Source organism: Enoplosus armatus, chromosome 2, assembly GCF_043641665.1.
Source record: "Enoplosus armatus isolate fEnoArm2 chromosome 2, fEnoArm2.hap1, whole genome shotgun sequence".
NCBI lineage: Eukaryota > Metazoa > Chordata > Actinopteri > Centrarchiformes > Enoplosidae > Enoplosus > Enoplosus armatus.
The window spans coordinates 5,558,330-5,667,703 of NC_092181.1; the positions used below are offsets into that span (position 1 = coordinate 5,558,330).

A 109,374-nucleotide genomic window follows, 5' to 3' on the forward strand; every position below is an offset into this window, starting at 1 on the left:
TTTGACTCATTAACATTTGCTATTTGGTTGATGTACTTGTATGACTTATTGTGGAGGGGGGGGGGGGGTAGTAAAAAAGGCATTCCCAATGCCCTTTGTTTTTCCCTTTGTCACATGGGATTCATTATAGAAATTAAAGGAATCCTGTGAACATGCACACCCTCACTGTGTACTTCAAAACAGTCTATTGGAAAATGTGTGTTCATTGATAATTGATGGGATTAAAAGTCTTGGCTTTGGCCTCAATTGTTTCATTTATAGAAAACATTCACAGACATAATCTTTTGTTTTATTTTGAATCTGTACTGTAATCACAAGGATACAGCTACTCAGCCTTTTTTCAATTTTACTTAAAGTGAGTATTTATTTCAGTAACAAAATATGCAGTAATAAATGGTTACAAATAAGATGTATTTTATCAAACACGAGAAATGTGTATCTTTGTCATATTTCATACCAACAAAACATTTTTCAATAAAAAAAACAAAGGACTTGGAATTTAAGAAAAGAAAAAAAAATACTTTGGGTTGTTGTGATCTTGATGAAAAGCATCCATGGTTCATAAATAAAAGCATTCCTTTTTAAATCACCTTGTACAACAAACAATCTGAAATTCTCCAATACTCTCTCCCCACACTTCTCTAGTTTTATAGATCTGTCATGTGTTTTCGCTGATGTGACTTCAGATGATCCAGCCGTTTGAAGCTCAGGCCACAGACGGTGCAGCAGTACGGTCGTTCCCCCGTGTGGGTGCGCTGGTGAACCTTCAATATGTCCGCCCGCGTGAAGCTCTTATCACACATGGTGCACCGATGCGGTTTTTCCTGTGTGTGAATTCTCCGGTGCAACTTCAGGTTCCAGAGGCGGCTGAACTTGTTCCCGCATACAGTGCAGCAGTAAGGTTTGTCACCTGTTTGGCCACACTTGTGTGTCTTTAGGTCAGAGAAAGAAGGGAAACCTTTACCACAATGGCTGCAGAGGTGGAGCCCCTGCCCTGAGTGAATCCTCTGGTGGACTTTGAGGTTACAGGCTTGAGTGAATGTCTTTCCACACTGGGTGCAGGAGTATGGTGGCGCTTGTCCGGTGCCTTTGTGTGCCTGCTTGTGGGCCTTTAGTGAAGCCGAATCAGAGAAGGACATGGAGCATTGGTTACAGGTGTGTCTCCTCCCTCCTCTTCCTCCTGCCTGATGCTGCAACCTCTCTCCCAGGTTTAGGGTATCACTGTATACATCTGAGGGTCCATACGTATCCTTTGTGCCATCTAAAGATGGGTCAGCACGATTGCCCTGGCCCCGGATGCTCAACCTGCCGCCTGAATCTCCAGACACATGTTCAGGGTACAGGATACTCTGGTCCTGTAGATACCCTTCTTCGTTGATCAATAAACAGCTGAACTCTCCACTTACATCAATATTAGTCCTTGAGGGTGAGTTTGCAGATGAACCGACCGTGCCGCTTCTATTCCGTGTGGCGCCTGCTTGGTAAGCTTGATGCTCGGCTCCTGCTGGTGCTTCCACATCCCCCTCATAGTGCCCCATGTAACTCAGATCCTCGCCCAGGTGGGATGGTGATCCTTGTAACCCATCCAAATTACCCATGTCTATCATATTGCCGTCTCCATAGCCAGTCTTGTCAAAGCCTCCCAAGTCTTCCATCCCATACCTGCTCTGGAAAAGTGGTTCAGATGGGTCACCTGAGTGACCATCATGGCCTGATTCTGGCCTCTGGTCAAAGCCAGCATTCCAGTTCACATGACACTTTGGGATCTTCTGGTCACTGTAACATTTACTGGGTCCGGGCAGACCTGACGCCTCTGTTTCTGACCAATGAGAGGAGGAAAAGATTTTCAAACAGTTATGGAAATATGGTTACAGGGACAACAATGACACCTTTACCATATGAACACTGAGAATAATTATTCTGAAGCCAGTAAAATAATTTTCCAACAAACCCGTACAGTAGAAATAACTATACACTTACATGTGAAAATGTACAAGATATAAATATGCTTAAAGTGCCCCTCAAAAAATAGTTGTTCTGAATCTGCATAAATGAAGAGACTGACCCTCCAAATGGACTCCCCATCTCTCTTGAGACTCATTAGTTTCTGGCGTGATCCGAAGGGCTTCCTCCTTGAGGAGTCTATCCAGCTTTTCACCCTGTCCACCTGTGGACTGGCAGACAGGCAGAAAGACATCATTAATAGAGTACGTTTAACTCTACTCATATCAAGAGAAACCATAAGCTTGGCCTTAGATCAACAGGCAAAAATCAAAAAAGGTCAAATCAAAATGCCTTTGACTGTGCTTGCAAACACATTTTAAACATTTAACTAGTGTAATAAACTGTCATCTACCTGTGGCACCTTCATGGCACTGTGGGTCTCTTCCGCTTCATGACTAGGTGTCTCTCCATCAGTGCCCTGGGAGCTATTTATCTCTTCTTGTAGCACACTCTCTTGTTTAAGACTTTTCTCTGTAGTAGAAGATATAGATATAGGGAAAAAATATTCAGTTTTCCTTTTTTTATAGAGCGAGGACATTCCCATTTGCATTTGAAGGATTTTGGAAAGCGCAGATGGGTCATACTATCACTTTAAGGTACTTAAAACAGCTTCAGTCAATATGTTGATAATACCTATGGATCAAATGACTAAGTGTTTTGTGAAAGGGGTCGCTCCTCGTGATGAACCCAACAGAGAATGATCTACAGCTCCTCCTTACTCTATTAACCTTTATACTGACTTTCAGCTCACTGTTTTGGTTCGCTCTCACCACTCTGAGTGTAATTTGTGGCCTCAACAGGCAGCTGCCATCACGTAAAGCTCTAAAAACCCACTGTACGCTACCTGCTCAGCACCAAACAGTAGACTAAGTTAGTGACTAGCTGGTGAACACAGTGGAGCATTTAACAGCAAAAGAGACCTAGGTTTCCCTCAGACGTTGGTAGAGACCAAACACAGAGCTAAAAAGAGAGTAAATGTTGAACTTTTTGGCTCTTTAGGTGTTAACTGCTCCCATATGTGCTCCAGCTCGTTGCTGGCTTTGTTTGTCTGCTGTTTGGTGCTGGGCAGGTAGTGTACAGTTGGTTTATCAGAGTTGGTTTATTTTTAAACAGCTGCCTGGTGCTGCTGCAAGCCAAAATAATGAGAAACAGTGCCACTGAAAGACATGAAGACTGTGTAGAGCTGAGGAGACTGAAGAGTTGGGTGGGTTTGTCAGTAAGAGCAGCCCCTTGACATTGAGCTTAAGGGAGTTGCAGAGCACCTTTGTTGAGTTAATGTATGATTAGAGATGATTAGAGATGATTCTCACATATGATTTCCTACTTTTAGTTGTTAGGTAATCAAGAGATTTTGGACATGTAATGCATTAAAAAAGCAGGTGTGCATATAGTAAACCACATGACAAAATGAATGGTGGCTAAATATAAATGTGTTAACACCAGACGGACTCACCTGTCCTGGGTTCTTCTTCACCGGACCCCCCGACTCTTCCGCAGTCAATACATCTGCCCCTCCTGTCACCCTCTCTTTCTTTCCGTCGACCCTCCGACCACTTCAGCCGCCTCTTCAGGGATTCGACCTGGTCCCTGCACCGTGTCACCTCCTCCAAAAAACTGTCCTCCACCAGCCGGGTGATCTCATACATGGCAGCTTTGAAGACCGTTTCCATGACACCAGAAAGTTGGGACTGAAACGTAACTATAGCCTCCGCCATTATACCAACAGTGTGTGATAACTTCGGACAGTCTTTTATTTTCAGTAAACTCAAGAGAAAGCAACGTTCGACTGGCACTTCAAGGACTGTAGCAGTGAGGCATCTGTCGGGCACAGCTAACGTCGGTCTCTTTAAACTGGATGTGCCAGTCTCTTAAACTCGGTTTTCAGTGGAAGTAACGTTAAACAGGTTGTAGACGTATATTAGTTGATCCACATTTACTGTTTAGTTACTTCCATCACACCAAACCTAATGTTAAACAAACCGTAGAGTTGCCTTTAACGTCAACGTTAGCTAGCTAGCTTGCTGCGCTAGTTTTGATTCAGTTAACATTACAGATTCTGACCACTATAACATAAGCAATTATCGGAAACAGAAAATTACCATATTTAACAGACATATAGTTTATATTTAGTGCACGATTGATTTGGTAGCAAAAGTAATTCAATTGCTTAGCCGTAATATAAGGTTACAAATTGTTTTCCGTTTAGCTATCGCATTTCCTCTCGATTCCGTAAACAACCGCACTTCCGAGATTTAAAGTACAGGTAGTGAGTTGGGACAATCTTAATCGTTCAGCTGTATGGACGTCTGTTAAAGAATGACGCTTCTCAGTCAAGAATGGTACATAGAGCATTGACGGTTGTTAATTACCCACTCAAGTACCTATTTATTGTTTCCTTACTAAGTGAATATCTACTAAAGACAGGATTTTTGGATTTAAGTCGATCACCGGAAATTTTGCTCAACTCCCTCCTTCAGTCGAGTCGATGTGCGTCACAAAGCAGAGACCGCGTCTGTCCATGGGAAGGAGCCATGTTTAGCCCGCTCCTAATACCATGTTTTTAATGAACTTACAACAAATGCACTGTCAAAAGTGTATTCAGATCGAAACTCGGACGAACGGTAACCCATAACGTTACCAAAATGTCAGCGGACGATTTCCAGACCAAGTACGCCTCTGTCATGGAGAGCATGCTCAAGAGTGCTGTCGCAGAGACCACGAAACTTTTCGAAACTATGGTCGACGAGCTGAAGGCAGAGATATCCAAAATTAAGAAGGAGAACGAGGACCTCAAATCGAGATGCAGCCAATTTGAGAATGCGAGAAGCCAACCAACCCTGTACACCAGAGAAAGTGAGCCTCCTCCAGGACGAAGCGACGGGAAACGTGACACAGCTGTTCAGTGTGGTGAGTTGAGATGCCTCTTACCCACCGTAAGCTTAGTAATCTCAACCAATAGTGTTGTTTGATAATGCTATGTGATGTTTTAGTCATATTATGAATGTAGTCGTGTTATATGGGATTCCTATAGTCGCTCCTGTCTATTGATGTGTCAGTAGCTTAGCCTAGCTTAGTCTTGTCCAAAGCGTGGGATCCCAAATAGGAGGGAAACCATACTATGCTATCTCGGCTAACGGTGAGGTTAGAAACAGTGTGTTCCAGCAACAATTTCGAAATGTGACATTGTGGTTATATACAGTACTAAATCGTTGACAAATAGTATTCATAAACAAGATTACTTTACATCGTACACTTTTTTTTTTTTTACCATTTTGACTCCTTGTTTTAATTGTATGCCTTCAATGCAATACTGTAATTTCAGATCTGTTTCGTGTTTGTGAAGTCACACAGTGTAGAAGTTGAATGAAATAGGTGACAATGATTATATGTTAAAAAAAAAAAAGTATATATTTTAAAGAAAGAAGCAAGAAATCAGAAATTGTGATGTGTGATGGTGGGGCTGGATCAAACAGTGTAGCTGTTTGTGTTACAAATTGTTTCATCTCAGTCTTCCTCAATGTTCCACAGGGAATGAGGTATGCTGTTTTCAGCTGTACAGATTTTTGGCATATATATGTGTGTGTGAATGTATGTGTTTATATTATATAAAATATTCCCCATATGTTGAAGGGTACATTACTTGCCTGCATGGCCCGAAATTAGCACCAGCCACCAGCCAAATGCTGGTAAAATACGTAAGTGACTGGTAGATTTGCTTCACTCGCCAAGCATAAAGCCGTAAAAAACTTGCACATTCACTAGCCATCTGGCCGTTGGACAAAAAATTGTTAATTTTGCCTGTAATGTGTTAGTTGTTGCTCACCACAATTATTAAGATGAGTGCTAATGCCAATGTGTTGACTTGGGCTGAATGACATGGACAAAATATCTAGTTGCAAGTTTTCTGATCATATTGTCACTGCCATTTGAATCGTGATTATTTTCAATAACTTACAGTCCAGGCCTGCATTTGTGTTTTTGACCGACCGGGTCTGTATTGATGCAAAAGCTGCAGCCACCTTAAGTTGCAATAGTCCTGTTAACTGCAGCTATATATTGAAAGGGTTATGCTTGGAAAAAAAATGGCTTGTACAATGTGTTGTCCGACCACGTCAAAATCAAAAGTGTTTATAGCTGTTCTGAACGGCCACACTCGAGAGTGGGACAAAAACACTGCAAAGTGATTTATAATACCCTGAGACTTTTTACAACTCTGTAAAGTTATCACAGTGGCAATTATTGAATCTTTCATTGAAATGATTGCTAGGTAAACAATAGAAATACAGTGCAGGGTCGTGTCATGTTGCAGTTTGCCAGACCACCTTGCATTTTTTTTGCCAAAGCCCTCTATGTTGGCACACTAGCTGCGCTGTTAGACTGGCCTCATTCAAAAGAATAAGGGGGCTTTTGGGTCTGAACACAGCCTAATGGTGCACGTTTCAGACAGTCTCTCCTAGAAGGCTTTCATAGTGTTTCACTCTTTTTAAACACAAGTTACAGAAATGGTTGTGGAAACAATGAAAAAAGAGATCTTGAGAGAGTGTCGTTACTGTATCACCTCCTCACGCATACGACAAGCACTTCTGTTAAAGCATATTGGCAGCCTAACTGTTCACATCACAGTTTACAGGACAGCTCAATTTTCATGATGTACATGAAAACTTTAAACATTGTGCAAAAACAAATTTTAAATTGAATCACATTCATTTGATTTATTGCTCAACCCTAGCCAGGTCGTATTTGCCAGCCTGATCAAAATCACAAGGACTGCTGGTTGCCTATTGACAAGTCTTAAAATGTCAATTATCAAAATAGTTTCAGATTAAATTTCTGTTGATTGACTTATCGATTCATTGTTTCAGCTCTATACTCGAGCATAAGAGGACATGCCTGACACACAACAATCAAGTGCCAGCCAGGTCCATAGGCAAGCCACAGTTGTGTAATTGCATAAGATGTTCGAGCAAGATCTGTGGGACACTGACATTCTCCTCTATTAATTGATAAACATTTGCTGTATATTGAAAGACAATAATATGCAACTATGCATATTGTGCACACTATTTCACTGCAACTTGTTTTTAGAAACAGTTTGTCTGTGGGAAATTGTGTATGCATTTTTTATTGTGCGTGTGCATCCTTTATACGTCTGAGCCCTTCGACTCAGGCAAGCTAGATCTTTGTAGAATAGCTTCTTTTCAATGTATTTACCAGGAGTCAGACCCCAACAGCCTATGTGGATTTGGCAGTTTGAATTATAACCTTTTATAACCCGACGATTAAGGACCTTAGTCTTAAAAATCACCAGTTGTTTTTTGTGTGTTTATGCTTACAGACCTTGTTCCTCTCCGTACGATACTGGTGGAGCAATGTCAACCATTGAGGCAAGCATCATTGCAAAACCAAGAGCAACAATGTGGTTATGAGGAGATGGAGTACACTTTGCAAGAGACACATGGAGAGGGAAATTCTCAAATGGCATTTATACTTGTCAAACAGGAGGTGCGTGTGTATTTTAGCAGCAAACACATTTATTTTCCTATTAGTGTCTTCTCAACTGGAAGTTTTGTCTCCCCTTTGCGTGACTTTTTATGATTCTTCTCTGCAGTCTGTCTTGAAGCAAGAGGAAGTTGATCCCACCGTGGTCTGTGGGCAAGTCTTGAGTGATAAAGCAAGTGAGGAATTAAAACTGACTCTAATTTTCCAACTCAAGTTTGATCATTTGTAAGATGTAATAATTACAAAGTTTGCTGTGGTTTACTTCTCACCATTTTCACCTTTTTATTTCTTCTCATATTCCTCTGTGTTGTGTCTGTCACTGCTGTGCCTAGGTTCACCACAGGTCTCTGCTTGTGGAATTGAAAATGAAGGGCCTTTAATTAACCAGGAATGTTCAACTGGAGAAATACCCTTGCCTCAAAAAGATGAAGAGACTCAAGTGGCACTGGTACTACCCTGTTTGGGAAAAGATAGCGGTTTACAAGGAGCCCAGAACCAATCATCTGAACTCGAGCATTCATTAGTCATCTCACTTGCTGCAATAAAAGATGACATGGAAGAAGAGTCTGACGTCAGTCAGAAGATATCAGAAATTGGGACACAGGGAGAACTTATAGCATCTGAAAAACACACATTAGTGGTTGCTCAGCGTCAATCAGAGGTTGAACCCCTTGAAAAAGAGCAGCCATCAGTGGTCCCCCAACAATGTCAAAGAGAGGGTGAACAAACTGATGTTACTCTGCAACAATATGCAGATATGCAATCTACAGAGGAACAGTTGGCACAACCCACACCACTCAACAAAGGAGAAGAATGTGATGAATTGAAGAATGGCGTGGCAGAAAGTGAGGCTAGTTCCCAGCCTGACTTGTCATTAAGTCGCAGAAAAGGATGTCCACCAAAGACAGTGAGACATCTGCAACAGTCGGTGAAAGAAATACTTCATTCACCATCTTCTGATATTCCAACAGAGCAAGAAGTGAAAAATCCCCCTGCAATAAGAGTGGAAGTGGTTGAGGTCTCTGATGCAATTGGTACAGTGAATATCACTTCATCATCTAAGTCTCCACAATCATCTCCAGTTCAGCCTAAAGAGTCTTCGTCCATTATCACTCCGTCAGTCCAGAAGAGAGCAAACTCTGCTTTAGAAGACGTGGAGAACAGTAAGGTTGGTTCTCTGGCTGTTTCAGTAGTATCTTTTAGTAGAAGATGTTCCTCCGGAAAGGAAAAACCATCTCCACAACTTTCCATGGAAATGGAAGAAAGGGCAATTCGGGCTCCATCAACTGAAGTTTCCTCTGCAGTTGAAATACTAAACATTCAGCCAGCTGAGTCAGTTCAGCCTAGAGAACGGCGCACCTCTGTAACTCTTCAGGATGCAATGCTATTAGTTGAAGCCATGAATCAGTCAACGGTAGAAAATACGTTCTCCTCTCCACAAAGAATGGCAGCACCACCCCGAACCCAGTGTGCTTCTGGTGTGGGTACCCTACAAACTGTGGACGAGGTCCCAGCTGAGCCACAGACACCGCCACTTCCTGTTGAAACTCCTGAAGCTGCAGGCAAGCTACCCGTAGCAGAGCTGTCCACAACAACACAATCGACAAAAGAGACTACAGATGCCACTCAAACCAATGAAGCTCTGGCCCACATTAAAGTTGTCATACCAAAACAACAGCATACGGTCACTCTATCCAATACTACTACATCTCCAATGCCCCCATCAACTGTTGCAACTCAAACAAGAGTGCAGTCACTTCAGCTGCACCCTCCCCATCCTCTGATAACGTCGGCAGCACCCAGTAAACCGGGTACCGCACTGCCTCGTAAAATAATTGTTGTGTCAAGATCAATACCCTCGTTAATGCCTCATAAAATTGCAGCACAGTCCCCAACCCAGCTTTCTACTGTTGTGTCAACAGTTGTTGCTGCACAGAATAATAGTACACTTAAAGGTTCTACAGCTGCAGGGATACCTCTCGGAAAACCTTCCTTTTCCTCTGTTCCTCAGAAAACAATATATGTTACATCCAGGAAATCGCTTCCTGTTGTCACTTCACAGTCGACCGGCACCTCATCAGACCCACCGTCTGGGACTCTACCACACCCAAAAATAACAATTATAATTCCAAGACAGGTGTCGGCTGTGGCGTCAAGGAAACCTCAGACCATTGTTCTGACATCAAAGCAGGAGTCAGCCAAATCATTTGCTCCTGTTGCAGTGTCATCATCACAGTTGATTTCTTCATCACAGGAGTTCAGCGTTTCTGTGGATACACCAACCGCTTTAAATGAAGTGGCCACAATATCGTCTCAAAGGAGAGTTAAAACATCTGACAATTTGGAATCCCTCAAACAAACTGCCTCTGTTTCTGAAACAATTAATGCACCTACAGAAACCTGCTCCAGTTTAAACATGTCAGTTGGGCTAGTGCCAACCTCCATGTCTCCAGTGGTAGAGCCAGCTTTTGAACAATCTGCTGTGGTCAAATTAACCAGGCTCCCATTTCCAATATCAACTGAAGAATCGGTCTTAATCTCAAAACTGCCTTCAAATGGATCTTCTGAAACTCAGTCCATTTTGAAAGAAGGTACCACACATGAGGAGCCGTCATCTGTGGCCATATCAACACAGCCATTAGAGACACTTGTGATATCTACTGACATTTTTCCCAATTTAAAAGAGACTTCTCTTGCTGTGTCTGTAAATACCTCTCATATGTCAGGAGAGCCAAATGATTTTCAAGAGAAGGCATCATTATCCTCTGAAAACTGCACCACTTTGGAAGAGACACACTGCAGCATGTATGTGCAGCCATCTACACCATCCAAGGTATCCGCACCAGTCTTTGAGACGTCAACAATAGCCATCAACATGATTGAGCCTTCAGCTGTATTGGGTACAGCTGGTGAACCTACTTCTAATTCAGGCAAAGAAATAGTCAGCACTGCAGTGCAAGATTGTGCATTACCTATAGAAGAGAAACAATCCGCTTCCCTCATACATCTAACCTCCATCACACCCAAGGACTTATCTGACCCTCATTTACAGATGACTAAAGCCCAGTTCCTGGCACAGTTGGCAGTGTCACCCACTGTGCAAGACCCAAAAAAGGTAATGTAGTAGTAAACACTTGTGATGTTATATAGGTATACTTGTTGTGTTTCTTTTCATATTTTACTGGAATTCTTGCAGTGTTGTGATTGTTCAGCATGAATGATTTGCAACATATTTTTTTTCTTTCCTTTGTGTTATAGGCCTCCTCTAATGACTCTGTAGATGCCAGAGCTTCTTGTACAGAGACCAGCTCCAGTGACAAGAAAAGGTTACAGAAAAAGTCCCTTGTGGCCCTACTCCGCAGTCACCTCAAAACCCACTTGCAAGCTAGAAGAACTGAAACAAATCCAGAACCACACACAGAAACAGAGACTCGCACTGTATGCCCTAAGAAACCTAGATTAGAGAATGACAGTCCAAATGAAAATAAAAACACAACTAGTGAACCTGTCCCTGTTATCCCAAAAAACCCAGGAGCAGTGGAACATGTTACATCTCTACAAAAGACAACTAATGACCCCACTCTCATTGGTCCTAGGAGATCTGGACTATGTAAAGATGGTGTTAGACCCAAGAGGACTGTTAGTGAACCAACTTATGTCAGTTCTAGGAGGTCTAAGGCTAATAGTGAACCCATTCCTATGAGTTCTAGGAGGTCTAGTTCAGGTAGAGATGGTGTTGACTCCAAAAATAAAAAATCCACTTCTGTGAGTGCTAGGAGGTCTAGCTCAATTAAAGAAAGTGCTAGCCCTAAAAAGACCAAAAACACTTCTGTGCATCCTAGGAGGACTAGTTCAACTAGAGATGGTGTTAGCCCTAACAGTACTAAAACCACTTCTGTGAGACCTAAGAGGACTAGTAGGAGTAGAGATGGTGCTAGTCCTAAAAAATCTCAATCTACTTCTGTTAGTCCTAGGACGTCTAGTTTAATTAAAAATGGCACTAGCCCTAAATTGTCTAGAAATGAATCAACTTCTTTCAGCCGTAGGAGATGTACCCTACGTAAAGATGGTTCTAGCACAACACAGATTAAAAGGGAATCCAACACCTTCAGTCCTAGGCGGTGTAACATAACTACAGATGGTGCCAGTACTAAAAACTGTAAGAGTGAAACTAGTTCCCTAAGTGTGAGGTGGCCTAAATTGGCTAAAGATGGTGTTAGTCCTAGAAAGACTGGGGAAACCTCTCCTGCTAAGAAACCCAGATTAATCCAAGATGGTACCGGTCCAAAAAAGAATTTGAGAGTGGTGAATGCTAAGAAGTTAGCTAAAGCAGCAAAAGCCAAAACGATAGCTAAAATAAAAAAATCCAATCAATCGAAATTGCAGAATGGACCTAAAACAAGCCAGTTAGCAGAGAACCATGCTAGCTGTGAGGCTGTGAAAAAATGTACGGCAGTGTGGACTCCTCCTAGAATGACGGCCAGTAAAACACCTCCAGGAGGGAGAAAGAGGTTAACGCTCTTACCCGTAAAGAAAGAGACAAGATCCCGGAATCATACAGTAGTTTACCCGCCCAGTGTTTCTCTCCACCCCATACCTGTCAAAGCTCCACCTATTGTATCACCATTACAGCCTTTATCAGTCATTGGTAGGCGTCTGCTCAAGAACCAGTGCGGGGAGTGCGGTCGTGTACTCAGCAGCAGTGCTGCTCTGGAAAGCCACGTTAGTCTCCACACAGGTCGCCGACCTTTCTCGTGCACGCTTTGCGGGAAGCGCTTCCCAGACTCCAAGGGTCTTAAGCGGCATGGCCGAGTGCACCGCAATGGGAGGATCCATGTCTGTCAACAGTGCGGAAAAGGCTTTGTCTACCGTTTTGGCCTCACCAAGCACCTCCAGATGGTGCATGGCAGGATCAAACCTTTTGTCTGCCAGATCTGTAACAAGGGGTTCTTCACAAAACGAGATGTGGAAGCCCACGTACGGATCCACACTGGAGAGAAACCATTCCATTGCAACCTCTGTGAAAAAAAATTTGCCAGGAGGGTAGAACTAAATGTCCATTTAAGGTGGCATAATGGGGAGAAGAGACACTGGTGCCCATACTGTGGGAAAGGATTTTTAGACTTCAATAACCTGAAAAGGCACAAGTATATCCACACAGGGGAGAAACCACATTCCTGCCCGCACTGCCCCAAGCACTTCACACAGTCAGGCCACCTGAAAAAGCATGTTAAAAATGTACATAAAATCCAATGAGAGGTGGACATCCAAGATGCCACCCTGTTCTACTGAAAATGGTAATGTTTTTTTATGATGAGAGATATAAAGAAGAGATAATGTGTGAAGACTTGGTGGTCTTTATTTTTTCCTTTGATGCAATGTATGTCTAAAGCAAGTGCAAATGAAGAATTGCAGTCTATTTTTATTTTGTGTTCATCAAAGAATGATTTCTTTTCTTTGCATTTTCACGGAGACTTAAAGAAATGGTTTCGGCATTTTAGGAAATACGCTGTTTGCTTTCTTGCTGAAAGTTAGATGAGAAGATCAATATCAATGTCCACGTGTTAAAGAAGGAGCTGGAGCAAGGAGGTGATTATCTTGGCGTAAAGACTGGAAGATGCACCACTAAACATTTGTTTAAATTGTAAAAAATTTTGATTTAAAGTATACAGATTAAACGAATGAGATGCATGCTAATTAAAGAGCTTTAGGGGGGCCGATGGGCGTATTTTTGAGCTTTGGACAGAGCCAGGCCAGCTGTTCCCCCTGGTCCCAGTCTTTGTGCTAAGCTAAACTGATCATCTCAAGCTCCATGTTTAATGGACAGCGTATATCCCAAAATGTCAAACTAATCCTTTAAAACCATTTTATTTTAGGGCACTGTGTGCTCTTCACAGGGTAGAGAAAAGTGGAGAATTTTAAAATATCGTCAGCAGATATGTTGAAATTTCTTGCTGTTGTGATATCACTGGAAAATCTTAAATTATTTTCTGAAAAGCAAACATTTTGACAGCTGTGACTGTGATTTTGAAGCATACAGTAAATGTATGAAAAATTATTGAATTATTTAACTGTAAAAATGTCAATAATTTGTCATTTGTATACTTTATTTGTGTTTCTTTCATTGCATTGCTTTTCACTGCTGTTATCAAACTGGCAATACGGGTTAATTGTAGTGCTTGTGCAATAATTTACCCCCTCAAACAAGGTTTATAAAGGTGCACTTACATTGGACTTGAAGCTTTCAATGTACAAGAATTTGACCTTTGGGATGTTTTTGCAGTCTGTGTTTAACCCCTGAAAAGCCAGTGAATGTAACCTCACAAGCACAAATTTGTCACACCAGACACACCTTGGCTTCAGTTGATGCCGCCTTGAACACATCTGTTCATTCTTTGCATTGCTTTGCAGTGTTGATTAAAGAGCTAAACAGATTAAAGTCTGAGCTAAACATGTCTTATTTTGTCATTGTGTCTTACACTGTGCTGTATTACAAAATACAGTTTACATGTTGTAATTCTAAACCTCATTTAAGAAATTGTGCATATTCTGAATTTACATTGTTTTGATTGCTGTCAAAGCAAGATGTATATTTTCTTGGTCCTGACATTTGAGAAAATAGGTAATACATTTACCTATTCATCAAAAACATTTTCTTCAGTAAGGTAAACCTATAGAATAGTACTTTTTCCACACACAAATACAAGCATTCATGCTAATGCTTGTCAATTTTAATTAAAACTGTGACTAAGACCTTCAGATAATGACAGAGTGTTGTGGGCAAGTCAATTAAAAGTCTTAAGGGGTCGGTTCTCCCAAAGTCACACTAAACACATTGTTTAGATTTCTGCTGACACACTAGTATAATGAAGGTGAAGCATCACATCTATTCCAGCACCTCACATGAGAAGTTGCAGGCATGATATTGTGCACTTCAATGGGTAAAAAAGGTTTGCTGCTGCCACAGACCGGGTACAGGCAACCAAAGACTTCCAAACAACTGAATGGTTTTTTTTATCACAAATATTTAATTTCTGACAACTTAAGTATACAGTCATCATCAATTGCCTAATCAGTGCTCGCATTATATTAAAGCAGGAAACCTGAGCAGGAGATTACCTTCACCAGTGGGGCCTTTCACTCCATAGCTGAGGCACATTATTTTAAATAGTTTTGAGTTAGTGTATCCAATACCTGATGCATGGTAAGACAAGATACTGAGCAACCTAAGCTAAGCACTTAAAAGCGAATGGGTGGCAGATACCAGCAGGTACAACCACAGTGGCAGGGACAGAGTTAAAGCAGGGGGGCCAGCTGAACGTACAATGGAATGATAGCACTTGCCCACATTGCCAACTTTATCTACAGCTACGAACTCAACAATCTGCGAGCAGCAGGAGGCTGTGTAGTTCGCCTCAATGATGGGTGCACTCAGGGAGGTGATTGAGAGGTTTCCATTGCCCTGACGCAGAGAAATGCTCTCTATCCCAGTGCCGTTTCCATCAGTAAGGTTGGCCAAGAGCTCCCACTGGAACGGTCCACACTCAGACACATCTTGAGGGCAATCATCAGCCAGCACGCTTACCACTTCACACAAAGGCTGAACAAAATCTGTAATCTGGTCACAGAACATGGAAAGAAAGGTGGGAAATGTATGCATGAATCATGGCAATCAAGGGTCATTTATATCTGTAGGATACTTGTATTTTTGAAGTGTATATTGTAAAAGCTATTTTTATTTATTTATTTATTTTTGTGTAGTCCAGGATGTGTCTGGTTACCTTGGTAACAACAGAGAATCTCAAAACGACGTAATTGGAGTCGACACCACTGGACGACTTGGCTTCCATAGTCAGAGTGACATCAGTGCCAGATGGTGTGTTGGCAGGTGGCGTAATGGTCAAAGTAGCATTAGCATATTGTCCAGTTATCAAGGTGAGGCTGTAAAGAGAAGAGAGCAAAATACACCTTATAATTGCATGAACTGGATTGAAATATTAGCAGTTCTGTGAAAGTGTAACATGCTGATGCCAATGATGCTGGTGCAGGTATAATGTTCACCATATTTGCTAATAAGCATTCAACACAAAGTACAAGTAAATGGCAATGTCATAGGTTTTGCAGTTATTTAGTCATGAACCAAAGTATTGGATAAATTGAAAAAGGATCATCTAAGTGATTACAATTTATTCTGAGTGGGACAGGAATGTGTGTGCCAAATTTCATGGAAATCCATCAAATAGTGGAGACATTTCGCTTGAAGCAACAAATGTCAGCTTCATGGTGGCACTAGAGGATTCATCATCAGGAATGTCTACCAATCCATCTAGCAGATGTTGAGGTATTTTACTGGATAAGTGAAACCTTTGACCTCTGGTGGCGCAACAGGCAGAGTCAGAGGATCACCAAAGTCATTAGGATTCATCTTCTGGGCACCATGTGTATCTGTACCAAATGTCATAGTGCATATAAATATATACATATACACCTATACACCTAAACCTATACATAGGTTTATAATGTCAGACGGGCAACAAAAATCCCTGAAATTGGGTTTATGACAATTGGGCAGGTTTTAGGCTTTTTGACAGGGCTACTTATTGTTTCGCAATATTGTTTAAATATGTAATGAAATGAATGAAAAAAGAGCTAGAGAGAGACGTTCAAACCCTGCTGGTCAATCACAGTGTGAAGCGTGTGTGAATGTCGGAATGTCGGTTTTGGAAAGTTACAGAAATTGTCGGACACCGATGACGGAAAGGTGTGGAAGGAGGGTAGCTATCTGACCTTCTGACAAGCAGCTCTGACAGAGTATACTGGCGCCTTAAGCCTGACCTTAACCTTTACTCCAACTGGTAGGTGGGGTTATAAATGTTTCTCCACCCAGATGTAACCTTTCCCTAAGCTTCAGGCGGCAGGAGCGGGTACTTTAGATTTAGAGGCATGTCCATATTGATAAGGATATTTAACAAAGGAAATGTTTTGCTGCTTCCCCTCACCTGCTTGGGTAGGACATGGGGAAGTTTCTGTCATTTCTGGCACTCATGGAGTATTGACCACCAGAGCCCTGGGTCATGACACTGAAGGGGAGCTTGAAGGCTTTTCCTGGCTCCACACTGCTGTCTACCACAGCCTAGAGGGAAATGGAAGAGAGGAAAAAGGGAACGAAACAGGTGAAGAAGAGGGATATTGTTCTTATACCCCAAGAAATTTCAAAATCATTCTGCAGAAGTGTTAATATTCTTACTTTCAAGCAAACAAAACCTGCTTAAATGGGTGCACAGGTTGTGAAGAGGAAGTGAAGAGACCGACCTGGATATTCACTTTGGAGACAGACATCTGGGTGGTAGACTGCCTCTGAAAGTCATTGTTTGACACTTTGTCAGTTCCTGTCAGAATGACCACAAACTCCCCCCCAGGGACTTCATCGACAGTCACCAGGATGTCTCCGTTGCCCATGTCAGTTGTTGTGCTATTGCTAACAGTCTCAGGACCAGACACAGTTACCAGGCCAACATCTCCAACAGTAATCGATGACGGACCTTTCCTACCCATTACTGAGAGCATCAGGGTGGCCGGCTGGCCTGGGTTTCCAGAAGAGAGAAACAAAGAAGTAGGATAGGGGGAAGAACAAGAGGAAAATGATTTTTTGTGGCAAAAAGTGATTGAATGATTTAATAGTAATGCTTGGATAGTTTAAGGAATGGGTGGTGGAGGGATGCTTGATTTGCCAAACCTCATCATATGGTGAAGTAGTTGATTAGGCCTTGCCATCAGTTTTAGGAATAGATACTGATTATTTTGGACCCTTGTCTTTAGCCTCATTGATCTAAAGGAATTTGCAGTTTAGCTACAGGAAGTATTGTAGGCCTGAAGAAAGTTATAACGTGATAAGTTTACTGTTATAACAATATACTATTTATCACATTATAACGTGATAACTTATATTGTTAAAACATGAAGGAGGATACATTGAGGAATATGGCTCATTTACATGATTTCATTAAATTCTCTTCCATGCTGAGACATGGCGAGAAGGTGGATATTGTGATAAGGTTGAGGATACTGTGAGGGGCACGGACGTTATACAATAAGTCACCAGGGGTTAAATTGGGATTCATTATGTGGGGGTGTGAAGGGTGAAGCAGGGTGTTGTCCACATATACCCTCACTGGGTCTGTCCGGTACCACAAGCACAAACACACACTCACTTCATGAGGTGGAACAATAAGGGCTACTAGTTGGACCGTTACAGTACATGACCTTCATCTCCTCTTCCTCACAGCAGTAGGCTATATTTTGTTCCCAGCCTTCATCCCCTCTCGGAGAACATCAGGTATTCTACTGTGCGGTGCCACTGGGGCTCATATGGGGTTCTATGCACATGGCATAGTGGCTGAGCATGGAGCCTTTATTACGTTATAACGTAACACTAATTTAGACACCTAGCAGACATTAGCAACATTACCATTATTCTGAGTCGTGTTTCTGGACACCTGGAAAATGTCCAAGTCCAATATCCACTGTTTTTAGCTCTGTTTTGGACTTAATGAGAACTTTCTCTGTCTGCTGTTTGGTGGTGGGTAGGTAGTGTACCATGGGTTTATCAGAGCCTTTTCTCTGAAAACAGCTGTCTGCTGTGCGAGGAAACAAGGCTGATAAGAGTGGTGAGCGTGAACCAAAATAAGAAATTTGCAGACAAAGACGCTAAAAGACGCTAAAACGCTCCATAGAAATGAGGGAGCTGCAGACTCAGGTGACTTAATTATTATTCACCACTAGATGGTGCTGTTGTAGCATAGAGACCCTTGTGGCACCTGCTTCAGACTCAGATAAATACATGTACAGCAATTAATTCCACTGTGAATAATAACTTTTTTTAATGCCTAGCCTTCACATGATAACTCACAGGCAATGATTTGGATTCTTGGAAATATTGTTATAACATTGACACGATTGGAAAAAAATAGATATCATTACATTAGAAAATATCAATCCTACCAACACATTCCAGAGGTCCTATAAAAAGTATTAATTACAAAGATGTAGAAGGACCATCACATTTCTGATTGATGATTATACATAATCACTTTGTGTCTGTATTAATGTACAGTTAGGTGGTGCTACTGTTGTGAAACACTGAAATTACTTAATTGCATGCAGTTTACCTGCTTGTGGACGCCCACTGAGTACGGCATAACCTGGGTGAGGTCCCTTGAAGCTTTCCACAAAGTCATAAATAAAGGTAATAGTACTCTGGCCTGGAAAAACAAGTACAGACTTACAGTAAATACAGATACACACCAAAAGAAGAACTCAGTGAACTTTAATGAGGTCTACCTGCATCTCCTGTTTTAAAAACAGAATTAGGTTTGACCAACATCTGTGTAATAATAAATTATTAGGAAAAGAAAGTTACATGAGAAGGTCAATACCACTCTCATGTGTGTGCGGTAAATATGAAGCTACCACCAGCAAAGGATTAGCTTAGCTTAGCACAAAGACTGGAAAGAGGGGGAAACAGCTAGCCTCTGCTATCTCTATCCAAATGTAATGTGCTTTCCAGCACCTCTATAGCTCACCAATTAACACATCATGTTGTTGGTGTAATCGGTACAAAACAACAATTTATTGTTTTACTGGGGGTTATGTGCTGGAGTATTTCTTGGTTGCAGTAGTAGTAGTAACTTCCTAAAGTCTTCAGTGGTTGACCTCACCTGGCTACCTCACTGTGACTACTGTTGGACAAAGCCGGGCTAGCTGTTTCCCTCTGTTTCCAGTCTTTATGCTAAGCTAGACAAACCAGCTGTTTGATGTAGCCTTATATTTACCAGATGGATATGAGAGTGGTAATGATCTTCTCATCTAACTCTCAGCAAGAAAGCGAATTTGCGTATTTCTGTAAATGTTGAAGTAGTTCTTTCATCTGCCAATTAAGTGTATATGCAAGAAGACACAATTTCAACAGTGTGTTTGTACAGAAAAAGCATGTATCTGACCTGTGATTTTAATCGTGTAAGGTTTGTTGGATTTGATGTTGATCTGCCAGGTTCCTGTCTGCTTGTCAGCATTGAGACGAATTCTCCTCAGGTTGCCCACTGTCTGTATGGTCCCCAGTTTACCGCTGGCCTCATTGTGGCTCTGACTCACGCCTGGAATTTGTTAGCATGCATCGTTAGTCATGAATATGTATCATACTGATATTCTTAGAGCACAGAGAAGAGAAAAATGGACACCATACGAGTCTCAAACATGTACATTGTCTTAAAACAGTGCAAACATTGCATTGGGAATGGTGTGTTACCTGCAGGGTTGGTCAGTGTGAAAGTAATGGATGTTCCTGTGATGTAGATAGTGATATTTTTCAGAGATTCATCCAACATGAAGGGGAAGGTCTCCTGCTTCCCCGGGTTCCTTGCTCGCTGAAGAAGTGTCACCTGATGGAGAGGGGAGAACAAGAGGAGCAAAATGGATGACTCACCTCTCTATTTTTCCAACCACTAGAGGTTCAGCGTTCAAAGTTAATTTATTTATTATCATACAACACAGGGTTGCACAACGAAATGCAAGCCGTAATCGCTTCATGCTACACACTAAATAACAAAAACAAAATAGAAAACGAATATTTATGGTGGAGTGCAGAGGATGAATTGAGGAGTCTCACAGCCTGAGGAAAGAACGATGGTGGTACGACAGCGGATACTTCCTGGTACATGCTTCAGATAGTACAGAATACAGTATTAGAACTGCACAGTCTTACCAGAGCTGAAGTGGAGGTGTCAAGGATAACATCTGTGGCCTCAGGCAACTGACTCTTAGACACCTGAATGGCCTGGCCTCCAGAGGCCAAAGCCAGGTCCTTGTAGTCTTCAAAGGAAGCAGCCCTGAGGGAACGACGGCGCCTCCTACTGGCTCCGGTCATAAAGAATGACACCTGTGGAGTTCATGTAATGTGGAGATTATACCCCCAGCCTTTCAAGTTAAAGTCACTTCAATAAACTGAGTGAACACAGGGCACCATTGGGTGTCAGTCAGTATTTACCGTTGACTTGGAGCTCCTGATGAGAGCAACAATAGTGTCCTTGAGGGCGATGTCTTTGGCTATAGCATCAGTGAAAACGAAAATGTGGGAGGAGGCTGGGGCACCGGTGAGAGCCAACTGGAGAAATATAATAATGAACGTGGTCAGTTCATTCTGAATCACCACGGTCTTTAAGGGATCCATACAAATATCTGGAAAATCTTTCCCCAATCAACAACCATCCCAGTTACAATGTGACAGTAGTACCTGAAGTCCTGACAGGCACATCTCAGGGACATCTCCACCTCCTACCGCTGTGAGCTTAGCGATTTCCCTTTTCATCTTGTCGGGGTCTGTTGTCCTGATCATAGGTCCAAAATCTACATATAAAGCACAGCAAAGAGGCTAAGTGCCAAGACTAACCTGTGGCTCCAAGTATTTTGGGCTAAATGTATCTATTTTTGAATCACTTTTCATCTCACAGAACCACTGTGACTCTATGCAGATTTACAGTGAGCACCACAGTTTGCTTAATCTACTTCATATCCTACACTTAACTATGTGTAACTAGTATTACAACTATACAGCTAAGCATTACATATATAACATTCTATGGCACACCAGGGGTCTAACACCGCTAATGGTTTCCTAAACATGATAGAGTTCATACTGGGGTCATTGAAGGGCACCAGAATGTACTCGGATGGCTCGTCCTGTGTCCCTTTTTTGCTGTCAATGATTTCGTTAACAACCGCCCTGGCTTCATTGATGTCATCTGACATACTGCCAGTGGTGTCAATAACAAAGCACACGACAGATGAGCGGGCAATCCCCATCATTCTGTGAGAAAGAAAGAGAGAGTGAAGAATCAATCGTCCTTCTCAGTCTGGTCAGTGAAATGTTCACTTTCATCAGGAAGTACAACTTTCAAGATCAAATCGAGATTGAGATAGTTTTCATACCTCAGAAAGTCATTGTCCCCGGCAGCTAACCGGATGTCCTGTAGCAGCTGGAGGCTGGCAGCTGTAGCTGCGTTCACAGCAGCGTTGTGGAGGGCCACGTTGTCCGAGCGACGCTCATCTTTGTTGATGCCTCCGCGAGGATCTGCTGTGCTGGTCAGGTCAGCTGCACCTCCATGGCTACATTTGCCTGGCACAGGACAGAAGGACATTTATTATGGACTTGTGCCTGTTAAGTACTCATGTGCTTTTCTGGGTTGACTGAATTACCTGTCAAAATTGAATCAAATTTGTTAGAACAAACATGCTCAAAATAACTGCCTTATGAGATTTAGGTCAGGCCAATCACCGTTTATGTAATATGTGGCGGGTTTTAGCGCCATTGAGGCATTTTCATAAACAACCAAGATGGCTGACGCTGATGTGGAACGCTCTGAATGCATGTCTGAATGAATCTGTGTCAGTATTAAATTAACTTTACAGTAGGTGACGTTACAAATGGTAAGTGTTGGCTTCTAAATCATGTCATTGTGTATTATGTTGAACTAGAAGCCGTATGAATTGGATGTTGGAACTAGCTTCCTAGCCTAGCAGCCTATCTCTACGTCACACATTCCGTTGCTCTGATTGGTTGTAGTGTCCAGAGGCATTTTGGTCTGCGCCTGTTGATAATGGCCCCTGGAAATGGAAAATGAACTGAGAGGTTCCAGAATAATTTGCATTTGCGAATTGGTCTGGCAATGCCAGGCCAGGGCATTAAAGATACATTTTCCTGCTGAGAGTTGGATGAGAAGATTGACACGACTCTCAGATGTCCGTTAAATATGGATATAAAACCAGCAGCCAGGTAGCTTAGCTTAGCATAAAGACTGGAAACAGGGTGAAACAGCTAGCCTGGTGTAAAAAATAATGTTTCATGGGCGGTTATGTGTGGGACTACTTCTTGGCCAGGAGCAGTCACTTCCTGGAGACCCTGCCGGTTGCCTGGCATTGTCATGGTGATGACAAGACTCCAGGAAATGACTGTTGCATACTGAGCTGACAGATGTTAGAGTGGTATTGATCTTCTTCTCAACTAATCTTGGAAAGAAAATAAATGAGAACATCTCCCAAAATGACAAACTGTTCGTTTAAGGTGCTGGGCTGACCCTTTTCTCTTATATTCATCATTCTAAATTAAATATTATTCGTTTTGTATCATGTTAGTGAGTAAGTGAGATATCTTCTTGTTTTGTATCCAAGTAATAATGAAATAAGTTTCATATAAATGTTTACATATACAGAGACTACTGGTCTCTCAGCCAGTCCTGCTCCTTGTGAATGAATATGGCCCTATGTATGAATAGGATTTGGAGATATGTTTGCCACTGATACCTTTGGGCTTGGCAGCAGAGAAGATACCCATGTAGCCTGATGTGAGCTTCTTCTCCTTCAGGATGTTGGGGAGGATGGAATTGGGGCATGTTCCACTGGCACAGTCACTGCAGGTGGCGGTGTCGACATCTACACAAGCAAAAGGGGACATGAGATGCACAATAAGTGATATGTCAGTGCTATGTCAAAGCCATGTGGTTGCCTGAAAATAATGCTCACCCACCAGCCAATCAGATATTGTCTTACTTTATGACATTTTACCCAACCCACAGAAATATGTGCATAGTCCTCCTATGTGTATGATAAGAATCACACACACACACACATACAAACCTGCCAGGTTTTCCAGAGGAAGGTCTGGGCTTATGAGGTTGATGTATGGCTCTGTGTATCCAAGCTCCACCCAGTTACTGTGGCTGTAGAAGTCCTGACACACACACATTAACACTTTTACACATACACACAAGACAGAGTCATAATTTCATAATCAGTATTTATATACATTGTAATGTGAACATTAGAACCCTTCCTCCTTTCAGTCTGACCTCTTGCTCATTCTACCTCCTCTTATTCTTTCATCCTCCTGATCTTGCCCTTTAACCTCTCTACACTTAGCCGTTTCTTTCCACTCGTCACACCTGTAGTGTATGAAGGACTCTGCCCAGTGTTTCCCTGGCTGCCTGGAAGTTCTCCTTGCGAATGTTAGCCTTAACAGCCACCATGCCCTCCGTGATTAGGCTACGTCCCTCCAGAAAGGCCTCTGAGTTGAAGTGGTGTGGAGCACTGAAAGAAATGTTCACAAGTAGTAACTTGGTAAGTGTAAGAGCAAATCATATTCAAAGCTTTGCAACACACAGTCCCATCATTTTCTTGCTTTTCAAAGTAGTTTTGTTTCAATCGTTCACCTACCTGTTGACAAAGTCACGGTCTACCAGTCCGTTCTGGGTGTAGATCTCTTGAAGAGCAGAGTGAAACTTGGCTCCAGACACTTCTCCTGTTGCTGTGGGACCTAGACAGGCCTGGACCAGCTCTTGAGGAGACGAACCCTGCAGTCAGAGGTCAAAGGCTAGAGGTTACAGTTCCAGTAACAGGTAAAAAGAAGGGTGAGAGAGGTAAACAAGTTGTTGCGGTTTGCGGAGCCGTGTCACAAAGGATATGAAATGTTTCTGCATGACTGTGATGACACAAGATCGTGCTGTCTTGCACATTTCGTCTTCCATCTTACCGTGGGTTTGAACTCATGACCAGCCGCCTCAGCCACCGCCCGACATGTCTCCGTCACTTTTTGCAATAGAGCCGTTCCTGTAATGCTGACATGAGTGGACGTCCCGCCGCCGATTGGGACAAAGGCCACGGTGGTCCCTGATAGGGCCAAAGCCAGCAGGACTATGCCCAGCGCTGAAGTCATGATCAATCTACAGGGAGAGAAAAATGATGACTGTTGATTCAACTGATTTTGGATGCTCATGCTGCCAAATATTTCTGAAAGATATGTTGGAAGACACATTAGAATCAGAAAAGTTTGAATAAGAGAATTTCAATCCTATGCGAGCCATCTATGAGAATTTTTATGAGCAAAATCCAAAATGATAACTTCATAAAGGTAAAGGTGAGAGAAAACCAATACCTAACAAACAGCTTGTGCTGATTTTTAGAAGCTTTGTCTGTAGCATTCTCCCGGTGTTTTTTCACAGAAAAGAAGAATTTCTATTGTAAGCCCAATCAAGTTATTCAAGGTACTGAACTGAGCGTGACGTGAGGAGTTTGTTATAGGCAAAAGACTCACATTCAGTACACACTTCAAGACTGTGCTGATGGGCCACTCCCCACAAAACACATCTTTGCACTTTTTGCTTTGCCCTTTATTTGCTATTCACACAAATCTCTCAGTGATTATGAAAACAGTGAAAACTGAAAGCTATCTGGACAATAGGTTCCAACCCGTATAATATAATGTTTGCAACAATGCTGTATTGTTGTATTTTGTCAAATAGAATATGAAAATAATGAAAAAATGATAATATATAAATATTACAAAAGATAAAAAATAACGTATACAAAAAAAGTAAATGTATAAATAGTCGTTTACAACAATGTAAATCACTCATGGGTTCATTTGATTGAAAACAAACTTTAACTGGAAAAATAAGACAAAAAGAAAACTTTTAATTTTGAATTTTGAATATATACACTGATGCCTTTTCCCTACAAAACAAATAAATAATCTGATCAAAGATGATCATTCTAAACTTAGAATTCTCTTGCTGTAATCTTTTCATCATTATGAAAACGTTTTTAAAAATATAACCTTTTCAATTTTACAAGAACTTCAAAATGTCTTAAGCTATGTGGGGAAACTGCTGTCAGCACAGTACCTTGTCAATTAAATGTACAAAAAGGAACTTTGAAATGCAATCATACCTTGATGCTTCTCAGCTCTGATGACACCAGTGACTTAAAGAAGTGTAACGTCCGGCCCCACCACCCCATAGCAGATATATACACTCCATTGTAAAACGGAGGGTGGGGACTTGTGTATGCATGCTATCTGTGTTTAACTGGGAGGGTTTCACAATAAAACATAATGTGTCATGATTCAAGTCACATCTTGAGGAACAGATCCACTTTACTGTTTGAGTGCAATGATGTATGCTGAGATAATTATTTATTAGTTTGTCCCCAGAATGACCACAATGTGAGTAAAATGGTTTTCACTGCTTGCAAAGGTTCAAACAAAGGTGGGGCAAGTTAAGATATAACTTGATTCATTCTTCCCACCTCTCAAGTTAGAGGTGGAGGACTGGAGGATAATGACTTCAACAGCATGATGTACACTTTGAGTACAGTAATACAAGTCACTTGATAAGGGAACTGTTTCCTGGTTTCAGTTTGGTTGATTTGTCTGCATACATACACACATGCAGACTGGATATGAATTAGACTTTCATGTGATTTTCAATGTTTCCCTCTTAGATGTGTTTTCCTGTCAACCTGACCTGGATCCAGGATATAAACGGGATAGATTATAGTCTTAACTAACTAATAACATTTCTTAGATTTCATTTGTTAGGACCTTCACCATGTACTCATCTATCACTTCCTGAAACACATTCCAACTAGCTCAATAACTGATTGGGATCTTAAAAATACACATTTCATACCTTTATTGCGAGGGCACAGTCATCTATGGGTGTCGGTGCAGGGGTTGACTGTTTGTGTAGGAACTATGAGGTGTTAACTCGTCAACTGGTATCTGGATCCTCTCTATATTTATGTTATTGGAAGCATTTAAGTACTCTCAGTTCTCAGCTAAACTCTTGGGAAATGGTGTACTCAGGTCCAGCCAGGTATCTGGACAGGACAGGAAGTGTTTTGCTGCAGCAGCCCAGAAGGTGTAATTCCTTACGACACTCCCTGTGCCCTGCCTTAAAAAACCTTTGATATGTATAGTAACCAGGCAACTGGCTGACCCTTATCCTTTTACCTCCCAGATCTATAGGTCCAAAGAGCACCGAGGAGGGAGAGTGGGCAGTGGCAGAGAAAGCAAGCGTATTGAGGTTGGAGAGGAGCTGAAATTGGGAAAAACACGGGTTGAAAAGCGAGTTAAAGAGAAAGTGAGTTAATTACTAATAACCCATGATATTTCTAATGCTGAGATGAAGAAATTATAAAACTAAATCTAATTAAATCAGTAATTCTCAACATGTGTGTGACTCTTCTGTCAATAATGCGTGTAACACCAGTTATCTGGGTATATGCAGGGCATTATCCTTTTTCCATGCAAATTTCCATGCAAATTAGTTATGGTTCCATGGTAGTGACGGGGGATTTTTATGACTGATTTATAATCTGATCCGACCATAAACTTATCTTTGAACTTGAAAGGACCAGTGTGTAGGATTTAGTGGCATCTAGTGGTGAGGTTGCAGACTGCAGCTGTGTGAGTTCGATTCCAACTGTGGAGGAGAACCTAAGGCCTTCAGGTGCATCCGCGCCTCCAAACTCGAGCTGCCGCAAAAAAATGCAAAAGGCCCTCCCTATGTAGATATGAAGGGCTCATTCTAACAAAAACACAATGATTCTTAGTTTCAGGTGATTTGAAAACATAATTATGAATATTATATTCCATTTCTGCCAATAGATCCCCCTAAATCCTGCACACCGGTCCTTTAATTAGATGCTGTACTTCAGCTACATGTTTTGTTTGCTTTTTTAACAATACAAATATCTTTAGTTTAATACAAAGATATTTGTATCGTTTTTACATTCAAACTGACAGCATGGTTTGTGATCCCTTGACATCTTTCATCTCCTCTGTATAATCGCACAAAACAGGCATTTTGAAAGTGGCGTTTTGAGTCGCGTTCACCACCAGATGGTGACAGAGACGTTTGTAACCACAAAGCAGAACACTTTCTCTCCTCTTCACACTTTGCTCTGATAGATACTGTGAGCTGCCAACAAATATTTAAATGTACTACTGAAAGTAGATTAAGACTGTTGTGTTAACTACACAGAGGATGTCAGTGTGGGAATGTGTCAGTATATAGGCTTTTTTTGTTGATGCAATGTACCATCATGGAAACTACAGCACAGTATGAAGTGTAAGGGGAACTAGTTCACACAAGTCCAGCTTCAGCACCAAGATCAGTCACGTAGGACAGACAATGCCATGTCACAGATATCACGTTTCAGTTTCTGTATGTGTTCTGTTTTTCCTCTCTTTCTCATATGCAGTTTTTCCATGTCTCCCACACACCAGTCTCAATTGCAATTTCAGTCAAATTTGCATCCGCGTCGACACACTCACTCATCAGAAATGTTATTAGCATATACGGCGGAGCAAGGAGAGGTATGTCTGTGTGTGTGTGTGTGTGTGTGCGTATGTGGCAGGGATTCAGTGGGTGTCTCCATAACAGGAGAGCTGTAGAAAGTGACAGAACTGGAGGGATGAGTGTCAGTGACAGTGAGGCAAAGAGGAAGACAGACCAGGAATCTGGAATGAAACGCTGTGACTTTGTCTCTCCTCTGTGAATGTAACCTGACGTCTAGGTGAGTGTCACAGAAACTTCTAAATGAAATCACAGCTCATAGCGCTATGATGATTGTATGTAGCTGTGGTCACATTAGCAAGAAGTCCACAGCTTTTCATGACTCCTGCTGTGATCATCAGTGCATGTTATGATGATACTGACTTTTCATGGTTTTGATCTATTTCCTGCCTCTATCAAGCATTCATTTGTGGATATATTTAATATCAGGAGTTCACAATAGAATCTGCTGTGAGATTTACAGATAGTTTCTTGCCAGGTACACCTGGCTAAAGAGCCCTGTTATAAATCCTACCTTTATGAAGGTTATACTGTTTAGCTTTAGCTTCAAAGCTGTTTTAGAGAGGGGTTGATTTAACTTTATGGTCATTATGGAGGCTGTATTTCATGGTGCTGTTGAACTGCACTGCTTCATACTGAGAGGTGTTTGTGATATTTTGTCCACCTAATTTATATTAGTGAGCGTAGACTAGATATCAGCTAGGTGTTAAAAAATAAAATGCCAACTGATTGCCATTCGGATGCTTTTGACATTTAATATAAACAGAGCAGCTAGGAGCGATTATAAGTAGCGATATGGAACTGCAATTTTAATATCAACTCCTACATGAAAGTGCACAGCTACAAATGTTATACGTCGACAGCTCACCAGGCACCAAAGTCAGCACGCTGACATAACACAAGGAAATGTAATCATAAAAGGAAGTATTAATAAAAAACAAAGAGCTTGTCAATGTGCCAAAGCTTGCAGGCTCAGCAGTAAAGCTGCAAAGGTGCTGAGCGGCTCATTTTGACCTTTATTCCTCTGTACTGTGTGTTCGGCGTTTCCGAGGAGCATCTGCTTCTCACATTTGTGGTTATTCAAGTTCTCAGTTTATCATTCTAAAGGCAGCTGTCTCACCATTCAACATTTTATTCAAGCAGAAACACCCTCTGATTTGTGACCATATATGCAGTTTACACTTGAGGGGGAGACCAGTCTCGTCAGCGTTGTGTCATGGATATATTGGCTCACATGTCTGTATTCATGTGCAGACATGGTGCTGTGTTTACCTCATCTAGGCTGTCAGCATAAGGGGATGTGACTAAGCATATGACCACGGCTTTATGTAGGAACACAATGGAAACACTTGATTTGAACAGTTTTTATTCTAAAATATTTAATGATAATTAGATGTTTCACATGTCAGCTATTTCTCGTACATAACTCCAAGTGTAACCATAACGTAACTGGGCTACTGAGTTTTAATATCTTCTGTAATTGGAGAAATAATTGACAATTTGCAACCAATAAGGACACTGGGATGCCCAACAATGGTTACCTGTGCATTCTGGTGATTTACCAGCTAGCCGGTGCTGCCAGCTCCATGCTGGCCAACAACCAACGGCCTTTAGCATGCAAGCAAGAATATTTGTTCAATGCTTACGTCTTAGTGATTATTTCCTTGATGACAAGCAGACTTTGGTTACATCCCAGACTCCAGGGTTTAGCCCCTATTGGAAAGTGTGAGAATGGCTGCAGTTAGATGACATTGCCATGGAGTTATTCTGGGGTGCTTTGCATGCATTGGGTGACACAGTGTTGATGAGCTTTGAAAAACAGCATCAACGACTACCTTTATTGCTTTCACTTTCAGTTCACTGATTATGTGTCCTGGCAGTTTTCAGGATTAGTACAAAGTGGTTATATCAATGATAAAGAGATTTATTGGCACATAAACAAACACGAATCCTGACAACGGCATGCTCATATCTCTTTTGGTTCTCAAACATTCCTGGGCTGTATTGCTTTACTAAACAGTCTCCCGCGAGCTGGTATGTGGTTCGACCACAAGAGCAGGCTTTGACATGTAGTTCGTATCAAAGAGACACTGTAGAGAAGTGTTTGTTTTGTCTCGTTTGGTTTTCTAGAGAGTGAGGAATGACGGAAAAGTGTTTTTAGTGTATTGTGGGTGTGTTTTAGTGTATTAGGGTGAACTTGTAGCTCAAGGACAGTCATTACATTAGTGTGTCATTATGCAACTTGAAAGGCAGTAGAGCAGGATGTGAATATATGATACATGAAATGCCCTGGAACTACTGTTTGTCTGTCTTGCTCTTATTGTTCATGCTGTATAGTCGAAAATCCAAAAATGTAATCCTACAAGACAGTTACTGCCAAGAATAATACTGTTCAAGAGGATTCATCATCTTTAATCATGTCAGTCATGTTGTTGATTTAATTCTCACCATTATCAGCTTAATTGCATTTGATAAGGTTTTCATTAAATTAAATGAGAACCATAATCGTCTCGCTTGTTAATCTTTATTGATCAATTACAAATCTACTTTGCTGCTGAGGAAAATGTAGTGCTTGTACACGAGGAAAGGGAGTGGTGTTTTATCAGCTGTCTACAGGCAAGGGCAAGTCTACTGGTCATATCATCATCATCGCCATCACCATCATCAGCACCATCACCGTAAAAAAATGTTCTTTTTTCCACTGTCGACAACCATGGACATGCATAAAAAATTGCAGAAGGTAACACGTACAAAACATTTAGCTTTCAAACAAAAACTAGCATGTGCACACCAGCACCTCCTAACCCTAACTCTGATTCTCATCAGTTCTCCATTAGCGTCACTGTCTTTTTTTCTTTCAGAGCACCGATGTCAAACACGACCTTCACCTCAGATGCCTCGGGGGGACAGCTGATCTGTCCCCTGCTACAGGTCATGACGGAGCACAGGCTCAACAACAACACAAAGGCCAATTTGGTGGTGGTTTGCATCCACGGTCTGGTCTCCTGCCTGGGGATTTTGGAGAATGCCCTCATCCTTTGGGTGGTGGGCTTCCGCCTGCGGCGGCGCACCGTGGCCTCTGTCTGGGTGCTCAACCTGGCCATGTCTGACTTCCTGGCAACACTGACGCTGCCCCTCTTCACCTTCTACCTTTACTCCTCACATAGCTGGGAGCTCGGCAGCCATCTTTGCAAAACGCAGGCTTCCATCTTCTTCTTGAACATGTTTGTATCAGCCTTCCTGCTGGCAGCCATTTCACTGGACCGCTGCCTTCTGGTGGCCAAGCCAGTGTGGAGCCAGAATCACCGGTCAGTGGCTGGAGCGTGGAAGGTGTGTGTATTGGGTTGGCTGTGGGCAGCAGTTAATACATTACCTTACTTGCTGTTCCGCTCAGTGACCGAAAAACAGGATGGGCGGAAACTTTGCTATCATAATTTTGCCTTGTATTCATCCTCTCAAGCCACTCTGGAGAGAGATTGTAAAGTGAGGCAGGCAGCAACAGCCATCTCCAAGTTGCTGCTGGCGTTCCTGTTCCCCCTGGTGGTGATTGCAGGGAGCTACATCCAAATTTGTGTAAGCCTGAGGAAGAGGAGGAGGAGGAGGAAGCAGAGTGCCAACAGGCTCACTGATGGACTGATTGTGTCAAACAAAGATGGGACATCAGGAACTACAAATATTCCCACAACCACAAAGAACACCAACATCTTTCTCAAGCCTCTGGCCTCCGGTCCATCTTTATCCTTGACTCCTACTACCTTGTCCCCCGCTACCTCTAATCAGACCAGTCAGAGTCAGCTGTCCCAGAGCTTTACCAAGATGGTGACATTTGTGATTGCAGCATTTGCACTGTGTTGCGCTCCGTATCACATCTTCTGCATAATCGAAGTGACAGCCCAGTACTGGGGCAAAAATCTTGTCCTAGTGGAGGTTGGGCTTCCCCTAGCGACAACCTTTGCATTCTTGAATCCAGTGTTGAACCCTATTCTGTACGCTTTCAGCTGCCCAAACTTCTGCGTGAGAATACGACAGAGTCTGGGGGCAGTGTTTGACGGTCTGGTGGAGGAAGGAGGGGGATTACTGATGGTGCCAGGGAGGAGTTTAAGAGCTCATATTAGACGGAAGAGCAGTCGGGATGTGAGCCTTGCAATGCCAGGGTCACCAAAGGGTTCATGTTCACCCTGTCCATCACCTGGCATCCAACCCCCCTTCCCACCACCGCCTTTGCCCTTCGAAGGCCTCAAAGACAGTCACATGGAGCAGATAAGACAAGAATCAAAAAATGAGGTGGAATATAGCTGAGACTCTGTTGGATTTTTGGCTTTATATGTTTGATTTAGTAGACTGCTTCACACACACTGACAAAATAACGGCAAAACAAGTTACTTCAGTCTCAGCTGTACTTTACATTATACCTGCTAAGCATCCCTGTGTTAGCATTGTCGTTGTGAGCATGATAGCATGCTGATGTCGGCATTTAACTAAATGCATTCCTGTACCTCACTGAGCCGAAAGAATGACTGTAGACTCTTAGTCTTGTTGCTGTGTTACGTATCTGTCTTGCATTTTGTGACAGCATTTAAATGTCAAAAATATTTTGCACAGCATTGACTGGCTTCACTCACCGCCATACATGAAAACTCTTTTGGTTTGTCTGTATCTCTTTGGCATGAAATTGAAAAGCATTTTTGCGGACATAAATTATTGGTCTGGTTTGGTTGGGGTTTTTTTCAGTATAAGGGTTTACCAAACCTTTTACTGAAGTCTTCTAACATGTTGTCATTTGACTAGATTCTTCTGAAATCCCCCAACTTTTCCCTTCTCATAGTAAGCTGTAAATATAAATAGAAAAAATAAGGAAATGCACTCTCAAGGAGGTTGCACTTATCTAGCAACACTGCCAAGGGCTCACACAATAAATGTGAGGGGTCATGAGATGAATAAAGGGATAGAAAAAAACTCAAATACATTTCTGCTGCACCAAATTATTTCTAATTTTATTCAAATGAAAAGTGAGAAAGAACAGCAAAAGCTTTTTAAGGGCTCACAAGACATCCATGTAATGTAGATCTCAGCCACCAGAGAGCAGTATAGCACCAATTACATAAACAGACATGAAACGATAAAGTAGGATTATGCTTTTCAGGTCCTGTAATCCAGGAGCACTTTAAATCTGAACTGCTGAACGTCTGACCACCTTTCTGAGTGATTGGATTTTATCATATCTGATATCCGTTTTGATTGACTGTCTCATCACCGCCGTCGCAAGTGTCTGGTTCCATCACACTCAATCGGACGCACCCACCCACACACAGGCTCAGGTGTAATGTAGGCCACAGCAGTGTGGGATTACCATGGAGGTAGTTGTAATTTGGAGAGAATATTAGAGAGTGAAGATCCAGAATATAAAGACAGAGCAGGATTAAACCTAACGGGTCAGACTGACATACAAAGCTCCACTTTCCTCTTAACCATTCAGTTCCAGCAGATTATCTTTCCGTCACTCTCCCTCCTTTTTGGACTATCTCTCGTTCTCTCCCCCTCTGTGTTCTTCTATTTCTCTCTTTATGTCTTTTTGGCTGTGTAGCAATGCCTTTTCTCCTTGAAGTGAGGGAGCAACCAAAGACACTTACAGTGAACTGAAAGTGGCAAAGAAACAGGAAGGACGTGAATGGAGGAGGAGAAAAAGAATTAGGGAAGGAAATGTGTTTTCAGAGGTGGACATGCATCCTGTGTACATTTCACTGAATTGTTTTACAAGTGGAAAACACTGTGATTATATAATGCTTTGAAGGGATCTTATACAGGTTTCCTTTTTTCCTTATTTCAGTCTTCCCTTGCAAGATTTACGGCAAAAGATTATCAAATAGTTACAAATGATCATCATAATCAATTGGTAGTTCATAGTGCCAATATGTCAGTTTGGAGAAATGGTTTTAAGCACATCATCTGTACCGGCAGTCATCCCCACTTTCACAACAACAGGTCTTAGTTCATGACTACAGCGAGATTTCTGACTTGGTTGGTGGTCTTTAACGTCAGCGACTGAAGCTGAGCACTGACTTTTAATTGTTCCTCTTTGGCTCAGAAAAACTATTATTTCAGTTTTGGGTTAGGGTTAGGGCTTGGGGGCCTCACATGTCTGAAATCCTGAAATCCTCAAAACAATTGTTGAAAAACAGCCTATTTAAAAATGGAAGGTTTGATATGGGCCTATAGTTGTTCATTAGTGAGGTGTCTAGATTGTCCTTTCTTATGAGGTTCACCTTCCTCCCCACCCCAATAATGTTTGTACAGTCCTTAAATGATTGACTGAGGGGATAGAAAACCCAGGGGGCACGGAAAAGGCCAACAAACGTATATGAGTCAACTGAATAGTCTCAGTATTTCTTGGTGTAATTCACAGAATCTCTCTGAAGAGACGCTCGACTACATAAAAGACAGAAACACACGGATCAGGATAAAGATAATGAAACAGCAGGAGAACAGTGAGAACATTGACGACGTAAGATGTGCTCAAACGATAAAGCCAAAGAGATTACATAAAGCGCTGTGAAAAACAGTTGGTGCGGATGAGAGATAAGGAAAGAAAGAGTAGATGGAGGGTGGCAAGTATTGCTTTAAAAGGGTTTAATGCACTGCTACAGTACTTATAGCTGACAGATGCTGACTAGAGAATTAAAGCGCATCGCATGTCAGTGGTTTTCTTTTAAAACACCATGCACTGAGGTATACACCCATATGCATACACACGTACAAAAAAGATATAAAAACTATAAAAAGTTGTACACTGATGTATCATGTCAATGCAAATTCAACCGAATTATTCAAACACAGCAGCATGTGTGCAAAACTGTGTATGTGTATTATAATGTACATTTGTGTTAATAGAAGGAGTCTAATAAAGTTTTATACGCTATGTTTGTTCTTTAGTTTGACTGCAAGTATTACTATGAGTAATACTGCTATATCTGTGAAATAGATCCCAGAATATGAGATATAAGAGATTAATGGAGGAAGTAGTGAACCAGTTCCTGGTCGTAAGTGTTGCTACTATACTTACCCCTGGTCTCCGAGGAAGGACCAGGATTCACTTTGGCTTCAAGTTTGGGAAAGAATTCCAATACAAAGAGTTTCCCTTGCCGTCAGATCATGAAGGTGGTTATAAAGGACACTTCCAGAGGCTGAGCAACACTCCTTTTGTTGTATTTTTCCTTTTTGCATGAAATATTTGTTCGCAGCTGTATGTTTGCCAATGCTGGCAAGAATACTACACTGCTATGTTACACCACATGCAGCAGCGTGTGAATTTGTCTGCTGCTGTGACTTGTTAACATAATTTTAAAGGAAGTGGGAGTGAACTTTCCTGTTCCTGTTAACACTGAACCTCGGCTCAAACTTATAACAAACAGTACTTAGACGTTTCTGAAACTGGTACTTTCCATGCGCGTTTAGCACAACTGGTTCACTGTAACACAAATCGTAACACTATTACTACTATACACACTCGTGACATTGTAAATTGATTAAGGATATTGACAAACCTTGTACAACTTATGGATTTTCATGTATTTACTCATGAGTTTCCTAAGAATAAGCAGACATCATCAACTTTACCTACAGATTATTGGTATGGACATTAACGATTGAAGCTCAACATGTTGACCAGGTCCAGCAGGACGACTCACATCACACCCATCTTTTCTTGTTTACACTGGCTTCCCATCAGGTTCTTGTTTTCAAGATGAAGAGCCCTGCATGGTCAGGCATCAGTGCGGTGCGTTCACTGACATGACAGAACCTGAAAACTAATTACACCTGACTGTGGCAGTGAACTCACAATGCAGCTCTGATCTCACCAGCAGGTAACTTAGGTCTTCTGACCAGGGTTTACTGGTTGTGCCACCAGTATGTGAAAGCCAAGATCTTTAATAACAACCTGTCATTTGAAGAGGAAGAATGTGTTATATTTTCTTTGGGGTTTCGCTTACAGTCAAGGCCTTTGTTCTGGCGCAAACCTCAGGCCAAACTTTTTTTTTTACCTCACTGGTGGTAAGGATCTTGGAGTAACCAGTTTCTGGTGCGTAATGAGCATTTGCAACCTAGCATCTCAAAAGATGTGGGGAATTTGACAAAGACTTAACACATCATTTAACTTGCTCCAAAGTAAATCAACTCTGAACTTCGCCCTTATTGCTCTCAACCTAACCTCTTGTTGCTGTCAGATCTCTGAACCAAAAGATACTGCAATATAAATACATGGGGTGTATTTCCTGCATGTCTCTCTTCCCAATGTTTCCTGATATCTACTGTGAAAAAAAGCCTATTGCTCAAACCAACAGAATGACAATTTGGCAACTTGGCATAATTGTACAAAGCCCACCTTCGATATATTTGTTATTATAAAGCAGCTGCATCCTGATTTATGTATGGTATGGGAACAGAGGTCAACAGTGACAGACTTCAATGTGCAATCTCATGAATTCTGCTCTACTGGGGAGCAGTTTGGTTTTTACTTTTACTTTGGACTACAGACCAAATTATTTCTCTTTATTTTTCATACCTGCCTGTCAGCCCCTCCCTCCTCTCTTTGTCTTCTTTTTGGGTTCTCGTTAGGGGATCTACAGTGGATCATTTCCTGGTGCACATAATCCTATTTATATCAACTTAAGCTCCATTCAGTTACATGTGTGGCCTTCTTGAAACACTGACTGTAACTGTTCCTGCACCACCTATTTTACACACAGTCATGCAATTTTATGTGTGTGTGTGTGTGTGTGTGTGTGTGTGTGTGCTTGTACACGTACAGCACAAGCCCATATGGTGAGTGTAATAAACAACGGGAAGCACTATAAAGTGCAGAGGATTGAGGACAAGCCTACATCAGCATCGGAACAGACGAGATCAGAGAGAGATGGAGATGAAATAAATACGGGATTATTGGAGATGTCACATACATGGACAGAAAAAAGTGTCAGGCTCAAAAGAGACAAGAACTGTAACACTTCTACAAAAAGTTTTTGCGTATATATATTTTTCAATCAATAAACAAAGTTGTTGTTTTTTTCATGAGGGAGGCCGAGAGCAGGGAGATACACATTCATTGACACAGTAATTAACATCAAGGGTTTAAAAAGACAGAAGCTAAACATTTGTCCTTGTGCCTGAATGTGTGTGGCTGAATGGTTTAACATCTGTGTGTGACAGCAGCGCTTACAGGGAGAGACACCAAGAGAAGAGGTGGACAGAGGCCGACAGATGAAGAAGTGAGTGGTGGATGTAGATACAGGAAGGGGGGGGGGGGGGGGATGAGAGAAGGAGGAGCAACAGCAGCAGGAGATGCGCCTCAGATTATCAACCGGTGTCAGACGCTGTAGAGGCAGATAAAGAGGAGGAGTGGACGAGAGCGTGACAGGAGGAGAGGCTGAGAGAAAGAGGACGTCTCCGTGCATGCAAGCCGGGCTGTGAAGATGACCGACGCCAAAAGCGTATCATCCATGGAGGTGCCAGAGGGGAAGTTAATAAAGAAGGTCAGTGGATGTACATGCCGGGGAGTTTGCGGTGTCCTAAATCCTGCCTCTGGCTCTCCTACAAACTCAACATGATATACTTTGGCGAGCCAGTGTCTGACTTCTGAGGCCTGGCTGGACACATTATTTACCTCATTGGTTTACAACTTTCAAACTGAATTATTCATTCATGTTAGAGCAATACTATGTGTGCAAGAGAGTAAAACAGACAATTTCCATAAATTACAGACTGTGAACCAAATTCTACCAATGCAGGAGCTGAGCTGGTTTTATTAAATGGTAAATGCTATTTGTTCACCTACAGCAGGTGTGTGAGGGTGTGTGTGCAGCAGCATCTTCACCTCAACCTTTTTCTGATACCTTTCTTTCTTGGAATTTTGGTGTTTTTCAATCTTGTGCAATGAGTTCAATATATTTCAGTTCATTTATCCATTCATAATCTCTGCAGCATGAATAATCACCTCCCACTCAGTTCTCTGTCTCTTGCTGTCCAGTCACTTTTCTGTCTATTATATGTGGAACAGCTTTCTCATTTCAACCCCTTTGTTCGTCCTCCGTTCTCCAGGGTTCCATCAAGAAGAAGATCGAATCACTCAGGCGATGGAGTTCAGCCAGTATAAAGAGGCCTCCAAAGCCTAAGGCCAAAACCTTGAGTCTATCTTCCCCCGTGGGAGACCAAGACGATCTCTGGCTGCAAGAGGGAAACAGGAGAAAGCTGCGACCCATCGTCGACTCAGTCTTCGGACAGGTAGGACAATGAACTGGGAATTACATGTACCCTAGGGTTCCACCCGTCTTGTATAGCGTGGGATGGTCCTGTATTGAAAAATAAAATGCACTGTCCCTTTCTGAATCAATACAGGACACGATTTGTCCCGTATTACTCTAATGCATACACTGGGGTTTCACATGCTTGGAATGGGATGAGAAATAATAAAACCAAAAGAGTTTCCCAAGACATTCACTCAATGTCATCGTTGCCGTGGTTACAGGTTGGTTAAAATGTCCAGCAGACAGACTTGTCAATGATCTGATGTTTTGATGCCACTGTGCTTTACTCTTTTTGACTCTTTATTTCCTTTACATTCATGTTGAGAGCGGCAGAGGACTTTGAAACCGATGCATAAACACCACAAATTGGTTTATAAGAATTCACTTGAATACAGGAAATTAAGTGTCTGACCCAAAATCTCATGGGGGAAGACCGAGACCCCCGCTTGATTTGTGTCCCCTGGGCATTGGGCCTTTGGCCAGGTGTCCCTTATTTTTCCACATTTAAAGTGGCAACCCTAACCCCAGGTGTCTTTATGTAAGTGCACAAACTGGCATGTCTGTGTCAATGAGGTGTTGTTGACGTGTTGATGTGTTTGGCTGAAAATGACACTATCCTTTTGGATACTGACATTGACCACTAGCAATGATATGGAGCAATGTTTTGATGACTGGGTCCCCATTGTGTTTGTATGTCATTTCCCTGCATTAAACCGTTTGTCTTATATCTTTGTAGGAAAACAATATCTTCCATTCCGTGTTCGTATGTCTTATACAGACAGCGAGGTGGAATAACGGCCTTGGACAGGCTGCATAAAAGGGGCTATAACGTCCTGACAATATTCCTGTGACCCTACAGTGATCATTTAGAGGGAGAAAAAACATGGTAGGGGGAAGGATTATTTTTCCATTTGAAGTCAAGATCATGTTAGCGAGGAACACCTAATACGTAATTAGATTTCTCGCAGACTGCCGGCACAAACCCATTTCTGAGGCTCAGCCCTGCTTCTCTCTTGTAGTGGGCTACAATCACCTGACAGAGACAGACCGCAGGCTGACAACTCGTAGACTCAAGCTGAATAAAACAGGGAAAGATGGTGTACAAGTCAGAAAAAGAAACAGCAGAAAGACAAAGTTAATTCAGAGTCAGACAACAGAGCGGTCATAAGGAAAGAATAATCACTCTCTGAGGAGATCATAAGAGCTTCGGCTTCACAGATTGATTTCACACCCTGACCTATGACCTCCCATAGGACATGTAAGCATGTCCAACCAGAGTGGACAGGACAGAAATGAATGTCCTTAGAAAATAAAAGTTCGCTATTCTGCCAGAGCTATGCTTTTTTTTTTTTTTTTTTTTTAAAACTACAAGTTTGGATGCAAAGTCAAGAATTAAAATTGGAAGATCACCAGATTGACGACTTTATGTACGGTGTTTGTATTTTGGGCCTTGCATAAAGTGTTAAAAAGTGTTATGTTAGGACGACCACCTGGTGCTTGTGTGTATGTGTACCGCACAGAGTCTATGATGTGTACAGGCGTACAAGCACGCAGGGAAGGGTTTTTTTTATTTTTTTTTACTTGTGGTTTATTTTAACTGCTCGTGTGCTGAATCTACACTCTCTGTTCTCACTGGATTGGTTTGGATTTTAGTCATATAGTTCCCACAACAGCAACAGTTCCTGAGTTTGTGTCTATGTCAGTATGTGCAGTTCCCGGACAGCTTTGTGGTTTCATTGGAGCAGAGAAAAAGAATACTTTGTTTTTCATTTTCAGATTGATTGATTGAACTAACAAGTTTGGAGCATGGTTGCAAGCTGCAATCGTCAGCAAGTCTGGCTAACTCGCTTACTACCTTCAGTAGAAACCGAGCATTACTTCCGAGACTTTTGGCCGGCGACATGCAGCTTAGCCTCAGTCTTTTAGCTATCAAGTGCATATTTTACAAGATTCTCATTTTAAAACTAGTCGACTGTAAACGTAAAAAGCAGCAGCTGTCATTTCAGCCAGAGAAATCAACAGTTGTCGGCTGGAAATGAGAAGCCTGCTTTTGTCTACTTCTGTCTGAAATCAAGAATTTCGAGTAATAAATCTGACATCGATATTGTAAACTGCATTATGTGTCACGTGAGAACAGAAAGCATGACACGTGCACAGGGTTTAGAAAACAGTCAATTCGGGTCACCTGGGTTTCAGAATGTCCCTTTTGGTCATTTACAATCATTACAAGGCATTCATCAAGGGTCCACTGTGAAGAAAGGGATGTCCTGCTGTGTTTTTCTTTTCCCTCTATTTTCCTTTCTCTTTTTTTTACCCTCTAGATCTCATTGTTCGGATGAGTCATCCATACAGTCAGCAACAGATGGTGTGAATGATGAGAAACTGCAGGAAGGGAGGGCAGGGATGAGGAGGGCTGGGGAGTGATGGACGACTGGATGTCATAAAGACAGAGAGAAGAGATTGATTGCGACGTAAAGGGAGATTACAGCTCAAAACGAATGAGAGGACAAGACGCACATCCCTCAAACTACAGAGAGTGCACTTGAGGCCCAGCATGCATCTCTGTGAGATCTTAACTCTGACAAACTCTAATTTAGTTGACAGATACAGCACATCAAACTGTGAATTAAAGATTCAGTCAGACTCAGTGAGAGATTTCATCAGTTTTAAGTCAGTTAAGACTCACAGTGACCGGCATGCTAATCCATGTTTTACACGGGTTTAATTGCTCTGCTTAATTTCTTCGCAAAACATGGCTTAAAAATCAGCTTATTCACAGAAACAAGTTAGTTACTGCTGAGTGGGCAAATTAAATACCCCTCTTTCATTATAAAGTAGTTTTAACACGGTGAGAGTAAGTGATTACTAGTGTGGTTGTTGAATGAACGGTGATGTATGTATGAAATGTACATGCTGTAATTGTTAACTCAGTATCTTAACAGTTATTTGCCATGACCTAATGTGTGTGTGTGTGTGTGTGTGTGTGTGTGTGTGTGTGTGTGTGTGTGTGTGTGTGTGTGTGTCATTTCAGTCACACCCACACCTGGCCATTAGATGTCTTCATAAAGTTTAACAACCTCTGGCTGTTACCTGAGTCATTCTGTGAGCAGTCAACTGATTTGCATTTGTTCAGTATAGCAGTTGTATAGACTGAAGATCTTCTCTCCCTTTTCAAGGGCTCCTCCAAATGCGGCAGAGATATGCAACCTGTTTGCCCATCCTTTGCAGCCCTCGGTACCAGTACCGCATCATCGTATACAGTATATGCTGGTGAATGTATTTAATGAAGCGTTTGGAAGGTCAATAGTGGATCCCATGCCCATGTTGTATTTACTTGGTGTTTGCATTTAGGTGGTCACCTGTCACTAATGAATGCATACCAATGAATTTCACCAGTGAAGAAGATTTAAACAATAAAAGCCAAACATAAAACCACTGTTTGTTCTGGCCAAAAGCAGTTATTAATAGCTGGTTGTTACATCATGGCTAAGATTAGGGAATGACCATGGTAATGCTTTCAAAAAAAAAAAAAAAGAACAGCGTTGGCTGACGGTTGGAAATGAACAGCGGCCTCCCATGTTACAGTCTGATGGTTTGGTATCCCATCTGTCCACCCCAGCCTCCTCCCTAAACAGACTTTGTAGTAATTCCTATGGCCGCTACAGGGCTTTGTCACTTGAATGTAAACATGCGTTGTTTGGGGCGCTTGCTGAAATGGCTGATGGGAAGACAGTCTGGTATATACAGAAACGTGCACAAATGCTTTCTTTTATATTTCAAACTGGGTGGGGGTGTATTTTTTTACAGGTACAGTTGAGACAATGAAATACAATCCAGGACGTCCAGTTTGAGTTAACCAGATGCCCATGTCCTGACTGAGGACGTTATGTCCTGTGTAGTTATGTAATCTCCTTTAGTGGTCTGTGTTTCTGTACCTGACTAATAGTTTGGCTGCCTGTTTTCTGATGACTTTAGACCGGCTGGTTCAACAGATAACAGCCTGCATGCCTGGCTGATCGGCAAGTAAAGAGCAAGTTCTAGTTGGGCGGCACCAACCACTTTATGGCTACATGAAAAATCATGCTCCACCAAATTAAATGTCTGTTAATTGAAAAGAATCTTTATTTTTATAGCAGAATGCAGAATTTCCAGAATGTTAATCTCATGACAGAAAACCAAAGGCTGTGGGAAACCTGTCTGCAACTTTGTAGTAAGTTTTACACATTTACGTAAAAAGAGTGCAAGTATTTCATTCATTTCATATTTTGCAACAACAAACTAACTAATAACGGCTCCGTTGGAGTTTTTATTGCCATCAATTTCAACCCACAGCCAAAAAGATCCAGGAGAGCTGGTTTCAGGGAATAGTGCTTTGTGTAACATCTCCAGCACTGTACATGAGGTGTGGAGGTCATGTTCACTGGGTTTGTTGTAACTGCTTATAAAGCACGCAAACGTCCACGAGAAAGGCCTTAAATCATAGACTGTTTCATCCAAAATCTCTTTTCTCCTCGCACATGTAAGAGTTAGCACAAACTGAGCACCTCATGAAGCCATGAAGGTATGGGATTCGTTGATATTCTTCGTATACTACGGACCATTAACATCCAAAAATTCTATCTCGTGGTTATTTTGTGGCTTTCAAAATTAATTAATAAAATTAATCATTTTGCATTCATTCACCATTTGCTTTAAAATTGTTTAATGTTTTTGCCAATCAGCGTTTGTCAGGCATGCACAGGGCAGTGGCAGTCAAAAATGTTACACTGTGGAAATCCTCCACAAAATTGTTATTGTGGCACAAAATAAATTTTTTAACACTGAAAAAGATTTTGTTGTCTCATCCACAAAATTTGGAAATACATGAAAGTTTGTCATGTTGAAGTTCAAGATCTCTCAACATCTCTCATTCAATTACATATCATTACCACGTAGCCACATTTTCATATACGTAGATTTTATTATTGTTTGTAATTTGCGGACTGCTGCATACAAAGCAATGAGAAGAAAAAACAAGAGCAGCTTTAGTAGACAGATTTAAAAGTGGGTTAGTTGATGGACCATCACCACTGGGGCACTCTTAGCAGCAACAGTTGTGTCCTATACTCATGAATGGAGATAAAGAACACGCAGTTCCAGCATTTCTGTCACTTTCCATCCCGTCATCCAGTTTTTCAAAGAGAATCTCTAATCCATAGGACCTCCAGGACCTCAGAGAAAACTCAAATGTAACTTTTAGGTCACATGAAAATGCATAATCAAAATATGGACAGGTGCGTAAGGCATTATCCTACTTTTGGCAATGGGTAAGTGGACGAGAATGAGAGCAGGGAATATGGGACAATCCAGACCGCCATATGTGCTTGCAGTCTGTAAAATGATGTCAGGTTAAATTGAAATCACCCGCTGACTGTACCAGCACCTTTTCCTTATGTGAACTATTGCTGTCGGTCAGTCGGTCCAGAGTTTGGCTTCAAGTTCAGGTCTGACAAATGTGTCATAAAGTACTTAGTTTTGATATTTAAATGTTTTGGGGTTTTACACACATACACAGAAAGACTATTTGCTGAATTGGTGTCAAATGAAAAAGAACTTGTGTGGATGTGGAGTCAGAATCAGCTTCTGTCTGTCAATGGATGCATTGGCTTTTAATGCATTTTGCCATGTTACACTTGTTCAGCTGCATTAATACATTCTTTTGTCCACTTGGGGGCAACAGAACAAGCTATAAGCACAACAATGACATAGTAGCAAACAGCTGCCTATTTACACATCCATCCATTTAGCTTCTAAATGCACCACCATGTTCACCAGCTAGTCACTAACTTTGCCAGTCTGCTCTTTGTTGCTGGGCAGGTAGTAGACAGTCAGGAGCGTAATTGCAGACAATGCTGCTGCTGCTGGAAACTGGGTTGATAAGAGCCGTGAGAGTGAACCAAAATCAGCATGTGGGCCATAAAACCAAAACAATGAGCTGAAAGAAGCTATGACGCTCCATAGAGTGGAGGAAGCAGCATTTCCATTCATCTGGAGTCGTGTTTCTACCGACCAGACAAATGGAGGTCCTACATTCACTCTCCCGTTAGCTCTACTTTGGTCTTCACTACATCCTGAGAAATAATGATGTCTTGTTAGCTTTCTAAATGCTCCACTATGTTCTCTAACTAGTTGCTAACTTTGTTGGCCGTTTGGTACTGAGCAGGCAGCTGTCAGTGGTTTTATGAAAGCTTTTTAGATGAAAACAGCTGCTTGCTGCGGACAGAAACAGGACGGATGAGAGCTGTGAGAGTGAACCAAAACATACAACAACACAGATACATGCAAGTAAAGGTGTATTTATCATTGGGATATCTTAAGAGGCCTTGCATACAGGAGTAAGACCTGGATCCATCCATAACATTACCATTTCTTTTCCTGCCATTACGTTTTGAAATGTCGTGTTTTTGTGACATTCAGGACAAATTGACAAATATTCAGAACGGAGGATGTATTTATCTTCTTCAGTCATTATGTTAACTGTTGACAGCGCTGTTGTGTTGTTCTGATCTGGCAGGTGATTTCAGCCTTCATCTGTGTGCGGCAGCTCAAACCAATCTTAACTCATCTGGGTTCAGCTCAATTCACTTCGTGCCTAGTGGCTATACCATAAATATAATCGTTTTCCAGAGAGATCAGCGCACGTTCAAGGTCAGAAGGCATTCATTGATGTGTATGGAGTATTCGGTTAAAGACTGAATGAAAGGATGAGCACTTTTTATTTCTGTTAAAGCTCTGACGTCAAACAAGCTCAGCATACTACTCATAACAGTGTTATTACCCGTCTTCAGTGCTCTGGGATTACGGTCCCAGCCTTTCGGGAGATGACACCGATACTATGCAGGCTGTAACTGGTGTGTAGTCACAATGTGATGATAACTGTAAAACTGCCCTCAGTCCATTAGATTCCGGTTGGTTGAAGTGAGTATCTGCATCGTTTAATTTTTAGGTCACCCTGTTTGCCTCACATGAGCTGATTTACAGCATTTGCGATACATTTGTGTTTGTGTGTCAACGTGCAAGCATGTGTAAGCGTGCAAATACACATGGACGCAGCCCGTCGCAGCCAAAATGTTTGACCTGACCCACGCCAAAGCTGTTAGCATAGCATGGCATGCAAAATCCTGGCTTTTGGAATGTGTCCATCATGTTGTTTGCTGGCCCGGCGCTGGATTTTCTGTTGGCCTATCTTCTATCTTTGTCTTTCAGGCATCTGGTGTGCTTGCTGTTGTCGAGGGAAAGAGCATCAATTCTCACCCAACTGCTCTGTTTTTGGGTTTTATAGCTGTAGAGCTTTGTGTTCACACCAAGCTGTTGATTGAGGCGGGGTGTCAGTGCTTTTTTTTCCCTCGGAGGAAGACGAAAACGTTTTAGCTTGTTCTTCCTGTGCGCATGTGCTTTCCTGCAAGTGCACCTTTTATGTGTAACTGTTTGTATATGTGCAAGACGTCTCCGCTTAATACCACCTGAAGCCACTGTTGCAGTTAAACGAAGCATGATGAAATTGAAACTGAAGCATTGTGTGCATGTTTGTGAAATATATGATGGGAAACAATGCAGGAGAAAAAGCCCATTACAGGACTGAGGCTTCCATTTGCTAATCTGGCTGCTGTCCAGCTGGATCAGTGGGCTAAGGCACATGCTATTATATAACGGAGACACGGCAGATTCAAATCCTTTGTCGCAAGTCATCTCATCACTCTCTGTCCTCTCAACTCACTGTAATAGATTCCCAGTCGAAATTCCTTTTTTTAAGTCCATGGAAAGGTCCGCCTGCAGGGTCAGGTGGAGAATCATGTCAGCTGGTAGAGGTTCACTGATTGTGCCATCAGTGCTTGAAATCACGTTTTCCTATTCAACGTCCCCCCACTCACCACTGCACCCTGCTGTGTCTCTCGTCTGTCAAACACAAATGTTTCTGTAACTAAAATGATGGATTTATGTCTTCTATAGCAAGGCATGAGGCTGACATCTGGTGGTGGTGCATATGTATTACAGCTGAGCACAAGTTCATCCTTGCGTCAGCAATAAGATGAGCTTTGCTGCACTCTTCCGGAGATACATCAACAGTGCAAAGTATCAAAAAGCTGCACATAGATAAGTCTTTATTCCTGCAAAAGTACCGTATGAATTAAAAAGTGTGTAGAGGTCTGTCTCATGTGTTCTCATTTCATAAGTTTATAGCATGTAACTGCCCAGTTCTTTATGAAGCCAGAAGAAAGGAATCAGAATAAGAGCAGCAATGTGGAGAGAACTGAACTCAAATGGAGGCTGCTGTATTATTTTCTTTCTTTTTTTAATGGAGAAATAGTAAGTTGTGTTGGTGTGTAATAGTATGTTGAGAAAAACATAAAGGGAAACTCAGGAAACAGATGGAGGGAAGTGGGATGTCTCATAGAAGGATATGGGGAATAAGAGAGATGCCAAAAATCAAAAATCTTCTCCTAAATTGACCGCGGAGGATTAGGGCTGCAGGCGCTCAGCGTCAGCCTTCCACATACTGCGCTAATCTGTGGCACACATACAGCACCAGCCCTGTACAACAGACAGCAACACACACACATACTGTATGATCACACAGTATATAGACGTATGTGTAGGTTTATATAGATAAACGTATAACAACAGACACACACACCCACAGCTGCTGGACTAAATTTAGCATCAGGATGTGGTTTAGGAGGGAAGTATGAAGTTACAGTTCATGAGATCACGTGTATCAAAGGTCCCAACTGCAATTTTAATTTATTTGAAAGTGTATATATGATCATATAATCCTTTCTTGTAGCAGTGATTGCAATGCAGCCATCCAGTGACAAAAAAAAAAAATACTGCAGTACAGCAATAAATACTACGTTACAGCAGTAAAATATACTTGGGTATCAAAAAGTAGTGATAGTGGCCGGTGCATCGTCAGTCATTCCTTTGTATCCAAAAAAAAGTTAGAAACAGGCATCCCCAAGGCTACGAGCACGTGATGCACGACAGGCAGCTGGCGTGAGCGTGCGTTCCTGTCTCGGCGTAAGAATACTTCCCTAACATCTTTGTGGTATCACACCAAACCACCTGTTGCTTTGGTTGCTTTAATGATACGGTACATTTTTCCTGCTCCATCGCAAAAACGATCCAAAAGAGACTGATAGGTGGTTAAAAGACTTATAGAGGTATTGACAGGTTTGCTCTTCCCTCTTGCCCCACCTGGTATGACCAGATGTTTATGACGGTATTAGGACTAATTGGGCAAATGAACAGTGATAATATGCTAACTTTTGAACAAATTAAGCAGAAATATGGACTGTCTCTTCCTTTCTTATATATGTACAATTATCATTACTGATTAAGAAGGAATTTAGGGATGGTGTTGCCCCTGCCTCTTGCTCAGAACATGACAAATGCCTTAAGTCCTCTCAGTTTGTAAGATATAAGGTAGTTCAGTGTAGAATTAGGTCCAGAACTTACATTTCTCCGACAAGACTTTCCAAAATGATCCTGACCAATGTTGGCATGGTTGTGAGAGCAGGGTTCCTTTGTTACAAACAACGCTGCCCAGAAGTGCAGATTGTTTTGGTTAGTTTAGGTTATGAATGAAAATGGCTTTGTGTGTTGTGCCTTTCTGTATTAACCTATTAACTATTAATCAGTTGTTCTGTATGTACCTCCCTCCTACCCTCCTTATTGTGTCAGTGTTTGTGTCTTCTGTTTGCAATATTTTGTCCTGTAATTAAATAAAATCTTAATAGAAACAAAAGTGATTGTGAAGTTTTAGTGAAGGGTTTTGTTTTGTTTCTGAAGTTCTGGGGTTTCATGCTTTCATAACAATCTCAGGATGCAAAGAGCAAATGTGAAGGAATAACGAAATAGAAAGGAAAGGAAAGAAGGAAAAAAAGGGAAAGAAATGAATGAAGAACAAAGGAAGTCTATGTGTCATCAAGATGTTTTTAGGAGTTCCTGAAAAGTAGACATTTTTGAGATATGATTTTTCCCAAGAGACTCGGTGTGTAAATGTCCTTGCTGTGGTGCCATCTGGTGGTTTTAACAATACTGACACAGTGATCCACACCGCCTTCCCACTACCCCACCACTCTAAACAAATATATAGACAGCACCAATGTTCACCAGAAGCATCTAACTTTTCTACAAACACTTATGCCATTAATGGAATTGTAAAGATGCAACAACAACATAACGTTTCTACATCACATAAGTTATTTTAAATGTAAAATCTACTCTGCAAAAAGCCACTAGTAACTACAGCTGCAGTGAAGTTAAAAGTAGAATATTTTCTAAAACTAAATGTAAGTGCTAAATTAAAATGAATTTAGTAAAGTGAGAGGTATTTTAGTATTTTTTCACCAGAATTGCAAAAAAAAAACCTGGCACCAGACCATAATGTAGGGACATAATACATACATAAACTATAACAGTTACGTTGATAAGTAAAATGTTATTTTCTAAATACTAAATAGTAATTATAGTTCTAGTGAAAGATGTCTTTGGCTGGGATGGGTTCTGTTTGGGAGTTTGAACTTATGACCTCAGTATTTCTAAAAGCCTGTCAGCCTGTAACTGTATCTTTTTTTCACTTTCACTCCCTTTCCAACATTTACTCCACTGCAAAGTACTTTCTTGATGTTACATTTCCCTCTCTTTCCACTTCTATCTGTCTTACTTTGTATTTTGACTGATATGAATAGTCTTCCTCTATTCCTCCCACTTCAAGCCTGTACTCCCGTGGCATAACATAACTCTTTCCCTCTAATCTGAAATGCCAGGGATTAAACAGGCAGCCAATTCTCCATCCATAATTCTACCATCCCCTCCCCCTTTCTTTCTCTCTCTCGCCCTCTCTCTCTCTCTCACACACACACACACACACACACAAACAAACACACAGTTTAGAGTCCTGCCAGACTAGTCATTTTGAGACCATAAGCACATGTTTGAGAGGCAGAGAGAGGAAGGTGGGTGGGATGGATTAGATTAAGTTGGTCCAAATTCAAGGGATCACTCGTGGCAAGAGGGGGTGACAGATAAATACAAAAAAAAGAGAGGCAGAGAGGGATAGAAAGGGAGAGAGAAAATGGTTGAGTCGTGCAATCAGAGCCAGAGTCTGGCAGCAGCAGGTTGTTTCAGCCCAGATATGACCCAGCTCTCCCACCCCACCCCACCCTGTCAATCTCCAGCACCCTGCTGCTGTTCTATAATATCACACTACACGTCTCAAAGCTCATCATAACAGCCTCCAACAACCTATAGGAGTTTAGGATTTAATGCGACATCATATGCCTACCTTGCCTCTCACTGGACCAATAGGATCTTGGATTGTAGCACGTGCACTGAGAGGAATCCTCATTCGCTTTCAGTAGTTGTGGTGCAAGTGGAAACATTTGCCTTCGCCTCACTGGGTGTGAAAGGTGTTTCTCCATGGAACGCACTGGATTCAGTATGCATTTTGGACTTTTATGTGACAACTGAGCAGAGAGGGAAAGAAAGAAGAGGAAGAGAGAAACAGAGGAGAGGTGTGGGGACAATCAAGGAGGAAAGGGAGGGGGGAAGACAGGAAGAAGAGGGCAGGGTGATGGGAAACATCAACAAGGCTTCTAAAAAGAACAGTAAACGGAAGAAGGTAAGGATTAAGTCGACTGCTTTCAGCTGAGAGAAACAGATTTATCACAGTGAGTTTGAACTGATGTGTGAGATAAGTTAGTCATACATCTCACAACTTCCTGTCGGGCATAAAAGCCATTCAAATGGATTTTGTTTCTTATAGACAACGTAAATAAATCTCTATTTCAGCTAACTCTGTACATAACAGCATGAAAAATGTACATGTGAATTAGCCAGGTTCATAGCAGTCAGTGGTAACTTTATCTGGCTCCTAACCCGGTTGGTTCCCCTCCTCTAAGGGGGAGTCACCCGTAGAACGAAGCAGCACCCCATTAGCCGCCACCATGCTGGGGGGCCTGGGTGGCGCAGGTGAGGTGGACACGGACGACGAGGACGAAGGAGGGAGCGAGCGGGATTTCGACGAGCCCCTGTGCGCTCTGGTTAAGAACTGCAACATGCTGCACAACTTAGTGGGGCCTGCTTGCATCTTCCTCAGACAGGGCTTCGCACAGAGCCAGCTTGTATGTATGACATTTTCACACACACACACACACACACACACACACACACACACACTCACACACACAAACACACAGTACAGAGTTATCATAGCCAAAGTCGCCCATAAATCTCTTCATCCATCCACTCCAAGGGAAGGTGAAGTAAAGGCCATCCATCAGTTCAGTGTGACATCATGGCTGTGCCTTCCCATCCCGCCTCCACCAATGACAATTTCACCCTGTGGGTGTCAGTGCTATGTACCACCACATCACCATAGTTCATAAGAATTGATGTGATTGTCCTAGAAGACCTTTGTTGCAGAATATTATTTGTTTTTTTGGGGGGAAAGCCTGTATGAAATAATCCTATATAACACCTTGGAAGGATTCAGTGTTATAAGTGTTATCATTTTTGTCAACCAGAAATTCATCTTGGAACAAAACAAAGAAAGTAAGAAAGGATCTCTTCAACAGTTGCAAGCTGTAAAAAGAGAGTAATTGGTAATATAACAGACTGCACTATAATGAGAGTAACTGGCCTCCCAATTTGTCTCGATGGTTATTAAGATCATAAATTCACTTTCTAACAGTGCAGGAGATATCATGCGTGCCTCTTATTTCAGATGAATGTCTGCCGTAGAGACGGGGGGATATGGTAGACATCAATAACGGAATAATTTCCTGACTGTGCAGCTCGCAGTGCTAATTGAAAAGAGCCATTAGGACGGCGGTGTAGTCACTGATCACAGGAGCTTCACTGAGCTATTGGCTCCTGAGGTATTGGAAGACCTTGGGCTGAGTCTAGAGGAGAAATGTAACAATACTGACTGAACACGGGGGCTAAATATAATTCATACTCTATGTATTCTATGTCATTTGCATAGGGTCTATATTCTTTTGCTGTATGTTGTAGTTGACCTCTGTGAGTGTTTGGTGAATGAATAAATATGATTCCAATGAAAAAAGTTGGTAGCATCAACACAACCAAAGTGACTTTCTCAAAGCTGCTATAATACAATATAAATGACTATGTGTAACGTGAATTATTAGAATGCTAAGACGCTAAACTAAAATGTTGACCATGCTAACTATCACGTGTAGTGCTCCAACTTGCAACCAGCAACCAATATTAGCATGCTGACTTTAGCATTTAGGTCAAAGCACAGCGGTGCAGACTGTATAGTACAGCCTCACTAAGCTGCTGGTGTGACTTTAGACTCTTGTCTAAACTCTTGAACTTTCTTACATCACTCAGTAACCCGGCAGCGTCCTCTCTGAGCCACCACAGTCCTGAACTTGTAGGACAACTTCCTGATCTTACTCAAAGTCATGGATCGAGGAAAGAGATTCCTCGACAGAGTACACAGATTATAGTCCGTGAGATGGATAGTGTGAGACTGATAGCCTTTCTGTTTAGTAATCCGCCGTAATCCCCTTTGTTCTCTAAAATGGCAGAATAAAAATAAGACATAGTGTGAATGCTCCCTCAGGACCCTTTTCACCGTGGTGTTGGTAGCATCTCATTTTAGCTACATGACAGAGTTACTGGAGTCCCTCCTAAAACAAATTGTGGTGCCGACATGTTTTTCCTCCAAAAACCCTTGTTGGTGCTGGGTCGCTGTTGTTTTAAACATTTTCTGAAACAACCAGTCAGTGGTACTAGTAGAAGTGGGACTAGTAGTTTGGGAATGAAAGCAGAAAACTGAACAAAATAGAAAAACAAGGAAAACATTTGCTTCCCTGCCTCTTGTGCCAGAACTCGGCTCAACCTGAAAGTCACAAATCTTAGCAAAAGAGACAACCAGCAAAAGTGGTACAGCCGGTGCCGGTACGTTAATGTTCGTTAATCAAGTGCCGGCCGAACCGCGGTGCAGATGTAGATGCAGATGAAAAAAAATCTGCGGCAGATAGGGAATTGAAAAACCGATAAGCCTTCGTGATTTGTAATACAATTTACAGCTGTAATCTCCCTGCCACTGTTCTCTCTCCTGCATCCTCTAATCCAGGCCTGTATTATTCCTGCTGCTGAAGCCACAGCCTCGCAGAACACGTCGTGAACTAACTTATCCTGGTATCACCCTTTGTCCATGCCACGGCACAGTGAAGCCAGTCCATCATAAACTGTGAATTGTTGTGTGGTTATAGCGAAAAGTGTTACCGCTCTTTGCTGTATTTCTAAGACATTCATGGCTCTAACTCTCTTGTTATAATAATGATAATAACCTGTGAAAAAGTGCCATTTTAATGTTTCTTTTTATCAATTTGCTCAGCGGTGGGTTTCTTCAGAGTTTGTCATCATTTTATCAACATACAAACCATTTTATCAGCTTTGTTGTGTGTGTGTGTGTGTGTGTGTGTGTGTGTGTGTGTGTGTGTGTGCAAACAGATGTGTGCGCCTTATATGTGTGTGTTTGGAAAGGGAGCCTGTGTGATTCATTATTGTGCATCTGCAAGTTTTATTATGAAACATTTTGAATTCTTGTTGTGGAGCATATGCACAGGAGATTCTCCGCCAGCAGAATGAGATTGGACACAAAATTGTGCAGCAGATCAACTAAAAAGGTTATTAGGGTCAGTCAGATCAAAAACCAGATAATCCTGTAACAGAATCCCTGCTGACAGGAGAGAATGAACCACTAGAAGCTGAAGCACTAAAATGTTTCCTGCATGTTTGGCCATTGTGACTGTGTGTGTGAAACACAGGATGATGTTGAAAGTGTGTGTGTAACCTGACTGGCTGTCCATTTCTCTATATGTCTGTCCTGTCTTCTACCCGCACCTCTGCAGGACAGAGATCTACGACCAGAGGAAATGGAAGGTACAGAGATATCAAGAGCTTAATCCAAATCCATCTCTCGCTCCCTCAGTCTTCTCCCTGAACCGCCTCCCTTTCAAACCTCAAACCTCCTTTTTGACTGTGAAAAATGGTGCTTCTCTGTATAGAGCAGCATTTCAAAAGACTTTCCTGACTTTGCCCTCTCATTGAATGTCAGCTATGTGAACCAGCAGAGATTTATTTTATTTTTTTTACTTGAACTGTGGAAGATGAAAGTGAAGGATTATTATTCAAAGGAAAAGATTATTCTTTGCAATTTAGACACAGTTCAACTCTTCCATCCCTTATATTCCTCAGGTCTGGCTCACACTTTCACACTCCACATTCACGGGAACCGAATTTGGGATTTGACTGTGGAATAAACAAACTCACTGAAATGTGTGTGTGTGTGTGTGTGGGGGGGGGGGGGTATTTAGAAACTCAATACATTTGGTGAAATAAAGAAATGACTCGAATCACTTAAACACACTGACATGTTAGTTTTGGAGACAATCACGTTTTGAACAGTGACCAAACAAATCAAGGTTTCACTTTCAAAGTTTGATGGGCTTGTAAGTTATAATGGCGTTATTAAAGATAATAAATAGTTTACCAATGTTATAAGCCATTCATAAGTTCTTTCTAACTCCACACCCCCAGATTCTTATCATTTTTAAATTTGTCATCTTCAGCTGTAACCAACGCTGACTCCAGCGACATTACACTTTTTTTTCACATATGCAGTAGTTCTCTCCAACACCGGTGAACACAGTTTGATGTGTAAAATCGGTGGTCGTTTATTAGTCAAGTCTGATTTAATTGAAAGTCTGAAGGTTTTGGTGCAGATCATCTGTAGCCCTTTTTTTTTTTAGAAATGCAGTAAGTGGATCAAATGGTCTAACTCGTTGAAGGGAGTTTCACAACCCTAAAGTTGTTCTTATCAGTGGGTTATAACTGATCTATAAAGCAATAGTAAATGAATCATTAGCCAAATAATAAAGCAACTAGTTGCAACTTAAAAACCTTTATTAAAGGTGACGTGTAAGGAGGTGGTAGGTCAGCACAGGCACAAGAACACAGAGTAAAGAAAGATGCAATAGACATTCTACACACAGAGGGTTTTAACCTATAAACCTATAGAGTATACTCTTAGCACTGCAGTGTCTCTTTCTCTCTCACTCACTCATTCACTCCTTTTCTCACAGAGCTGCGTGAGGCATTCAGGGAGTTTGACAAAGACAAGGATGGCTTCATCAGCTGTAAAGACCTGGGCGAGTGCATGAGAACTATGGGATACATGCCCACAGAGATGGAGCTGATAGAACTCAGCCAGCAGATCTGTGAGTCCTGCATGCACACATCAGTAAACACACACACAGACATGCAAAAACATGTCTATAGATCTATAAAGTCTTTCACCCAGAGGCAGGGAGGGGATTTGAGATACTTGTTGTGTCAGAGGTATTATTGAGTTGTTGTTGTCAGGACGCCCAACATTTCTGGTGGTCCCTGCTTCCACCTATAGTTAGAACACTTCTGGTGGCCTCTAATACAAAATACATGTGAAGTGCTGTATTGTTGATATGTTAGTGGCTTGAACCTTTGATTCAACCGGACACTAAAATAATGGATTAAATACGCTTCTACAAATTGATGAAGACTGTAACATTGAACTGAGTGAACCTATGACTCCACCCTTTAACTCCAACATGTTATCCAGTGTCATTGTTATCAGTACTGCATATGGTATCAGTAATTTTTGCTAAACAAAACCATGTAATTGATTTAGAATTAGAATTGATCTAGTTAGTACAGTCACCAAGCTTCGCCCAGGTATGTGGATGTCAGCAGGCTTTAGTGAGGACATTCCCCATGTATGTGCTATTGTGCAGATTTACCTGGCGCTGATAGCATGAGTGCACGCTGTATGTCCATAACGCAGAGCTCTTAGTGCTTCGTGTAGCGTTAAAACCCCAACCCATAACTCCCCTAAGCATTAGAAGAAAGTGTCATATATCACTTTGGTCACTAACGGATCGATTTCTTTTCTTGTTGAGACACAAAAAAAGATCAGTTTACAATGTTTTCTGTGCGTACTTACTTTCTCCCCCTCTAGGTGGCGGCAGAGTGGACTTTGAGGACTTTGTGGAACTGATGGGTCCCAAGATGCTCGCTGAGACTGCAGACATGATAGGAGTCAAAGAGCTGAGGGACGCCTTCAAAGAGGTCTGTAATGCAATTTGTTAACTTCTGTCTCAGGGGTCCCCTGAATAGATTATCCCCTTCCCCCAACTTTCACCTCTAATGCATTCCTTTTTATGTGCTTTTTTAAAATTTCTTTCTCTACCCCATTCCATTTTGTTTCCTAGTTTGACTCTGACGGCGACGGTCAGATCAGCCTTGGGGAACTGAGGGAAGCCATGAAGAAGCTAATGGGGGAGCAGCTTAACCACCACGAGATCGACGAGATCCTGCGAGACGTGGACCTCAATGGGGACGGACAGGTGGACTTTGAAGGTGAGCGATTCATACTTTAGGTAAAAGAAAAGAAACAAGGGAAAGTGTTTGCAACGATAGGCACCAGAAAGGTTTTAGGTGGTATTAGATGATTTCTTGGAAAAACAGTGCAAATATAATGATTTCAGGCGGGATAGAATCTTCTTTAGGATACATGCAGCTTTTCCTTAACCAACTATAACAACATCTTCTCTTTCCACAGAGTTTGTGCGAATGATGTCTCGCTGACTCTTCAGCAAACCTCACTCTACTGCACTAAACACAACATGGACCAGACAGCACACTGTTAGTGTTCTTCTTGATGTACAAAGACTTCTTGGTGTCTGTGTTCTTTTCAGTAACTTCCATTATCTCTCAAGTATAAGAGAATCCCTTCAGTGTGTTACTGTTGTATGAATGTAATATGTATTTGACATGTAATGAGAGATTATAGAGTGATGACTGAGCAAGGAGATGGTTTAACCAAAGCGGTGGTCCCTTTAGTGAGTGAGTTTATATTTGAATATATTTGAACTGAGAATCACATGCCAGCAATACAATATGTATATACATACACACACACACACACACACACACAATTAACACAATTTAGGTTATAGTGCATTACATGAGTAACTTATTGGGTCAGTTCACACAAATTAAAATTAGAAAAAGACTTTCTCACATGCCCCAGGAAGTATCTAGTCACCTAGTTGGGGGGTTAGGGGTAGGATTAGGATTAACCCTAACAATAGTTTAGGAGTTCAGTTAAAAAAAAAATTTTCATAATATAGGTGAACTGACACTTTAAATATGCAGCTTACTACGCAACCTGACTTGAATCTGAAGTTAGGTGTAACATAAATATGAATACGGAGATTTATTTTCAATAATGCCACATCTAAAATCTTCAATTTTAACTTGAATTTAACTGTTATGACTGTGACTGTGTGATATTATTGTAGTGTAGATAGCAAAAGTGAGTATTTTGATAATAATAGAGCAAGTAAATGAGATTATATATATATATATCTTTATTGTACAAACTACCATATCAATTCATAACATATCAATTACCTTTAGCATTATCTTCAGCTGTGCGCTTTTGATATAATTCAACCAATGCAGGCAAATGAAACTCTTGCAGATACTGTAATTTTTGACATCTTTTTGATAAAGATTTGATAAGACTAACAGGATGATTTTGGTGTCTGCTACACGTCTGTGCACATCACGTTTATGTCCATACCTCTGTTTCCCTGTTCAGGTGGAACTTAATTGACAGACTGTCTCAAAGTATGTGTTTATTTTATGCAATCGTATATATACATGCTTCATGTTTTATTTGTACAGTGTTCAACAGGTCAGATCTTTAAAAAAAAAAATGCATTGTAAATAAAAAAGTGGAGTGACAATAAACTAGTTTTTATTGACCAGATACATTTTCTTTATTCGTTATTTTTTAATAGATATAACTGGATTCTGTTTTGTTGATGAAACTGAAAACTGCTCCCACGAAATTTGCATGAGCAGTCTCACTATAGTCAACACTCAAAGGAGCCATCGGTGGAGTCCCCTGCAAAACTGAAGGAATGGTCCAGCTGTGTGTCTGGATCCAACTCCATCGCATCTGAGATCTTAGTGATGTTGGATCATTTCATTGAGCTCTTCCTCTGTACAGCAGGCATGTCGGATATAATATTATGCACAAAATGACACAGTGGCTTCTTGCCCACATCCTTCAACCGCTTGGAAGCATGAAGCACCAGCTCTAAGATTCTCATTAGAGTTGTCCCTGGAAACACTGACAATTTTGGCGTCACTTAGTGCCACAGCGAGGCCCGCTACTTCCTTATCACGTTCATTGCTGTGATCATCTTGAACCATCGGTTTCAGTCCCTCGGTGTCGATGATTATGATGCAGTCACAACCCAGTTCCTAATGTCTTTTTTGACATTAATCAGCTGGATGAGTGCCCCTGTGGTGCATGATCCTTTACTGACAGCAAACCTGACCCCAAACATGGTGTTGAGTAGAGTCGACTTTTCTGCGTTTTCAGCTCTGATGATTACAATGTCTTCAAGGTTACTGTTGGACTGTGTAATGTAGTGAAGCGCAGCAAGTGCCTCAGTGATCCATTTCATCTGAATGTGTGCTGCATCTCTCAAGAAGGAAACCATCCAGCAGCATCTTAGCACACAGTGTGGGGAGTTGTTCCATGGTGTTTCTATGACAGCTTTATTCTGGCAGGTAACTCGCGCTTTCATACAGCTGCCCACACTAAAGTATTTCTGAAGAAAAGTATTCCACATGTAATGAACAAACAGATATTTTCTTGTCAATCTCTGCAACATTTTTTGTATCTTGCGACAAATTTCTGGCTTAGCTCTTTACATCAATCCTGCAGAGCTGACAGCTGGTTCCAGGACAGATTGTCCAAACCTATTTCCAGCCATTTGAGAAAGAAAAAGTTGCGCTTCTGAGGTGACCACCCCGTGAAGGAAGCTTGACATTGCAGCTGTCATCTCAAATCTTAGCTGTCTCCTTCCAAGCTCTTTTTCTTTTGTTTTCAAATACTTGCGGTAGTCTTCACTGATCTGGTCTTCAGCACTCCAGCCATGAAAGCCCTTCACCAGGAGGGGGCACCACTGGCAAACATAAGACAGCACAAGAAATCACTTGTGCCACTTGTACAGAAATGTTAGACCTAATAACTGAACATGATCATGTTGTGAAACACTTTTTTTTTATCATATCTGATTCTATTGCATTGTCTCCATGCATGTTCTTCCCATGAAGTCAGATATTTCAGGACTGGGTTTTGCAAATCCACACTGAAAAATAATTGGCAGTCCATTAAAAGTCTGTATTTTAGTAACTGGCTCTGGAGATGTAGAAATATGTTTTAGCAAAAATGGCAAAATAATAAAAAGGACATATCAGATTTTCCATCCATCCCAAGAATCTGTAATTAGAAGCTACAAGAAGATGCTGTAATGTTACTGTTAATGTGTGTGGTGAGAACCCATCCATTAGTCCTCTGGGACATGTTTCTCATAACATGTTTTTATGTTCTTCGCATTCAGAATGTAAAACGTTACAAGGTGTGGATTACATTGTCTGTTACAACATCTAGGTAGAAAACAAGAAGTGGAGGATGAATCCTCCTTTAGATCACTTCAGAAACGATATCCAAGTAAATGAATAATTCTGAAGTGTTAATAAAATATTGTTACAGTGTGGGAAAAAAAAAATTGCCTACCATACCAAGCTATAACTGACCACGTGGCCTAATGGACAAGGCGTCTGACTTCGGATCAGAAGATTAAGGGTTCGAGTCCCTTCGTGGTTGAATACTCTACCTTTAGATCACAAAATCCAAGGAAAGATGCTCACTTCTCAACTATGTGCTTCACAGCAGTTCAGCCAAAGGCAGGCTTGGAGATGGTCACACCTGATAAACATTGAACACTGGTCCACTTCCTTCCTGGTGTAATTCTGTAACAAAATTGGCTTAGTGCTAATAACGTCATTGGGTTCAACTCATGACTAAACCTCCAAATGATTCCTTTGTTTTCTTCCATCCCTGATTAAACAAACTGGATCCTTTGGGGTTTTTTCTGTCATGACTAAACATCCAGAATGGATCCTTTGTTTTTAGCTCAGATGGTCAAAGCGTGGAGCTAATAACACCAAGGTCATGGCTTCAACCCCCATACTGGCCAGTGATAGTCATTTAACCCTTTAACACCGAGTGTGTCGTAGGAGACACGTTTGTGCAAGCGCACTTTGGATTACCATAATTACGTCACGGTTTGCACTATCGGAAAAATTCAAACGGTTTCTGAAAGCTGAGACGTTGCGCTTTACAGCCAGGTTTAGGTTTTAAAGGGTTAAAACACAGTTTAACCTGTTAACTGACGTCAGCTTGCAGTGTAGTCCTCGTCTGGAAGGTGGTCACTGCTGACTAAACCTCCAAATGGATCGTTTGGTTTTTTTTGCCCCTGATTAAACATTTAAAAATGGATCCATTGGCCACTGATTGTTCTTTAATAAGTCAGTAAGTCTGCCACTGTTGCGAGATAGCACTAAGCTGCAGCTGACCACGTGGCCTAATGGGCAAGGCGTGTGACTTCGGATCAGAAGATTGAGGGTTTGAGTCTCTTCGTGGTTGAATTCTCCACCTTTATATCACAAAATCTGAGGAACAGTGCTTCCTTCTCATATACAAAACATGTTCTTCACAGCAGTTCAGCCAAAGACAGGCTTGGAGATGATCACACCTGATAAACATTGAAAACCGGCCCACTTCCTTCCTGGTGTAATTCTGTAACAAAGTTTGCCTAGTGCTAACAACGTCATTGGGTTCAACTCATGACTAAACCTCCAAAAGGATCCTTTGTTTTCTTCCATCCCTGATTAAACACACTGGAACCTTTTGGGGTTTTTCTGTCATACAAAACATCCAGAAGGGTCCTTTGTTTTTAGCTCAGATGGTCAAAGCGTGGAGCTAATAACACCAAGGTCATGGCTTCAACCCCCATACTGGCCAGTGATAGTCATTTAACAAGTCAAGGTGACTGCTGATCAAATGCAAAGCAAGTCCTTCACAGTTTAAGCTGTTAACTGACGCCGGTTTGCAGTGTAGTCCTCATCTGGAAGGTGGTCACTCCGGACTAAACCTCCAAATGGATCATTTATTTTTTTTGCCCCTGATTAAACATTTAAAAATGGATCCATTGGCCACTGATTGTTCTTTAATATGTCAATAAGTCTGCGACTGTTGCAAGATAAAGCCAAGCTGCAACTGACCACGTGGCCTAATGGACAAGGCGTCTGACTTCGGATCAGAAGATTGAGGGTTCGAGTCCCTTCGTGGTTGAATGCTCCACCTTTATATCACAAAATCTGAGGAACAGTGCAGTGGTTGAAACCTCTTGATTGATATCAGGAAAGACCTGACAAGCAAAGAGATGCAAATCCAGAGAGAAAAAGGGACTAAGCAGAGCTGAAATGGAGGCTGGAACCACGTCAGGACCCCACCTGTCCATGTCTCTGTCTGAGGTACATGAGTTTTTATGGATATGTGGTGTATCGTGGTGGTAACAGTCTGCTGCTGATGGTGCCCCTGTGCATGACCAGCACATCGTGCAGAGGGTGAAGGTCATTGTCCATGATGCTCCACAGTTTGCGCTATTGTCCTCTGTGACACCCCCACTGAAGAATCCAGCTCCACCCTCCAGAACAGAACCAGCCTTCCCGATGAGCTTGTTGATTCTATTGGTGTCCTCACCCTGCCGCCCCAGCACACGACAGCAGAGAAAATACCACTGGCTACTACAGACTGGTAGAACGTCCTCAGCACGGTACTGCCGACCAAGGTTGTGTTCTCAGCATTGGTCAAGGTATAATTTCCCACCGGGGATCAATAAAGTATTTCTGATTCTGATTCTGATTTACTAGCCAATGACAATATTGTATGTGAGGCGTATATTGTAGGTCAGATCACAATGTAGAGCTTTAACACAGTAGGTCAACCACACACTGTACATACATGGAACCATATATTTTCGTCAGTAAGAGGGGATCATATGGGATCTTAATTATCCAAACAATATTGTGTTTCTTACTAAATATGAGGTGCATATGTTTATGTAGGAAAATATGGCACAGAGAAGGACCGAGCACAGGTTTTGTGGTAAAGTATGGTGGAAGTATGTGAGGCAGAGATTTTTAAATTGTACCTTTCTGAGGAGTGGTGTCAGTGTACATGGAGCTGCGCCCACACAGCAGTACGGCCAAACTAAGAATTCACCACCTACCTGTTTGAGTGGGTGGGGTAGTAGAGCTTCTTGATAGACAGACGGATGAATACACACTCAGATAGAGGGAGTGTGTGTGTGTGTGGGTCGGGGGGGGGGCTTACATCCTCCACACCCCGCCATGTCTGACCGGTCAGTGCCTATTTGGGTCAATTTAAGCACCAAATCTGTTTTCTCACTTTTTGAGATAAAACGTTTTTGTTTTGTTTTACCGATAGTGAAGTAAGGGGTCAACCCTTTGATCAGTAAATAATGAATGAGGTAGGAACTAGTGACTGGGTCACTGACTCAGTTAAGTTTAGGGCCCTGATGAGTCAGTGACCTAAATGGACAGCCTGGTAAATGGAAAAATGGTCTACATTTATACTGTGCTTTTATCCAAAGTACTTAACAGTTTGCGTCTCTCTCATCCATTAACACTCACTGATGGCAGCGAGCTACCATGCAAGGCACTTGGACCTATAGTCTAATGCCGTGTGCACAACCGACTCTCTGTCGGATAAATGGAGACCGGAAGTCATTCATTGCATTGGAGGATGAATGACAGACAAAAACGGATTAGTGCTCCCCCCTTGCAGCCATTGGATTTACTGGCCATTGGATCACAGATTTGTTGGATTTTTCCAAACCCTGCGTTGGAACTGGATCATCAGTACAACTGGAATTAGGAAGCCCTGTAATAAACAATATGTGGGCTTTTTGTAGACAAAAAAGCTTTGAGCTTCTTTTCCACAGCAAAGTGTTCATGGTTAATTTTTTTTCAACCAATTCCCTCCAAAATGTATTATTATCAGGGGGCTTTGCCTTTCATGAGCACAAGCCAAGCTACGCATTTTGGTCACAATAACTGTCTGCTGTGGGGTCATAAAGGCAGGATACCTGGATACTTCATGTTGTTCTGCTGGCTCCGCCCAATCTGCTGATTGCGTCAACAAAAACAGAATCCACCCAATTAGTTCAGCAAGTTGTGCATGTGGCATAACAGCCAGCTGGTACTGATCAGCTCACATCCTGAACTACAACATGATGCTACACTTTCAGTGTATATGTTGCACACTACTGCACATGCTGCTCTGATGTTCAGATGTGACCCAAATTACTTATACCTGTCTAAAAGTCCCATAGGAATTTGTATACTCTGAACAAATATGTCCACAATATAAATCGACACAATAAGAATGATAAATGGCAAAATGTGCAATGTATTGTAAAAATGTGACATTTGTCTAAAAAAAATGCATTGCTTTGATCATGCATTCTCGATTTGTCATTGACCATATGTCTAGAATGAACATATGAAGTTTGTGCCATTAAACTGACATAGACATGCAGGTTAAAAATGGATAAGTAATTCTCCTGTCTAACACTAGCACCTGCAGTAATTGCCTCTGAGCCTCAGAAGAATTGCCAGAGCAGACGGGGCTCAAGCATCAAGGAGCCAAAAACACATGTAGGATGTAAGAAAGAGTGAAGGAATGATAGCTAACAAGGAAATACTGACTAAAAGATCCATTTATGATTGTGAGATAATGTAGTTCATTTAATTAACTGTATAAACACACTTCCCTGCTATGAATGAACCTTTGGTAAAAATACATTTTAAGAGAGTTGGTATTTCTACTGTAGTTTTATTCAACGCACCAGGGGCGTATAATTGTATAACTAATGAAGCTCAGCGTATGATTCATTCATTCTGCCAAACATCACCAGAAGTCCACTACTCATCACATCCAGATCCTCAGCCCCTTTCACCGCCACCAGTGTCTAGACTCCGTCGGGGGGGCATCCTAACTATCTCACGGCTTCACTAATCCCCTTTTAAATACGCTGGGGTCTAATCACCAGAGGCTTTTCACATTGTCTTTATTTGCATGTATCCATAAATGTTCACTCATATGAAGTCTCTCCTGACTGAAGTATAATTAACTAACAGTACAGACACATACCAAAGAGGTAAACAGTGTCCTCAGAGAAACACTGCTTGAAGGGGTACTCCTGGGATTTAGTATTGCACTTCAAAAAAAGAAGCTCCAAAATCCTGGATCCTACATTTCCCACAATGCAACACAAAAGTGTCTTTCATTAGACCTTCCCTGCCACTTGTCCAGAGAGGACATTATACAACAGCTTTCACAGGTTGTGTAGAACTCCTCGTGAAGAGTACACTGATCTTCATGTGTAAAATCAGTGGAGTGGCCCTTTGATGGATTAACATTAGTTCCTCCAGAGTCAGTCACTCAGTTTGGAAGAACTGTATTGTCAGTAAATATCTGTACTTTCAAATTCTAAAAGGTGTTATTTTAAATGGTATATAATTGCAAATGAGAAGCCATGGTAAAAGTACATTGGTAAATAACACATTGAGTGCATGTTATTTTAGAAACACATCTTTTTGTCTTCAATTAAATGTGTTGATAATCTAATTTATTGTATTGCAGTTAACAGGTAATGATTATTTTAAATATGTAAGAAACACATTTGGTTTATGTGGGGGAATCTTCTTTATAAATAAATCGTTTTTTAATAAATGACTGTTGAACATTTGAAGAAGTCTTTCCAAAAGGACCTAAAGAGGAAGATAATGGAAGGCACACATACAGCACTGAGAGAGAAATGAGAACACACTCTTCTGCAAATGCAAAGGCGTTGTGGAGAGTTGAGTAGGATTTCTGGCTATGGGACTGCCAGGCCAAATGGTGGAGGAGATTCAGGCAACAATACACATTATACTGTTATATTACGTAAGCATGTGGATGGTTATCCTCTCATGGGCTCAAAGCACAGTGTAGGACCAACACAACATCGTGTTTTAACACTAAAAAACTACTCACAAACGTGACAGCATAGTCAAGCATGACTCCTCCCAGAATGCGTCTTTGTTAGATTCAGGGATAGTGATATAGGAGCAGATGAGGAGGGCACTAGCACCAACGCCATGACAGTTTGGTTGAGAACGTTCTTCCCTCTGAAGGAGTAAAAGTTGGTGGAATGAGGGCTGTGATGCAGAGGACATGTTATGTCACAGCAGTTTCAGTGTGGGTTCAAAACATGTTTTTAATGTCAGGACGGTCAAATGATTGAAAAAAAAAGAACTAAGGAGCGGAGCACGGAAGTTCTTCTTGAGCTTTGGAAACAGTGTAAGGAACTGTGGGATGTCCCTCCCACTGTCCCACTGGCTTTACCCTACAGGCGTACTCACATTTTCCTGGAAAAGAAGGCTTTTGCGCATTTTTCCTCCATTGTTGCGTACGTGGTGTGTGACGACGACACTGCACGGATGTCTGCAGTGCGGTGAGCGGTGCGCTGAAAGTTACAATTTGGTGAACTTTGAGATGAGCTGTGTGACCTTTGTCAGAAAGTTTTGAATTATTCATTTATGAGTTTAACACTCATTGGGATTGCGTGGGTGTGGTTTGATCGGATTTGACTTGACAGTGCAGCCAACATAAGCAACATCCCATAAACTGTCATGATTCAAAAGTCCTGATTGGTGCAGGGAAATATTGCTCCCCCGTGAGCCTCATTTGAGAAATTTAGGGGGAGCTCTAAAATGTTGTAATGGTAATTTTTAATGTATAAATGTATATGTTCCTGTATATGTAGGCTCCTGAAATAAATAATAGTAAAGCAATTTCGGATCAAACTGCTGTCTATTATTTCTGTAGCCATCCATGTAACGCACGTTACGCACTGGGCATGTTCATTATTGTCATGGGAACACACAAACAGTGTTTGGCAGATAATATTGTGTATTGTTCCCAGAGAGACAACACAGAACATTAATGATACCTTTTTTTTAGAAAAAGGATGAGGGTATCTACAGCTTGTAGTACAGGTGTAGTGTCCTAATGACTTGATCATATTAACGAACTCCGTGAGTGTGATTCATTACACTAGTAGAGCAAGGTGAATTCTTTTATTTAAAATCCCTCATTTTATGTTCACACAAATCAATATATAAAATGTGTTTATTAAAACATAAAATAAACACAAAGAAATCATTGCAATGTAAGCAGCCTTTCGATTTAAATAGTTAAAGCACAGATTGAATGGTTGTTAATATATATTGGATTATGCAATTAATTAAATAATTAACAGTATAATGCTGGTGAGCATCTCCCCTGCATCATTTTAAACCTTCATACTGGCCTTCCTGGTCACACAAGAAGCTATAACTGAACGCAAAATGGCCAGCAAGAAACATCCCACTTTCACCATGTTTGCTTCTCTTTTAGCTTTTTGTTTGATTTTGACCAGAAGCTCAGCAGGTCAGAGCTGGCAGACCAGGGTCTGGTGCTGGAGGACACATTTTAAAGCAAGCTCAAACTCCACCCAGCTGGTCCGCCACTAACTCAACAGGAACTGAATGAAGTACAAGTCTTTAAAAATGTCGGTTAGTGGGTGTCTAATCATCGGAGGCAGCAATTAGTTGTAACACTAACATTATTTCTACAGTATGCACAGATATCTGTGGAAAGCCCAGTCCCACTTGAACCGGTTCCACGTTACCAAGACATCAATGTGTATCTGCTTGAGCTATCTGCTAAATTTAACTTCATCACAACTCACTCATCACAAAACAGTACATTTCAGGCTTCAGCTGTTAGCAATGCAGCTTGTCATTGTGTGGAAACTGAAATATTCACTGACAGCAGTCAGTTTTGTACCACACTGATATTACATGATCATCAGTACTAGACAGTGGGCCAGGCTAGCCAAACCTCCAGGGTCTCTCTGTACAGGAAAACTACATCTTACAGATCCAGTTTTGCTCTATGTTACAGTTCTCATCGTTCCATTCGCCATTCCCTGTCGCACGGTGCCAGAACTCTACACAGTCCTGGTTCCTCCCGTCATAGCTGTTGGGCTGGCCTTTACCCCAGTACCTGCAGGACAAGGAGAGACATCCAAAATGAGAATAAACACTACTCTATCCTTGGGTGAATGAAGTCAACGTTGCCCAGAGTTTTTAGTTTGGAAATGAAGAGTTATAAGTTGAGTTTCTTACGCTGTGGTCAGTGGTGTCCCATCTATCCATTTCCATTGCCCTTCTACTCCTCCATCAGTCAATCCAATCCAGACTTCTTTGTCACTTCCATACAAGCCATTGATGAAGGTCTATGAGGGAAGAGACTTAAAAGTTATTGCAGATATTTCTTACACATAAAGTAACATTAAGTTACGTTTTACTTTGTTCAGCATGACATACATACGGTTACTGTTGTGGTGTAGAGGGACAAAAGAAGCTAGTAGCGGCTATAGCTTAGCTTAGCTTCTTTCATCTCTGATTTTCCTATATTCTTGCCAAAATGTCCTTTTGGTTCAGGAGAACTGAACCAAAATAGTAAAGTTGCAGCTTTTTAAATCGATACAATGAGCAAAAAACTTCAGCGGAGCTGAGGGGAACTGCAGAGTCGGGCGATGATCATTTGTGGCTTCACCCCTACGAGCGACCCCTTTCACATTACACATCCATTGTTCCATTGTTAGGGTGAAGATATCGATTAGTGCAGCTTTAAGGAACTGACATGCCCTCAAGAAGCTGAGGTGAAAATAAATGTGGCGACACTTGCGCATACAGTCATGCGGACAGACAAATGCACACAGGTAAACAAACCATTTCCTTTTGGCTTTTTACGATTGCCAGGTCTGCTCCTTTGCTTTGACAGTATTCTCTGCTCAGACTCCAGGTTTTCTTGCTAGAAGAAGTGTAGTAGCAGCTGTACTCAAATCTCTTCCAGCCAAAGGGGCATCTCTTAACTGAAAATGAAAGATACTTACTGATCGATAACCAAAACATTTAGACAACAGTGTTTACAAGCACTGACTTGTATTTATAAAGTGGTGTTTGGTAGTTTTCTGTGGTAATAAAGGTTTGGATTTGCTTTTCATCAGATGGCATGGCTACAGGACCTTTCAGCCTTTTCCAGAATAAATTTGACAAGAAGGCCGCATGCATTTTGCCGGGTGAGAAGACATTTTGCAGAATGAAACATGCTCAATATGTGCTTTTTGTGTGTTTTTTTCATTCTTTCTGCTCACGTTGAATCGTTGCATTCAGCCGCTCTAGTTCCCCCTGCAGCTGGTCTCTCTCGGCAGTCAGGTTGTCGTTTTTCATCTTCAACAGGTCTCTCTCCGCAGTCACATTTTTGCAGCTGCTTTCAACCTCTTTTTTTTCCTGAACCAAGGACGCGTAAGAAGCCTGCAACTCATCTGATGTTTTTACAATTAGGCTGCAAGTGGCCTGCAGGGTGTCTTTTTCCATCGTCAGGTTTTGGTGGCTGCTTGCTAGCTTGTCTTTCTCGCTGGAAGAGAGCTTGTATCTGTCCTGCAGATGCTCCACATCCTTGATCAAGGCGTTGTAGCTCAACTGCAGCTGCTCTTTTGACCTGGTTACATTATTGAATTTGTTCTGTAAATTGTCCCTGTCTTTGGTCACTGAGTTACAACTGGCCTGTAACTCACTTCTACGTTTGACCACCAAATCGTGTTGTTTTTGTAACAGGTCTTTGGCTGTAGACAAGGCATTGTTATTAGTCTGCAACTGATCTTTACTGGCTTTTAGCTGTTCTGTCTCTTTGTTTAAAGCAGCATTACTGGCCTGTAATTGGCTTTGGCTAAGTTTAAGTTTGTTTGTTTCCTCGGTCAGTAAATGGTTATTGGTCTGTATCTGGTCTCTCCTTCTAGATAAGTAATCAATATTTTCCTGTAGCCCGTTACGGGTGGCCTCAAGATTCCTATTCTCTTTTCTCACTGTCTTCAGGTTCTCCTGTAGATCCTCTTTCTCTTTACTCATGGCTTTCAGGTTGGTCTGATGGTCTTGCTCCACCTTTCGGTCTGCCGGAGATGAGAGATATCAGTGATTTTACCAGGACAACAGGCAACGCTCTAAAACATATGGCATGTGCTTATATGACGGAGAAAACAAAGAGGTAGACTCACAGTGGATACTCTGACCTACGACCATAGCCAACAGGAGAACGCACAGCAGCCCGAGGCAAACTGTAGCAACCCGGAAAGGGCTGCTTCTCAATGCATACACTGAATGACAGCAAGAGTAGAAACAGAAACGTAAATTTGTGTTTTCAGAAACGTGTGGTTATGTCCTTCAACTGTACTACGATATTGAGTGGTTTTGCAAAATACTATGCAAAACATTAATTTCAAGCAAAAGAGCTGACAAATGAATTGTTATTTCAGAAATACATACTATTCTGAAGGTCTTAAAACACTGTATTACATATACTAACAGAAATCACATATATGATTTATATAACTTATAACAAACCAGATGATCTGCAAACCTTATTGAAATGGCAGCTGTGTCATTTCTAACTTGGGTTGGGTGATATGGATAAAATCTTATCTCACAGTTCATGTCGTATCATATTGATTTATCTATATATACCACATTGATTTAAACTTAAATTGAGCAACAAATTCTGTAAATCCTATATTGCCATGAATGACTTGCAACGTTTATTTTATTGTTTCCTGGTTTATATTGTCATGTAGAAGTAGCCACGGTGTAGCTTAAATTAGCCTCTTTTGTTTTAGTGATTTTCCACTATGTTCATTATGTCCTGCCAAAATATGCAGTTTTACCAGTAATACAATTCAATTAAAACAGTAAAAATTGATGGTTTTTTTGGCCAGGTGGGGGGAGTTGAACAAACTATAAACACAACATCTAAACTTATAAAGTTGTTGTGGCAAGCAGTTGCCATTTTACGCATTGGACAGAAGCAGAGGATCATTAGCATTTATTTAGGGTTGTGTATTTGGGGATATGACAAATGTAAATCCAACAATCACTCTCCTTTCAGCCCTGTTTTGGTCTCCACCAAATCCTGAGCGAAATATCTGACTCTTTAGCAGCTTAAAGCTCCACTGTTTCTTTGTCTGCCTGCTGTGATGCTAATGTTGCTCTATACTGACTGAGTAAACAGGCAATGGTTTGCTAACTGTTCACCATATAAACTTTTTAAGGTTGAAAAGTATTCTGCTGTCCCCAAATGGCCACAAAATCAATTATTTAAGCTTTAACTGAAAGTTCCAGAAGTGTACCTTTTAGGTCAATAAGTGATTTTTCTAGCAAATAAAAGGGCGGGATAAACTGTATGGCGTGGTATGAAAAATACTGTCAACTATTGTCAGCGGTAGTCTGAAGAATTTCTGATATCCATCGATGAGAGCAGTGTGACTGAACTGAAACAGTACAGTTGTGGGCCGTTGTTGTGTGGTGTATTTTGCCACATCACCCAACCCTATTTGAATCGAAGTTCTTATTTATTACCTGAATACCGGAACTTGCTGCCATCCTCGAAAAGTTGCTTATAGCCAACTTTACTGTTGTCGATGTCCATGTTTGTCACTGTAGAGGCATGGTACTCAACAGACATCTTTGCATCTGCTTCATGAGCCGGAGTCTTAGCAGTGAATAAACAGCAGCATTAGCCTCTGAAATATTTTCAGTAATGTTACTAGAAAATCTTTGCCCTTTTAAATGACTTTCCCTTCGTGACTGTAGACCTTAACATCAGTTGAAACGTCAGTGTACGTTGCCACGGTGCTGAAACGTCTACTTGTCGCTGATTGCTTAAAAAAGTCGGTTTTCTAGCTTTCACGTTTTTGTAGTGCAACACTGGATAATAACACCAGATTTAGACCTTAAACATGAATGTAAGACATAAACAAAGTCAACCTTACCTCTGCTTGTAGAGATGATAGCACAGGCTAAGAATTGGAAAGATGAAGGAATTATTATGTTTCTAGTTAAGTAAAACCTAACCTATTGACCTCCGGGACCTTTACCCTGCAAAAGCATTGCACTTATGCTTCAGTATACCACACTCACTTTAAATCCTAGTATGGTCTTTTTTTACACTTGTGGCCAGTGGGACAGAAAGGGGGAAGAAAGGGAGGGTTGGTCAGTAGGCGGAGTGATAGCCTCCCTCCTTCCTAATTGCTATGAGTTAGGAACACTTTTGGTGCATTGTTTGTGGTGTCATCATAACCTAAAAAATTGTTTGGGTTTTTTTTGTTGTTGTCAATGTTCATCATGAACACACTTGAAACCAGGCAATTAGTAAAATTAGTTTGTGTTTCGGGTTGCAATAAACACCTGCCTCCTCCAAGGTCTTGAGAGCGAAGGGCGAAGGCTTAGAGCAGCAGCAGCAACTATTTGCCAATTTCACAACGTGAACCACATGTTCATGTGAGCGAATATGAGGAAGAACAGATTTCACAAAACAGAAAAATGCTGAACATGCAGTTTTCATATCACTATACTGGGGCCGGGGGGGGGGGGGGGATGTCTGAGTCGTGTCGATTACTCAAGTTTTGTTCCAACATCTGTTTTAAGCAAAATGTTGTGCGCTGGGCTAATGAGTCCATTTTGTGTGGACTCTATCTCATCTAATTGTGATCATAAATAGCATGAGTGCTTTTTAGACCTCAGCGCACCGATTGGTTAAGATCTACTAGAGGCAATTGGGAGTAGAAATTACTTTTCTTTTATGTTCATTTTCATATTATTGAACAACATTGTACCTATAGGGGACTTTAGAAGCCTGAGGTGGTACAAGTTTATGTGAATTGTGCTGTTCACTGTTGTACTGATAGATAGTACATTTCGTGGTTTGTATGTTAAGGGTGTGATGACCCCTCCCACTCTTGTTTGTGGCTTAAGACGTATGCATTCGGTGCTGATTAGATACAGGGGGTCTGGATTTGGCTCTCTCTCTCTCCTCAGCCAGAAGGGTTTTGTTTGGTTGTGTTTTGGGTTCTGTTAGATTTGCTTTATGTTATCCATTTTATTTACATTACTTTTGCCCACACTCATGCACTCCCTACACCACTGATAATACTGATTTAGTTTCTTTCTACTTTTGTGTATAGGTTAGCATCGGTTAAATAAAATTGTTTTGTTTAAACCATCATTATCTGTGTGGTCTCCCTTGTTCTGTCTGAACTCTGAGCCGGTTCATGACAAGGGTCATTTATGTATTTTTATAAGTACTTGTGTATGGTGATTTTGATATTACTGATATTTAATGAAGTACAAGTTACTAAGAAAGACACTTTCCCGCATCTGCTGAGGTGACTTGCCTTGTCACTGAGTAAATCAACTGAAGGAAGTGACTCCTGACAGTACTGGGATCAGCTGCTACGCCCTTCTATTATCTCACGCGTGCAGCTGTGTTTTCAACATCAGTTGACGTCTCAAAACAAAAACCCTCATGGAGAGAATCCTGAACACACAGTAACAGCCAATCCATGGAGTACACAGAAAGCATTGTTGTTCACCCAGAGATGTCACTGATCAATAACACAGCAAAGGCTTGAAACAGAAAAGCCTGCAGGGCTTTATTAAGAGATTCATTATCAAATTATTCACTTCTTTAAAGAGGCACTCCACCAGTTTTAAGCATGAAGATCAGTTTACTCATCACAAGTACAGTGGAAACAGTTGTTTAATGTCTTCTGCAGCTCTGGCCTATGTGACTGTACAAACATGAGGGTCTGAAAGAAGTGGGCATTTAGGAGCCGGAGGGGTCTAACGAGACGCTACTGCGTTGCATTATGGGAAATGTAGCATCTAGCATTTTTGGCCTGTGCTGCTTTTAATTTTGTACTTTTTTTAATCTGTCTCCAACTTAATAGAAATGCAATGCTATATATAACGTTTATTTAATCAGGTAATCTCATTGAGATCAAGATCTCTTTTGCAAGGGAGACCTGAGTACAGCAGATAGAAAGAAAAACAAACAGCCGGACAAAACAAAAGCACACACAGCAACACACAAACAATCACAGACATCATTAAATACATTGCTGAACTACCCTTTTGGTACCTGCCGGTACAGCCAGAGACATACTGTATACTTTTTTATTTATTATATTTATTGAGTCATATATGCATATTAGGTTATATTAAGGCATGTCAAATGAGATTATCAACACTGAGTTTACATAACAATCCAATTATATAATTCAAATTTAAAAGGTACCGTACGGAAAAGTGTTGCTTCTTAAATAAATACATTGGACATCGTACTTCTGTCAAGAAAGATTGTTGTCATGGTTAATAGAAACCATAGTAGACAGTTGGTAGGAGACATGCTGAACTCCTCCCTGTGGTGTTATAACAACGCGCTACTCCATTCGAGACTCATGGTCGCAAGAGGTTGCTTGTCAGGAAAACATAAACATAAGCATTTGAACAGATGCCCGATTTTGTGATTTTTCTGGTGCAGACAGTCATGAAAATTCCCTTTAGTTTAGTCATCGGCACTCCCACTAAAGTCAGTGCTGTCCATTTGAAGTAATCCTGCTATTTTGCACATCGAGGCTATAGTGATGATGGCAAACCCTGTAGAAGATTCGTTCCAGTAAGGACTGTCTCGCACCAGGCGTGACGTACCCGTTGGTGACCCCCACACAGCGGAAGCCCAGACGCAAGTAGAGCTGGTGGGCAGCGGGCGTGTACGCTGTGGTTCCCAGGACAACAGAGGAGTATCTATGAGTGGCAGCAAACTCCAGAACCTTCCGGCCCAGTGCCATGCCAACTCCACACCGCCGACAGCTCCGGTCGACAGACATCCGCCATAACTCGACAGCACCACCAGACTCCTGCCGGCCGACTGCTCCTACAACACCCACCACTCTGCCTTCCAGCACTGCCACCCACAGACAGGACTCTGAGGTGGAGGGCAAGGACACAACATGAACATGATGAATAAAGGATGTGAAAATCATTCAGTTTAAAGCATAATTCACTCATTCCGTCTTTTTTTTCACAGCAGCAAGAGATCTTATTGTTACAACTGTCACTCGAGGAAGATGCACAAGATCCTTTTCAGTGGGGGCTCAATTCCTTCAGTCCTGACTTTATTGCCGGTGTCTTAGTGTCAAGGAAAGCCTGTATGTCAATGTTGTGTGAAAAACATGCATTAAGAAACAGGATATGATACAGAAGTTTGTGGCTTTCACTGGAGACATGTATGTACGAATATGTGTGTAATCAGTGGCCTTGAAAATATATTGCTCTTACACTGCATTAAACTGGACATTTACAAGAACTTCAGTATACATTTTGGGCTCAAAACAACCTCCTGGAGGTCTGGCCCTGCTGGATTAGAAAACACTCACGAAGAGAGGAATCGAGCCTCAGTAACGTTTATGGGTGCCTCGCTTCTACCGTGCATGGTGCGTCGCTGTAAGTCAGCGATAGTAGGAGCAGATCATTTTTCAGCACTTGAATGATACAATATATACCTGATGATTTCGTGTAAAACCCTTCAATGTCTCCCATGTCTCTGCTCATGGCGTGCTCCAGGTAACCATGGATCACACGTCTGCTGTAGAAGCAGCGCCCACACAGCAGCAGTGCAGGGAGGAGTCCTATCAGCCACCAACACATGGTGATGACTACACATGCAACTGCCGGGGGAAAGATGGGAACAGATGTGTGAACGTACTTTTAACCAGTATACTACTATACTTCATACTTCTACTTCACTACATTTCAGATGGGAATATTGTACTTTTTATTCTGTATTTGACATTAAAACATACATGCTTATGAAAGACAATGCATTGCTAAAGAGTAAGCCAGAGCCAGACGTTTTCCTCTCTAAACATCTTGTGGTTTCATTGAAGCAGTTTGAGCCCTAAAGAAGTCAAATGATCCCTCATTTCACAAAAAAGCAAAGATTAGAGAAAAGTGCAAAAACTAAATCCAAATGTGTGCAGCCAAACTTTATTTTTTCTTCTTTCCTACCCCATTAATCATCTCACAACCCCTCAGATTTATCTTGTGAGCCTTTAGAGGGGCCTGACCCCTAGATTGAGAACTACTGGGCTACAGTACAGTACTTTTACTCTTGATGCTTTAAGTACAATTTGCTGACAATACTTCTGTACCATTACTTAAGACGGATTTTGAATGAAGGACTTGTACTTGCAATGGAGTATTTTTACATTGTTGTACTGGTACTTTAGGTAAATTATCTTGTACTACAGAGTTCCTCACAGTAGCAATACAAGAGAACAATACAACAGAAAAAAACACAATGTGAAATTCGTCAAATAAATACATCATAAGTCACAGTACTATAAGAAAAAAAACACAATAAAAAAATGCCTGTTTTTGTAGCAACCAACAAACATTTTAAAAATGAAAACACAGTCTCCTGATCTCTGGTTGGTCTTTCTAAAGTCTTAATGCTTCTTTTCAGGGTTCTTCCAATTACCACCTTACATATTTTCTCCAAACTGCAGAAACAATCCCAGAAATATGCCACTTATGTAGTAATCTTACCTGTCATAGCAGCATAGAGAAGGAGACTCTCAGGGTGATGTCTCAAGCCTCTGAAGGCGGTGTCTGGTACCATCTCCATCAGCCCTTCATAAAAGATCTGCTGCACCTCTGGTTTGTCTGCTGGCTCAAACTCACGCACAACTATGGTTGAAAGTCCATTTTGAGGTATTAGACCTTTGTCATGTTGTTGGACATCCTTTTTCTGTGCTTTTTCCTCCATATCAAACGCTTAAATTATATGTGATTAGGATGCAGGTAGACAACTTCTTTCAGCAATGATGCTTGCTTGTGCTGTCTGTCTGTATTGTGGCCCAGAGGCTTTGCAGTTGTTTTTAGAGCGTCCCTATAGATATGATCTCCAACACATGTTCGGAGGCTACTCACACCCTCTTATCAGTTCCCATATGTAAAGAGCTGTGTTGCCCTCAGCAGAGGGGAGACAAAGCAGGTGCCAGCCAACAGTTCTCAGGCAAATTAAAGAGAAACTCCTCCAATTTTACACGTTAAAGTCCACTTACAGGACTTGGGAAGGACTACTGCATATGTGAAAAACGTTGTATAAAACCTTTCGGGGCTCCAGACAGGCTTGACGCTAACTGGAGGTGTGGGGAAGTGGTTAGCCACTGGGGAAAATGTTCCTACAAGTAATTCCAAAGTTGTCTTATTGTGTGTCCAATTAGCTCGCTAACGTTAGCCACTGGTCAGTCTCCATTAAGGAATCGCCTGGGTTTGTTCAGAGTTGGAGGACTTCTGGAGAGCTGTGTGCTGTGTGGGCTAAGCTAGCTGTGGATGGTCAGAAAATACCTCCTAATTGAAGGCTGGCTGCTTGGTAGACCACAATGTCTCATTTCTTGCTCTCTATTTCTGCACGTGTTTAGTACAGAAGATGTGACATGTGGGTGTTGAGGCTGCAGAGTTGTTTAAAGGCAATGTTGATGAAGCTGGGCTCAGTAATAGAACGTAGTGTAGCCCTAAAGTAGTAAAGTATTATAAGGTAATATGTGTTGTGTAATTGATCACATTCGGGCGCTGCTCGTGGCGACCTGTGGCCTGCATGAGCAAACAAAATCTGTTGTTTCGTGTTGTTTTTTTATGCCATTTTTTTTCGACATCTTCTTTCAACTCAACACCAACACTGGTGTTGAGTTGCCTCAGTCAGCCTGAGTCTCATCCATCCATTTCTCCTGAAGCTGCACATATGGTTCAGGGAACTTCTTAATCCACCACTAAACTGAAAATTACTCAAGAATTACTCAGACAAATGGATAGAAACAGGCTCTGAATATGTACAGTAAGAAACATACACAAACACCAACTGTGTCTATGTTGGCTCAATGTATAAGATTGAGCCACAAAAGATACAGTTTATCCTTTAGAACTACGAAGGGATTTATCTAATGCAGACATTTCACAGAATGAAAATAGACCGCGGCAGTGACGGCAGAAGGCGAGGGGCTGGGAGGACGCAGGGAAACTGGCGGGGAGTGACTCACTTCTAGTCCGAGAACTCTCAAAAGGCCTGTTGAGATCAAAAAGAGTCCATGTTCATCAGGCAAGACCAAGCATGCCAAATGTGACATGAGGGTGGGATCAGTTGGATTCTATTTTTAACTGCCATGACGCCTTCTGGTTGCGATGCATGTGGAATGATAGAGACACAAATGTTGTGTGGTGGAGGAAAGGCCGGAACTAAAACAAGAGCGAGAGACAAAAACTGGAAGGGCAACAGGAGTTACTTTTCGTAGGATCATTACCTGAAACTATCTCAGTGTGATCTGAATGACGGAGCTCATTCCTTCGCTTCACGAAAAAGTCCACTTTCCTGTCTCCTTTACATGCAAATGAGTGACAGCACCGCCTGCTCAGAAAGACTTTATCGGCGCATCTTAACAGACCCTTCCCTACACAGGTAAAGCAGAAACATAATTATATAATACAAGCAAAAAATAATAAACATGAAGCTACATCTCTCAGTAATGTCAAACTAAAACTCACTAATGAGACAAACCTTGAATAGCTGTTAAAATCTTCGCTCAAAAAAACAGAAACACAAACACACCCACACACACACACTCCTCGGCTTCATCTCTCATTCCCTTTAGCGGTATACATACTATGAGCACATGCTGCCTCCCACTCACTAACACTCACTTTTCCTGTGATGTGATTAGTATCATCTTAGCATCACACTAATTTATGTAACCCTATAATAAAAAGTACATTTGAAATCTATTGGTATGACAGAGAATTACAAAAATATCGTCCTGACAAAGGTCAACTATATAAATGCTCTTGTACTGTAAATTCGCTAATTATTTATCTTACTTACTTTATATCTATGGATCCCCAATTTGCATAGTTTTGAGTGCGAGCTAATTGGCCTCGGGAGAGCATTGTTAAAAGTATAGTTGGACATTGTGGGAAATGCACCAACATGCTTTCTTGCCGAGAATTTAATGATTGATATGACTCTCCGTGCATAAATCATGCAGCTGAAGCCGGGAGGCAATCAACTTAGCTTAGTTGAGCCTGGAAGCAGGAGGAAACAGCTGGCCAAAGTTCAGGACTTGCGGGAGTCTTTGTCGTTGCATTTATGTTTAAGAAGTATGCATAAGAACCCATGGTGACACCAGTGTAACACACACTTAAAAGGCCCCAGAATCTTCCTTATACAGCTTTGTGCTTGATCTTCACTCATTAAGTCCCTAAGCGACATATACGAAACATCCTGTTGTGGTGGTCATGTCACATGTGACACATACAGAAAGGCTGTATTTTGATACTGAAGGTAAGTTAAAACCCATTTAACGATTCTAATGCTTTAATAGTCCTGTATACAGTCAACCTGTTTTGACCATATTTCTTGAACAAATTAATATAAACCAAATAACGAAAACATCGCTGTGACGTATACATATAACATCACAGGGGTAGTATAAAAAAAAACAGAGAGAGTTTCCTGACAGTTAGTCTTTGCATCATTCTTTTGTCCTTGCCAGAGAAAATATCTGCTGCTTTTCATCATATGTGTCTCTTCATTCCAAGGTCAGACTGACTAAAGATTTCCCCAGAGAGAGTTTCCTGTCAGTCTGTGACGTGGTTTAAGCCTCTGACTGATTCGCCACACTTTGATCATCCATATCTGGTGATCCCCGAGACACATTCAGATTTCTTTTCTTTTTTTTTTCCATATTTGTTTATCCTAGTGTTGCAGTGGCAGGAGTGATAGCTTGTTTTTAACCTAATTTAGGTGGTGACTCAGTAAACTCAAGGCACCCACATCTAAAGCCATTATACCAGACACATTTTCTCTATGCATTAAAATTTGAACCATGCAAACTGTGCACTGCCATCCATAAAACCTTCCCACAGAGGATGTAAATACACCATCATTTATATGGACAAAATCTGACTAAGCGACCCACACCTTTGAAAGAGAACATTGAACAGTTTTAGAAGTTTGTCAAAACTCAAAAATAAGTGCAGTATCCTGCCGGTCCAGACCATTCACAGGTGGGGACTGGCATTTAAGGGGTGTTGGGGGGGGAGGGGGGCAGGGACCATACTGCTGAAGCAAAACAGAAATGCAGAAAGAGCTTGTCCAAGTGTCTCAAACAAAGCCCTGTCCCCAAGCGACTCATAAGGTAGTGAACTCGGCAGCAGTCATTTATGCTAATGTCTCTGCCCTGACTGGAAAGGAGAAGAGAGAACTGGACGAGAGCCAGGAACACAGCCTTCTTCAGAGTAGCAGCAGTTCTCTCACTCACACTGCAGGGAAACAACTGTCCTTGTTATGTTTGTTGAGTGCTGCACTGAGTCAAATCCCCGGGTGGCCCAGGCTGTTCAGTTTGTGCTGAGTGGGCTTACAGTGTGGAGGCCTCTGTCCTGGTCCGTCATTTCCCTGTTCCCCCGCCATGCCTCTGGTGTAGTTGCGTTTGCTGCTGCTTCTCCTGCTTCCTGGCGAGCATTAGTCACCCTCAAACTGTCTACAGTGCAATGAGACAGTAATACACAGTGATACGTTTTTAATGTCTTAAACACAGCACATTGGATTAGAAGAGAAACGACATCAATGAGGTTCAAGTGTTTACTTTAACCCTGACAGATGTTTAAGGTATTTCTGGACAAATTTGGCAGGCCAATCAGTTCCCAATCAGTGATCACATGTTTCACTTGCTGAACATGTTCACAATGCACATGGTGAACGGTGCCAAAAGGATGGAAGGCCAGTATTCATGTTAAACGATGTTTTGACCTGCCATTAGGCCCTGCAGGGGGTATCAGGCGGTGCCCTCTGAGAGGCGACACCATTCTCTAGCTCTCACCTAACGTACCGCAAACTGCCTTTGAATGCTACCTTCATTTTAAGAGTAGATACTCGCCTGACTCGGCCTTATATCTACAGCGTTTCTGCTAAAGCTAAATTACCATGGCTGGCCCCGCTGGCCTGATAAGCACTTTCACCTGAATGAGACGGCCCACTCAGTAGTCCAGCCACCATCAATGTTTATCTAGTTCCACTTCTCTTACAAATAGGCAGTAATTAGTACAGAAGAATACACAGTCAAACCAACACAGGCTTGATAATAAGCATACTATTCTTTGTTATAGTCTGCTGGTATTGATGTAATTGTTTGGACTGCAGTGTAACTGTTTGTCACTGTAATTCTCTACCTAGTGATAAACAATCACTCCCATTCATTACTCCCTCTGTCATCGCAAACTGTGTGCAAAACTGCCTTGCCCATTAATCACAACTGTATTTGCTATTAACGTGCCAGCACCGAGCGTCTGCTGATGGGTTTGTGCTGTAGAATTTTGGGTTTGCAACCAAATATTACAGTAAATTTAATGACTTTATTTGAGTTTATATTAACTTGTCCAATACTTTTCTGAGTATAAAAAAGACTGCATTACACATAGAACACACAAATGGAGCTAAACCCCCAACAAAAACTATAACAGCCCCACCATGAAATTAACACTGGAATCACTGGATTAGCACTGCAAGAGAAAAAGAAATGAAGAAACAACAGTAAATTAGAGAGATGAGTAGAAATGACGGCTGACTGAAGTGACACCTCAGTGACATGGCCAGTCATCACCGGTAGGACAGGACAGGACAGAACGTACCCGAGGATGACAGAAGAGAAGAAAAGAGGAGGGAGAGCAGGGTGAGAAAGGAGGGAGTCGAAGAGAGGCAGACAAAGAGGTGGGAAGACGTTGGGATGAACACAAAGTTTCATTCTGTGCTGCAGAATACAAGGGAGGGGCAGGAGAAAACAGGGGGACATCCAGCTCCACGTGAGTCCGAAAAAAACGTGGACTGCAGAGAAAGAAGGGCGGCAGAGATCTGCAGAGGGGCCGTCTTCCTGGACGGCGAAAGCTGTGGTTAAACGCTGCGACGCAGTTTGTTTGTGACAGTTGATCAGTGAGGCACTGAGGGAAATAAGGACACAGAGGAGTGGGAACTGCGGGTAGGAGGACTAATTTATTGGTGCTGTATCATGATTATATGAGATAGAGAGATCAGACATGCCCACCCCCTTCGTTTCCAGAAATATTTTCTCTGAGCTTTTTCGCCTCTGGCAGTTATTAACATTAGCCAAAAGAATTTACTGTGGGACACACCGCTGCTTCCTCAAGATCATAAAATAGTCATATATGCAGAGTTTCATTCCGAGCCAGTGTGTATCCACTTTGGGAAGAAATGTTGAATCATTTACCAGCAACTTTGTCCTGGTCAATCCCGAGGTTTGGAGAGGCCAGCTGGGAGGTATATTGCCCTAAAGGCCTTGAAAACCTCAATTAGGCTCTGACCGTGAGCGACAGGGTTCCACTGCGCATGAATAATTTTCTGCCAAAGTATGAACAAAGTCACCTACTTTCATGCACCAATCAGGATTTACCTCGCCTGGGAACCAAGCGAATTTGCAAGCTCATGTTTTATTTGCTCTGGCAGATGCATCTGGCGTCTTATTAAACGAACGACGGCATTCTTTATTATTTTTATTATTTTTTGGATCCCCATTAGCGGTTGCTAATCTTCCTGGGGTCCACGTAGGACTGGACAGTATGTTTTTTCCCATCACCGCTCATCCCTGCACGCCGTAGTCTGCGCTACGTCACACGTTTCATTGCTCTGATTGGTTGTAGGTCTATCCAATTGCATCCAGAGGCATTTTGGTCTTCACTCCTCAAAAATGGCATTTGCGAATTGGTTTCATGTGGCTACCTTGAAGATACCACAATAGGACCGCAAGAACTGTGACAGGTCAGCTTGTGGTTTCTTCTACAGGTTTCTGAGGCCGGAGAAGATTGAGGGTGAAGACAACATGAATGAAGTTTTGAAAAAGCTCATTTATCTTCCTCTTTGTTTCAGTAGCACACGCCTAAAAGCCATCTCTACTGCAAACCTGCTCACCACAATCTGCGCTCTCTCAACTGCATGGAGTAGTCTCATATTTGACATGTCGTTCATGTGGAACATTGATACAGTACTTGGTGATTTTGAGTTCAGCGTGAAGTGACAATGAGAGAGGATAAAAATGATCAAGCGAGGTGTGAAGAGTTTTGCAGTGGAAAGTCGAGAGAAGGAGGAAAGGTCAGACTCAACAAGTATCTTTCCTGTAGCAGATCGCTTGGACAGTAAAATGTGCAAAATATCATGTTTCATATCTCTGTTCACACTCCTTGCTTCCCTTCAGTTAGTCTTTGTTCCCCTTCGTGTTCTGTCCTCTCTTCTGTTCATTGTTTCTTCCTCTCTGCTTTCTCTCCCCTTCCTCCTCCCATCCTCTCTCCATCATCTCACTTCAAAAGACAACCTGACAGATGATGTCGGAATCCATCTGAGACATCTGTACGCAAGTGTGTCCATCTGTTTGCTGTGTGTTTTGTGCCGGGACATGTTTGCATATGCGCGTGTTCAGTGCACTCAGCCCTCTGAGTGGAGTGTTTTTCTTGCGTACATCAACATTTCTGTAAAAGGGTAAATTTTTTTGTAAAAATACATTTGCAGGGGGAACAGGATCACAGCACAGTTCATGACGCACTCATCTCCTCAGAAACACTAAAATACTCACTGAGATGCAAATGCCTATGTCGCTGGAAAACATGCAGATATTTTGGTGCCATCTGGTTGAGAAAATGTGGCGAGTCCGTGCTGCGTATGCACGCAAGAGTATATCTTTTGTTTGCATCTTTGTAGGTGTGCGTGTGTGCAGGGATGCTTGTGCGTGGATCCCACTTGTGTCATGCTATGAGGAACGTCTGTCTCCCAGTGGGCCTCTCTCAAGGCGTACCGGCAACGGCAAACGCTGCCAACGAGGGTGCGTTCGCACGTGCGTGTATGCGTGCACACTTAAGCCTTCCAAATGTTCTCGGCTGCGAAGAGATCCAAGTACATTACTCAAACGTCACACCTCTTCTGATGCTATCTTTCTGTCTCCCTCTCTTTCACACAAATTCTCCATTTTCATCTCATTCTGTCAGCAGCAAGCTCTGTTTTCCACCCCATATTGGCGTCAGTGACTTTTCACCTTTTTCAGTCTTTGTGTTATACATACTGAGCAACAGCCTCGGCTCACTATCTATATATGTTGCTTTTAATGAATCCATCCCTTGTATATGAGTCCATACGTTCTTGTATATGTCTCCTTATTATCTGCATATTTACATATAATAACATGCAGAGCTTCATGGCAGCATACCAGATCAAAGGTTTTGTCTCATGTCTTGTTGCATCAACCAACTTCTGTTCTCATCTCTTTGATGTGGAAAATATTTCAATTCCTACCAGATGTGAAGAAGAACAAAAGGACAAAAAAGGCCGTGCGTTGTTTTTTTAAAGAAATGTAAGAGAATAATGTGAATCATTTAAAAAGGAAAACATGAGTGAACAGAAATCTAGAAGCTGGGCTTAGATAGGATGTAGTCGCAGGTCCAGATCAAATAGACGCACATAGACAACTGGGAGCATAGAAGTGACACATTTGTAGTTAACTCTATGATATGAGCGAGAGGAACTCCATGAATGAGAGGAGCTTGTCGGCTCATGTTGGGGGCTACATGTTTGAAAGAAAAGGGAACAGACAAAGTGTTGAGATGCGACAAGAGCAGAGGACATGACGTCAGGGGCGCTCTGGAGAGAGAGGGGACGTGTGAAAGCAGGAACGCAGAGACCCGGTGAGAAGAAGTGAAAGAGATGTTACATCAGATTTGTTATATATAGGTAAGGCTGCATAAATTCAACTCCTGAACACATAAAAGTACGAACCACATGCAAATTGCGTATGCGCGTGAGAAAGTGAGAAATAGTTTGCATATGTGTTGATATGTGTGTGTGTGAGGGAGAGAAAGAAAGAAAGCCAGAGGGATGGGGGCCCAGCAGGTGGAGGCAAGTTGTGACAAAGTAGTGACGCACTTGAACAAGCTTGCAGCAACCAGCCCCCTCCCCATCTCTGCTCTGCTCCCTCTCCTCTCACCAGCAAACTGGGAATCATTAATATTCATCTATTCGACATATTGTGGCTTCCGCAGACACGTTCCCGTCCCGCCTCCGACTGTGTCTGATGGTTGAGTGACGCGGACGTCGTCCAATGGAACCCACACAGTTTATATGTACTCTTTGAAGAAGGTGCGTCATGGAATTTTTCTTGCCACACAAAAGCTTGGAGACCAATGGGAATGTGAAGGATGAGCTGTCTGATGTGCTTGTTTCATCCTTATATAGGCATGACAGGCTGCGATTCCACCGAGTGCGCTCTGTGCCACAGAGTGTGATCTGTGTGTGTGTGTGTGTGATTGCAGTGTGAGTCTGTGACTTTTGTATGTAACAGCTTTCTGTTGGCTTTGTTGTCTGTTTGCGCTGAATGAAGCCTGGTACAGACATACTGTTGGGCAAAGTGAAATCTGCACAGAAGTAAGGATTTGGTCCCATAATTGCATCAAAAAAATATCCGTATTGAAGATGTATGACTCTCCTCGTGAAGTATACATCTTCCTTTGTCTATCAAATAACTGTGTGTGTATTTTTACCTGCCTGCCCGATAACTCTATGATTCAAGGATTCAAAGTTCCCATGACAACGCTAAACTGAAATGCTACTTATTAACTGCTAGAAAAGAACTAATTATAAATATCAGTAATTCCAAAGAGGCTAAAACAAACCATTAAGCTGCAGAACAGATGGCTGAGCTGGTGTGTACATACATCGCAGGACAAACATACGTAGCCCTTAAACTCCAGTGCATCAAGCCATGCACACAGATATCCACCTCCACCTACAATAGATAACTTACAATGGAGGTGAATGGAATTTTGTTTCTGCTCCTCAGGGCACTGACAACGTCTCCTGGTCACTCTGGATAATCCAGTTGCCTCACTGTGAACAGTTTTCATTGGACCTACTTTCTACTGAACAAATAGTCCCTGTAAAAAAAGAATAGTCCACAGTGAGTTTTGTGATAACCTGAATGTGCAATTTGATATTGAGTTTGTAGCCATGCTAGCAGTGTAGCTTGATGGATGGTCCACTTTGGTCCAGACTGAAATAGTGCAACAACTCCCGGATGGATTGTCGTGGAACTTGGGACCCACATTCATGCCCTCTCAAGATGAGTCGTAATTACTTAGATAATCCCTTAACTTTTCCTCTAGCGCTGTCATCAGGTCAAATTTTTCATTTGTCCGATACTTTAGTTTATGACCAAATACATGCAAAATTAATGACATCCCCATCAGCCTCGGCTCTGCTTTGTGTTTAGTGCTAATTAGATAATTAGCATGCTAACAGAGTGAAGGTGGTAAACAGTACTTGTCAAACATCAGCAACCTAACCTTTTAATAGTGCGTTCATGGGCTCAACTCATTGTCAATTGTCATTACATTTTCAAGTTTTAGGCAGAAAACACAACAGTTTGGGGCGTGTTTGGATAATGTCACGTTTTTTTTACAAAATCTTATCTATAATCTAATAATCTTATATCTACAGGTGGTGCTCAACAATGCTAATAATCATATCAATAACGTCATATTATGTCATTACTTTTATTGTTACTCTTTTTTTGCATATTGTAAGAGCAGGTGTTGTTTATGGTGTCGTTGGAGCAGTGTGTGTGAATAGTAATGTAGTAAAAGTTTACACTGCTCGTGCTTCTGTTTTCATCTCCACACTTCCTGTTCTCCGTCTTTCTCAGCTGAATAGTTGCACAGTTAAGAAAGCTGGACAACTGCCTGGAGAACTTGCACAATCGCAAGTGTGTCTGTGTGTCCACGTGTGTGTGTGTGTGTGTGTGGGTGAGTGTGTACGTGCGCTCTGATTGCTCTGGGTGTTTGAGTGGACAATCGCCAAGGCATAGAATGAAACGCCCACACACAAAAACATTTTGTTAAAACGAGTATGAATTTATTCTTTCTTTATGCTGCATCTTTCAACAACATCGTTTATTTTTTTCTTTTACAGTAAAAATAAATAACAAATAAGCCAATCTGTCATATAGAATTATTTCTTTCTCCGATACAAAACACAGAACATGCAAACTGACAAAACTGAACAAAGACGGGGGGGGGGAGTGGTATAACTGGCACTTTGGTCATCTGACAGTGACCTCACTGTCATGGCCACTGAAGAGCACCCAGGCTCAGTTTGACCTCTTCCACCAGACTCAGTAAAGAGATGACACCGAACATTTCCCTGAATCATTCTCAATCAAGCACTCCATTGACAAAAAAAAAATCTCCAAGAGGCAGTCGTTTCTCGGTAACTCTGATGGAGAAAAAAAGATTGTGCTAGGTTTTTTTCTGTTGAAGCGAGGCTAACTGGCTTTGTGAGTGGCTCTGTGTGTGTGTGTGTGTGTGTGTGTGTCTGTGTGTGTACCTCTCTAATATTACCTCCCACTCTTTCACTCCTACGACATCCTGGCCTTGCCCTCGTCACCCCTATCAGAGCAGGGGACCCCTCTCCTTCTGCCCTCTCTCTGCCCTTGAGAGATGGAGAGAGCTTTAGGAAAACGGTGGGCAAATAGAAGGCAGGGATGAAAAGGAGTTGCTATACATCAGCACACCTACACTATATTGTTTCCTACAATGTGGACGATGAATGAAAGCCGCCGCAGGAGAGCGAGTGGGTGCCTATATTTGGTAACTTCCTCCTCCTCCCTTATTTCGCACTACTTCCGCTTCTCGCTCGGAACATTCCTTCTCCGTACTTCTGCCGTCTCAGCATTAACATTTCCCCGTACGTTTGGCTTTAAAGCCCGCTCCTCTGCCACTCCACGCCGCCTCCATCAGTCTGTCTGCACGTCAGTGTGTCAGTCTTAATTTGTCTCCAGCTCCGACAGTCACCAGATTCTCTCATTGCTCTCTTGGTGTATTTACAAATCAGCCCATTTGCACCTCGTCTGTCCATCTGGCATCGCCCACCGATGAGTCAGTGGAGTGACAAACCTGCTGACGTATTTGCCTTTTGCAGGGATGCCAGCTTGTGAATCCATTCATCCTCAACACACACACACAGACAGATGTCCATCACAGCCAGAGCCATTCTTAGCGGCCTCTAGCTGTGATATCAGGTCCATGTGGTCAGTCCCTTTAGTCCACTTTAGTCAGATTTAGTCACAGCGGCAATCAGCTTTTTTAGGCGGATCTGTGTTTTTGTTTTTAGATGCTTTGTCCCACATTTGTTATTTTGTGTTCAACACAAAATGACCATGTAGAGCACCTTAATGTATTCAAAAGACATTCTGCAAATATTGCCCCAAAAGAAAAGCATGAGACAGCATGATTCAGGAAATATTCGGTGTATCTTTTTATCAAGGTCTTCATCTGTATCCAAGTCAACAATCTTATCACACATTATATCAATATGTCACAGAAAGACATCCAAAAAGTAAAATCTCTGGCTTCCTGACAGGAAGCATTCTTCCCCTGTGGTTGTCGCAAACGACACCATATTTACATAAAATGGTGGTATGAGTTGGATGGGCGGAACAACTACTGATGAGTGGATTTATTACTTTTCTCCTGCTTCTGCCGACAGCACTGTCCTTCAGAGTGTCTGCGCTGTATTCTCGCTGCTTCTTTTCTTATTGCTGCATGAACGCTGACCCCCTCCTCCCTCCGGCTTTTTCTCTTCCTCTTTCTAATTCTATTCCTTTCTTCTCCTCTCCTTGTCACCCTCCCTTCGTCGTTGACGTCCCTTGCATTCCTCTCTCTCTCTGTCTTTTCCCTCCCTCCCTCCCTCCCTGCTTCACAGTATATGTTTTCTTCTCTCTCTCTCTCTCTCTCTCTTGGTAAGCTCTCAGCCTCTCTGCGCACTCTGCAGTACTTCCTGGATCAGGATGAAAGTGATTGTGCTGGATCAATTTGAACACTCACAAAAATACGTACCTATTTACATGACACTTTAAGTGGTTACAGTGTTGTCATTACTGTGTACTGATTCTAACAGTAATAGTAGTATTCATAGCAGCCAGTTAATTGGATGCACTAATAGCTCTAGTAGTTCTAACTAAGTTGAGGTGACAGAATTGACAACATCATTCACAACTGCTATCAAATCACGCACATTAGTGATGGACTCAGCCCTCGTCGCCCTGATTGCAGGGAATCATAACATGACATCATACAGGTGAGACACAGAAAGCCATACCTGTAGAGCATTGTAGATATATATAACCTCAGCTGAAGAACTCTTAGCAGCCCTGAAAAGTGTTAAGCCCTGTGGGTGGTAGATTCAGAATCTTACCGTCCCCCTATCTCCCTCGCTGTGCCTTGAGGATTGGCTTACAGCAAAGCGGGCAAAGGGGGTGTAGAGAGTCTAACAGGGATCCTCACAGCCTTTAAAACAGGCCGGAAGGGAAAGGGGTGTGGTACTAAGAGTCAGATTCAGCCGAATAGCAGGTGGAGGTTGAGGCAGAGGCTGATAACAGAAAGGGCTAGTAGAGAGAGGAAAGAGGGCGAGGAGGATGAGGGAGAGGAGGAAGATGGAGGCAGGTCAAACTCAGGTGGGCATTCGAGTTCGAAGCATCGCAGGGTGACACCTGAGTCCTCGTTGCCGTAGTTTGCCCAGTACTCTTCTGGGTCGAGTTTGGGCAGTGCCAGCTCTTCCTCCCCCAGCTCGTACTTGACTACTGAGGTGGTTGTGGACGGGCCTTTCCCGTATAAACCAGCCTTGACAGTCTCAGAGGATTTCTCAAAGACGCCTTTCATGGACGACTGGGGCTTGTTCTTGTGGAACCACCAGCGGGTTTTGGTGCTGAAGGTGGTGGTGGTGGAGCCAGCGATGGAGCCTGGGTCGGGCAGGGGGCAGAGGGCGAAGTCCATCTCACGAAGGAAGCGGAGGTCCTGGCCACGGCGGGTGGAAGGGGAGGCGCACATCACCTCGGACGAAGAGACACGGGCCTCGCGGAACCACTCCCAAAGGGCGCGGGCCTCGCAGCCGCAGGACCAGGGGTTGGCGTTGAGGCGGAGGAACTCGATGCCCTGCGTGTCCCTCAGGGTCTGGCTGGGCAGCTCCGCCAGGGAGTTGTTGAAGAGGAAGAGCATGGTCAGGCGGCCCAGGTCGCGAAAGGCGCGGCGGTTCACCTGCCTGATGCGGTTGTCGTGGAGGAGAAGGCGGTCGAGGTTGACCAGGCCGCGGAACACGTTCTCTGAGAGGGTGCGGATACGGTTGCCATGCAGGAAAAGCTGGCTCAGGTTGATGAGGTCAGAAAAGATGTCGTCCTGCAGGAAGTGCAGATTATTCTCCTGAGGAAGAAAAGTAAAGGAGGGTTTAGCATGACAAGAACAGACACACTGGGATTTGTAATATTTGTATGTTCATGTGTGGGTGGCTCCGTGTGTGTGTGTCAGAGTTTTCTGCATGCTTTTGTATGTCTCTCCATCGCCCCCTACCTGTAGGTACAGGAACTGCAGGCTGTAAAGCTTGTGGAAGATGTCATGGGGCAAGGCAGTGAGCCGGCAGCGGTGCATGTGGAGGCTCTGGAGCTTCTCTAGGCCGCGGAAGGCTCCCCCCTCCAGCCTGTGGAGATTGGGGTTGTCCCCCAGGTCCAACTCCTCCAAGTCCCTCAGCTCACTGAAGGCCCCTGCCTCAATCCACGTGATGTTGTTGGAGAACAGCCACAGAACCTGATGCAAGAAAACACATGAATTGAACGGTGATTATTCTTCTCAGTGGACATTACTTAACTTTAAATGTTTGGGGGGGGTTAAAAACCATGCTGAAATAGAAGTTTTATTCCCTTCCCTTCCTGCAAATGCCGTTTTCCCCCCACTCCATCTTACCTGAGTCCCGAAGCCAAAAGAGCCAACTCTAAGCTCCGTGATCCGGTTGTTCTGGAGGAACACGCGCTGCGACTCATAGGGCACTCCGACCGGGACGGCGGTGAAGTTCTGCGCCTGGCAGCTCACAGTCATGGGCGTCGGGTAGCACACGCACAAGTGCGGGCACGCCGATGCCGGACTTGGCTTGCCGAGGACCAGCCACACCACCAGCCAGAGGGAGAGACCGCCTAGAGGAGAGCAGGAGGAGAGAGGGAGGTGAGCGGGAGCTGTCCGAGTCCAAACGGGTGGATGTTGTATTGCATGTTAAAACTGTATGTTTGTTTAGCTATTATTGCGTGTATGCTCTGGTCTTTTAGCTGCACTCACATCTAGAATAAAAGGGTGAACACTTTACAGCTTAATGTTTCTGCAGTAAAGGAAGTTTAAGCCTCAGCACCACATGCGCACCGACCATTACGCACAGCATGGTGGCAAAAGTGTTCAGTCTAATCACACAGTAGCAGCTATTTATTAGAGTTAATAACACGTTCTTATTATATTCCACTTCACATCCTGTGATTTGACTGTAATAAGTCGGAAAATAAGTCATTTTCTCTGGCAGAACATCCGAGTTTCCTTTCGATTTTGTATCATCCATCCAACCATGTGTCCATTTTCGATGTTACATTTAATATATCAAAGTACCTCTAGCGTTGTTAGATTAAAAACTTAGAAATTGTTGCACAAGTCACGCAGAGCAGTGTTAGCTCTGTGTCTATAGTGTCCGTGTGGTATCCAAAAGCAAAGAAGACCGAGAGAAACTTACTTTTGCAGTTGCGCATGATGGAGCATCGTCGGCTCCGAAAAATAGAAGAGATTTCCATCCTGAACCAAAAGCCCAAAGCGAGTTAGCCTACGAGGGCGAAGTAAAGCCTGCTATCTCCGCTGATGCCCTGGTTCCCGAGTCGGAGCGACTGAGAGTGTGCCGGTTGATGGCTACCAGTGTCCCATATATACTCAAGCGTCCCGTTATTGCCTACGGCAGTGGGCACCGTGGATTCTCCTACGTCACCGATCCGGGGTCATGAATGAGTGAGGGCGGCAAGAAACGGAAAGGGGAGGGGCCGACCATAGGGGATTCTCTTGAAGAGTTTGTACGCGCGTAAAGACTGGTTGGAGACGTGCGCTCAGACTCTGTGAGAGGAGGAGACTTTCTCGACGCACATAGGAGCGAGAGGGAGGGAGGGAGAGACTGAAAGTAGAAACAGGGAAGGGAGGGGTGAGGAAGGGAGGAGGTGGGGGGGGGGGGGGGGGGGGCAAGGCATGATGACTGGGCTCTGTGGAGGAGCGGAGGACGGGTAGGAGAAGAGCGCACGGCTCGCTTCCTGGCTGGCTCTCTACGAGACCGTTATGGTCTGTTTCCGGCGCGCTGCAGCCAGACAGAGAGATACAGAAAAGGGCTTAGATGGTTCTGTGTTAGGAAAGGAGGATGCCCCCGAATTATGATTCAGCCACATGGGAGAGTTCGGCGCCAGAAGAGAGTCACTCAAAACAACCATGATGGAGTATTTGTTGTGGAGGTTAACTACGGCGTGCCTCCAGTCATGCTGTTTGTGGATTAATTATAGCTCCTGACATAATTCTGATGATGATGGAGATGTGGAATGGTACTCATTGGCTAAACAAGGCGAGAGTGGTCAGACAGAAGTGTGTTTCATTACTATGTAAGAACACTTGGATTCCTCTAAAATCTGAGATATATAGATGTGAATGAGCCCGTCAAATGTGATTCCTCTCAGTCCACATGGCTTATTTCCCTGTTTTTATTGCACTATTTCAAACATTCTTGACATTATTCTTAATTATGCCTGTTAAATAGGTTCATAAATGGGATAAATGGGTGTGTGTGTGTGGGGGGGGGGGGGGGGGGGGGGGCTCATAATGAAGCCAGAAAAGACAGCAAAACACAACAGATGCCTTAATATGCATGCCACTTCAAGTCTGTTTTGCTGTGTGTCTGTGCCGCAAGCTGTCGCTGCTTGTGTTGGACCACCAGCTGTAAGCTAGCGAGATAGCATCAATGGTGACAATGATACAGTGTGATAAATAAAACTGTCACCTGCCACTTTGATAGACTGATCGTCTGACCAAAAGAATAGAAGGGCCCCCCTACATAATGCAGCACTGTAACGTCAAACTTTGAACTGTGCTGACACTGAAAAATGTCCAGAGGTTTGAGGCTTAGTGTGAGGCGTAGGTGTGTCTAAAATGTAGCTCTTACATCGATGTAAACGAGGTGGACAAAACATTAGAAACACTTTACAATATACAGCAGTCCAATACAAGAACACTGTGAAGCCTCAAGATGAGTCGACACGCAAACAAGTAAGTTTGTATTGTATTGCATTATTTACATAATTCGGTAGGCGTTTCCATCTATTTATTGTTCTATTATCCCGTGACCATGTAGACAATAAATGTATCTGTCAGTAGTAGGAAAGGCCAGCAGTCAGTATTCCTCTACACAAATACAAAAAAGGAAAAACATCACAAGAAGCTGCACCCAGAGATTAAAGCCTAGCAATGCAAAGGAGCAACATACCACGAGGAACCACAGCTACAGTTCACTGAAGAGGATGGAAAAGTGTAGAGAATTATGCAGGCTTTCAAGATGTCTTCAGCTTTTAAGATCTCTCAGAACTGTTTTTTTGTAATTGTTGTTGCTTTCCTGTTTCCTTGTGCTTAATGCATGACTCAATTTTGCTTTCATTTATCATTGATTAGTTTGATCTAGTGGGCTCTGTCTCTGTAAAGTCCTTTAAGAAATGCTTGCATAAAGCGATTTAGAAGGAGCTTTTAAGAGCTGTATAAATATATGGACCCTTATCGCAAAGTTTCTTAGGAGCATTTTGTAGGTATAACATTCTACAAGCAAAGTTTATAACCTTCACAGTGACCTTTGTGAGTTTGCGAGCGGCACTAGAATCGTTCAGATAGAGTCGACCCTGGAGAAAAATACCAGCATTTTCACTGATATTGAAAATAAATGCAGACTTGCTGCTCAGACCGAGAGCCATCAGAAGAGCACCCATTCATAACACACAGGCGGCTCAACAGATGAGTATGTGAGGAAAGAAATAGTCACACGTAAGGGCGTATGCAGGGTTGCACACACACACACACACACACACACACACACACACACACACACACACACACACATCAATGTACAGTACAGTACACAAGCTTCATTCTGCACAAAGCCAACTGAGCCACAGGCAATGATAAACAAATGAGTAATTGAGGGGATCCATTACAAGGTGTGAGTGTGTGTGTGTGTGTGTGTGTGTGTGTGTGTGTGTGTGTTGTTGTTCCCTCACACCTCCTGCTTTGTCCTTATCTGGACTTGTGGACGAGCCTTAGTGCCCACTGACCATCCGGGACCAACACCTCACAGGCCGGCCCTTCACACACACCCACAGTACCAGTTGTGCAAGTGTGTGTGTGTGTGTGTGTGTGTGTGTGTGTGTGTGTGTGTGTGTGTGTCCGTGCCTGCCTGCTGAGGCACAACTTTGTCTAAATGCCACCGCGGAGTGTCAGTCAGCCAGCGTTGTGCCAGTCACCCACACAGCAGGTTTGCGGTACTGTGTAGGCACAGTCTCCTCAATGAGTGTGATGATGGCTCCGTCGTGTTTGTGTAATCTCCACACAGAAACAAAGTGAGGCTTCCCCGGCCCTCAAACCCACACGGGCACATCTGCCAGCCCGTCTCTCTGTCCATCTGCACGTCTGCATGTCTTTAACTGTCCCTCTGTCTGCATCCTGCTGCACCTCGCTTTATTCACCCTCTGCCCGGTTTCGATCCTCTGTTAGAAACCAACCCGAGGAGTGCGTCACTGCACCTACGAGCACAGCGTGTTGTTATCTTGCTCTCCATACGAGACACCCTGAAATAAACTGATTGCTCTTCCAATCAGCCCATCCAAATTAGCCTCCTGGATTTCACTACAGGCGTGCCACCGATAAAGGGTCAGAGTGGATGTTAGTGAGGGTGATGGGATACCGTAGTAGAGGTGTGTCTGTTGCCAAGGTAACAACACACATCCCTGTGTTCTCTGGCCTGTGATGAAGATATTAAATATCTTATTGAACTGCAGCCCCCTTTTGCACAATTCACTGGCGTAAAAACCCCTTCATTTGCTTCTCTTTATTAACATCCTGGAGTGTTATCGATTCAGCAAAGGCAGGATGACGTTTACACGGTTCCTCTCAGCAGTGAACACAAAAGACTGTGTTTGGATGCGCAACTTGTACACTCTGCTTATTTGCGAAACTAATGAGGAAGTAAAAGAAAGACTGGAGGATGAGCACACACACGCCCCCCGATGGTTACAACAGGCAGTGTGCTGTCCATGAAGTAAAGGACGGATGCAGGCACAGACACTGGAGGATGCAGACAGACACACTAATACAGATAAACAGCGTAGTGTCACGCACGTAAACCGCGAGACAAAGAAAAGCAGGGCATGCACTTCTGGAAGGTGACTCAACTTGTCATTCTGTTTTGTGGGAAACTATCTAACACATTGCTCATTGGCACAGACCGTCTCTCTCTCTCTCTCTCTCTCTCTCACAGAGGCAGCACTCGTCCAATTGTCACAGACAAAGACGCTCGAGCTATTCTTCAACGTCTCTCTCTCCTCTTTGTCTTTTTTCTTGCCAGTGTCTTTCATTTGCCCTGTCCCTCGGCGTCACCACTTCCGCTCGACCATATACAGCTGCGCTCTTTCCACACGCTGGCACACAGTCTGCAGCACAAAGGCTGCTGGAGTGACATGTAATTAAGTTTCTTCTTCTTATAAAGCAACAAGCCATTGAGTTTCTAAAATGCTCAACAGCCGATTAGAGAGGACGTCATCACTTTTGTGCTATAGTTTTCATAATTTGATATATTATAATAATATAATATAAAATAATAATATTTTATCATCATTAAATTCAATTATTCAAGTTTAAACTGCTGTATTTAACAGTAATTTCTCTTTCTTCCAGAAAATAATTAAAACATTTTATTATTAAGTAGTTTTGTATGTTTCCTAAAAATTTCCCCTGAGTACTGTGTAGCATTAAAGTGATGTGTGGGCCCCTATTGACACCCCCGTTCTCCACACTTTTTGTGCATAGTTATGTACTCTGGCGCCTCTAAAGGGGCACACTGACAATTTTACACAGGAAGCTCAGTTTAATCAGTATGAGGAGTACTACCCGGCCTGTGAAAACAGTTGTATAATATCTCCTGTGGCTCTGGAGCTTCCTAAAGTCAGAGAAAAATATCCTGATCATGTCATCAGCTTCAGGTTAATCAGAAAGTGGACGACTCATCACAGCTTCATTATATTTTGCATTATATTCTGCATTTATTTGTGCCGGAGTACTACCCTCTCCAGACGTTATGTGTTTAATCAAATTACAACAAATGAACAGACACAGTTTGTTGTAATTTGATTGAACACATAAAGCCAATGTTATAGAAATATGCACCATGTAACTATATATCAACTGAAATAATAATGATGATAATAATAATAATAGGTATTAACATTTTCAAACAAGGCCCCTCTGCAAGACAAGGCTCCGTTTACCTTCAGTATGCCTCACCAAGATGAATTGTGTGTATCTTTGAGGTCTAAAAATTCTAATATAATTATTTCTATTATAAACCTAATAAATGCTGGTCTCAGACCCCAGGTGGCTTAAAAAAACGTCATCCTTTGTACTGGCACGTGCAGCTTATGAAATGATACTTGCTTCTGCAAAGGCCATTCAGCTGCAGAGAGGCTCTTCTTTCTTTGGCCAAAGCAACTTCCTCCCCTCCTCTTTCATCACCAGCAAAACAATTGTATAACACCCCGCCATATGTGTTTGCATGTGTTCAGATCAATATTGTCCACTCCCCCCCCCCCCCCCCCCCCTCCATCCCTCCCTCGCTCACTCGCTCCATTTCTCTTCAGAGCTTCTCTGCTCAGCGTCCACTCACTGCTCTCCCAATTACTAAAAACATGAAAGCATTTCCTCTCCTCTTTCCATCTCTCTCTCTCTCTTGTAGCCATATTTCAGTGAGCCTTCGTCAGGTGTTTAATTGAACAATCGACAAGCCCATATATAGTACATGGCCATGTAGGAAAGCCTCCCAGCATTCACAGGGGCTAAGGGCGTGTTTTTCTGCATTGTTATTGGTGTTCCTGTGTTCTACATTGTTTTTTACCATTTCCACACTCAATGTTACGAGTCAATGCGGTTAAACAGTGAGCGATTCTGTGTGCACAATTGGTGGCGCTCTCCACAATGTGAGTGTGTAGGTGGGTCTGTTGCAGTGCTGATCGGTCCACTGTTGCTACAAACCTGTCGCAATAACAACATCACAGCGTCCTTGGTTTGAGTCCACCCAGGGACCTTTGTTGCATGTCACATCTGTCTGTCAATGCCTCCCTACAGTCACTGTGCAGTTCCCATGAAAGGGCAAGCAGAGTGCTATTTGATTCCATATATTTATGTGTTTTCTGTAAAAACATGAAGCTAGGAACGGACTAGGGTCGTGGATACTGATTGACGTTTACGGTAGCCAATAGCACTGAATGTGCGTTTAGGCGACATATAGAGCAAGACCTATCATATAAAAACACTTGAACATCAATTTTGATTTCATGGGGACTTTAAAGGCAAATGCTACGAAATAATAACTACGGACCATCTTGCGATGAGCCGTGATGAGTACTCAGTAGTAATTTCTACATGATTAGGTATTGTTTTCACCTTGTGAGTGTCATCACACTGAGTAGTTACAGTGTTGTCATCGATTACTTCATGATTATCTGACCATTACTTTATGGAAGTTCTGATTGGATAGGATATTTAATAGTTGTACGGTCCAATCAAAACGTCCATAAATGAATTAGTAATGACTGAGTGGCTACCAGTTCAGAGCTAATCAGGAATGACTTGTGAAGAAAGTGGTTGTTATTCCGATTCACGGATACTTATGACCTAGTCATTACCTAATGATTCATTACTACACTGTCTCCCATCATTATCTACCATATGGTCCTCAATTCTCAAAAGTTATTCCACAACTACTGATTAACCATTCATTAATTATCAGGTCGTTCCTGATTCATTCCTCTCTCATTCCTTAGTACCTACATTCACATTTCTTAACAAGTGTTACAGTAAAATATGTTGAAATAGGTCACACACAAACCCTGGTCTTGTCCAAAGGCATTGCATTTAAGAGCAGTCAAAGCAGTTGGTGCTTCAGCCGTGACACTCACAAACTATTCTGGCCTCACAGAGGAAATTCATGTCCTCTTCATTTTATCTTGGAACACTTCCCACAGCGAGAAATATTTTTCACAGCAGAGGATCTAGAGCTTTTCTTATCATGCAGTGACAACACACACACTCCCCTCTTGCTAGCCTTTTCCTTTCAAATTGTGCTTCATCTACAGGGAGGTGGTGATCACTAATCCTGTGTCTGTTTTCTATGTCGACTCAAACAGCAGTTTTTGCTGTTCTTTCCTCTGATCTGTAACAGTGTTTGATTTGCTTCACCATCCTCTCTGTGTCCATCTGTCTCTCAGGTCGGTCTGATTCGGTTCTCCTAAGCTGTATTGGCATGATTATAGCGGTGCCAAAGCTGTAATGAGATCAACTTCATAGATCCCAGAAGTTCACAGATTTATTATTTTTCCCAACTTCTTTTCTCACATTTCTCACGCCGACTTGCATCGCGTCGTCATCCCCTCCAAATGTTGTCTGTGCTCGTTGTTTGTGCGTATGTGTCGTACATTTTCTTATTAACACTTCACTTCAGGTGTAAGGTCTTGTTTTTTGTCTTGTGAAAATGTTCTCTCTCCTACTTTAGTATGGAAGCAAATGAGGGTCATTAGTATCTTGAGCTTGTGCAAGGATGTTCACAAATTATTTCACAGCCTGCAGTTGAATATCGCATTTTGTGTGCATGTGGAAAGAAGATATAGTGATTGTCCTGTATTGTTCAGGAAAAAGCTGAATATGCAAGCCTATGTGGCTAACGTTAGCCTTGTTATGCAGTGTGTCCATGCTTCATAAACACTTGCACAAAATATTTCTACAGCTGCAAAACTTTGGTTTTCTGCAAACCTGAATTTGTTGTTTTTTTCAGATAAATCAGATACGTGCATTTAATTATTTTTCACATGCACACAAAATGTGATGCAGTCTGTGATTTTGTTTTATTTGTGAACATCATTTCACAAGCTCAAAACATTAATGACCCTTACTTGCTTCCATAGTTTAGGGTGCGCTGTCTTTTTCGCTCTATCTCTTTCAATTACATTTAATTAAACCAGCTTTTTTAAATGACTGTACCGTAATAATATTGCCAAATCAATTATGCACGACTGCTCTCAGAACAAAAACACACAGGAAGTATTACAGAGAGGGGGAGAGAAAGTGATCCTGGTTTAATATCTGCCTCCTAACAGCCACTTTGGAGCAGAATGAGTGAGTGTGGATGAATGACTGAATGTGTGAGTGGGTTAATGGAGCCATGAAATGCTTTGAACCAAAAGATGAAACAAAGGTAATCAGTACAAACAGCACGAGAGTGTGTAGGAATGTGAGATCCAACAGGCCTGTGAAAGTGGGAAAAACCTGTGAGAGAAAACCCATGAGGACCTTGATCAGGAGAAAAAGAAGAGACATGTGAGACAAAACAAAAGACAGTTAAGACCAACAGAGAGCCACATACACACATATTACATTTCAAACCTGAGTCCACATGTGAGTAGCAGGTCTTGTACATTGAGCCCCGTGCAGACAGACGTCAGCGATGTGACTCACAGAGACCCGAGAAGAATCCCTCGACTCAGCTCCCAACAGCCACTGCAGGCAGGTCAAAATACCAAAAACAGGCCATCACATTAATAAAGTCTTGACTAAACTAATTCACACAGTCACATGCAAGGATATCGCTTGCAATATTGAAAAGGTTAAATCATTTCATATTTGATGTGTGAGAGTTAAATAAGAGTTGAATCGAGCGTTTCCACAGTTTGAAGGATTAATCTCCATCTGTGTTTACCTGTTCATGTTTTCAGCGTCAGGACACTTGAATAACCTCCATTTTCTTCTCTAGGTGCAGTCAGTATGTCACAGTTTTTTCAGTTTCTATAATTTAGCAAGGGATGATTTGGCTGAAAGGTGCTAAAAAAAAAAAAGCAGGGATTTGAACACTGAACAGTGTGGGGGAAAACACTTTAAATGCTAAATATAAAACAACCCACAATAACATTGAACAACAAATTAACTGCAATAGAAACACTGAGACTACAAGTACAAAAGGCAACTCAGCACCAGCAGTGGGCAAGTTACTGGAAAAACCGTAATCAATTGCTCATTACACATTTGTAGCGTGATCAACATGAACACTGATGAACGTTTTGTATCTTTTATTGATTAAAATAATGAACCCTCTTGAAGTGTTGGCCACATGGCCTCTGTGTCATGAAACAGGCACCGTTAGCACTCAAACATCCTGTCTTCACATGACCTCGACCTGAGAGTGGACGCTCTGAACTCATGACACAAAGTGCAAAGGAACTGATTTTGCCATGCAGAATTGAATGTGTATATATATCTATAATTAATATACAGGGACCTATGCAGGGACAATAAACCCTGAACTAACAAGAACTGGTTACACATATCGACTAATCCAGATAAGATAAACATGAGATGTGTGGTTTTAATTAGCTAATGAAACAGGAAATGTGAACATGCATTTATATAATACTTGAGTTGAAACGCCTCTCTGCCTGACACAGTGACCCTCAGAGTGCAGGTGTGTCTGTTAGCCGCCACCTCTTTTGCATCTCCCTCAGAGATACAGACACACAGGGACAAAGAATAGCCCACTGGCTGACAGATGTTCGTTATTCCGCTAATTAATTTGCTATGTCTACATATAGACGTACATATATGGAGAGCTATATGCATGGAGTAATTGTATGTCAGTTGCCATCAAAACAGAAACTGAACTAACAAAACTGTTTCACCTACCTACACACACACACACACACACACACACACACACACACACACACACACACATACACTCACACACAGCATGTGCAAGGGAGAGAAGGAGACATGTATGGAACCTGATATGTACTAAGTTTACTCTGTGTTTTACTGATTTAAGGTGCTGGGCATATATTTGCATGTAGGCATATATACTGGCATATATGGTAAATACAAATGTATGACATTTAAACCTGGGTTAACACTGGTTACCAGTTATAACCAGTTCTTCATAAAGGTGTTTGATATCTATCAGCCACTGAGCAGGCCAAACATTGAAATATGGAAGCATTAGATGTGTGTAAACTTAATTACCTAAATGAATTGTGTAGAAAAGAAATTGGATCAAAGAAAATAATTAGGACCAGATAGATGCCGTTGACACAGGACCACCGCCCCTTTTACAGAAGGCTACAAAACAAGAAGATGCCCGAACACCTCTTCTCTTGCTCAAGACGTCATCCGGTATAAAATGGTCCTCATTTCATCGTTGTATTCATGACTTCATACATTCATTTATTAATTGTTTGTCGCTGTATTCATTGCATTTATTCATGGTTGCATTTATTAATTAATTTGGATGTTAAGTAGTTATATCTGTGTTTGAAGTTAGTAGTTTAATAAACCTTTCATTTATAAACAACTTTATTATGTGTGTTCAAGTCAAGAACTCCGTAGCAACCTCCAGAACTGAGACTAAATTCTTGAATTGGCTATGAATTTCCTTTATCTAAGGGTGGTGCCCCGAGGTGAATTTCATGCATGTTTAATTCTGTTATTTAGTATAATTTTTCCTGATAGCTGAAGTTGAGTGCCATCCCTCTACTTCATTTGGTACCAATTTGTATTTAGGCCTATGCTACATAATGTTTGGTGCTGCCTCAGCTAATGAAGCTGCAGGATTAACACAACTTCCAACTCTGAACAAAACCGGTCAAGAACACGTAACATACAAAGTAGACAACTTTGGAGTTACCGGCAGTCGTATTTCTCCTCTTTTGGTAGAGGCTAACCGGCTACACCTCCAGCCCCTCCGCCCAACTGGCATGTTCAGCACCAGCTCCTCCACTGAACGCATGGAGACCAAACTATAATCAATCAACCCTCCATCAAGCTCCCACTAAGACAGCGAGCAAGCCGTCCCCCACATGTCAGAGTGTTAATATGATTTGGAACTCTAATGTATTACTAAATTACATAAATAGTAATCCCTTACAGTACTTATTACTGAAAAAGTAACGCGTTACTAAGTAATGCATTACTGCCCAATACTGCTCAACCCATACCAAGTATACATTTTCATTATTTCGTTGTTCATTATTAACATATTATAAACACACACACAGCATAAGTACTAGATGATCAAACCCTTCATTTTGGACTTGTTACTTGTACCACTACACCTACAGTGCAGGCAAGCAGAGACACAGCAGCAACTTGCAAGTACTTTGACAGCACTGTCATGTGAAAACTCAACACCAACCTTGTACATTACCCCAGCTGCCAAATATACAACACAGGCATTCATATCCAAGCTGTGAAACGGCATAAGCTAGTGGCTGCTACCTTTACTGAAAGGAAGCTAAAAAACTCAATTTCCACAGCTCCAAACCCTAAAGGTAAGCCTAAAGGCTGGGGTATGCTTGAAACAAACTAGTTATATAAGCGAGGCTGGATTACCAACAGGCCAAGTGGGCAAACTGCCTCAGGGCCAAATTGGCATAGCAGCACACATTTACAGACGGTCTCTCCTAGAAGGCCCTCGCAGTGTTGCACTTGCTCATACACGTGAAAAGTTGTAGAAGAAGGAATAAGAGAAGTTCAACTCTTCAAATGTTCAACTCAGAATTAACTTTCAAAAATGACGTCATCATTTGGCCCTCGTGAAGATAGAAGTAACACTTTTCCAGGACACACACCTCCCGTCTTATGTTTTGTGGTTATTGTGGATGCTGCCCATTATCTCCCATCACTCAGGATTCAGACACTTTCACCAGGATCTGTGTCAGCTACTAACACAGCCAAACAGAGAGCATTCAGCTCCTGTGGTGCCTCAGTGGCACTACATTTACAGGTGATGGATCGGACAATAAATACATGAACAAAACAACTATTAATGGTCGGATTTATTACTTTTCTCCGGCAGGCTGCTGCTTCTAAGGCCAGTCCTCCCTCCTCTCCCATCCACATCCTCACCCCTAGTCATCAGTCCCCCTCTCCTCTCTCCTTGCATCCGTCTGTTCCCCTTTCATCTTTTATTTTTAACCCTCAGACATGCCTCATGCGTGACGCAGATGGGCACGTAATACGGACACAGTAAACTAAAGAGGGGAAAGGCCTGGGCTGCAGACAGAGAGGGAGAGAGAGAGAGACGGCGTCTGATACAAGAGAGGAAAACAGGCAAACACAGGGGGTCTCGTTAGGGAGACAAGGAGGGAGGAAGATAAAGGCTGGTAGAAAGGGATAGGTGATGGAGACAGATGGAGAAAGAGGCAGAAATGTTACCATCACTCTTTTTACACATAACCCGGGGCTAAACAGGTAGCCTTCCTAAAACGTGTCACCTGTCACACATTGCTGAAATACCTGCCAGTAACAGTTTTAATCCCCTGCTGTAGTGTAAACCGTGTCAACGCAAAGCATAATCAGCGTTGTATTATTCCCATTTCTTCCCTCTCAACCCCATCTATCTTCCTGAAAGCTCAACACACCCACTCATTTGTCTGAGCAGAAAGAAGAGGAGTTACATATCAATCTTACATCACTCAACAGTCAGCCTGAGACTTTCCATAGAGGCACTGAATGAGAATCAACACTGCATGACGCACACCAACTGTCAGGTTGAAGTATTTATGCGCTCGTGCGTGTTTGCATATGTGTGTGTGTGTGTGTAAAAGGGAGCAAAAATATGTGCAAATTAATTTGTGCATAGTTCACTTGTGAGGCTGCAGAGCAGATCAGAAAGTAGCACCACAGAATCACAGAGGAAAGTTATTCCTCCATATGGTCCCACACCTTCCCCTTCTCCCTCCGACTTATAATAATGAGTTAACATTACTCATAATTGGACAATGAGACTAAAATTGTCAGTCCACTCCTACTTAACATACGTGTGCAAGCTGTTTCCGAACAATTGTAGTGATTAGTAAGGCTTCACGTAGGACTATATTATTCAAATATCGAAGTAAAATTAGTACTGATGACACATTCGATTGGCAAAAATCTGTGACTTTGATAACAATACACACAGAGAATCATCTGCTTGGTGATTTGATTTCATCTGCCTGTAATTCTGACTAAACTCATTAAGCTTGCTGAGAAACAGTTACAGTGCAGTTAGTGGGAAGGAAGATAAGGACTTCAGCCTAAAGTATGGAGGACCAAATGTGACTTATTAACAAAGACATAAAAGATACACAAAATGGTCAAATAAACAAATACAATATAAATAATATAAACAAAGACATATATGTAACTGAAAATAAAGACACATATAAATACATGTTAAAATAAAACACAATAAAATAAAATGATAAATAAATCCACATAATGTTCATTGAAATACAAAAATAAATGAATACATGTGTAATAATTTCATTCTATATTATTTATTCTACATTTCATTGTCACCTTTGGTTTTAATTTTCCCTCAGCCTGATTTATATTTTCAATTTGCAGAATGCATTTTCCTGCCAATTGATTTTCCTAGTGAGCGTGGCTTGATCATTTGTATTAGTTTGGCTTCAGAAATTAGAGGGACACAGTGAAATTGTGGGTTCTTCAAAAGAAAGAAATATCATGAAATTGGTTATTGTGCTTTACATAATGTATCATGAATGCACCAATCCTAAATAAAATGGCAGTCAATTTAATAAGAAATTGTCAACTGTAAATCGAAATATATATTAATTAATTATTTTCCCCTAACAAAAGAGATACAGGAGGTGTTCCTTCTAAGCTTCTTCCACCAATCAGAGGGTTAGGGCAGCTTGTTTGTAGCCTGAGAGGGAAAAGGGACTTGTTTCTGCTTTTATTAATTCATTCACTTTTATTGAATTCACTTCACTTTATTTTTATATAAATATATTTATTTCTTAAAGAGTCAGGTTTGGTCTTCCATAAAGCGCCGCTCAGGAGAATCAGATGGGACTGTTGTTCTAATGATCTCATTAAATTCCACTTGACAACGCTGTAGACTGAAGACATCCTCCTCACGTTACTTCCTATTAAACTACCGTCCCCGCAGGCTTCCGTTGTGAACGAGCTGTTGTAATCAAATCAAATCAAAGTGTTGCCGTCACATAAAGCCTATTCCTTATACCCACTGTCATTAGTACCTGAGAGACCTCATCCCTCAGAAAGAAGAAACATGAGGGGCAACATAAGTTGTCAAAGAAAGTGCGAGCACACAGTTCATCATCTTCAACGGCTTCTAATAAATGGGATGAGTCTTCATCGGCAGCGGTGAATGACCGCCTGTGTGAGAGAGCCAATCAGCCCGTCAGAGCTGCTAAATCACCAGATGGAGCGAGAAGTGTAGCTCTGTAACTGAAAGTGAGAAGGTGGAGATTAGGTGGATGTGTATGTGTGTGAGGGTGTGTGTGTATGTTTATCAGTTCAGTTCAATTAAATAAGGGCTTCATTGGCATGAAAGTTTCAAAAACAATGTCGCCAAAGTACAGTAACAAAAAATAACAGTACAGTACACAATAAACATGACCACAACATTAAGATTGATATATATTAATTGTATATACGCAGTATATCCTATGCATGTATATGTGTGTGTGTGTGTGTGTGTGTGTGTGTGTGTGTGTGTGTGCTGATGACAATGCTGATGGTTTATGTTTCAGGAAGGATGAAGAGATACAGTAGCCATATTGTGATGAATCCCCAGTTAGCAGCGTTATGGATAGTATATAGGACCAGAGTAATTCACTCAGTAACCATCTCCCCAGTATCATTTCAACAGACCACACCACCACATTCATCCCTCACTCTCTTTCTCCCTCTCGCTCCTTCTCTACCCATTATTCAGCAGTATTGTACCACAAGGAGTCATTAAGCTCTTATAAGCTATCCCATAATGCCCTGCTGCTGAGACAGTCCCAATTCACAGAATGACATCAGAAGCAAGGCTGGAAATAAGTGTAGCCGCATGTGAGTGTGCCGGCTTGTGCGCGGGTCTACTCACGTATGAACGTCCATATGTGTGTGTGTGTGTGTGTGTGTGTGTTAACTTGTGCGTATTTGCATGTGTGTGTGTGTGTGTGTGTGCGTGTCGGTCTGACGTCAATACTCCTCCAATCCATATTTAACTGCATAGTGAGGAAGGCTCATAGCACCTTGTAGGTGTCTTATCTCGGTGTATTTATAGAACTAAGTAAATTGGGTGCCAGTGTGACAGGTGAAGTGCGCCTTTCCCTCTCTAGTTTGAAGGGGGGAAGAGGGCCGAGCTGAACTGAGAGAGTTTATTTATGGCGTGGGACTGCATGGGAATCTGCTCTGATAGAATTGAGATTTTTTTACTGCAGTTTCAGAGGCAGATACAGAGATACGTCAGGAGGAAGGGATGAAAAAATAAAGAGGAAAGTGCTGAAAAGGTGCATCATCTGAATGAATGAACCTCTACAATCTCTTGCCCCGGTTACAAAAACAAATGTCTAAACCACAAATAGGAAACCATAAGGGCCATAAGTCATGTTTCTTTAAGTGTCATAATGTTTTTCTCAGCTGGAAGAACTCTTCCTATTGGTTCGGCTATTTATGTTGCACTCTCCACCTACATGTTAGAGTGCTGACGACTGCGTGCTACAGCTGTATGCGCTGTATCTGGGAGGTCTCCTTTCATTGTGCTACATTCATTCATGTTATAACTGAGAGTTTCAGTTTGGTCCTGTAATTGAATGAATCGCGCCTGCCAATCAATTAGCTGCCCCTGGAGAGGAGCAAAAGGGGAGGAGCCACATTTGAAACCTCATCATGGCAGCAAGGATTCATTTCATAATACTATAATAATACTGTATATATCGCATTTTTGCCGTTTGGCACGGCCAATTACTTTCTACTGTACCCATAAGCCTCAGTGGCTATTGCTATGGAGAAGAAGCCAGCCAGAAAGAATCAGAGCTGTAGCCAATTCAGAGGGCTTTGTCTTTTCAACTAGGACGAAACACTGGAGAATTCTTCCAACACTGACCCAGAATCAGAGAGTGAATTGCAACATCTATTAATTATTAACAGGAATCTACAAAACATCAACTCAAGCTTCAACCTGCCATGAGAGGCAACAGAAAAATTTAATGTTTTTTTTTTCCTGCAATGCTCCTGAGGAGTTGTAGTCAACCTCCCTCCTGCAGTCTTCATGTAGACAGGTTTAAACCTTTGAGTCTGGCCTCTTTCAAGATAGTTGCTCGTTTTTTATACAGATGATTCAGCCAGGAAAGCTTCATGTTCAACCAAGCCTGTGCAAGTGCTCCAACTGCTCCAACTCCAACACTGTCTGTGCAGCAACAAATCAACAGGGGGTTTGCTTCCAGAACCCTGGACGCCCAAAATATCTTCCTACCTTGATACTCTATTGGAGTAACAAACAATTGGCTAATGCTGCCCAGTTTGCCACCAAGATGTTATGAGTTCCCTGAAAGAACTAATTACCTTGCCGGTAATTACACTTACATGACTTAATACAAAGAAGTGATACAAAGATGAAGAGCAGCACGTAATCCCACAAGCAGCGTAAGATGTTATGGTCAACAACATAATTTATACAATCACATACATATATATGTATATTGCTTTCCCTTCAAAGTTTGCTGAATTTGAGCTGAGACGCACCACCATTCCCACCATTCTTCTCTGCAGTAAAACAATCACCATTATACCTTCCACCTGCCATCAATGACAGAATCCCACTGGAATTAAGCTGTTGAGGTTAGTGTGTTTGGGGTTCAAAGTTCAAAAAAGTTACCAGCTTAGTGCACACCACCATAGCTCGGGCAGCTACCCGAGAAAGCGCAGTACCGTTCTCATGGGAAATAATGGCCACGCTCTGCGTAACGTCGAACCTCTGCTTTTGGTGTGAAAGCCCTGTTATGTGAGAATTATACTTCCACAAAGTTACATATAAACCTCGCTACAGATGCAGAAGAGGTTGTTATGGATAACCACATCCACATCTCACAAATCTCAGGGCTGTGCAGCCCTGCGCGACAAACAATCTGACTGGTTCATCCAAGTTTTTGTTAGGAAGGTTGGAAATGGAGCACTGGAACACGCCCAACCAGACGTGCCAGGGTCAGTGTATTAGCCAAGCTATGTAATCTCTCTGGTCTATGGATTAATCCTTGCCAGGCGGGGTGGGGGCGTGGGGGGGACATAGCCCCACATGTCAACATCTGTCTGACACAGAATCAACTGCAACTGAACACTGAAGGATCCAAAAAGGTACTATTCTGCTGGGGCTTTGTATTGGATTACATCAGCTCGTCCAGGTGTTTGTGTTGTGAGAACTCACTGTGTTTTGTATCATTATAATATATTAAATGGAAGCCATTTCTCTTTTGGTATCTTTTCAACAAGACTGTGTACTGAAGAATCACCCACTGTGAGCTTTAACCCCCTTCGCAGAGCTGACACGCATTTGAAACAGTGGGAATAAGCATGTCATTGTGTTACATTAGATATGTTCTCAAAAGAGTGTTTACATCTTTTGTTGTATTTAGATAGAGAGTGTATGGATTGGTGGTCAGCAGGTCAGTGAGGGAGAAACAGAACAAATGAAAGGACTTAGTGAATCATATTTATGTACTGTACACGTCATTTCTGGGCTAACAATGGTTGAATTATACTCTAATGCAGTTTACTGAAACTTGCCTCATTCTGTTTGCATGATTTGAAGCACTCTCAGCAATTTAAAAGCCCTGCTCTATAAAATACTAATCACCACTGACGTCACACCGTGAATGAACCACATCGCACAGAGAGAGTGCGCAGATTACGTCATGAATGATGTAGTTTGGTATTTTTGAATATTTGATAAGCCTTAGGGGAAGAAGTAGGTATTGCATAATTGATGCTATTTTATAAAAATAAAGTATGGATGCTAAAATGTGTCCATCTTGGTGCTGACATTTGCGGACCGCACCGAGCATCAATATTCTCTTTGGTGAGAAAGATAAATAATGCATGAAATCGTTCTTCAAAACATATTGTGCTGTTGTAGACAGAGTGCTGTGGCAAAGAGGATGGGGTGCTTTCTTCTTTCAGACATCAACAATATTGGTGCAAATAGTTTTTCCATCAGTACAAATCAAATCTGTGTCTCTGCAGCACGCATTATGTTGAGTGATCACACTGTGAGTGGACCAGGGATAGAAATCACAAATTACCTCAAGATGTGCTCCAACAATAACAAATCCAGTGAGCCGGTCGATTCTTCAAGTTATTTGAAGTTTGTGAAGTCAATAGAAGTGCACTTTGTGTCTTAGAGAACAAGACAACAGAGGTTCAATAAAAAACAACTTGTTTGTTGCATTGCTCTGGCAGGACGTCACACTCCTTTACATTTTCCTATAATGAAGCAACTTAAATTGATTAGAGTTACAATGAACAAGACGAGGCATGGATTGATCACTAAAGCCAGAGATTTGGGAGGCCCTAAAACAAGAAACTCAGTTTGAAGCGCGTTTCTTGTTGGAAAGTCCGAGGGCTCAGTCAAAAGAGAGGATGCGCTGATCACTTCACTTTACTTTATTTCTTGTGGTACAGATCCTTTAAAGGCCCCCTTGGGTGAAATCAGTGAAGTTACCCTTTAACTAAATGTGGCCACTTGGGGGAAGCAGACACAAGCCATAAACACAATGTTGACATAATATCTCCTTTTAAGTTGATATTACGAACTTGTTAAGAAACAGTTGCCTATTTAGTATTTCCACATCCATCAGATACATTAGCAACATTAGCATTCATTTGGAGTTGTGTTTCTGGCCACCTGATGAATGTAAGTCCAATATTCATTCTTCTTGTTGATTTTGATCACCAGCAAGTCGCCATTTTTTTCTGTGTGTTGTTTGGTGCTGGGAAGGTAGTGTACAATAGGTTTAATAGAGCTTTTTTTTTGCCGAAAACAGCTACCTGCTGTGGCTGGAAGCAAGGTTAATGAGAGCAGTTGTGGGCTTTAAAGATGAAAAACACTAAAAATCTCTTAAGAGCTGAGGGGAACTACCATAGATTGTATAAAAGAAGTGGACGTAGCCACCGGGCCATCACCCATTGGTTTGTGGACTACCGCTTTGAAGCCTCAAGTGTGCACGCCTACCTACATCAGCCACCTTAAAATATAAGGAAAGTAAGGAATGTCTGATACATTGCAATATCCACAGGAAATAGTCTATTCAGAATTTTATACAAAATGCTAGTTTTACACAAACTTTCTGCAGGCTAAGTTTAAGTTTAAGTTTACTATTTAGGTTAATTGTACAGCTAATTGTTCTGTGCGGTTATTGTTTTTTATGGGATGAATACAATGAAATATACAAAAGAAATAGGCTACTTTTTCCCCCTTTTTATGTGAGTGGGGTTCGTCAGTGTATATACAATAGTAAAATAGACTTGAAACTAGTGACTGAGGCATAAACTCATTAGGAAAATGTTTACTGAGGCAATAAATCAAGTGTGAGTGTGACTAGGGTCATTTTCTCATAGACTTCTATACAATCTGACTTCTTTTTGCAACCAGTGGAGTCTCCCCCTGCTGGCCATAAGAAAGAATGCAGGTTTAAGGGACTTCCACATTGGCTTCACTTTTCAGACCCGGAGGTTGGTGGTTGGGAACTGCAGAGTCGGGTGATAGTTCTTCGTGGGTTTGTCACCATGGCTAACTATCGCAATTCAAAAAAATATTGTTTGCAGTAGTTTTAAGTTCAGGGTCTGTTTTCAACCAACAGCACAAATTAATTCAAACCTGCAAGATACGACTAAAAAAAATGGAAATAACTAGTGACACAGGGGAGTGGGGGCTGCTCTGGTAGGTAAGAGGGGGGGTCCTTCAAATGTCTGTGCCCAGGTGTCCATTGTCACATAGTCCTGCATTTGGGACAAACAGTATATATCACAACCATATCTGTTGAATAAGACGTCGTTTCAAGTGGAGTAGGATGTGAGATGCTTTATTGGGGTTTAGGTTGATGTGGCTGCAGGATCAGAGAACAGAGAATTCACCACCACTTCTCTTGTTGTTGTGGTTTTCCTCTGTCTCAAACACACACAAATCCACACTGGTTCCTCCATCAGTCAGGCTCTAATGGGCTGAGTGAGGGCTGACGGTGGTGGGATGTGGGAGAGAAGTGCGTGAGGGGGAGAGAGGGAGGGAGGGAGGGGATGAGAGAGAGGAAAGTGTGGAGAAG

At 42.0% G+C, this 109,374-nt stretch overlaps 7 protein-coding genes and 2 non-coding genes across 9 annotated transcripts in view; 4 read left to right on the forward strand and 5 right to left on the reverse strand.

The window, feature by feature from the left end:
• Positions 1-3,779, reverse strand: part of LOC139298248 (uncharacterized) — an 8,168-nt gene extending 4,389 nt beyond the window's left edge. Inside the window, exons 1-4 of the mRNA XM_070921122.1 lie at positions 3,458-3,779; positions 2,357-2,475; positions 2,066-2,174; positions 742-1,813 (exon numbers count right to left, since the gene is read on the reverse strand). Of these exons, the coding sequence (XP_070777223.1) occupies positions 742-1,813; positions 2,066-2,174; positions 2,357-2,475; positions 3,458-3,719 (1,562 nt within the window). The 5' untranslated portion in view covers positions 3,720-3,779. The remainder of the gene's footprint in view (positions 1-741; positions 1,814-2,065; positions 2,175-2,356; positions 2,476-3,457) is intronic.
• A 10,705-nt stretch (positions 3,780-14,484) lies between these two features.
• On the reverse strand, positions 14,485-24,265 carry vwa11 (von Willebrand factor A domain containing 11). The gene is made up of 17 exons (XM_070919498.1): positions 24,083-24,265; positions 23,767-23,903; positions 23,496-23,640; positions 23,191-23,284; positions 22,858-22,986; positions 21,487-21,673; positions 21,195-21,364; positions 20,792-20,904; positions 20,546-20,662; positions 20,264-20,437; positions 19,808-19,940; positions 19,503-19,655; positions 18,672-18,764; positions 16,816-17,087; positions 16,503-16,636; positions 15,285-15,444; positions 14,485-15,121 (listed from the first exon to the last, which is right to left on the reverse strand). The coding sequence occupies exons 1-17, from the start codon at positions 24,263-24,265 to the stop codon at positions 14,735-14,737; spliced, it is 2,781 nt and encodes a 926-aa protein (XP_070775599.1). The 3' UTR covers positions 14,485-14,734.
• A 3,566-nt stretch (positions 24,266-27,831) lies between these two features.
• Positions 27,832-32,651, forward strand: LOC139300508 (prostaglandin D2 receptor 2). Its single transcript, XM_070923635.1, has 2 exons — positions 27,832-27,909; positions 30,551-32,651. The coding sequence occupies exon 2, from the start codon at positions 30,558-30,560 to the stop codon at positions 31,986-31,988; it is 1,431 nt and encodes a 476-aa protein (XP_070779736.1). The 5' UTR covers positions 27,832-27,909; positions 30,551-30,557; the 3' UTR covers positions 31,989-32,651.
• A 16,950-nt stretch (positions 32,652-49,601) lies between these two features.
• On the forward strand, positions 49,602-55,716 carry cabp2a (calcium binding protein 2a). The gene is made up of 7 exons (XM_070917809.1): positions 49,602-49,649; positions 49,930-50,151; positions 52,918-52,948; positions 54,151-54,285; positions 55,062-55,171; positions 55,315-55,462; positions 55,665-55,716. The coding sequence occupies exons 1-7, from the start codon at positions 49,602-49,604 to the stop codon at positions 55,688-55,690; spliced, it is 720 nt and encodes a 239-aa protein (XP_070773910.1). The 3' UTR covers positions 55,691-55,716.
• A 3,004-nt stretch (positions 55,717-58,720) lies between these two features.
• trnar-ucg (transfer RNA arginine (anticodon UCG)) lies at positions 58,721-58,793 on the forward strand. The gene has a single exon. It is a non-coding gene; the product is annotated as a tRNA-Arg (tRNA).
• A 1,457-nt stretch (positions 58,794-60,250) lies between these two features.
• Positions 60,251-60,323, forward strand: trnar-ucg (transfer RNA arginine (anticodon UCG)). Its single transcript has one exon. It is a non-coding gene; the product is annotated as a tRNA-Arg (tRNA).
• Positions 60,324-65,203: 4,880 nt separating this feature from the next.
• On the reverse strand, positions 65,204-70,060 carry LOC139299400 (CD209 antigen-like). Its single transcript, XM_070922302.1, has 7 exons — positions 69,973-70,060; positions 69,560-69,692; positions 68,206-68,304; positions 67,306-68,100; positions 66,881-67,023; positions 66,272-66,381; positions 65,204-66,149 (listed from the first exon to the last, which is right to left on the reverse strand). The coding sequence occupies exons 2-7, from the start codon at positions 69,663-69,665 to the stop codon at positions 66,011-66,013; spliced, it is 1,392 nt and encodes a 463-aa protein (XP_070778403.1). The 5' UTR covers positions 69,666-69,692; positions 69,973-70,060; the 3' UTR covers positions 65,204-66,010.
• A 2,510-nt stretch (positions 70,061-72,570) lies between these two features.
• On the reverse strand, positions 72,571-74,807 carry LOC139302297 (N-acetylaspartate synthetase-like). Its single transcript, XM_070925959.1, has 3 exons — positions 74,588-74,807; positions 73,543-73,707; positions 72,571-72,965 (listed from the first exon to the last, which is right to left on the reverse strand). Exons 1-3 carry the CDS (start codon positions 74,805-74,807, stop codon positions 72,571-72,573), a joined length of 780 nt encoding a protein of 259 aa, XP_070782060.1.
• Positions 74,808-86,831: 12,024 nt separating this feature from the next.
• rtn4rl2a (reticulon 4 receptor-like 2 a) lies at positions 86,832-89,829 on the reverse strand. The gene is made up of 4 exons (XM_070917421.1): positions 89,676-89,829; positions 88,871-89,097; positions 88,481-88,714; positions 86,832-88,333 (listed from the first exon to the last, which is right to left on the reverse strand). Exons 1-4 carry the CDS (start codon positions 89,731-89,733, stop codon positions 87,473-87,475), a joined length of 1,380 nt encoding a protein of 459 aa, XP_070773522.1. The 5' UTR covers positions 89,734-89,829; the 3' UTR covers positions 86,832-87,472.
• Positions 89,830-109,374: the final 19,545 nt, after the last annotated feature.

Excerpts from the sequence above, each read along its gene's own strand:
- cabp2a (XM_070917809.1), top strand. The coding sequence starts at position 49,602 with ATGGGAAACATCAACAAGGCTTCTAAAAAGAACAGTAAACGGAAGAAG. Across the intron at positions 52,949-54,150 it reads ACGACCAGAGGAAATGGAAG|AGCTGCGTGAGGCATTCAGG; the intron begins GTACAGAGATAT and ends CTTTTCTCACAG. Across the intron at positions 54,286-55,061 it reads AGAACTCAGCCAGCAGATCT|GTGGCGGCAGAGTGGACTTT; the intron begins GTGAGTCCTGCA and ends CTCCCCCTCTAG.
- rtn4rl2a (XM_070917421.1), bottom strand. The coding sequence starts at position 89,733 with ATGGAAATCTCTTCTATTTTTCGGAGCCGACGATGCTCCATCATGCGC. Across the intron at positions 88,715-88,870 it reads CTTTTGGCTTCGGGACTCAG|GTTCTGTGGCTGTTCTCCAA; the intron begins GTAAGATGGAGT and ends TTCTTGCATCAG. Across the intron at positions 88,334-88,480 it reads TGCAGTTCCTGTACCTACAG|GAGAATAATCTGCACTTCCT; the intron begins GTAGGGGGCGAT and ends TTTCTTCCTCAG.
- LOC139302297 (XM_070925959.1), bottom strand. The coding sequence starts at position 74,807 with ATGGAGGAAAAAGCACAGAAAAAGGATGTCCAACAACATGACAAAGGT. Across the intron at positions 73,708-74,587 it reads TCTCTATGCTGCTATGACAG|TTGCATGTGTAGTCATCACC; the intron begins GTAAGATTACTA and ends TTCCCCCGGCAG. Across the intron at positions 72,966-73,542 it reads GTTTTACACGAAATCATCAG|AGTCCTGTCTGTGGGTGGCA; the intron begins GTATATATTGTA and ends CCTCCACCTCAG.
- LOC139299400 (XM_070922302.1), bottom strand. The coding sequence starts at position 69,665 with ATGTCTGTTGAGTACCATGCCTCTACAGTGACAAACATGGACATCGAC. Across the intron at positions 68,305-69,559 it reads CAGCAAGTTCCGGTATTCAG|TGTATGCATTGAGAAGCAGC; the intron begins GTAATAAATAAG and ends GCTGTCATTCAG. Across the intron at positions 67,024-67,305 it reads GCTGAATGCAACGATTCAAC|TTAAGAGATGCCCCTTTGGC; the intron begins GTGAGCAGAAAG and ends TTTCATTTTCAG.
- LOC139300508 (XM_070923635.1), top strand. The coding sequence starts at position 30,558 with ATGTCAAACACGACCTTCACCTCAGATGCCTCGGGGGGACAGCTGATC.
- vwa11 (XM_070919498.1), bottom strand. The coding sequence starts at position 24,265 with ATGACTTCAGCGCTGGGCATAGTCCTGCTGGCTTTGGCCCTATCAGGG. Across the intron at positions 23,904-24,082 it reads GTCATGAGTTCAAACCCACG|GGTTCGTCTCCTCAAGAGCT; the intron begins GTAAGATGGAAG and ends CTCTGACTGCAG. Across the intron at positions 15,445-16,502 it reads CCCATGTCCTACCCAAGCAG|CCTCACCTTGATAACTGGAC; the intron begins GTGAGGGGAAGC and ends TTCTCTTTACAG.